At 30.8% G+C, this 135,610-nt stretch overlaps 16 protein-coding genes and 1 long non-coding RNA gene across 19 annotated transcripts; 8 read left to right on the top strand and 9 right to left on the bottom strand.

Annotated features, from left to right (window-relative positions):
• Positions 1 to 2,292: 2,292 nt before the first annotated feature.
• LOC130821002 (ribonuclease 1-like) lies at positions 2,293 to 4,596 on the top strand. Its single transcript, XM_057686593.1, has 3 exons — positions 2,293 to 2,441; positions 3,173 to 3,328; positions 4,126 to 4,596. The coding sequence occupies exons 1-3, from the start codon at positions 2,322 to 2,324 to the stop codon at positions 4,555 to 4,557; spliced, it is 708 nt and encodes a 235-aa protein (XP_057542576.1). The 5' UTR covers positions 2,293 to 2,321; the 3' UTR covers positions 4,558 to 4,596.
• A 1,557-nt stretch (positions 4,597 to 6,153) lies between these two features.
• Positions 6,154 to 8,506, top strand: LOC130820989 (ribonuclease 1-like). The gene is made up of 3 exons (XM_057686574.1): positions 6,154 to 6,383; positions 6,795 to 6,950; positions 7,980 to 8,506. The coding sequence occupies exons 1-3, from the start codon at positions 6,273 to 6,275 to the stop codon at positions 8,406 to 8,408; spliced, it is 696 nt and encodes a 231-aa protein (XP_057542557.1). The 5' UTR covers positions 6,154 to 6,272; the 3' UTR covers positions 8,409 to 8,506.
• Positions 8,507 to 19,279: 10,773 nt separating this feature from the next.
• Positions 19,280 to 25,674, top strand: LOC130820982 (beta-1,3-galactosyltransferase GALT1). 2 transcript variants are annotated; one of them, XM_057686566.1, is made up of 8 exons: positions 19,280 to 19,611; positions 20,600 to 21,752; positions 22,848 to 23,083; positions 23,177 to 23,458; positions 23,604 to 23,732; positions 24,192 to 24,371; positions 24,506 to 24,613; positions 24,852 to 25,674. In XM_057686566.1, exons 2-8 carry the CDS (start codon positions 20,960 to 20,962, stop codon positions 25,068 to 25,070), a joined length of 1,947 nt encoding a protein of 648 aa, XP_057542549.1. In that variant the 5' UTR covers positions 19,280 to 19,611; positions 20,600 to 20,959; the 3' UTR covers positions 25,071 to 25,674. The 2 variants fall into 2 exon arrangements, with proteins under 2 accessions (XP_057542549.1, XP_057542550.1); XM_057686567.1 differs by having other exon boundaries at positions 20,467 to 21,752.
• A 4,561-nt stretch (positions 25,675 to 30,235) lies between these two features.
• LOC130820798 (E3 ubiquitin-protein ligase MPSR1-like) lies at positions 30,236 to 31,374 on the top strand. The gene has a single exon (XM_057686312.1). It carries the CDS (start codon positions 30,408 to 30,410, stop codon positions 31,128 to 31,130), a length of 723 nt encoding a protein of 240 aa, XP_057542295.1. The 5' UTR covers positions 30,236 to 30,407; the 3' UTR covers positions 31,131 to 31,374.
• Positions 31,375 to 32,123: 749 nt separating this feature from the next.
• Positions 32,124 to 35,099, bottom strand: LOC130820991 (protein HOTHEAD-like). The gene is made up of 3 exons (XM_057686577.1): positions 34,826 to 35,099; positions 33,812 to 34,465; positions 32,124 to 33,228 (listed from the first exon to the last, which is right to left on the bottom strand). The coding sequence occupies exons 1-3, from the start codon at positions 34,932 to 34,934 to the stop codon at positions 32,375 to 32,377; spliced, it is 1,617 nt and encodes a 538-aa protein (XP_057542560.1). The 5' UTR covers positions 34,935 to 35,099; the 3' UTR covers positions 32,124 to 32,374.
• Positions 35,100 to 35,848: 749 nt separating this feature from the next.
• LOC130820992 (myb family transcription factor PHL8-like) lies at positions 35,849 to 38,551 on the bottom strand. The gene is made up of 5 exons (XM_057686578.1): positions 37,533 to 38,551; positions 37,375 to 37,451; positions 37,038 to 37,192; positions 36,728 to 36,797; positions 35,849 to 36,634 (listed from the first exon to the last, which is right to left on the bottom strand). Exons 1-5 carry the CDS (start codon positions 37,666 to 37,668, stop codon positions 36,116 to 36,118), a joined length of 957 nt encoding a protein of 318 aa, XP_057542561.1. The 5' UTR covers positions 37,669 to 38,551; the 3' UTR covers positions 35,849 to 36,115.
• Positions 38,552 to 42,869: 4,318 nt separating this feature from the next.
• Positions 42,870 to 43,379, bottom strand: LOC130821760 (uncharacterized mitochondrial protein AtMg00810-like). The gene is made up of 3 exons (XM_057687542.1): positions 43,164 to 43,379; positions 43,042 to 43,085; positions 42,870 to 42,993 (listed from the first exon to the last, which is right to left on the bottom strand). The coding sequence occupies exons 1-3, from the start codon at positions 43,377 to 43,379 to the stop codon at positions 42,870 to 42,872; spliced, it is 384 nt and encodes a 127-aa protein (XP_057543525.1).
• Positions 43,380 to 48,990: 5,611 nt separating this feature from the next.
• LOC130820877 (uncharacterized) lies at positions 48,991 to 51,089 on the bottom strand. The gene is made up of 3 exons (XR_009045275.1): positions 50,738 to 51,089; positions 50,581 to 50,649; positions 48,991 to 50,245 (listed from the first exon to the last, which is right to left on the bottom strand). It is a non-coding gene; the product is annotated as an uncharacterized LOC130820877 (long non-coding RNA).
• A 15,757-nt stretch (positions 51,090 to 66,846) lies between these two features.
• Positions 66,847 to 70,145, top strand: LOC130821349 (cyclic dof factor 1-like). The gene is made up of 2 exons (XM_057687065.1): positions 66,847 to 67,119; positions 68,541 to 70,145. Exons 1-2 carry the CDS (start codon positions 66,958 to 66,960, stop codon positions 69,660 to 69,662), a joined length of 1,284 nt encoding a protein of 427 aa, XP_057543048.1. The 5' UTR covers positions 66,847 to 66,957; the 3' UTR covers positions 69,663 to 70,145.
• Positions 70,146 to 74,889: 4,744 nt separating this feature from the next.
• Positions 74,890 to 75,585, bottom strand: LOC130821758 (uncharacterized). The gene has a single exon (XM_057687541.1). The coding sequence runs from the start codon at positions 75,583 to 75,585 to the stop codon at positions 74,890 to 74,892; it is 696 nt and encodes a 231-aa protein (XP_057543524.1).
• A 6,113-nt stretch (positions 75,586 to 81,698) lies between these two features.
• LOC130820955 (probable calcium-binding protein CML46) lies at positions 81,699 to 82,430 on the top strand. The gene has a single exon (XM_057686523.1). It carries the CDS (start codon positions 81,736 to 81,738, stop codon positions 82,222 to 82,224), a length of 489 nt encoding a protein of 162 aa, XP_057542506.1. The 5' UTR covers positions 81,699 to 81,735; the 3' UTR covers positions 82,225 to 82,430.
• A 4,197-nt stretch (positions 82,431 to 86,627) lies between these two features.
• Positions 86,628 to 90,464, bottom strand: LOC130820504 (expansin-A10-like). Its single transcript, XM_057685903.1, has 4 exons — positions 90,364 to 90,464; positions 90,098 to 90,252; positions 88,737 to 89,025; positions 86,628 to 87,432 (listed from the first exon to the last, which is right to left on the bottom strand). Coding segments are annotated over exons 1-4 (753 nt in total). The 5' UTR covers positions 90,366 to 90,464; the 3' UTR covers positions 86,628 to 87,125.
• An 8,535-nt stretch (positions 90,465 to 98,999) lies between these two features.
• Positions 99,000 to 102,287, bottom strand: LOC130820502 (expansin-A10-like). Its single transcript, XM_057685902.1, has 4 exons — positions 102,162 to 102,287; positions 101,921 to 102,060; positions 101,183 to 101,480; positions 99,000 to 99,828 (listed from the first exon to the last, which is right to left on the bottom strand). Coding segments are annotated over exons 1-4 (747 nt in total). The 5' UTR covers positions 102,164 to 102,287; the 3' UTR covers positions 99,000 to 99,521.
• A 17,031-nt stretch (positions 102,288 to 119,318) lies between these two features.
• LOC130821304 (uncharacterized) lies at positions 119,319 to 122,700 on the bottom strand. Of its 2 annotated transcripts, XM_057687002.1 has the most exons (6): positions 122,323 to 122,698; positions 121,121 to 121,216; positions 120,821 to 121,039; positions 120,622 to 120,718; positions 120,010 to 120,072; positions 119,330 to 119,929 (listed from the first exon to the last, which is right to left on the bottom strand). In XM_057687002.1, the coding sequence occupies exons 1-6, from the start codon at positions 122,590 to 122,592 to the stop codon at positions 119,736 to 119,738; spliced, it is 939 nt and encodes a 312-aa protein (XP_057542985.1). In that variant the 5' UTR covers positions 122,593 to 122,698; the 3' UTR covers positions 119,330 to 119,735. The 2 variants fall into 2 exon arrangements, with proteins under 2 accessions (XP_057542986.1, XP_057542985.1); XM_057687003.1 differs by lacking the exon at positions 120,010 to 120,072 and having other exon boundaries at positions 119,319 to 119,929; positions 122,323 to 122,700.
• A 948-nt stretch (positions 122,701 to 123,648) lies between these two features.
• LOC130821757 (casparian strip membrane protein 3-like) lies at positions 123,649 to 125,327 on the top strand. The gene is made up of 3 exons (XM_057687540.1): positions 123,649 to 124,088; positions 124,181 to 124,304; positions 125,241 to 125,327. The coding sequence occupies exons 1-3, from the start codon at positions 123,877 to 123,879 to the stop codon at positions 125,325 to 125,327; spliced, it is 423 nt and encodes a 140-aa protein (XP_057543523.1). The 5' UTR covers positions 123,649 to 123,876.
• An 866-nt stretch (positions 125,328 to 126,193) lies between these two features.
• LOC130821268 (photosynthetic NDH subunit of lumenal location 2, chloroplastic) lies at positions 126,194 to 128,216 on the bottom strand. The gene is made up of 2 exons (XM_057686958.1): positions 127,666 to 128,216; positions 126,194 to 126,440 (listed from the first exon to the last, which is right to left on the bottom strand). The coding sequence occupies exons 1-2, from the start codon at positions 128,155 to 128,157 to the stop codon at positions 126,342 to 126,344; spliced, it is 591 nt and encodes a 196-aa protein (XP_057542941.1). The 5' UTR covers positions 128,158 to 128,216; the 3' UTR covers positions 126,194 to 126,341.
• Positions 128,217 to 132,171: 3,955 nt separating this feature from the next.
• On the top strand, positions 132,172 to 133,759 carry LOC130821756 (jasmonate-induced protein homolog). The gene is made up of 3 exons (XM_057687539.1): positions 132,172 to 132,217; positions 132,987 to 133,401; positions 133,565 to 133,759. The coding sequence occupies exons 2-3, from the start codon at positions 132,991 to 132,993 to the stop codon at positions 133,757 to 133,759; spliced, it is 606 nt and encodes a 201-aa protein (XP_057543522.1). The 5' UTR covers positions 132,172 to 132,217; positions 132,987 to 132,990.
• Positions 133,760 to 135,610: the final 1,851 nt, after the last annotated feature.

The raw sequence follows: 135,610 nt of genomic DNA, 5'->3' as shown, positions 1-135,610 counted from the left end.
TAACCACTTCCTATACATGTTGAAATTCATTTTTTTATGGTTTTTGTGTTTTTTTATTAATGGACTGTTTATATGTCCGTTTTACGGTAAGACAGTTTCATACAGGACTTGTTAATTATTTAAAGAGGGCTCAGTTGAAAGGCCCTTGGGCCTTGAAATTAGCCACACCCTATAGGCTTTGTTAAGGCCTTTAACAAGGGAGGTTTTTGGATGTGTGGAGTGTGCAAGCCTTTAAAATTAAAGAGCATCATATATTAATTGTGAGTTTTATTTAACATATCAATTATCTTAAGATTAAATCCCATTGCCTACATTCCTCTCATTTTTTCTCTTTTCAAAGCAATCCTCAATCATCACCATCTCTTTCTCTATTCCTTGAAAATTCCTTTCCCTCTTGCATTTCCATACTTTCACGCTTTATAATAGCGTATGCCACTAAAAACATTTGATTACATTGGTGTAGCAATGTCTTTTATTCAATTTAGGTTACCACTTGATACTTGTATTCAATTCAAGTTGTGGTTACTGTTTACATGTAACTAACTCTATTCTGATAGGATATTAACTAGTATGTTGAATCAAGATATACATGACATGTATCCGTATTTAACTAGGGCAATACATCATTGAACTTAACATGTATTTAACATATGATTAGACCAATCATGATTAGGCGAAAAAACAATTTAAATATGCGAGTTGACTCAAATTTTTTGTCGATTTGTCAAGCAATTGACATGATCGACTATTATTTGCTTTATCTAATTCGATATTAACCAACTTTATTCCTATGGGATATTAACTAGTAATGTTGAGTTAAGATATGATCCGTCTAGATCAAATCTGAAAACGATATGTATTCGTGTGCCAGATTTGAAAACGATATGTGTTCGTGTTTAGCTAGGTAAACACAAATTCTTGTGAGAGACGGTCTCCCCGTGAGACGCATTAAATATATGGGCTAAATAACTCAATTAATACAAATTAAAGAGAAAATAAAAATGTGAGCCTCTTATTTTGAGGTCCTCCCTTTGAAAAACAGCCTCTCACAATAGCAGGTGCTAGGTAAATATGAGGGATTCATACTTGTTGAACCTCATACTAATTTGTAGGTTACATTTCTATTTTCTATAGTAGAAATTATTATCAAGTTTTTTAATTGTATGTCAAATTATAAGAGTTCAAGTTTGAAAATTTAATGCCAGCCATAAATGCAGCTACATGTGAAATTAATGGCCGTAGCTTATGCTGATTTCCTCATTAGGCTAATTACTCCTATATAAGATGTACTGATGCAGTACTTATCAAAATGATATTAATATTACGTGTATTTACTTCATACGTCGAACCATAGGCAGGTTGCGTGTTAGATGATGACCAATTGTCCCTAAATTAAGCCCTCTTCCATGTTTTTCGTTTTTTTCGTTTAGTTGAACTCTAGACATGTTATCAAAGCTAACATAATGAAAATGACAACCTTCGTCAACTTAAACATTATTGGGATGAAGTTGGTTTATCGACAAGGTTATTCTAAACAAAGTAAATTCTCGAAATTAGGTCATACCAAATTTTCAACAAATAATACAACACTAATGAATGATTAAATTCCAAAGAATATGGTAGAAAAATCCTAAAATAAAAAGTCATATTGAGTTGTACATTCAATTTCAATGCCTTCCAAAAATCTCAATAGATGGATTAAACAACTATTTTTTATGACAATGGCGTAATGCTCCAAGTATACATAATTAAAACATATAAATGAAGCCAGACCGCTAGGTTAGATACCTAAGCTATGTATCCATTAAGTAATGGAGGAATCATACATGCATAATTAATACTCCTATGTGACTACAAGAAATCACCCTATCTCTAAAAGTGTAAGAAATAATGTATTATTTCTGTCAATGAAGGAACTCAATTAAAAGCTTAGCTTATGGTTGAGGTTTCAAGATATGTTATATACTCTAAGACGTCCCCTCACACGAGAATCCTTTGGACTAGAAGTATGGATATAATACAGACCGTCCTCATAACTAGCAGTGAATATTTCACTTTAAATGAAGAGTGCTTGAGATTCAAACACATGACCTCTTGTTATACTGACTTTTGATACCATATCAAGGAACCAACTCAATCAAAAACTTAAGCTTATGGTTGAAATCCCATAATATGTTATATAGGAAACTATAACAATTTCTAGGAAGGTGATATCTTGATTCCTGCTGTCTGATTATCATTATAAATAACAGTCCTTTTTAACGAATTCCCTCCCATCTAAATTCAAACATTTCAGCATCAAAGTTTGAGCAAAAATAAGAATGGCAAAAGGGAAGATTCTTAGTTTAATAAGGCTGAAGCTGGTCGTGTTGCTTAGTTTGTCAACACTTGCTCTTGGCTACCGCACTGGTGGTTTTCGTGCTTTCTACTTTGTGCAACAGGTTCCTCTTCTTTTGTTTCATTCTTATCACTAATATCATCTTCATCATTGGTGAAACCAAACGTACATTTTTAGGCATTTGTTTCTCATCTAACCGTATTAAAATGACTACAAATACAATAGTTTGAACTGATAATGTAAAAAATGCATATCTATAAATTTTAAGAATCACAAATTCTAAAATAAGACTGTTTCTATTGTGCTAATTATAAGCACACTTATGGCCTATTTGGTTAATGGTACTTTTTGGTGGTAATGAAAAAGACTTGTAATTTAAATTTTCATGTAAATTTTCAAAATATGTATCATGTCATCACCATGATAATGAAAGTGATCATAAAAAAATTTTTTTCTTTCACAATTTTCTATTACCATTTTATACCACGTATTCAAGTGGTAATGCATTGGAATGAACTTTATGAAGAAAAAAATAAGATAGTTGAAGGAGAATAAGTATGGTTATTGAATTTGTCAAGAGATATTCTTACCAAAATTATACTAATATCTAATTACGATTTTTACCATTTAGTACTCATTACCAAACGGGTCGTTACAGTCTTAAAATAATTACTTATAATCTTCAGATGATCAATTAAAAAAATAAACTGATTGAATAAATCTGTTGTATGGTAAAACAATAAAGATTTTTGTAATTTTGTTTAAGAATATATAGTTATGCATTAAATTATGGATATTAAGATTGAAATTTGTTAATATACTTGTATGATGCAGTGGCTGGGATCATATTGTAACCAAAGAGGGACAAGATGTTGTTACCCACCAACGGGTAAGCCCAAACCAGATTTTACAATTTATGGGCTTTGGCCTTATTACAATGACGGTAGCTTTCCCTACAATTGTGGCGATGACAATTATGATGTCGGTCGGGTAAATATTCTAATTATGACATTTTTTTTTTCCTTCGATACTCAAGAATTTTATTTCCGAATTACTCCTGTATATAATATAATGAGTCCTACGGTCAACCCCTAATAGACGATTAATCAAAATCTAACAAATGGTAAAACTCAAAATATTATAGGATTATAATAGGTTAAAACAAGGAAATTAACCATATAAAACGTATAATATCATATCATATACAGTAATAAGTTGTGTCATATCTGTAGGCCAACTTCATAAAAGGGCCTGTGATTTGGCATGAACACGCATGTCATGCATCCTATGTTAGTACAGGGAGCCAAAATAAAAATTTATTATTTTTATATATTTTCTTCATAATTGAATATAAAATGAAGGGATTGTGATCAGGCTGTGTCATCGGTGGTCTAAATATCGTGTTGGGTAAATCTCACAATTATAAGACAATTGTAGCACATTACAACAGTTTTTGTCGGGCTATATCATGTCTAGTGATGGTTGTGTTACTTCTGATGTTTAATTATTGTTTTTTTATTAATAATTATTAGATAAAAAATTTTGAAATATTCTTTTACAAAATCATAAAATGTAACAAATTGGCCAATATTAAATTTATGCTCCTAATTAATTTGTAATCAACAAACAAAAGCCAAAATTTTAAATATTTTTTGCTATTGATGAAACTACCTACAATGTCAAGAATAACAACCCCTTAGCCTAAACTAAATGAGCAAAATCTATGTCATAGTATGTTAGTAAATAGTAATCAACTAATTAACCCGGTGGATAATGTGAAAATGCAGATAAAGTACATGGAAGGTAGACTACAAAAGTCATGGCCGACTTTCACATGCCCACAAATAGGAAGAAAATTTTGGGTACATGAATGGAATAAGCATGGTACTTGCACCAAATCAATCTTAGGTGAACTCAACTACTTTGAAGGTGCCTTATATCTCAAGAGCAAAGTTAACATCTACCAAGCACTTGCAAAAGCCGGAATTAGACCGGATAATAATCGCCTTTACCCTCTAAAGTCCATAAAAAAGGCGATAGCTCGAGCTACAGGGTTTCACCCTTGGATTGTATGCAACACAAATGCTCGAGGTCATAAGCAAATTTGGCAAGTCACTTTGTGTTCCGATAAAACTGGCAAGAAACTCATCAAATGCCCTTATCTTCCTAAAGGACGTGGTAATTGTGACAATAAAATTCAATTGCCTTCTTATTATTAAGGATAATAATAAGAATTAATTAATTTGTTTACTATGTGACCAAGCTCTATGTATTATTATTTTATTATTAATTAAAAACAAAACATCGATGATGTGATATTAAATTAAGGTGTATTTACACTTAATAATCATACTATTGTATATTATATAAATTTTATTTTAATAATTGTAGGGTGTTAACTCTTGACTTCATATATAAGTTATTAAGTTCGACAACCGTACCACTTATCATATTGATCAAAATATAGGATCGTACCCTACTGGAAATATGATACACAATACGTATTCATTTTTTTAATACACCTTCCTAATCTAATTATATATATATATATATATATATATATATATATATATATATATATATATATATTATAATTTTTAATTTTGCACAATAAAAAATATTAAGAGTTAAAATATTATCTCGAAAAGTGTAAAAAAGAAAATGAGACTACTAGAAAAAATATGATACAGTATTATAACTATTATTTTTATACCAAAATAAAGTTATGTGTATTATTTTGGCATATTTTAATATAATATAAATGTTTTACAATTATCTAACATATGCCACAACCCACAAGGTCACAAGGGCATAGATTGTTAAGAGACATTAATTACCTTGCTTAATCAATTTATTTAAGATGATTTTCAAAAATATTAGTTTTCATTAAAAAAATTAGAGTCAACAAACTTTACTCTTTAACCTTGTTGGACTCTTTCATACTTTTGGTGATCAGTTCTTTGATGAAGTAATTCTTTTTTTATCAACTCTTTTAGGCCTGAATTTTTCCAAACTCAATACAATAAATAATTTAAGGTATTTCATAGTAATTTAATGAGAGAATTATAAATTGAATATTGAATTTTCTTTGTCAAAACATTTCAAAGTTCGTTATCAATTTGAATAATGACGAGTAAATGTTAGATGTAATTAGAAAGCTTAAAAAAGGAAAGTTTAATGATAGTAATTATACTAAATTATAGTTTGTCTGTTATTTTGTTTTCTTAAACTTCTACAAATTGGATTTTTTTTTTTTTCATGAACATCAATATTTTATATATTATTGCTACCTATGTTTTCCAATCCTGGATCCACCATTATGGGTCTCTATTTATTTCCTCATATTATGAAAAAATTACGTAGTATATCTTTTTTGACCCTTATCTAATTTATTATCATGGATCTTGAAATTTTATTGCTTTTATAACAAATGTACTGAATTTTTATTTTCATTTTCAAGTTTTAAAAAAAAAGTCTAATAAGAAATGTAAAAAGAATTTTCAAAAAAGAAAGAATTATTAATATTAAGCCGGTCAATATAATAATCACCGAAGAATTAAGAGCACAATATCACATGGTTTCCTGTTCCACGCAATAACTTCTCAAGCAAACAAGCATAACCTTAATAATTTTTAAAACTTTTTTATTCCAAAAGGTCAAACAGGCCCTAATTTTTAAGAATTTATTTGAATTATTAATTTGGAAATAAAAAAATAAGTAATTTTCTTTATCTTTTTCTTTCTCGTTAATGGCAGGAAGAAAACTATATATTGGGGCTATATCTGGTGATTTTCTTCCAAGCATTACAACCATATTCATAGTAAGCAGTGGCGAATCTAAGATCGGATAAGCGATTCATTTCACTTAAAATTTTAGAAAAAAACTACTTCTTAAGAATAAATATTAAAAATTAAAGAGAAAGAGTGAAGAGAGAATGGGGAAAAGTGGAAGCTCATTGTTGATGAAATTAATGGTGCTACTAAGTTTTGCAATGGTAGCTCTAGGAAATAATAATAGTTTACGTGCTTTTTATTTGGTGCAGCAGGTATTATTATTATTATTATTATTATTACTTTTTTTTCTTTCCACTTACTATTTTCACAATTTTCAAAGTAACTTTTAAATTTCAATATCTCTAATTATACATTATAAAAAAATTTAAAAAATGTATGATAACAAAATGTATATCAATATGAAATTAGCGAGATCTCAATTTAATATGTTTTTTCTTTTATATATCTCTCAAAAACTGCAATTAAATTTCTCTGTTTAAAATAAAATATTTTAAATGAGAAGAACATTAGTGATTGAGGTATTACTATTAGTATTATTATTATTTGCTTCTTTTCATCTATATATTTTTTGTTCTTATAAATCTAACTGGCTTAATTACATAGCAAATATATAATGTTTGTACAGAAAAAGAGTTAATAATTTTGAAGTAAAATTGTGACAGTGGTTGGGATCATATTGTAACCAAAGAGGTACAAGATGTTGTTATCCACCAACAGGGAAGCCAAATCCAGATTTTACAATATATGGACTTTGGCCTTATTACAATGGTGGTAGCTTTCCCTACAACTGTGGCGATGACAATTACGATGTCGCTAGGGTATGTACATCAATTTCTTACTACAACCTTTATTTTTCTATTAACTTGCATGTTATTGCTTTAAAATATTTTTTGGATCATGATATTAATAGGACATATGATGTAAAATGAAATAAGAATCATCAATTTAAGCTTTTAATTGGTATTAAAAGTTCTAATTACTAGTTTGAGTTTTATCTATCCCTTATTTCAAGTGCAATTAATACCATGAATAGGGAGGACATGTGTTGCATTGACTGCACCATTACACAATGAGTTTCAATACTAAACCAATTGGTTATAAGAGGAGTAGCTTATCTATATGTTAGTTAGCCTTCCTCTAATTCTTCCATGTGGGATCACATGTGAGTAATTTTCCAATTGGGTGGGAACATCATTCTTTTCGAATTTGCACATTGTTTTTTGTGAAAGAACGTTATTTTTGGTTTCCAGTTGATCATTAACCGTTGACTTTGATATCACGATAAATTTGAGGTTATACATAACACCCACATAAAAAAGAGAATTGAAGACTATTATGTCTTATATGAAGGGTGTAATAAAGAATATAACATAAATTGAGGTCTAAAGAAAAAATTATGATTTTGATTGAATTTGTTATTTCAAAAATATATACAAAAATTTTCATTTAATGTTTGACAGAATGATAGTAATGGCATTTATGTAATAGTGTAAATCCATCACTTTTTATTTTTTATTTGAGATCGTTTGTTAATGGTGGACGATACTAATTTCATTATTTTTTAAACTTCCACTATCAACATCTTGTATCCCTTAATAATCATATACAAATTCTAAATTACCACACGGTTTGTCTCTATAATATTACACATTTTATTTTTATTGTCCACCTTTAAATCCTACATTTTTATTTATATAAATGTTCTTAAACTGTATATTTAAATTTCATTCTTTACCTAAATATTAGTATTAGATACTTAATAAAATTGTAAATCATATACGTGATACAAGGTTAACATAATCAAAAGTAAAATACTAGTACTATATTAATTAAATTTATGTATGCAGCTTAAACCATTGGAGAAGAGCTTAAGAAAGGCATGGCCATCATTGACATGCCCACAAATAGGAAGAAAGTTTTGGGTACATGAATGGAACAAACATGGAACATGCTCCAAAAAATTCCTAGGTGAAATCCCTTACTTTCAAGCAGCACTTAACCTCAAGAACAAGGCTAACATCTTCCAAGCCCTAGCAAGATCCGGAATCAAACCCAACAATCAATTTTACTCTCTTAAATCAATCAAAAAAGCCATTGTTCGATCCATCGGGTTTCACCCATGGATTGTATGCAACCATAATGCACAAGGACACAATCAGATTTGGCAAGTCACATTGTGTGCTGATAGAACTGGAAAAAAGCTTATCAATTGTCCTTATCTTCCTAAGGGACGTGGAAGTTGTGCTTCTAAAATACAATTTCCTTCTTTTTACTAATCAAACAGTTCATGGGTTTGGATTAGTGTAGTTGTTGAGAGCTTTTCTATTTAAACCTATAAAAAAAAATTAATTTTCTTTCGCCTATGGCCTATAAAGATATAATATGGCCTTCCCTTAAATCAAAATAAAAAGAGATTAATTTATTTAATATAATGTTGCTCAAACTTTTAACCAAGCAACAACTTTATTTACATGATAGTTGTCGTGTGTACTAATATTATTAGATTTTGTATTGTGAATTGTTCGATCCGATCTAAATTATGTGATTTGTATTTTTATTTAATTATATATAAAAGTGTTTTTTTTTGGTTGAATATGTAATCAATATTTAATTAAGAAGATATTATTTATTTTTGTTTTTTTTATCAAAAATATGAATAATGAGCATCATTATTCAAAGCCTAAAGGGTCAACATGCATATCAACAATTTCTGGATTATTTCAAAACTTTGATTTTAGGGGATTGTCTTGCATGATTAGTCTTGAAGTGAATGATTTTTGTCAATAGTATCCAAGAAAAGATAATGCCTGGCACTTAGCTATTGGCGGTTGGTGGTTGGCTATTCGTTTTTTTAGTTGACTTGTTTGACCAGCTAAAAATGTTGACTGTTTTTTTTGGCTTTTAAGTTGGCTAAAAAAGCTAGCTATTTGTAGAGATGTTTGGTAAATTTAAGTATTAATTGTTAGCTGTTTATTAGAGAAAAAGTGGGTCAAAAAGCCAAAAGTCAACCAAAAAACAAGTTGGAGCAACTTTTTCATTTTAAATTAAAAGTCAGCTTTGTAACTGCTTTAAAAGTCATTTACTAAACAACTTTTTTTTTGCTGTTTGACAAATCTCTCAACATGCAATAAGTAGCGCAATGAGAGCGTTGTTTACGCGCTAACCCGTACCAGTTGTACTACTTATGTTCCGTAGCGTACATCCTGTTTATGCGAGGAGTGTACGACATGTCCATGTGATGATGTGAAGTGGCACTAGACTAATCACTTCTACTGCTTTGTCCTCTCATTTACGCCCCCTTTATTTAATGATATTAAATGGTGACTATGAAAATGATTTGTTGTGTAAATTTTTATGATATGTATTATGTCATTATCAGGGTAATGAAAGTTGACCATAGAAAAGTTTGACCACCTAATACCACATGTTTAAGTGGTAATACATTGGAATGAATTTTGTAAAGAAAATGAGATTATGAAAAGAGAAAAAGTATGGTCATTAAATTTGTCGAAAGATATTCGTACGAAAATAGCAATAACATTGTATTACCATTCTCACCATTAAAATCGATTACCAAATGGATAGTTAGTCTATTGAGTTTTACCACGATGATTAAAAAATTTGATATAATAAATTAAAATTGTGATGCATTTAAAATCAGAGAGATTATTTATTATAGAGAGTAAATGTAATAAGGTCATATCTAAAAATCAAAATATGGAAAATACATTGGTACTAACTGCGTGTCAATAATATGCATGTCTTATCTATTAAATGAGCTTATAAAATTTGTCAATACTGTTATAATGAGGTTATAAGTAATCACCCTAAAACTATAAAAAGTAATCATTATCAGCATATCCATAAAGTAGAGCGTGACCAAAGAATCTCCCGATTCGAGAAAGAATTAAACTATAATTAGTGATCATTTTAAAATTGTAAGTGATCACTTTAAGTTAAAAGTGATTACGTCAAAACGATAAGCATACATTAAGTCAGCCAATAGTGGTCTCATCATAAGATCATCTCATTTGGAAATTTTTGTCTAATCATAAGACAGGCTAATCAATCTATTTCTCTGATTGATCTTTTTAAAATTGAAAGTGATCACTTTAAGGTTGTAAGTGATCCATTAATACTATAAAATGTGATTACTTTAAGAAATTAAATGTACATTAAACTAACCCAATAAAAATAACCTCACAATAAGACTGTAAATTGTGAATAATATATTAGGTTGTTTTTCGTAACCCATTATTGGCCCACTTATCAGGAATTTTTGAAATTCGTAGGCTAAAAAAAAAATTAATTAAATAAATTCAAAATCAAACTATTTCCAAAAGTAAGCGTCAAAATTCCAAACCTATGGTTTGGAGTAACTGCGAAAAGTCATAAAAGACAAAATAGTTGTTCGCAATTAGTAACTGCGAACAGCTAGTTAATTTTTTTTTTTTCCTTTATTTTTGAGTTGTTGTTTGTTGTATTTACACTAGAGATATTAGAATATGTAATTGCAAGTTGATGTATGTTTAAGGCGGCATGATTCATCACCTAAACTCCGATCATTCATAAGTCAAAGATTGGAGGCTATGATAAAGTAATTAAACATATAAATACAATAAAATATATACACATGTTTGAAATATACAACTCAATTAAACAACTGAGTTGGTCTCCTTCGCCTCCTACGATAGTAAGAGGCGTTCGGGTGTCGCTCTGGTAGTGGAGGGGACTGGTACTGTGATGGCCCAGCCTGCGAGGTCCCCGCAGCGTCAACGGGGTATGAATGATCCATCTCCTCCAAATGGTAGTCATAAGCAGGAGATGAGACGTGCGAATGGGCGGTAGTTGGTGAGGACTCTGCAGCGACTTCCGGTATGAAGTGCTGGAACTGCGAGCCGACGAGCATGCCATGCGCAATCTCCCTCACCGGCTCCTCCTGGCTGTACCGCATCATGTCTGCCGCACCTTGTGCCTGTAATTAATATTTAGTTAATGTAACATTATATTATTTAATTGGCAACTTAATCATATAAATGTAAATGAAGACTTACAAATTGGGTCATCGTAGGCGCAGCAGGTGCGTAATGTGCTGCTGCGAAGATGCCACGTGGCGTCATCCATCGGCGCGTGATGGAGAGGAACCACGGTATGTAGTCTGGTGTAGTAGGTGCGCCATAAACATCGATTGGCGCACCTTGTGCCAGCAGCTCAAGTCTTCGATCTCAACGAGCGATGTGACGCCAGTTGATCTCCATCCAGTTTGCCCCAGCCTAATTTTTCCGCGAAATTAGGTGCAATTGGGGTTCAGTGTCACAAGGCGGTGAAATGCCCTGTACCAACCCATATTGGCGCATTACACGCTCTGGTAGATGTACTTCGACAATGTCGAAGCATATGAGTGGCACAGAAGCCCTCCACGCCCCTGAATGAATCCACGAGTGTTCGGGTACAACTGCGTAGGCTTCCGCAGGGTATGGGTCCCAAAAAAACTGAAATACATGTTATGAAAATGTAAGTGATATGTTAATTAAATTGTACTAATGTTAATGAGTACTGAAATGTTTACCTGGTTGGGTCGTAGCAGGTCTAATTAATCTCAGTAGAATCCTAGACCGCTGCAGGTGTGCTTGCGCGTCTGGCGTGCAAAATTCCACCTCGAACCGTATGCAACATCTGGTTCGGGTTGCGGTGGAGGAGCAGTATCACCACGACCAACGGTTCTGTAAGGTTGGCCGATAAGAATATGCCCTCACGCCCACAGCTAAACATTTGAAATGTAATTAGTATATAATTCAACTACACCGGTTTAGAGTTAAATGTTAATTTTATTACCTGTAATATTACTATTGGCCCCGCAATCTCCTTGACGTTCTTTTGGGTAGCACAACATAGTCTCCTATATAGGTATCCAAGGGCTGTTGATCCCCAGCTATACTCGCCGATGCGCTCCCACGTGTCGTCAAGTAAGGTTAAGTACGGAGCTGTATTTGGTTGTTTGTTTTATCGGCAAACTACACAGCTCCTATCAAGTATAGTAGGTACGCCTTGGCGTACCTCGAAATGGTGCCCTCATCAGCATCTCCGGGGAGTTGCGAGAAGGTCTGAACCAACCATGTGCATCGCAAACCGCTCCCTCTGATCACTTCCGGTGGAGGGCGCTCTCCCAATATGCGATGCACCATGTCATGCTAGCCTGATAGCTGGTGTCCGCCTGTACAAACGGCACGTCCCTCTATGGGAAGCCGCGTTAGTAAGGCTACATCAAACAATGTGATGATAGCCTCACCTAGAGGGAGATGAAATGTATGCGTCTCCTGACGCCATCTCTTGACCAGTGCTGTTGTAACACCCCTGAATTTCCGACCCCTTAACGAAACCAAAACCGTAAAGGACGGGAGGAAATTCGGGCGTTACATAAAAGAAAAGGAAAAGAATTTAGATAAACGTTAAATATTACCTTGAGGTCATGGCCTCCCTTTACCCCGAATTTGATCGGGATCATGCCTAAGTTCAAAGCCCGTGTATTGCGGCCATGACCTCTTATCGATCATTGGCATGAAGTAATGTTTGTATGTACTTGCATAACTTTGACTAGTATAGCACGGATCCATGAACCTCTCATATGAAAGGTGTCGTTTGATGCAAACAGCAAGTATGTGTGAACAAGGAAGGTGATATATCTCAAGTTTGTTACATGTGCACTTCACTTGATTCAAGTCAACACGTTGAATCTTCCCCCCTTGGACGATCCTCTAGTACCCCTCCCAGTCTTAACTTATATTTAAAGCTTACGTCTAAAGTGGTTCAAATCCATGTTCGAATTGCAAGCAAACAACTTACGTCTTCCCCCAACATAATGAACTTTGCCACTATTTTCTTGAATACAACCATTCCAAAAACATACTATAGTCACGCGAAATGATGCCATTTTCTACATTAGTACAAAGAAAATCAACATCAACATCAACTCATGCCCATACAAGTACATTATATTCATTTGATTATAATCTTTTTTGGTCTAAAAATTATTCAAATCCATAATGTAGCTAAGTTCATACATATATAATACACATAATATCCAAATAATAAATCAATTCATAAGTTCACAAATAATATTTCTAATACCAACATCAACATCAACATCAACATTTCTAATAATATTCAACTAATTGAACAACATTACATCAAAATCCAACATAAAGCTATAAAAACAATTAAAAATTACCTTCAATGCTTATGGATGATTAAGAATAGTCATGATATAACAACTAGAAACCTACATTTGAAAAAATAAACAAATTTGATTAAAACCCTAAAAACAAAAATATACACAAAAAACACAAAAAAATTTACCTTTGAACAAGCTAGAGAATCCCACACTAATTTTGAAGTGCCAAATTGAAAGAGGAATGCAAGATTTGAAGGAATGAATCAATGATTTTAGAGGGAGAATGTCGAATGAATTTAGGGTTTGCGAAATGGGATATTTGCGAAAAACAGAAACTGATTGCTGTTTTTGTAGACCAGGTCTGTTCGTAGTTAGTAACCGCAAACAGCAAATAAGACAAACTAGCTTTTCGCAGTTACTAATTGCGAACAGCTATTTTGTCTTATTTGTTGTTCGCAGTTATTAACTGCGAACAGCCCCAAACCATAGGTTTGGGATTTTCACGCTTACTTTTGGGATTTTTTTAAAAGTTGGTTTATTTAATTAATTTTTTTTTGGCTTAAGAATTTCAAATTTTCACTTATCAGTACCCACCCACAGAAAAAAAACATGTCCTTAAATGAATTACTGACCTTATATATTTGGGCCTTGTGGCTCGTCCAATTATCTATTGCGCAATCCAGACTAATAACCAGCCCTAGTTGGGAAAATTTGAAAAAAATAAGACAATTAAACAACTTATTTCCCAAAATAAGCTCCGTGAAAACTTAATTCCCAAAATAAGCGTCCGTACATCTAAACCTAGGTTTGGCAAGAGTCGCTGTTAGTAACAGCGAAAGAGAAAAAAAAATTAAAAGCCCAAAATCGCTGTTACTAACAGCGACTTAAAAAAAATTTTTTTTTTTGTAAGTCGCTATTAGTAACAGCAACTTAATGCGTTTTAAGTTTTCAGTTCTCAGTTACTTTCTTATTCCAGCTGACGAGGTGAAGGAGTTACCAGTTAACCTTAAAGTCGCAATTACTAACAGCGACTTAAGGAGTTGACTGGTCAACTTCTTAAGTCGCTGTTAGTAACAACGACTTTGACCTTTTAATTTTTTTTTTTTTTTACTTTCGCTGTTAGTAACAGCGATTTAAACCGAGGCTAGCTTGGATGTACGGACGCTTATTTTGGGAAATAAGTTTTCACGGAGCTTATTTTTGGAATTAAGTTGTTAAATAATCTTATTTTATTTAAATTTTCCCCTAGTTGGCATGAAGTATCATCTCTATTGGGCTGGCCCATTATATATTTTTTATCTTAAAGTGATCACTTATAACGTTAAAGTAATTACTTATAATTTTAAAATAATTTCTTTTTCGTAGTCTTATAGTAATTACTTTATAACCTTAAAACGATCCCTTACGATCTTAAAGTAATTAATTAAAGTAATGTGCTAATTATATGGGCCCGTCTCATGGCGAGACGGTCTCATACAAGACGATTTTAGAATTGTTCTTGTGAGAGATTGTCTATCGGTGAGATAACCTCAAACAAAGATTTTATATTTTCACAATATATATTATATGGGTCATTTAACCCATGTATAAAACTCATCTCTCGATGAGACCGTCTCATTCAATAATTTGTGTTAATTTTATACTTTCTTGGTTTGCAAATACTTTTTTATTTAATAATGCAAATTACTTGCAATATTGCTATTTTTGCAAAAACTATATGCATAGAAGTAATAATTATCTAAATTGTCCCTACTTTTTTTCACTCTATTTCTCATTAATTTTTTCCCACTCAAACCATGTGTTCAATGAGGTTATAATTAGCGTCTCATTACAAAGATTTCCTTTTCTTAAATTAAGTGCAATTCTCTAATATTATAAGTATTTCAAAATAAAAAAAATAAATCTAATAATTTTACTTTTAAGTGATATACGCAAATGCAAATCGTTATTGAATTTTCGTTACGATCAAATAAAAAAATGCAACATTGGTAGTGAATGAATCAAGTTACGTAAATTATAGGTTAATTTTCAAACACATTTATAAAAAAAAAATGTATATTTTCACCAAAAAAAAGCACGGTAGATTGGTAGACTAGTGAATACTGAATAGAGCAACCATAGCAAGTTAAAAAAACTCAATCCTTAAACATCGCCACCCTTTTCATTTTATCGCTAACTCCCTCCAAATGAAATTACAAATTTGCCCCTGATTTTTAAAAAATTACAATTTTGCCACTCTTTACAAATTTCTTATTTATAATAATAATAATAATAATAAATAAAATTGAATCGCCCAGAACCGGGCGATTGGACTCCGGTTCAATCGCCAAAAAAGTGGCGATTGAACCGGGGTCCAATCGCCCGGTTCTGGGCGATTCAATTTTTTTTTTCTTTTTGAATAATAATTATTAATTTTAATTTTATTATTGTTATTATTATTATTATTATTATTACTGTTATTATTATTAATTTTATTTATATTCTTTTTGAAGAATATAAAAAAGTTAATTATTATTATTATTGTTGTTGTTATTGATATTATTATTATTATTATTATTATTATAAATAAGAAATTTGTAAGGAGTGACAATTTTATAATTTTTAAAAATTAAGGGTAAATTTGTAATTTCATTTGAAGGAGGGTGGTGATAAAATAAAAAGGGTGGCGATATTTAGTAACTTCCTAAAAAAAATATGTATGTACAAAGTTGTCGGGGAGGAAACCCTAGGCTTTGATTCAGCCGACATGTTCCTTTACTACTTTCAAAAGTTGGCAACTACCTTTTTTTATATTTTTAGACCAAATTGTTTATTTAAAAACAAAGCACAATAATAATCATCCTATGGTGTTTGTTGGTTAATCTTGATATGAGCATTCAGCACATTCTTAGCTTATAAAATAGTGTGTATATTTTATAAGTTATCAGAGTCCTTTTTCTATTGCCATATAGTTTTAGGATGTTATATATCTTCTTAGCTTATAAAATATTTGCATCTCGTGTCTCTCTATAAATATGTTGGCATTTACAATTAATCCAGTCTAATTTAACCTAACATCTTTGGTAAATTGTTGATATTTGATTATATCACTATTGATTAAGTATATGTAAAACTCAAAAACTAATGAATAATAAATTTATATCTAATGCCATATTTAAAACTACTATGTATATATGAGAAAAATCAATTAAGTACTAAGTTTATTATAATGTGGAAAATAGTACTACGTATTTAGATGGCAATCAAAGGGGCTTAATGAAAATCAAATACAAGTTTCACTCAGGAAATGTAGTAGTTACCGGTACTGAGGTAAAATTCGACTTTCTTTCAACTTAATTTTAATTGGTCGTATTGAGGTGCATAATAGCCAGGTATCTTTAATTGATCCTACTAAATACATAGATTAAAGCACTTAAGGTCGGGTGAAGTACACCCTCGCTCCATGCTTGTTCCTGGATCAAGGTCGCAAGTCAATTTTTAAAAATAACTTATATACTTTCTTTGTTTCATTATAATCGCTACATTTAACTTTTAACATAATTTAATGTATTATTTTAATTATTTATATATTGAATTATACACATTTAAAATTTATAAAAAATTAATTAATATTATTAAAATATGAGATTAAACGATAAATAGTATTAAAAAATGAATATAACAAGTATTTCACAACAGAAAAAATAATACTAGCTTGTTTGAGTAATTAAAATTTTTGTTTTGAAAAATATTTGTGTTATTTTATAGGGAGGGAGGGAGTATCATTGAACCACATTAGGATTAGAGAAAAAAACTTTTGATCATGTACACGTGGTGGTCTGCCAGCAGTTGATGTAGGACCTCCCAACAAAAAGTGAAAGATGTCTTCCGATAAACTAACAAAGCAAGCAACGAAACCTTACTTCTCTATGTGGCAAACATCAATAATATAGTACTCCATTGCTCTACAAAGACATAAACTAACTAATCATTGTGTCTTCCTTTTCAAAATTAGATTATTAATTAACAATTTGTATTAATTGCCAAATGTTTCCATAGACCATAATAACAAATTGCTAATATGATTAATAATAAAATTTTTACATTCAAATGAATTTAATTACATTTAATTACATTTCATTTGATTATATTTTAATTTATTAATTAAAAATAAAACTAAAAGAATTAAATAGTGTTAAATTTTAAGATGAGACAATTAGTATGAATATGAATTCCTATATACTTCCTCATCCCAACACTGTATTTGACTTTTATTTTTAAATATTTATAATATTGAACTATACACAACTAAAATTATAAAAAGAGAATATTATGTAAATATATAATTAAATGATTTAAATAAGATCTCACTTGATTATTTTTCCTTACATATTAATCACAAAATATAAAATAAGTTTGAATAATTTAATATATCACATACCTTTATGTAGTAAGTATTTCAAAATAAAAAAAGTAAATATATGCTCATATATAAATAATACTCACCAAAAGTGAATTATCGATTAAATCAACTATTTGAGTTATTGAATTGAAGTGGACAATTTAGTAAAAATAATCATTCATTTCCAACCAATATTAAGTAATTCATTTTCATATACTAACTAAGGTTATTAGATTTAACTAGAAATGGTGATCTATTTCTACCCTTGCTTTGATGCCAAAAAGAAGTTAGTATGCTTGGTTAATTTGCGAAATTGCAATGTAGTAAGAAAAGAGAAAAGATAGATTATATCAATACAAACAATAAGAGAAAGTAACAAGCAATAAAGTAGAGGGTATAAGCTTAATTATCTCCAATCTACTATTCTTGATCATTTTTTTTGAGAAATTCACTCATTGTTATCTCTTTATAGGTATAATAAACATGTTGATGAATTGACAATCATTTTAATATCTTATTTTTAATCTCATCATAAATGTTAGGATTACGGGTGACTTTTATTCATCAAATTTTTAGAATTTGATTAAGCAAATTAATCAAGTTGTTAGCATTGTTAGAGAAGGCTCCAACTATGTAATTGAGATTAGTTGAGTGAGAATCAACATAGTACACTTCATCTTTGCAATCAGTAAATGAAGGATCCTGGGATACCTAGGTTAGACTTAGAATTCTGAATATGACTAGTGTAGGAGCATAGGAGGAACTAGGAAGCAGTAAGGACCATGTGGGGACAACAAGCTAACCGGTACAGGTGTACAAGTGCCAACTGCTACTCGTTTGAGCCCTGTGCTGGCTCATTCGAGTAGAAGGTTTAGGTATGCTATTGTCTCATTTCCTCAATATATATACTCCTACATATTCTAGGTTAAAGTTAAGCAAAGAGTCTCATTGTAAAGCCCTCCTTATTGCTTAGTCTATTCCCCTTATTAGCTCATCTCTTCCTCTTAAAACCTCCATTGTTAATTCCCTTAAAGATTATAGTTTGTCCTGAGAACACATTATTAATATTTAATACTGTCCTAACTAGATATGGTGTATGTAACCTTAATTTGGTAAACCACCTTAAATCTTGTATCTTTATTTACTTTGTTCTTATTGTCATTCATCACATGCTTGAATATTTGTTTCTTATTTTCATACACACTACTCAAAATTTGAATCTTTGGTATCATGAGTACTTCTCATTTCAATAAATAAATTAATCTCCTTTTTTTCCTTCATATAGTCTTTTTTCACATTTTCTTTCACTATTTTCTATTAAATTGTATTTTATATTTTTGGGCACTAGAGCGAAAAACAAAAAGTCTCTTAAAAACTTAAGGCACAATAAATAATAGAATACTCCTTTTGTTTTTTATTATTGATATGTAAACTATTTTATAAAAAAAAAATCACTAAAAAATAACAACACATATTACTTAGTAAAAAATATTAATTATATCAAAAATTAATTCAAATAATAACAACCTTATACATAAACATAACTTTTAAAACCTTAAAAAAGTTAAAATTCAAAACTGTAAACCTACTCAGCCCTTCTAATCAAACACCACATTTTTCTACCCAACATCAAATAGCCAATTTTTACAAATGTTGAATGACGACTAGAAACTAGAAATTAGAGACATCGAGTTCTAACGCGTTTATTATATTAAACAGTCAGTGCTATCGTAAAAATCAATCTGCCAACACCAGACTAGTCAAATACTCAAATTAATTAAACTTATTTTTCCAAAACTCAAATTTTATTTCACTACAATTTTCAGGATCCTTTCACTCCTTTCTCTGGGAGTTCTACCATTAAACCGTAAACTTCAAGTCCAGTATTCAAATCAATTGTGTCTTTCTCAACTGCTCCATCATAAAGGTAAACTCTTTTATTTCCGTTTTTTTTTTTTCGATTATGCTTCTGATTCCATTTTTATAGTTCAAGTCATCAACTGTTTTTTTTAAAATTTCCTGGGTATTGATAAAGAAATTACCCTTTTTAGTTTTTGATGATTACTGTTTGATATGATATTTTCTGGGTTTTTTTCTTCTCAATTTTGGTTTATTTTTGTTGATTTTAGGATGGAAGTTTACTTGTTTGATGAGATTGCTAATATTTTTGTGTAGTCTTATGTAAAGTTTTTTAATTTGGTAAAATGGGTAGTAATGGGAAATGGGTTGGTGAAAATGTAGCAAGAAGCCAACTTTGGAATCTATGATAAATTTGGTGTAATTTTGCATATTAAATTAATTTCTATAAAGCAATTAATTTTGCAAGTTTATTTTGTGGAATTGGTGTTGTGAACTAATTTCTTGATCTTGATCGTAGTGCAATGAAAGATTCTAATTTTAATTTTTCTTGGCTAAGTAAATGTTTATTGGGTGCAAAATCTTACATAGTTATGTTCATTTAGGCAATGGAGGATGTAGATTTCTTTCCATTGCTGCATTTTGATTCTTACTTTAATGGAGGTTACATAAGTAGTATTATCCGACTTCAAGTGAATCTGGGCCTGAGATCCGGAATATGTTAATGGGTACTTTAAGTTAGAACGGAAAATCTATACATTTATGCACATATGATGTTCTGATATCAGGGTTTAATTGGTACCTGATTATGATTAATTGGGTGGATTGTGGTGTTTTTCACTTTCTAGCATGATATCTGCCATTGTTTCGAAATACGCTTACTCATTCTTTTGTGGATTCAAATTTTGGATACTGTCTTGTGCAGATTGTCCCCACAAAGCGGGGTTTCGAGGAAGGATCCAATTATTTGATATAGATGCATGCTTAACATACTTTGTTAATTTGGTTATGCTTAACATACTTTTAGCATGCCCATGACACTCCTAATCTTGTTGTAGCTTTGTGTAATTGATTGGTGCTGGAGCTATCTGTGGTCGCGTGGTTTTCCCTCCACAGATGATATTGTGTTCGAACGAGGAATTTTTAGGATATGGGTTGAGAATTGAGATGCTTATATTGTCCTTGGAGAAAAAGAGATGATCGGCTTTTTTGTCGTGGAATTTGGTTTTATTGAGTCCCGCACTAAGAAAATGGTAATAAGATGCTAGTTACATGAACCCGTTGAGTGATCTAGCTTGTGTCTCTTTTCATCGCTCTTGGCTTCACGTGCTTTCTAAATTGGGGTTGCATGTACATTGTTCATTGGTGAGTGTTACTTTGCCTAGGAAAGAAGTCGACGCTATTTGTTAGAGTTAGTGATGAAGGCAATGAAGAAATGGTATGCGGGCGTTATGGTTGCGTCAATCTTTATGTTGTTGATGCTACGATATACCATCAAGCAAAATCCAACTGGGAAAATTTCTTTGACAGGCTCTGTTTCAGTCAATACGACTAATCCATTTGAATGGGTTAATACTAATCCTCTCGAATGGATAAGCTCTACTGCTACACGTGAGGTTAAAAGTCATCAGATCGAAACACAAGTAATTCCCGCAGATAATCTAACCTCTAGTCTTTTTGTTCGAAGGAACCTTACAAAGGAAGAGCGAAATTCCTTGCTAACTTGGAACGAGCTGAAGCACTTGATTAATCATTCTCAGGTTTTGCCAAATTCCATTGGAGCCGTCAAAGAAGCTTCACATGCATGGATTGGCCTTATGACTGCAGTTGAAGAGGAAAAGCTTCATGCAAATGACAGTACTTCCGGGAAAGTAAAAGAAAAACAGTGTCCACACTATCTTAAGAGGATGAAAGACTTAGAACTTAATGACAGTGATTTTAGGTTAGGGGTTCCTTGTGGATTGACCCAAGGCTCTTCTGTTACGATAATTGGCATTCCAAATGGCTTACTTGGTAATTTTCGGATTGATTTAACCGGGGAACATATTCCCGGAGAGCCAGATCCACCTATTATATTGCACTATAATGTTAGGCTGCATGGAGATCAGGTTACCGAAGACCCTGTTATTGTTCAAAACACCTGGACTGCGGCACATGATTGGGGTGAAGAGGATCGTTGCCCACCTTCTGAACCTAACAGTAATAAAAAAGGTGACTCTCAATCTCCTTTTAGTTGAATACGTTTCCTAGTTTAGGAATCGATGTAAATGTAGTAAGCTTCATGTATGTTCGTTTCAGCAAAAGTTTATTCTGAACTTTAATTAGGCATTTGGAAATCGGAACATGAATGAAATATGTTCGTAGTTGCCAAAATTTCCCTGTGCCACAACTACAAGTTTACAGCCTTGATTGCTTTTTTTTTTTTTTTTTATAATTTTTTTTAATGTACTTCCATTTTCTCAAGTGCCCAGTTGAACTGGGTGTGCAACGTAAGCAATAAAGAGAGAATGCATGTGTATTATAGTGTCTATGTGATAAATAAGTGAGTTGCCCCCTTGTGAATTGGTGGTGTGAAAATACTGGCGAACATGTCAATTGCATTCAAAAAAGTTTATTTAAAAAGAATGGGTTTATTCGGAATTTTCACATAAATGGAAATGATGCACTTACAAAAAAGAGAGGAAGTATAGTTTATCCTTGTATTTTACAAGTTTCTAGAAGCCTAGAGTTACTTGTGTATCTACTATCTAGGTCTTTAGTAGCCATAAATTCTTCCTAGAAGTATGGATATCATTGAATAGGGATAATATGTGATAAATGCAAAATCAGGATGATGCATATTACATATGCACCAGAGATGGTTCCCATTGGGTTCATGTATAACGCGGTTTTTGTCAAGATACCAACTCAACCAAAAGCTTAAGCTAATGGTTGAGACCTTAGGATATGTTATATACTCTAATACGTCCGCTCACACGAGAGTCCTTTGGCTAGAAGGGTGGATGCAACACAAACCCTCCTCATACCTTACGCTGAATATTCCACTTAACTGAGGAGCGGTTGAGATTTGAACTCGTAAACTCGTGTCACGTTTGCTTTGATACCATATTAAATGACCAACTAAATCAAAAGCTGAGGCCCCAAGATATTATATAATTGATTGAAGAATATGCATCAACTGATTGGGGTAAATGTGGTGGCCTATTCCTATATTTTCCTGATTACTTTTTTGATCTGTGTCTTTATGAAAGCATGACGTGCGTTTGTATGTTTCTGATGCATAATGATCTCTTCTAATTTTTACAGTTGATGAGCTTGATCAGTGCAATGAAATGGTGGGTAAGGAATTCAATCAAACAATGAAGGCAGCCATACATGTGAATGGTTCTAAAAGTTCTTCACAGATTCATGATGGGTTCAAAAGAAGACGATACTTCCCTTTCAGACAGGGCTATCCATTTGTTGCTACACTTAGGGTGGGGTCCGAGGGAATACAGATGACCGTTGATGGGAAACACGTAACTTCATTTGCTTATCGTGAGGTACTGTTGTAAAAGTTCTATGAACTACTCTTTAGAAGCTCTTGTAAAAATTCTAACTTAATCTGTTTACGTGTTTTTTTCCAATAATTTCAGACCTTGGAGCCTTGGCTTGTTAGTGAAGTTAGAATATCCGGAGATCTGCAATTAATTTCAATCATTGCAAGTGGTCTACCCACTTCTGAAGAGTTGGACCATGTTCGTGATTTGGAAACTCTTAAGGCTGTTCCTATTGCACATGGAAAGCCTTTAGATCTATTTGTCGGAGTTTTCTCTACTGCTAACAACTTTAAACGTCGAATGGCTGTCCGAAGAACTTGGATGCAATACCCACAAGTGCGATCAGGGTCTGTTGCTGTGCGGTTTTTTGTTGGTTTGGTGAGTTTCTTGAATCTTGATAGTCGATCCTTCTCTTGAATGATAAAAGTAGAAGAATGTTGATTGTTGAATTTTTTCTTTTCTAATCTTCACTTAATGATATTGGATGAGTGTTTGCTGAATTAGAATGTTATTTTTTTCACAGCATATAAACCAAAGAGTGAATGAAGAACTTTGGAATGAAGCCCGCACTTACGGGGACGTGCAGTTGATGCCATTTGTTGACTATTATAGCTTGATTACATGGAAGACCGTTGCCATTTGTATTTTTGGAGTAAGTTTTCAATTCTTATTTCTTTATTCCTTCCCTTCTCTTTAGGAATGTTTTAGCCGTGATTCATACATTGAGGCGTAGAGAACATTGAGTCTCATTCTTTGGCCTGTAGAAATACTTCTAAGGTGTGAATGTGTGATCATGTTTGAAGTTACGGTAGTGTCAAAACATTTAAAGCTAGAGAAACGGACATTATTGTTATAGATAGCTCTTTCACGAGTAATTTTCTGCTTGCAACGACGGTTTATTCAGTCGCAAAATTTTAAACATTTATCCGTTGAGTTTCTCAATTCAAGGGACATTTTTCCAAGTGTAGAGAAGGGTGCCTTGGATTAAAAAGGACGTATTTTCAAGCAGGCTATAAGCCCTTATGTGGGTATTCTATCCCTCTGTTTTTGGTGACAATAAAAGTTAACATTTATGAAGCTCCTAATTTACTTCGGCACATTGATGCAACAGACACACGTCGTTTCAGCAAAGTATGTCATGAAGACAGATGATGATGCTTTTGTTCGTGTTGATGAAGTGATAGCTTCCATGGATAGGATTAACGTGACTCGTGGATTACTTTATGGGCTCATCAACTCTGACTCAAGACCTCATCGGAGTCCTGACAGTAAATGGTTCATTAGTTATGAGGTAATTATAACAACTATCAATCTCATGTTTCTCACTCGCATATTTCTATGAGCATATAGGATTGTTTAGTTTTTTGCTCATCTAGCTGAGCTTCTGTTCCTCTTGCTGACTATCTTTAATATGTAATCTTTAAGGAATGGTCTGAAGAAACTTACCCGCCTTGGGCACACGGTCCTGGTTATGTTGTGTCACATGACATTGCAAAGGCTATCTCGCAGAGACATCGAAGCGGGAAATTGAAGGTAAATGGGGGTCAATATTCTCTATATTACCATGGCTAATAATTTTGTATAATCGTGAAAATCCTGTTAGTCTACTGGTGGAGGGCTTTCCTTTTCACCCTTGTGGTATGAGTTCAATTTTCTCACTATATTCTCTAGTCTATCCCCTTATAAAAAATAATTTTGTATAATCTTCGTTTTACCGTTATTACATTACTTGTAAAATTATGCTAACTTAATTCTTGAAAATGTACATCAGATGTTTAAGTTGGAGGATGTGGCAATGGGCATCTGGATTGCGGACTTGAAGAAAGAAGGGCTCAACATCAGGTACGAGAACGAGATAAGAGTGTATAATGAGGGATGTAAGGATGGATATGTTGTTGCACACTATCAAGGACCACGAGACATGCTATGTTTATGGCAAAAACTTCAAGAAGCTAAACGCGCTTTCTGTTGCGGAGATGGTATGAGCTGAGATTTTTTTTGTGACATCTGACTGATGATAGAACAACCCATTTGGTTTCGGCATAGATTTAGTTGTAGGACGTAGTGATACGCGTTAGTAGGATTTGCATATAGAGAAGGCATTAGCTTATTCTTTTACCCCTCGACTCTTTGAGGGCGAGTAGTTTGCTTTCGATGGGTTCATTTAGCCATATTCAGGTTTGTATCATATTTGAAGTTACATATGTATCTATTGGTTCTTGTATAGAAGTAGAAGAGGGTGGAAATTATTATGCATCTTTAAAGCTACCAAGTTACCTTGAATGGTTATTATCCTTTTTTTTCTTCTTGAGTTTTGTGAAGATTTTATGGCTATTTTTTTTCAAATTTTGGAAATTATGTTCGTATATAACCTTCTACTTCCAACTAATGTTATTAATTGAATTTATACATTGGATAATGTGCGTAATTACATTAGATCAAATCACATATGTGTAGAAAGGGAACGAACATTAGTATTTTTTAAGTACATGATAGGCCGTCTGAAGAAGAGAGTTAAGGAAGGGATAGTAAAATTGAATTAAAAAATCTTGCCTAAGGAAAGAGATACATGTTTTAGCTGAAATAAGATTTGATTATCAAATGGAGAATTCACAATTAAAAGATTTTTAAATATGTGATTAATAGTTTTCACTTTACAGTCCAAGAAAATTAAAGTAAAAGTAAAAATAAAAGAAATATAAACTGTAAAATATTAAAAATTTGAATTGAGGGATTAATGAAAAATGTTTGAGTATACCATAAGATCATTAAAATCATGTATTTTTTTTAATAAAAGGGAGTCTTTTAAAAGACTAAAACGATGTGTATTATACAAATGTTATTAAGTTTGGTGATTGATGTTGAGATATAAATTACTTAAATTAATAATTTAAACCCTAAAAATTTTAGTAACAGTAATTTGTACGTGAAAAAGTGTGAGAAGTATGTAAATTTTAAATGTATAGATGAAAAAATAACAACAATCACCTAACTAAATTATACACATCGTTATAAACTTTAAAATACTTAAAGTTTAGGTAACTTGGAGGAACAATAAGAACAAAGAGAAAAAAAATTAAATTTTATGAGAAATCTTCAAAAAAATAAACTAAATATATGATTAAAAAAATAAATTAAATATATAGATGAAAATTAAAAAAGCATAAGTATTATCAAAGAATAAAAATATAGCAAATCTCATAGAAGTATTACAAAAATATTATAGTAGTATTAAATTTAGAAGTACAACAAAGTAAACAAAAAATCTGGTCTAATAAGCTTCACATTTTTTTGAATTATAAACTATTTAGAAATAAATCCAATAATCATACTTTTTTTTTGATATATCTAAATCTCATATTTATAATTAAAATTAAAATAAGTTTAACATATTTTTAAATTTAAAACAATTAATGTAATAGAAGCGGCAATCTTGAAACATAATTAACATATAATAATTAATGTTTAACACAAAAATATTGCGGAAGTCTCAAAATGTCGAACTGTTAATAAACTTTAAATCGTAAAAACTAAAACTGTTTAAAAAAAAAGTAAAATATTACATCTGATAAGAAATATTGTTTTCTCAAAATGAAAAAAATACATCATCATCAAGTCATCAATAAAAATACAAAAAGCAGTTAAGTTCTCGATAAATAGTAATTGATACGGCATGGATCAGAACCTGAACTAAATCCTGCAAAATGCTGCCATCCATGATACGGATGACAGCCGATTGAATCGGTCAGCGCTTAACGCCGAACATAACTTCCTATCCAGCTCAAAATACGGAAATTATACGCTACATTTGTGAAATAATAATTTAAGTACGAACTTATAATTAATTGACACCACCGTATACTTTTACCATTTTTTTTCTGTTCTATTCTTTTAAGTCATTAAGATACCATTCTCGATCCTGACAAAAGTACGTTACTGCCGCTTATACTATTGGTAATCTTAATACTTAAGTAAGTTCATTTGATTAATACTCATAATCGTACCATGCATCATTGCATCAACACTAATCAAGTTTATCACTGATCAACAAGCAAGTGCAACAATATGACACCTGATATAAGTAAGGGTCTGGCTAGATTAGGGCCAAAGCCCTATATCTAACTGTGGTGGGGGTCGTCACCCCGCCAATGTTTATGCTCGAGCTTCTACAGGATAGGTAGCTAACCCCCTGTCTAACACCGCATTTATACGTGCCGGCTAACACGGGTGCCGGGATTTTACATTTCATTATTACATGCTAACTTTGACTTTATTCAATTGAGGTGATAACTTCTTTTATTTAATATAGTTACTACTATAGACTTAAATTTTATCTTTAGGCCCTCGTAGTTCATAAATTAATCTTTACTCATTGTATTTTATTTATCACTCTATATTCAATAGTTTCCTCATTTATCACCCAAAGTTTTACTTATTTTATTAATAGTCTCCACTTTAATATTTTCTACTAGTAGCTGATAAATTTTATTTTTCTTGAAATAAACTCTAAAATCAATATTACCTAATTTAGAATCAATACAACTTATTCTTTTCGGATAATTAATTATTTTATTATAACTCCAAATTAAATTGTAATCTCAAGATAAGTTTTTCAAATCCAACAATTTCACAAAAGTCAACGTTTCAAGTTATAGGGAAACAAGTAACTTTATTAAGTTTACAAAAAGATAGATATTTTGGCAAATAATCATAAAATTTGGAACTTCTCAATAATTAATATCTCTAGTTATAAAAATAGAGTGACACTTACAAATTTTTCACAAAAATCAATATTTCAAATAAACTTTGTAATTTTACGAAAATTCAATATTTTTAGTTGTAAAGCAAGTAAAACTTTAAAACTTCACAAAAATCATTATTTTAAGAAAACTTTATAATTTTCACGAAAATCAATGTTTTTGATATAAAACGGGTAAATTTTTTTTTTTTACATTTTCATAAAAATCAATATTTCACTCATAATTTAAGAGACAAATTTCTAAAAATACTTTTACATCTTTGTACATAAATTTTTGCTCAAATAGTAAACTAAAAAATTATTTTGTAAGACTTTTTAATATCATAAAAGTTATCTTTATTATAATTTCTCATATATTCAAGGAAACACTTTAATTGCTTATAAAAAGTTAGTCACAAATATATTTTAATGTTATAATGGATACTTAGTAACTTATATTATTTAATTATTTTTTTATTTTTTATTATATATAAAATAATATGGACAAATGGCCTAGGTTACTTTTGGAGTATTTTCCACTTATAAACAACTTAATTTATTTTATTGTAGTATATCCTAAGTTTAAATAATTAACATAATCACTAAAAAAAATAAAAACTTCAACACAATAACTTGAAAATTCAATAACATAAATATCAATTAAATTCTAATAACAACTTTTTAAATATAATCCTGGTTAATATAACATGTTCATAAAAAACTACTCACAACATATTAAAATTACTTAAAACTAACATAAACATATTAAAAATAAATTCTAGCATAAACATACTTAATTATTATAACATTCCTAATATAATACATAACCCATAAACATACTAACACAAATTTATACATAAGTGAAACTTAATTTTAGTTAGAGCATAATAATCCACCCAACTTTCTAACATGTTCAAAATTTATTAAACATACTAACAATACTTTTAACATAACATACTTAGTATAAACATAATCATAAATTCATCAACCAATTTTTCTAATTAATCATGCCCCATATATTTCATACTTTACATATTATTTTACAATTTAAAATTTTCATATAAAAAGTAGGGTAAGAAATTATACTATACTACCACCAAGGATTAATACTAAATACTAATTAGAAAAATGGATAGTGTGATCCTCCAAGCTCCAATGCTCCAAGCCCAAAATCCTAAAATGATGATTTTCAAGTATTCAAAATTTTACCCAACTATACTTCTTCTTCTTGATTTTCTTCAACTAATTAATTTTAGGAAATTAGTATATGATATAATGAAGTGAAATTAGGAGCAAATGGAAGAAAAATAGATGACTTAATTCCTTAATATTACATAACTAGAATAATATATTTTAGGTTAGTTTTGTTTTAAGTTTGCAAAGTTGAATGTTAGGAAAATAGCTAGTATATAAAAAAGATATTTATGGGACAAGATCTTATAATATTTGGATAAAATAAAAAATCATGGCTCCATATCTTACCCATAACCATCCAATATGATGGTAAGGATGAAGTTTGATTTCTTTTCAAACTTACTTTGCTTATGTAAGTATATAAGTAACAAAAAAAATATAGGTAGGTTTTGACTAATTATTTTAGGTAGTTAGGATTAGTTTAGGTGTAAAAACAAGCTTAAAAGTGTAATTAAATTTAGTGTTATAATTATACTAGTTTTAAAATAGTTTAAGGGAAAGTGTTAAAGTCGTTAAAACAATTATTAACGGAATTAATTAGGAATTAAGCATCTAAAACGTAAAACTTCAGTAAACCGTAAGTTAATTAAATAATTTAAAAATTTTCGAAGTATATAAATTAGTAATTAAAACTTTTGGGCTCAAAAAGAATATTTCAGAAATGTAAAATTTCGAGTTGGAAATAATTTAAAGAACTCGGACACGTATTGAAATTTTAAGGGAATATAAAATTGGATATAAGAATTACATCTCTAGGAATAAAATTATATATGATGACTAAATTAAATTGGAGTTTAGGGATTATAAATTAAGAATTTCTTGAAAAAAAAAAATTAATCGGATGATTAAAGGAAAATTTCGAATCTGTTACAATAAAAATAATCATACTCCTTGTTTTAATTATTTTATAAGAAATCCATTCTAATACGTTTAACATTTTTTAAAATTTAAACTATTTATAATTAAAATTTTAAACTATTTATAATTATAGTAGTATTAAATTCAGAAGTATCTAATCCTTGTTTCAAGAATAATCTAGTTTAGTTAATAAAACCCCAGATATTTACATGTGGCATTAGACACCCAACTGAACCGACTAATCAGACGATCGTGAGTCAGCAGTCAATTGTCCTTTTCAAACTCCACCATGTTTTGATAAACATAAACATTTAAAAAGATGAAAATCAATCGTTGAAATATTGAAACATCCGTTAAAATTCCAGATCCTTCTACTAGCTTCCAGTGAACGTTACCTTTAACCTCCACCATATTCATATAAATTCCCCTTCTTACTATTCTCTTTCGATCTCATAAAATTTCAAATTATCACCTTCAATTCTCTTTCCTCTGCTCTTTTTTCCATTGATCATACCTTTTTTTTCTTCAAATCAAAAAATGGCGTCTTCAGAATCATCAGAACCAACACCAGCAGAGATGCGATCATTTTTAGAAAGACTAATCAGTTCCCAAAACAGAGATTTATCCATGTTCATCCCTCTTCTTTTAGGGTTTACAACCATGAACCCGACTTCAACCCATTCAAATTCGGACTCAAACTCGCCGAACCCAGATCATAATTCAGAAAATCATTCAAACCAAGATGAAGAAGAAACTCTCGGAGATAGGATTGTACTAATAAATCCACTGACACAAGGAATGGTGGTAATTGAAGGAGAAGGGTTAGATTCCATGTTTCGCAGTGTAGGTATCAAAGATGGACCTCCACCTGCTTCAAAATCAGCGATTGAGGCATTGCCAAGTGTCGAAATCAGAGATGGGGAAGAAGGGGAATGTGTGATTTGTTTGGAAGAAAGTGAAATTGGTGGGTTTGTGAAAGAAATGCCATGTAAACACAGATTTCATAGTGGGTGTATTGAAAAATGGTTGGGTTTGCATGGATCGTGTCCAGTTTGCAGGTTTAAGATGCCGATTGAAGAAGAAGATAGTGGGAAGAAAAATGAGGAGGAAAGAGAAGGAAGCAGAAGAAGAATACAAAGGGAAATTTGGGTTAGTTTTGCATTTGGGCGTAGTAGGAGAACAGAGGATAGAGATAATGGCGGTGATTCTGGTAATGATCAAAATCAAAGTAATCAGAATCAGAGGGAAAGTTCAGAGTAGTGCAATTGGGGGGTAATTGAAGAAATTTTTTGACATTTTTTGTGAAAATTGATTTTTTTTTTGTTAATTATAGTAGGGTTTATGTTTAGACATGATTTAGGAACATGTGATTCATTTAGATTTCAATTATGGAATTTTATTTTGTAAATAGAAAATTTAAAATAAAATATTAAATTTGAGCTAATTTTATTTTTATAAATAAAATTATCAATGAATTGGCGGTTTTGAGTGATACATTTGTGCATTTGTAATGGAATTATGAACTTATTATTATTTATTTATTTATAGTTTTTATTTGTATAAATTTAGGTAGATGGTTTTGAGTTGATTTATTTGTTTTAGCATTGTTTTCAAACTTATACTAGTATTTGTTTTATTCCGTTTATTTTGTATTAAGGACATGCTTGAATTAGGTAATGCTTGGATTAGGTGTAAATATTTAAGGGGATAAAAATCTCAAAGTAAGAAAATAAAATTGATAAATGAGAAATTAGTGAAATTTAATTGTCATAGATGTTGAAAAATAGTTGTAAAGTAATGAAAAATAAAAAGAGCTCGGGGTAGATATTTATCCTAAGGGGTGGAGGAATGTATTACCTTTCATAATAGGAAAAATTTTCTTCTTTTTCCTTCATTATTTTTATTTCATACTTATTTTACCTTGTTTACTACTATTTCAACTACTTCAGATGTATTTCTATTTGCTTTCATTTCATTAGTTTAACTTTATTTTCCTCTTAAATATTAACACCTAATCAAAGCATACCCTAAGTGTTATTTTAGTCCGTTTTACTCATTTTGTATTTTCTTTATGTTTGGATGATGTACAATCACTTTCTTTTACTCATGAAGTATGTTTTAACTCTTTTTTAATTTTATCAATACAATTAATTCTCTCTTTTCGTTTGTTTGATCATTTATTTTTTAACCCAAATTATCAACCACTTGCTCAAGCAAAACTAATTATATACACTTATTTTTGCCAATAACAAATCCACAATAGGCATTACTATTAATAAAATTATTGAACAAAATAGATTATGATACACTTCTTTTCTAAAACGATTTTCACAAACATAAAAAAAATCACTCAAATTCACACTTAACCATAGGTCCATAGAATTATAAGAAGATTTTTGACCCATCTGAATAAATAGCAAACTCAAAAAGCCGAATTAGCTGTCGAATTATATTATACGACCAGAAACAATCTTGATTATGTTCAAGACAATCTAGTTCTTTGATTATCTTGAAGACATATTAGTTCTTTCCTCCACAATTTTCAAACCTTGATACCTCCCTAACATCATAAGTGTAGCCATAGGATTAGTCCCAGGAGATTCCACCAAAGTAGACCCATCCATAACCCTTAACCCCTTAACTCCATAAACTCTATACTCCTCATCAACAACTTCCCCAATGATACACCCACCATGATAATGGTAAAATGTACTCACATTCTTCTTACAATACTCTTTACTCTCTTCTTTCCCCATTTTTTCGAACCTATTTCGCTCGTTCCTTAAGAACATACTCACTGAAGCCGACATTGATACATGCTCGACAAACTGATGTACCTTAACACATAACTCCATATCTTGTTCGTTCGAAAGATAATTGAATTTAACCAATGGGTTATCCCTAGGATCTTTGTTCTTTAATTCAAGTTTACCTCTTGATTTAGGAAATGCAAGCTTTCCTGCAATAGAAACCCTTGTTAAATTCTTGCTAATAGGTACAATAATCGACTCCATTATGACCTTAAACTGATCAGTTATGCCCGTTACTTGGGGTGTATCAGGAATTCTTGATTTAGGCTTGGAATCTACTAAAAGGGAAATAGCAGGATTGTCTTGCATTTTTTGTCCTACACTTTCTATGTTTTTAAGTACAGAAATGTTCATGTTTTTGAGGTGTTTTGAAGGTCCAATTCCACTTAGCATTAGGATTTGTGGGCTACTTAGTGCTCCCGCTGAGAGTATTACTTCACTTGATGATGTTGAATTTTTTTCAGCCTTTTTAAGGTATACTTTGTAGGATTTTTTGGTGTTGTCTTCACTTTGGATGAACTTTACTCCTTTAGCTCTTAATTCATCCCCTGCATTTTTTATTAAAGAAAAATAAGTAAGAGTTTATGAGATCAGTTGCATATACTCTCATCGATTAATTTGTTATTGGGCTTGTACACAATAAGACCCACATAAGAGGATAGTTGATTACACGCAATTCACGAAGTAGGATCACAAGTGGGTTATTTTTCAACACTTTCCCTCACATGTGAGCCCATTTTTCTAAGTGGGCGGAAATATCATTCTTTTTAAACCCGCACATTGTTTCTAGTTGATCGGATACCATGATATATTTGTTATTAGGTTCGTACACAAGACCCCCATAAGAGAATAGTTGACTGCACACAAACCTAATAAGGTTCCATCCTAAAACCAATTGGTTATAAGAGGAGTAGTCCAACAAGCTTATATGTATTTCGGTAATGGTATCACATGTGCGTTATTTTTCCAATACTCAAATGCGTTTGAGTTTTCTACCGAAAGTAACACCGATTCATCAAAGTGCTACTTTTGTTGGCACAAGTTTCTCAAAAGGTGTAGAAATAAAAAGTTCTCAATCAAGAAGCAAAAACAATGAACCAAAATTCCAAAAATGCAAATGAAAAAACTCACCCTCATGATGGAAGAACACCTTGCTTACAGTTGCATTCAAAAGAACGACAATATTCTTAGTATTACCCACAGCAAGAAGATCAGCAGCTGTATGTCTTTTCCCAAACACATCAAAAATAGTACCACTTAACTTAGTACCTTCAACATGTTCCAATGTATACCCATTAAAGGGCAATATACCTGATTCTAAAAGCCCATCTAATACAACAGATTGCCATGGACTTAAAAACTCTGGTTGAAAAACAACCCTTGTTTCTATCCATTCATAAGCTTGTTTTACCATCTTTTCATCCCAACCCATTTTCTTAATAAACTCTTTACTTGCTCTACTATAAAACCCACTATTTATAGCTGTTGATCCACCTAAAACTCTTCCTCTATAATTTACAACTCCATCTAAGGAAATGAATTCTTGTGCAACTGAAGTGTGCTTGTTTGTTTCCACTAAGGGAAACCCGAATTTGGTTCGTTCGAAGATCGTTGGGTCACCGTATGGTGAGCTACCTCGTTCGATTATGAGCACCGAGAATTTTTCCGAGAGTGTGGCAGCTAACGGGCAGCCGCATGCTCCGCCTCCGATTATTATGTAATCAAATGATTTGCCTTCTACTTCTTTGATATTTGAAGTCATGTAAGGAAGTTCTGATTTAAGTCCTGCTAGGATAACCAAAATGTGTTGATACAAATGGAAAATTCCATTCACTACATATTATTATTGTAATCAAATGTTTTGTGATCACAAATTAGTTATGTTAAGTTGAGAGTCACAATGAAGTGACAACTAAGGGTGGGTTAGGAAAATTTTTTTTGAAGTTTAGTTTTTTGACACTTTTTCTTCTATAAAACAGTCAATAATTAACAACCAACAATTAACAATCTTCATAATAGATGTCTAATTAATCAATAGACTTATACGGTTAAATATTTTAAGTTGGTCAACAACTTAAGCCAACAACTATTTTCAAAATAAACCCAAATTCAAAACAATACATGTAATTCGATAAATAAATATACCTTTATTACATAACGGAGAGGTAGTTGGAGATGAATGGGACACGTAGATGAATGAAAGTAGAGCACAATGCATAAGAAGCCAAAGTCTAGTTACTTGTTGTAGTCTCATTTTTTCTGGATGATTTTAAGAGGATGCGAAAAATTGAAAATGGGTATAGTTAAAAAGTTAAAATTGATCCAAGTACAATGATAATATGCTAGAAATCCTTGTTATGGGGATACATTGAGGCAAAAAGAAGTGTTCCAATGTGATTTTATGGTGGCTGAGGGAAACTATGCGCATGTTTAGAGCAATTATAACAGGAACTAATTTTTGTTGGGTATGTCATAATGTTGCTTGGAAGAGCCATTATGGTATGCTCTTCCTTAACCGTCATGTGTAATTGATTACATTCTATAAAATGGCTATTTGTTGATAATGTCAAGTAAAAAGTTGCTCTTACCTACCAATTACCATTTAGTTATTATCATAAATTCTAAATAAATGGTTGTTAATTGGCTCTTCAACAATCATACAAAAGTCTAATTTTTGACTAGTGGGTGACACTAGTTGAGCTAATTTTGGATTATGTTATATCTTATATGTATGTATTAAAATGGTGTATTTTGGTTTTCATTTGAGTAATAATCATCAAAGTTATTATTTAAGAGATTATGTTTAGATAAGACGACCTCAAAAACAAAAAGTTCATATATTAGTAATTTGTATTATTAGGCTATTTAAATCATGTATAAGACACATCTCACGATAAGACTGTCTCATAAAAAGTTATGATAATCCTTTAAATATTTTAAATATTTAATAAATTGTTATATTTTATCAAATTATTCTTGAATCCTTTTAATTTATTATAGTAGATTTCAATTGATCTAATAAATTTTAATAAAATAAATAAACAAGGATGAGTTAAAGGAGAGAAAATGAATATATAAATAAGATTTTAGGAGAAAAAAAAGAGATCAACGGCCGATATGGGATATTTTTCGTAGCCAATCAAGTATCTGAAACTACGCACACTCATGCTATTTAGAAGTTTCTCGGATTAAGCATATAATTAATCCTAATACATTATATAAATGCCTCTTTTTCAGTATACACCCTAAAACAAAGTTGCCAGAAAGTCCAAAAATATACAAACAATCATATATTTTTTTTTATGTATAAACAAACATCATCTCCTCAAAACCCACTATTTTTGGCTTAAATTATCACATTATTCAAAATAAGTAGGTCAATCTAATTTAATGGCGCACCCAAAAGCACCTAATAAAGATGTAATTGGAATATTTCTATTCCTTTGAGTTCAAGTCTATTGGTTGTCTTGAGCCTAAATCTAAGTCATTCCCACATTGACTATTCAGATCAATTGTCTCCAAAAATCCAAACTTTGATTTCTTGCAACCTGTTTGTTCTACCCTATTGTTCTCATAAACTGTGTTTCTGCTCCTCTTTCTTGAACCCAATTCTTCTGTTCTTGAATCATCTAGCAATGGTAGAATAAACATACAATTTTCATGGCTACCCTTTTCGAATTCCTCGTCTCCTCTACCCGAGCTCTCAGATGAAGTCAAGGAGCTTTCATTAGAACATCCTGTATATCTCATTGTACAGGATAAATCAGTTGCATCTGTTAGACTAGAGAATGATGAACTATTAACCATTGAGACTAATTGAGACAGTTCAGCTTTGGCATGTTCTAATCCAGTTTCTGAACAGTTGTAATTAGAAATAGTCTCATGTGCTTTCTTCAAAACCTTCTGTAAATACTTTCCTTGTGCTTCGATTCGTAGCTGTAAGTGCCTTTGTACCTAAAAGGTTACATGATTGTGTTGTTTCTGACAATAATATTGAATATTTATCCGAATAAGAAATGAAAGATATACAAATGTTCTTGTTCATACCTCAATTTGTTCATGGAGTTTTTTCTGTACCTCCATTTGTATTTCTATAGCTTGCGATATTCGGATATTTCTATAAAAAGAACACAAAAGGATTCAGTAAAAATGCAATTTAGGTTCTGGGCAACAGAAACGTAGAGGCCTCAAATATTAAATGACAATGAAAATTTAATATATTTAATATATTCAAGTATATAAAGATAGAACAGGTTGTAGAAGGTTTTGATATAAAAAATGCACATATATTAAATACATTTGCCAATTTTTCTCTGCCATTTGAAACAGAAAATGGGTAAACATTACTAACACTTACTCATCAACCTGATTTTGAGTAGGATCATTTATTTCCTTTTCCTCACTGAAAAGTTTAAGCATATTTATGCTGGGGTTTTCTTTGTAATCTGCAGCATCTGATTTAGATTCACTGCAGGTTTCTAAGTGCTGTTGATTTATTCCAAGCCTGTATTTCTGCAATGATGTAAAACAGAATGTATGTCTCAATACTTTGCCCGTTTGTAAAAGTTAATGGATATACTCTGTCTCGTTTAATTTATTAGATTCCATAAATCGAAGTGTGAGCTTTTTTAATGTAGTGTAACAAATTCAAAAGGATGGCGAGAGTATAGTAGAAGAAACAGGCGATCAGATACCTGTAAATGACTCTTGAGGTGATACAGAGTGAGTCCTGGAATTCCCATCACTCTCATTAGACCCTTTGGTGTTGCCCCTGCTTGATAAATATACATATCAGTTACTAACAAATAGAGATACAAATATCGATTATCCAAAACAGAGGAAGGATACTAACTCTCCGGCCCTCCAAGCTGATTGACTGCATCGACGAATTGTTGATGAAGTTCAGGAGTCCATTTAAGCCTGGGTTTGGCATCAGTAGATAAAACTAAGTTCATGTCTTGAGATATCATATTTTGAAGATGATCCATCTTTAAGTTTTCAGGAGTATTAAGAGATAGCAAGAACCCAAGACATATACATATATACTTCGTGATAAATGTAGAATAGCAAACTCTGACTGATTCTTCCAGCTTTAATGCTTCAAAAATATGAAGAAAATGTAGATTCTTTAATATAATATTAATAAGTTGGTTGGCCTTGTCCTATGTTCTCACACCATATCTGGAAACATTTTAAGTGGGGCTATAAGGAATATATGCCCATGAGCTGAAGATGCTCTTTTCCTTTCTCTCACTTCCAAATAAAAATTATATCAAAATTTCTTTTTTTTTTTTTTAAGTTCTTACCCATCTTCTTTGACTTCAAAGAGAAGTTGAGAGAATCTCTTAGAGGCAGCAAAATTAGAGAAAGCAACACATTTTAACATGGAGTCTCTCAAAAGGATAAAAAATTTAAAAGAGAACAAAAGCGTAGCCTTTGTTTTTATCTTCCTCTACCTCTCTTTCTTATCTATTCCTTTCTTATTCCCATGGGAATTATGTAATTGTAACCCCACCCTTAGTTTTAAAAGGTGTGAGGCGTTAAGGGTCCTCAAAACCTAAGATCTAGGCACCAAGCGAGGGCGCTAGCCTTTGTGTTTTAGGCGCCTCAAAACCCATTGAAAAAATAAATTTAAAACTCCACCAAATAAAACCTAAAAGAGACGTAAGAAAAGAAGAGAAAACATATAGGGTGGATACCCGCATCAAATGGACTAATTCTAAGACTAAAACCAATAGGCACTCCAAGGCAATCTGAAGCTTGAATAAGGCGCTACAAGCGCTTTGGGGCGCTCTCCTTCAGGAATAGTCTTAGATTCTTCAATCGTCCAAGGTGATGAAGCCTTAAGTCGTCCAAGGCCAGTCTTAGATTCTTCTAGGTGAGGTTTATAAAACTAAGACCCCACCAAGATAAATAATGGTGCAAAAATAGAATTACAAAATATTATTGATAGGAATTTTGCTTTAATGGATATTTTCTTATTCTTTTCTTCCCACAAGTTGATTGAAAGGGATTTAGAGTTTAGACCTCTAATTTTTTTTACTTCTTTCCCCTTGTTTTCTTTCATGTGGTGGGAATTGTCAGAATCTCATTGTGCCTTGTAAGGTTAGAGGAATCAAAGAATCTAATTATAGATTATGGGAATACACTCAAGCCATCTATGTCATCAAATAGTGCTAGTTCAATTCAACTGAATAATATGAATTCCTAGGACTTTACTCTCCTCCATCCACTTATCTTTACTGGGAATAGAACATAGATCAAACGCATATGTGCAAAATTATCCATTTTCATTCACAAGAGAATCAGAATATCAGAGCTATGAGCATTACATTCTGATATGGTAATGACATCTCCTTTTTTAAAGAATTACATAAGAGTCAGGAGCATATAGCATATTCTAAGGCATCAACCATTACCTTCAACATGAGGATGGATGACGTGGTATAAAGTCAACGTGACCAAATGTCACGATTTGAAACCAGTCCACATGTCAAGTGAAATATTTGGTCACATTAAAAGGAGTGTGTTGCATTCACACTTTTAGCCACTCATTCACGATGATTGAGCTTAACTAAACTGAATAATAATTGTAAAATGTAAGGTACATTTAACTCAGAGGTTCTATGCTTTAACTCCAAGTTTGTTTGGGTCTCAACAATGATTTGTTTGGCCAGAAAAGCTAAATATGCCCTACCTTCTTTTTCAATATTCTTTAATTCCATCTGCAACTGTTCTTTCACAGTAAGAGTTGCAAACTCAATACACAATTACATATTAAATTTCTTGACCTCATTTGCAGTAACAGAGATAGCAAACTCAATATCCATTATATTTTTTTATCTTTACAATTTTTTTTATAAAGCATGAGAATAATTAACCCAAAGTTTGGTTTGGAGTGTAGACCTATTAACTGGGTTGCTTGAAAGCCACTTAATGTGGTTAGAAAGTTCTAAAGTAAATAAGAGTTTTTGACATTGCACTTACTGTGGTTAGAAAATAATTACTCGGCGTAAATTATTTTCTAACAATGAGAAGACTAAACCAAAAACGTTCTCAACGTGAGGGACAGTAGACGGCAATATAGTGTGAATGTGAATACTATATTAAGCATGTAATCCGTATCCTAAACAAGATATAACTGATGATAAGTATTAATCAAAAAGGAAAAGGGGAAAAGTTAAGTCCGCATTGCAATATGGCAAACACATATACAAAAAGCCAACTTGATCAAGGATGAACTACTTTTAAATCCTTGGGTTTCGTTCAAGTGTGTGATAGCTGGGAATTCAATGATTAATTTTTTAAGTGCTGTTATCAGAATGTCATAGAATTACATGTTCTAGAGCATTGTTAAATAATTTCCGGGATGCAAAAAGAAATAAAAATGGGTAACAGGTAGCAATAGATGACAAAAGAGCTTCAACTACTAAAGGGAAAAATTAAGAGCACAAACTTGAGGACATTACTTTTGTTTGCTGAAAGCATAGGACTCTCTTTAGCCTGGGGATCCTAACTGGTTGGGGTTGGTCCACACCACTATGACATACTAGTAGGCTTTAGAGCAATATAGAAGATAAATAATAGAAGTCTACACACCAGAGCATGATCATTTGTCTCATCATAGTGAAACTTTAGTTTCGATTACGGTAATGGTAGTGAAATGGACAGGTTAGCGGTTGTCTTGACCTATATTCTGCTTGCGGTGAAATTAAAAACCTTTACACTAAGGTGATATTGGGCGCTATATTGCACTATGTATTTCAGTGTCCCCTGCGTTCCAAAAGGTCTTCGGATTGAGTCTTCTCCTATGCAATTGCGAATTATAATGAGTTATAGTAAGATGACTCACTAAATAATGTGCAATTTTTTCTTTCTATTTTTTTTATGTTGAAGCAATTATGATGTTTGCTATCAAAGGTCAATAACAAACAAACTCTATGTTTTTACAAAGTGTACAATGGAACCTTTAAACTCTGCCTAGATGAAAGACACTTAATAGTTAATAGTATTGAGGCAATGAAATTAAGTGTTATTGCTCACCCAATAGGGTCTAAATTCTTGTTAAATCCTCCCCAGTCCTCTCAGTTTTTAAGCATCACAATGTATCAGAAATTGTGGCTCAAAATTCTTTGTTACATGGACTCGAGAACTCATACCCAACATGGGTGTGTGTTCAAGTATTTGACTAAATTATGAAAAAATACGCCATTTTCGTCCATAATTAAGTGTCCAAGAGTCACACCCATGTCCTAGTGTTGAGGATTAGTACTTAAGGTAAAATGAAGAGTCTAGACCTTTGAGTGACGTACTCAAATTGTAGAAAACAAAGCTAAAAATAGAAAGATGGTTGATAAAGCTTTAGTTACTTCTTAAACTAGCATCACAATCTAAGTGAAATTGGGGTTCAAATTGTTGAAAGCAAGCTTAGAAAAGAAAGATGGTGATGCTGTACTTAGCACTCTTTAATTGCTTTAATATATTCCATAATAAGTAAAGTAGATTCTGGGAATTGGGATGATGCCAAAAGAACCCTGTTAAATTTAGGTTTGTAGGAGAAGTCCTGTGAATAAAAACTTCCAAAGGCTTCATAAGGTGTAAGCTAAGGGGTAAAAGTGCTTCCTTCCTCACCAATAATTATTCTGTAGGGACATAAAAGCATGGACATCAAATGAAAAAGAAAATGGTATCTCGAATCAAAAAGAGGACACATAAAAAAGAACCCTAAGTCACCATCATTTCTTCAAAGCACATTCATTTTTACTAGCTATTGCAAACTAATGCAAAAATATTACACAAAATGTAAGAAACAAAAAATATCTAAAATAATGCAAGCAGTACGTCACTCTTCAACTTCAACTTCAACTTCAACTTTTAACTTTAAATTACTTCTTGATTACGATAACTACTGGCTGACTAGAGAAGAAGAAAAGAATAAGTAATTAGCTTAAAGTTTACATGACAACTTACAAATTATTTTTATTCAAAAGTGTTCTCAAACAAAGTGCGGTAACTGATTATTACTGAATTAGTAAATTAGCATAGTCAAATGAGATAGATGTTTAACATTCCACGTGCGTCGTTAGTATCTAGAGGTCAACTACTCCTTCTACCCCTTTAAATTTATTACACTACGACTAAAAAGTTTTTACTTTAATTTGTGTAATGTAGTAAATTGAAGGGAATCGAGGGAAATATTTTAACAAATAGTCTATCAAATTTTCATTTCTTGAAAATTTTTTAGTGGAAGGGTGGGTGCACAGAATAGTGAATAGTGTAGAATACTTTCCTAATATCGTTAAAGTCACTTCTACCTAAGCGGAGTTATTTGTTGTATGCAATTTTACCTTTGATATAAATAAGAAGTTATTTTCAATTGACCTATGATGATAAAAAATAAACAACCGGAAAATAACAAATATTAGGAAAAAATCCCTCTAACAACCTTTGCTTATGTAATTTTTTAGTTTTTCTTTTTGACGTACAACTAGAAATTAATCGACACTATCTCTCAAAGTGGCCTAGCATGCGATCTTTTGCCCCTATCTAATAAAGACATTACAGATATAGAAAAATCAATGACTGGGCTGATATACCATTTCGTCTTGTTTTTCAATATGATATAAGGTTATGACCTCAAAATTCAAATACAATTGAGTTGCTGTATTTGTTCTATATCTGAAGTTATAATCAGATTGGTGGAGAATATGCAACGTTCCAAAAAGTATAGCCAACTAATAGTGATTAAATCATCACAATTTCAACAAGAGAATAATTATCCTGATAGGTCGTTTATGTACTATCAAACAAATCCTAATATGCAACTAATAGTGAGTAAACCTTGAGGTCATACCAAGTTGTTTACGAAACTTCTCAAACTTTGGTCCTCCAAGACCTTTTGTGAAAATGTCAGCAACTTGGTCATCTGTCTTCACTTGCTCAAGTTGGATTTCACCTCGTAGAACCTTTTCTCGAACAAAGTGATAATGTACCTCCACATGCTTAGTCCTAGCATGAAACACTGGATTTTCAGCTAGTCGTATAGTTGACTGATTATCGCAACTTAACTTGACACCATAATCAATAGGCTGATGCAAATCTTTAGTAGCTGGGTGAGCCATACACATTCTTGTGTTGCCATCGCTGATGCTCGGTACTCTACTTCCATACTTGACAATGACACTGTTGGTTATCTCTTACTACACCATAAAACTGCTCCAGAACCCAAGTTGTACACATAACCAGTAGTTGATCGACGTGTATTAAGATCTCCAGCATAATCAGCATCATAATATCCAACAACTTTAAATTTTCTATTATTACGTTAAAGGATACCATAATCAATACATTCTTTGACATACCTCAATATTCGCTTAATAGCTTCCAGGTGAGGTTTCTTCGGTTTCTACATGAACCGACTAATTACACTAACTACATAGGTAATATCTGGTCGGGTTAGCGTGAGATAGATTAGACTTTCTACCAATTGTCTATACATTGTCACGTCTTCTAACTCCTTGCCTATTGCCGAACGTAGTTTTGCATTAACCTCCATTGGAGTTGAGATAGGCATGCAGTCAAGCATTCCATATTTATCCAAAAGATCTTGGGCATATTTCTGTTGGCAGAGAAATATCCCATCATTGGTTCGCTCCAATTCTAGACCAAGAAAATGCTTCAATTCTCTAAGCTCTTTCATCTGAAATCGAACTGAGAGTTTTGCTTTTGTCTGTTGGATCTCCTATTCATTATCTCTAGTAATGATGAGATCATCAATATAAACAAGAACTATCGCCAACTTTTCATCTCGAGCTTTTACAAACAAACTTGAATCAGCTGGTGCAACTGAGTAACCACTTTGTAGCAAGAATTCTGCTATTTTTCCATACCTTAAGATCATAGTATAAAAATGTAGTAACGGTCGCGATCGCGGTAGCAAAACGCTGATGATGTGATGAGAGTGATGCGATTATCATATCGCCTAAATATCGGTTGAAACGATAATATATCCCTTAATGCGACACAAAACGCATTTTTTACCCCTTTACAATTCTGAAATTATGTAATATTTTCGTTTTTTTTTATTTTACTACACTTTTTATTTGGAATTCTTCTATTAATTTTGTTATATTTTTATTATAGGTTAGAATATATACTCAATCACTCATCACCCAAGTACCTAATTTCTCATTATACTGAACCTCACTAGTTAGTTTTTGTACCCTAAAACAATGTCTACTTTAACAAAATAATGTCTACTTTTGGTAAGTTTTTGACACTCTACCATCTAGCTTCTTTTCTTGCTATGCTAATTTTCGCTTGTCTTTCTTTATAACCTAAACAATGCAAGTTTAATTTAATATTTTACTTTTAGACTTCGTATTTTGTGCCCTAAAACAATATTCACTCACAACATTGACACATTAAGTTGATGTTACATAGACATTTCTTCTCATGTCACACATAAAAATATAAAATAATCACATATGAATACAGGATTTAACAGAGTCATATCTCTGCAATTACAATCCACCCCATATGGAAGAGCATTGAGTAGTATTGATTCTGTACTAAGCTAATTCCTTGACACTTTAGGATTACAGTCTACAAGGCACAAGTTTAATAAAAAAAAATTTTAATAAACAGAAGGAGCACTAGGACATAAAAATTTAGCTTAGAAGATTAGTTTCATCAAATTTGACATAGTTTTTCTATAGCATAGAAACATAGAACGAGGAAAAAATTAAGGTGAAACCTAAAAACTTGAGAAATTAAAGAAAATTGAAGGAAAAATATGCCCCCAATCATTACGAAACACGAATCTCGTCCCATTAAAGAAGACCTTTTAAAAAGGTATTTTGACCTTTGTTTACAAATTAAAGAAAAATAAAGGAAAAAATCGATATGAAACCTAGAAAGCTTAAAATATTCCACTTAAAAACAATTTTAAAAGCAAAAAAAATCAATTTAATTTAATTTTGTTTGAAATATTTTTTTTATACGTAATGTAACTCGTACTCAATCGTACATATTTTTTATACATAATGTATCTCGTATCCAATCATACACAAATCAATCTAGGTTGTATATCTTTTTTCCTTCCATTCCAAAACGAAAATCATTTAAGGTAATAATGTTCTAAAGCACATCAATCCTGTGAAGAGGGGAGGGGGGCAAAAAAAACTGAATTGCTGTGCTTTAAGACTTGTGTATAGTGCAAAATCTTAGATGCAATTGTCTTGATGGCAACACTCAGGAAATCATGTCCATATAGTTTTGGGGTTATCACGACCTATAATTTGTTTGTAGTACAAAATCATTAAATATAGTTACAGTGCAGTGATGCGGCTGATATTTTATGCTAAGCTTACGCAACCTTCTAAGTATTCCCCAACACAGAAGGTCATAGCTCTAAATATTTGCTATGAATTCTTATGAAAAACTTACCATGGAAATCAATAATTTACAAGGAAAGGTAAAGCATAAATCCTGACAACATGCTGCAATTGGAAGTCAACAAAGAATAATTATGTTCAAAATTGTTCAAAATTATCCAACCTTTCACTCATTCATATTTTTTAATAATCTCGTCTTTAATATGTATTTGCTCCCAACATACTTCATGGGTGAGGAGAAAGATGGGGTGCGGTGGTTTAGAGGGTGAGGTTATGATGATTTAGGTCATTGGGTATGATGGGAGAAAAAACATATAAAAGATTGGATTATTAGAAAATAATTTAAAAGTGATATTATTCATGGCGAATAAATAAAAGGTTGAATAATTTTAAACAATTTTTCCAAAGATTAAAAGAAAGGTATGTAAACACTAGACTCTTCCACCTACTAGCTACTACTTACAGTTACACTCCTCAAGCGACAAACGACAACACTAGGATTAGAATGCATACTGCTTGAAAATATCAAATCAAGTTCTAATCTAGTAAACGTTTATCATTTATACTTCAATGCTCCTTTTCTACCTTAAGTTACTACTCACCACAATAACGAGCATGTTGTATTCTTCCATTATTTGCAACAGGGGGATGCATCTTGAACATACTCACAATCATAAGTCATATGACAAAAGGATCATCCGCCATACAAATCAGAAGTAATGCTTAATACAGTAAACAGACATGGTTACATCGTATCGTATCATATCAGACAAGTTGTCATAGGTTTTGAATCTACCAGATTCGCGATTCAGCGTTATCCAAAGGATGAGATTGCCTGATATCCATCACCCTTATTGCCGTGTCATCGTGGATATAACTGCAATCGTGGTCCTAATTATATTTCTGTACTATGTAAAACTCATTAATCATGAAATAAACGAATAATTAACATAACTCCTATCTCACAGCCCCCGCTCTCTCTAGTTAATTACTCAAGGTGAGAAGCCTACCATCTGATTGATTCAAAATACATGAGAAAAGAATAGTCGTGGAATAATCTTCTACACATTATGAAATATCAATCACCCAAGTGAAGCAATTTCAAATTTTCAATTCTAGATAATAAATGATAAAATGTGATGAACACTTGAGATTAAGACATTGACGGAAAAATTAATTTATCAAACTAGCAAGTAGCAATAGTTTATTCACTTTGTTGGGTTTATAATCTTCAAGCTTGCACGAACCACACCCCTTTTCTTTATTATGGTGGCATACCGCTTGGGTCTAGTTTCATTTCTCATATCACGAGTAATTTCAACAGGGCGGCAGATGTTAGATAGGATACATGGACATATTCATAGCTAGTGATGGCCATAGAGCGGGTTACCCGGAACCGAACCGCGGAACCGTGAAACTGCCGGAAAAAAATTGTCGGAACCGTGATACCGCTGGAAAAAAATTGACCAAAGAACTGCGGGCCGGTTTACCCAGACCACCGGTTCCAAGGAACCGTACCGAACCGGTTCCCCCAGCCCAACGGTTCCTTGGAACCGGAACTGGGCGGTTCACCCGGCACAGCGATTCTTTGGAACCGATCAAAAACTAGCCGTTGGGGATTTTTTGTATAAATACTCCACACATTCAATCATTTTCATTCGCAATTCATCTTTCTCCTACTTTTTCTACTTGATTACTTAATTACGTAATTATTCTCTTAATTACATAATTACGCAATTATTCTCTTAATTACATTATTAGTCTTTTAATTATTTCTTAATTACATAATTAGTCTTTTAATTATTTCTTAATTATATAATTAGTTTTTTAATTATTTATTTATTTCTTAATTCCATTATTATTTCAATATTATCATGCCTTCTGTTTTGAAAAAAGCCTCCAAAAAAGTTATTAAAGTGGCAAAATCATTGGGAGGTTCTAGCTCCAAAAGAAAGGTCACTTCAACTCCGTCGATTGTCAACAACACCTTCAGTTAGTAATTATAATTTTGAACCAAATTATCCAGAAGAGTATGACCAAGAATTACACGATTATGCAGAAGAAGTGAAAAGAGAAATACAAATTGAAGAAGAACAACAACAAGTTGAGGAACCAACGACCCCTATTGGGATACATAGATCTCGACAGTCATCAACGAGATCACATGAAGAACAACTACAACAACAACAACAAAGACAAGCTTGTTGTAAACGAGTCAATTTCTAAAGTATGGGTTAGTTTTATAATTTTATTCTTCAAATTGATTAAATTTTAAATTATTATTTATTTATATATTGTGGTATTTGAGTATGTCTTTATATTTAAATTTAGATGAAGATGAACCAGTAAGACAACCTTTTCTGGCAATATCACCTCCTAGTGGTAGAATTGTTTCACATGTGTGGTCGTATTTTACAAAAGAAGCAACCGACAATCCGGATGTTTTCTTATACACTTGTCACATTTGTGAAAGTCAAGGGGTAAAGCCCTTAGTTTCATACAATTTCAGCAAAGGTAAATACTTTTAAGTTTTTATACATACAAGATATTTATTTTTTGTAAATCAAGAATGTATTAAAAATTCATTTATTGTGTTTTGTGAATACGTGTTAGGTGGTGGTATGGGATCTTTTAACAAACATTTGGCAAAGAAGCATGGAATCACAAAAGAAACTCATGCAGCAAGTGACAGCTGGACCACAAGTGAAAGCCGATAGTGGAACATTCCTGGCGGAGGTATGGCTTTTAAATATAATCGTAATGATATGATTGATGAATTTTCAAAATATGTAATTTGTGATGAATTGCCATTTAACCATGGTGAAGGTAAGGCATGTGACTATTACACTAGAAAAACTTTGCAACTACAATATAAAGTAATTCCTAGGAACACTCTTAAATGGCGTACAATAAAATTATATGAATTAAAGCGCTATGAATTAGTAGAAATGTTTAAATCTTTTAATGGTAGGGTTAGCATAACAATTGATATTTGGTCTGCTCTCCCACATTTAGAACCTTATATGTGTGTAACAGCACATTGAATAGATCATAATTGGATTATTCAAAAAAGAATAATTGCTTTTGAGTTAATGCTCGAAAGACATACCGGTGAATACATAAACTATAGATTAATAGAGATATGTAAAGAATGGAACTTGTTAGATAAGATATTTTGTTGTTCTACTGATAATGCAACCGCTAATATTAAATGCATCGAACTTTTGTATAACGAACCTGCATTTAGTTTTATCCTTGGTGGTAGATTATTACACGTACGTTGTTGTGCTCATATTGTTAACTTATCTTGCCAAGCAGGTATTAGACAACTAAGTGATTTATAAGATCTCGCTAGAGACATAGTGAAGTGGCTTAGAGTTGGACAGGTAAAGAGAAGATATAAGCAATTATGTGACCATTATCAACTAAAAAAAGTGTATTGGTTATTAAAAACTCCTACACGTTGGGGCTCAACCCATGATTTATTAAAAAAAGCTATTGCTCAACGTCCGGTTATAACACAACTGTATATTGAGTGTACAGATAACAGAATAAGTGATGAAACATGGGAACTAGCTATAGGCGTACAGAAAATATTAGAAGCGTATGTCCACGCAACTAAGATTTTTTCATATGTTTACGAACCAAACGTCCACTTAGTAATAAGTGAATGTATTACTATTTTTTATCATCTTTTTAAACATTCGCATAATGATACTACTATATTTTTAAAGCCGATTCTTGCAAATATGATGGACAAGTGAAAGACGTATTTTATTGATTTTCCTTTTATTTATGGAATTGCGACAATTTTAAATCCATGTTTTAAGAGGGAAATCCTTACTAAAGTAATTGGATTTTACTGCCAATCACTAGATCGCCCGCCTAGTGATGTACATAATTATGTTGAAAATTGTAAAAAACTTTTAGCAAAACTTTATGATTACTATTCTAGTGTATATAACCCAAGTTGCGATACGTCTAGGCGTGCTAGCGTCTCGGCACATCCCACTTATTATAATCCCATAATAGCTAACATAATAAGCCAAGATGATAGTTTTGTAAGACTATCTTCTCCCTTACCCTCCGCTTCATATTTTGAACTAGATAATTATCTTGAACATCACTTTGAAATTGACCAAGGTAGTTATAATATTTTAGAATGGTGGAAAGAAAAATCAATAAAATTCCCCATATTATCGAGAATTACAAAGGATATCCTTGTAATTCCTGCTTTTACTATTGCGTCGGAGTCTGCTTTTAGTGCAGGTAGAAGAGTTCTAGATGAAAAGAGATCTCGTCTTGCTCCACATACTATTCAAATATATGTTTGCAAGAAAGATTGGGATCAAGCGGAGCTCCGAACACAAAGACTCAAGAACGATGATGATTCATGGATGATGATGGATACATCTGCATCATCGTCAGAAGGAGAGCTAGCGGAAGCATCTAACCAACAAGATGATGATGACGAAGACGAATAGGAACATGAATATCGGACAACGATCAATCAACATTCAACAACTACAAATAACAGGTATGACAAAGAACTACGTGGGCTTTGATTCCTTCGGGATACGTAGGCAGCTTAGTATTCCTTGGGGTACAAAGTTCAAGTCCATTTTTTCCCTCTTTTTTATTAATCATCTTTATCGTTTCTTATTAATTTATTTTTTTCCTTCTTTTTAGTAAATATTTTAATAACGATGACAAGCAATGAATTTCGCTAATAATCAAGTAATCATCAAAGGCACGTTCGTATTATTATAGTAATTTTATATTATATTTAAAGGAAAAATAAGAATGGAACCGATGGTCCGACCCGCCCGACCCAGGAGTTGGAACCACCTCATGAATCGCCAAGGAACTGTTTGGAACCGCCCGGAACCGAAAACGTTCGAATCAGGTTCTATATGTTTTACCAGTACGGAACCGGCCCAAACTGGACCGTGGCCATCACAATTCATAGCTAACAAATTAATATGATAAGTAGGTGGCCTGTTTGGCAGGCTATATTACGCGGTGGTAATGAATATGAATTTATATGCAATTTCATAAAGAAACTTACTTATGAATGTTCATGACAATAAACTTCATTCCAGAACATGTGATTTTCCATGTCGATTTCCATAATCACCAGTACCATAAATGTTGAATATTTGGCATGTTCCTACATTATATCCAAACAGTTCGATGATCATAATCAAGTATCAAATTTTGTAAAAAGTTAACTACAAGTTTAGCATGGTTCTAGTGGGAAAATGTAGGTAAAAGTGATTACAGTGCTAATAAGAAAAAGAGAACAGTCAAAACATATATCAATAGTTAATTAATAGTGTCAATGATTTCTACTTTGAAACTCAAGCATTGACTAATTATACCGAGAGAAGCTCTTTAAGACCACGCCTTTTCAAGGAAAATGACAATAGAAAATGGAGAAATAGATATATTTCCTTTTGTCCAAGAAAATCAATAATAGTTCTAATCAAAAATAGAACTGCTTACTTCATTAGCTGTGAATCTGCCATACAACTTAGTACACCATGCTTCATTGTTAAAGAATAGGAAACACCTCTAGCATTATAGATTGAACCTAAAAGTTAAACAATGCTTTCAAGGGAGATGTGATGAAAAAAAAAAAACAAGATGATAGGCTCAATACCATTGTTCATCTTTCCCATCCCAATTCTTTTCTTCACAAAATCAATTGGAGCAACCATATTTAGAGCGGACACCTTCTTCTTCTTAACCCACATCTTCAATCAAGGACTATTCCTCCACTTCTTACTTGGGAATTATATTCTCCCATTGAGCTTCTCCTCAGCTTTACCATCCTTACTCGAGCTTCTTCAAATTCTTAAAAAGTAACAACTTTTCAAGGTCTTCCTTTATCTTCTTGCAAAAGAATTGGAAAAATTACATCCAATAGGTTGATCTTTGGCAAAAATAGGTTATTAGGTCGAATTTCGACGATTACATCCGTAAATACGAGCTTTGAAGTTAATTTTCATTGAATAAGCTTTGATCTGTTGGCAACCTAAACTAGGTCACTGATGATGTGGATGTACATGTATATATTTCTTGATGTGGTCTGACGTGGATGTACACGTGGTTGTACATGTGACATATATTTATTTATTTATTTATTTTAATTAATTTATTTTATTTTATTTTACATTCAAAAATTTATTTTATTTTAATTAATTATATTTATTAAAAATTGTTGTCGAATTTCAAATTTATTATTTTATTATCTTTTAAATTTACTTTTTTATTTTTAAATTATTTTATTTTAATTTATTTATATTTATTTGAAATTTTTTTTCCAATTTCAAATTTTGTTATTTTATTATCTTTTGAAATTAATTTTTTGATTAATTTAATTATTTATGTTTACTCAATTTAAAAACAAAATTAAACTAAAAATAAATTCAAAAACCTTTTCCCTCCCAACCCCTCCTCGCTTTCCCCGCCAACCCTGATCTTTGGCTCCGGCCACTTGCGCCCACTTTGTACGCACAGAAAATGTTGACCATATCCACCTTGTTCCCCTTCCCCTTCCCATTCCCTGCCCTTTCCCCATCCTCTTTCCCTTTCCCTTCCTTTTTCCTTACTCTTACCTTTCCCTTTTCCCTACTCTCTTCTTCGGTCAGTCTTTCCCAGCTCTCTTCTCCAGATTATAATTCAAAAGAAAGTATGAGGAAAGAATCCATTATTGGAAAGCTATTGGTTTTTTGGTTTGCCCATATTCAATGTGTTGCTCTTCTTCCTTCATCAACAACATCCATTTTTTGTTTATTTTGTCAGCCCAACTCCAAATGGATGGGGAAGGGGACATGTCGGGGAATCTGAAGAGGGAAAAAGGGTGGTTGAAATTTTTGGAGAAGGGGATGGGGACTGTGGAGTTGGGGTTGGGATAGGGGCTAATTGGACAGGGTAAGATAGGGTTGGGAGGGAGGTCGGGAACGAATGGGCCTTCCAACCATATTTACCTCATCCCCATTCTTTAATGTATTTCTTTCTTATCCAATACTAGTACACCTAGTAGCTTCGTAAATTTTCAAACCTCGACTGCATATATGCAATTACACATCCTTGCCCTTTGAGATATCTTCAATAATCTCTTCAATTTTGACAGTCTCACTAGATTCAACTCATCAAGGGGCTCAACAAACTTCTTGCCTTCAATAAGCCCTAGGACATTTTGCTACATGACTATAGCCAAAATTGATCAAGCCCTCAAATTTCCCTCCACAGACCCAATACCCTTAATGATTAACAACTTTTGAGTGTGACTTAATAATTATTTCATGGTTTGTTGATGATGGAAGCTTAGTAGTAGTGTGTTGGAGAATCAGAAGCATTGAATGTAGCATTGGTTGCTTGAAAGATGTGTAGTGTAGGGCAAGGACTACCTTGCGTTGGAAACAAGGGGTTGTTCATTGTTGTATAATTCTTGTGTTGGAGCATCTTTAACGGATGGTGAGCAGCCTTGTTCTTGACACAAGGAACACGTTGGAGATGCTGGTATCTATGCTCACACGGGCAAGCATGCTGCCAAAGCGAACACATGGACTGCTGCTTGCGCGTGCACTCAACTCTGGTGGCTATTTACTTCCTCGACTTGTGTTGCTGAAACGAGCAACTAGCTCTGCTCATGCTGATTGAAGTTAAATGGCATATTTCATTGGGGTATAAATACCAATTAGCTTAATTCAACACTTAAGAGATACATTACTGGAGTCTTGGGAAGCTCATTCAAGGGTTTTAAAGAGAAATAGAATGTGACTTATTGTCTTATTGATAACTACAAAGGGAAGGTTTGAGTGTGATTTTCCACTAGAAATCCTTTAGTATTCTTTGCGAGTGAGTTAGTTAGAAGTCTTGCGTTGTGTTATCTCTTGTAAACACTAGCTTTATCAATACAATGAGTTTCCCCTTGTTTGGACGGGCTGTATGATCTATGAACAAATTATTCATATAATTTTCACCTCCCAAATTGGTGTATTCTTCTGTTGCTTCTCTTATTTGTTCTTCAAATTAAGGTTTTATGTTCATGTTTACTTCTAAATTATTCATGCTATGATATCATATGCAAATATTGTTTGTGAGCAACCTATTACCTAATTATTAACCAATTAGTCCTAACAATAACCATGAGCTTTGATACCCATTGTTATATAATTTTGAGCAAAATTAGGGTTGAGAAAAACAAAAAATCAATCAACCACAAAAAAAAGTAGCAAAATGTCTAAAAGACTACAGCACACGAGAATTAACAGGTAACTCTATTGTTCCGTAGATTTTAATCATAACTTAGCCCTAAATTTAAAATTTGTTATTATTAGATGAAAATTGAAATGTGAGGGTTGCAGTAAATGTAAACATATCACAATCAACTGAGTGAACTCATTGGCACTAAATAATAAGTAGAAAATTGATTTACTAAACAAAGCAATTGTAGTTCATTTTTGAATAAAATTCAAAATGCAGAAGTTATAAATGCCCTAAAATCAAGGCTATAAACCAATAAATATCTAAGATAATAAGAAATTTATTGACGAAGATTGAAGTTTACCTAAGAAAGGGGATCACATAGTAAGTGTGATGAAGAATTGAATTGTCTGCGAAATGTGATCATTGATGAACTGTTGAAGAGGGAAAAGGCGGGATTGCGGGAGGGTTTTAATTTCCACATTTAAGAAGGAAGAAAGACACAAATTCCTGTGAGAGACGAAACTCTAAATGGGCTGACTCATTATATATTTTTTAAAATATTGTAAGTAGACATTAAAAATAATATAAGTAGACAATTAAGATATTGAAAGTAGGCATTAAAGATATGGTAAGTAAGCATTAAGTACAATGTAAGTAGGTATTAAGAATACGGTAAATAGGCATTAATCTTTAATGGGTTGGATTTGAAATACGTCTCTCAAAAAGACGGTTTCTCAAGAGACTAGCTGCCCTAAAGAATCTACAACTACTTTTTGATGGTTGGGCCAACTTCTTTATCTGGTTCAGAAGTTAGGCCCAAACTTCAGCCCAATTTAGTCTATTGAAATTTGAAAATGATTTTGTATTTAATTTTTTGATTTTTTTATTCGGGGTATGTTAGAATTTTTAGGGAGAATAATAATTGATATTTTCTATAAGTGGTGAGAATTAAACATTTTTCCACTACTCTCGAAGATGAAAAGAAAAGCCATCAACCACTAGACTAACCCATAAAAATGTTGGTAGACTGCTAATGAAATAATGTATATAATGAATAAACTAATTACAGAATCACAAATTCTTGTATGAGAAGGTCTCGCTGTGAAATGTGCCTCATACTTAGTTTAAATAGCCCAATAATAGAAACTTTTAGCTTATGGATGCTTTGTTTTGGGGTCGTCTTACTGTGAAACGGTCTCATACAAGACGGACTGTTACAGAATATTTTCTAAATTTACTATATATCATATTGAAATAAAAACCTTTTTAAAATTGATATAATTGATAACTTATGAACATCTTAATAACAACAATACTAAAAGTCTTAATCCAAAAGGTTAGAGTTGACTATATAAGCAAATAGATTAGTCTTAATAGTCGTTACACGATTCTCCTTCTCCATTCGTTTTGATTTTCTATCATCTTAACTTGTAAAATTAAACTCTTGATATTCTTAAACATCTTATACCCTCCAAGTAATCTTTAGTCTTCCTTGATTTTAAATCCCCAAAATACAATTTTGCTATATATCTACACCGGTACACCAATACCCTGTTGTGGCACTTGTCAAACCATCATTAACAATTCTCTTTCAGAATGTCTTCAATATCTACGATGCCTAAAACTTTTCTTATTCGTTTGTTTAATAGTATATCCTTCAGAGTATGTCTACTCATCCATCTAAACTTTTGCCTTTTCACTAATCTCATTTTTCTACATTAATTTTTTTTTATAAAAGCCTAACATTCGTATTAATTTATACAGTAGTGCTTGTCTAGTAGGGAGTCCGATAAAACTTTCCTTATTGAATAGGTATTTGAAACATCCACTTGGAACGACTCCTTTCTCTTCCAGCTTTGCTGGGTCTCAACTTACAACTAGTCTCTTGAGAGACTGTCTCTTTGAAAAACGTATCTTAAGCCTAGCCCATTAAATATTAATGCCTACTTACCATATTCTTAATGCCTACTTACATTATCCTTAATGTTTACTTACCGTATCCTTAATGCCTACTTTCAATATCTTAAATGTAAACTTACATCTTTCTAAATGCCTACTTACAGTATTTAAAAAATATATAATGGACCGGTCCAACTAGAGATCGTTTCTCACAAGAATTTGTGCTTAACTTATCTCATAAATATGTTAAAGTTATACATTCTTTGTATTTCGTTTTATTTCATCTTAATTTAAATTCTCGTGACTCTAAATCTTGTCTCTTGCATTCTAACTTAGTACGTAATTGCCCCTCTTTGATCTTGTCTGTTAAATTAATAACGTCAACGTAAAAATAATATGCATTAAGAAATGTCTCCTTGAAACGACATCCTTATGTCCCTCTGAATCTGCATTATATAGGATGACATGAGAAAAAAGAGTAGGGAATGCCAAGGATAAATGTCAATATTGTAGCATTGGTAAGGCTGTAGCCTTGTAGGAGATGAGGACAACAGCATTATCCATTGTAGTCTTGTGTACTCATGATGAGATGGAGATAATGGAATTAAGTGCTAATTTCCGTGATGTATCAACGAGAGGAGAGGATGCTATTTAGATTCAAATTTAGTGCCTAACACATCATATCCACTTCCTATCTTCCCACTAACTATTTTTTTGATTCCATGCCTTTAATTTCTAAATCAAACTTCTTAGACTACCTCTTAACTAATCTCTTTAATCTCTTTTTCAATCCTTCAATTGATATACACAAAACTCTTCTATCAAATGTTTGTGGGTCCACTTCAAAGAAACGGAGTGAAATTGGTTGACTTATTTATTTTATAATTTAACTCTTTACTTTGTTTTGATGATTTACCCACATCGACAAATTAAAAGATGGTGTGTACACTTTATAAGATATCGGAGACCTTTTTCCCATTATCATATGATTTTGGGATGGTATATATCTTCTTGGCTTATGAAGTGTGTGCACTTGTATGTCCCCGTTAATATACTTGATTGATGGCAATCAATAAATATGAGTGCCAATTAATAATTAAGAATATTAGTATGATATACTATAAAATTGATTTTTAATTAAATTATTCGAATTACAATTTAGACATATCCAAACCTACTTATTGAAAGTATTTATCATTTATCATCAACTCATTTGGGGAAGGCTACTGTGAACAAGTTGCATTAGAAGATTTTCTCCTTTTTGTCATTAGTGCTTTCCATTATTGTTGGTTAGCTTTTGTTAGTTAATAATTAAATAAGCTTGTTTTCTTCTTATGAATTCGTCATATTCTTGAGGTCTTCTCTTCCATTTAGCTTATGGCGGTTATGCAAGGGGTTCAACTTCAACACTTTATCAACTACATAATACAAGGTTTAGTGAGCTATGTACAAAGTACATACAACCTATGAAAAATTGAAATTAATAATCTCAATTTCAGATGTTTCAATTTTAAAATCTCAACTTTGACATAATATTTAAAATTTTAATTTTTGAAAGCATCATCATCATCATCCAACCCAATATATCCTGCTCATAAAAAAAAACTATAGACATGACCAACTTTTGAAGGCATCTTTTCTAAAATTTTCAAAATTGAATATTATTTAAATTCCTATCATTTAAAAAAATTAAAAGAAAAATATTCATGGACCAATAAAATAATGTCACATATTTATTCATATTTTTTGTAGTAATTATTAATAGGTTATGTGCTTTAAAATAAGATTCCCCTAAAGTTTGAATTTTTAAATAAAAACTCAAGCTTGAGATTTTTAAAATTTGAGCACCTGAAAGTTTAAAAATTAAAATTTCCTAGAATTTATTACAGTTTTTTTATTTTCGTAAAAGCTAGAGAATGTTTTTTAATTTTTATGAGTTCGCCCTCAATAATATTAAATTTGGGCCAGCTGTTGGAATATATATCATGCTAAGAAATAAACTAAATTTAAAAGATTAAGTTGATGGTTGAAGTGCTTAATTGAGCGTCAAATTCAACCTGATGAAGCAAGCTAGCTCCGTCAAGCACAATGCCGATTTTTCTCTCATAAACTCGATTTTGTTTGCTCGTTTGAAATTAATAAAGCACTTGCACATATATTTTGCCAATTCCATAATGATATTTGGCATATTATATTTTATCCTTAATAATCCAGATTATCCGACATTTATTTTCACTTATAAGAACATTAGATTATTGAATAGAAGATCTCATCACATTAATCAATAACATCCAAAATGTTATGACATCTCCACTTCACGTTACAATAATAACACTTAACTACCAACTTATACCAACCCTTTAGAATATTACCTAATTAGATAGGGTTGATTATCTTGATTGATCCAACACAAAAAAATAAACCATTGGTGATACATGTTTACATTAAATAACATCTACACCTACCATATCCATGCCCATACCCATACAAATTACTAGGGTTTTATAACATGTTAAAAGACATAATAAGTAGCACACTTGGGATCATGAACGTGGTGGCCTTGGGGTGTGCACAGGATTAGATGTGGTTGGCCCATAATCATTTTTCTCAATATCCATTCTACCTTCAATAAATTCCTCTTCCATCCTTTCTTTTGATATCTTATGATCCTGTTACATCAAATCACCAAATCACTTACCAAAAACCCTCTTATTAATATAGTGATTATTATTTGACATGATGTCAGAATTTAGTGTATGTGACAGAAAATTAAAATTTTGAATTTCGTTTAATTCTTAGTTTCACCGCTAACTATAAGGATTATGTATGATGAATTCACGCAAGAACCCTTGATCCACACTTGGCTCAAATGGCTCAAGTGTGAGTGGCGTTATAGTATATAACGGCGGCTTCAATCGTATTGCCAAGGACTCAATCAAGTAATACGCTTAAGCTGTAGTTGAAGTTCTATGATATGTTATGTACACTATCACGTCTCTTTACACGAGAGTCTTTTGAAAAACAAATGCTGATGTAACACATACCCTTCATACATGGTGTTGGGAGTATATGAGATTCGAACCTCTAACTTTTTGTCATATTGACTTCTAATACTATATCAATTAAACATTAATTTAGTTGAGTTGGATCCTTAAAAGAATAGCATAAGAGACATGGAGAACATATAGCTGGTGTATTAGATGTTTACAAAGATGTAAGATACCTGATCATTCATGATTTCTGTTGCAACAATTTCTATTGATCCTTTACTTGGGAGATCACTTAGCCCTGCAATCGCAACACAAATAAACAATCATTAAACATGATAGAATATATAACATGAATTTGGGTCTTAACCATCGATTTAAGCGTCTAGTTGAGTTGATTCTTTGATATGGTATAGTATCTTAGGGCACAAGTTTAAATCTTGTTCTCCTTATTTCAAGTTGAATTATTAAGCACCATGCATAAGAAGACTCTCGTATGAGGTGGCGTGATACAGTACATATGTTGGTTATTTAACAATTAATCACTCTTAAAATCTTACAAAAATTCAACCATTATTGAGACTCAAGATAAGATTCTAAAGCCCAAGTTTATAACAATGATGAACAAATTTTTGTTCATTGTATTTTGTTCATCAATGTTATGAACTTGGGAGCTTATGGTAGGAGAAAGTTTTTGGGTATTTACTTGTCATGGGGATAGCATTTGAAGAGATAAGGAAAGAACAAGCAAGTATGAACATTAAGAGATGAACTGCTTGGGAGGCCATTTTAGTCTAGTTGCTGTAGTACTATAAAATTTTACACCTTTGACTTATTTATAGTGAAGGCTATGTTTGGAAGCTCAAGATATGATTAGATAGTGGGCTTTGTTGTTTTCCCTCAACGTTGAAAAATGAAAAGTAAGAAAAATGGGGCTCTTTTGGAAGACTACTTAATGTTATGTGAAGGGAATATAGGCTCGTATTAGTTGTCTGTCAAGAAACTAATTTAATTAAAAGTTTATATTGATAGTTGATATTTTTGATTTATCTTATATATTCTATCACGTCCTCATATAAAAGCCTTTTGGGATAGATTTTATGGATGAAGTTTTCCAAATAATTCCACTCGAGCTCATTCAACTCAATCAAAAGTTTAAATTAATAGTTGAAGACCTAATACATGATTTATAGAAGTACTTTATTAGGCCATCAAATTAGTCATTCGATTAAAAAATCTTAATAATATTAAATTGTTTAACTTATAACACAGAAAAATATTAGCCAAATTGGTTCAAAAGAAATATAAAAATGAATGTTCGATCCGTTCCATATTAATATCCTCAATATGCGTGTTGGCCACTTTCTATATATCTTTGCTTTTCATCAATAGATGATATGAATTTGGACATATAATCAGTGGTGCTGAAAGGCATTAGTGATATTTTTCTCTGCAATTTATGTGTATTTGGCATGTGTGATGTGTAGTGGAAGACATCAATATATCAGTTGGAGATTTAAAAATGTCAAATACATTGATAAGGAAAGTAGAACCCACCACTGAAGTGGAGGGAAATGAGTAGTTTTCCAACAATTTCTTGTTTTTATTTTTTTATTTATTATAACCATTGTTTGAGCTCAATCAATGTGATGAAATAAGCATGTATGTGGAATTTGGATGTCATGAAACTGTGCTTTCATAACTAACTAATTCTCAACTATAAACCTTTGCTGCACTCAGGTGATTTGTTTGTAAAGCATGAAGATTGCAAGTATTGATTAGGGCGTGTTCTTTTCGACTTATTTTTTGATTTATTTCGGTTTAGGTTTTACTCTATTTAATTAGGTTTAAATCAATTCATCTTAACTGTGATTCGTTACTCATTAATTGTTTCAAATTTCAATTCAACTTTATTAGGTTTAGTTTGATTCAATTTATTTCTTCTTTCAATTAAGTTATGTCTAAGCCATCATGCACGGACCATTGTATAGGTTATTGTAAGATCTTTATGCATAGGGGCCATTGTCTCGTTTATTTGTGGGTCCCAACCGGTGCGGAACATAAAAAGGGTCATAAAAACTTAAAAACAATAGTTTAACTTGCCCTTGCTAATCAACTGTCATGATACTAGTATGTAGGTGGAATTAAGTTGACCCAATAAGAGGGCAAAAGAGGCTTGTACACCAAGCTCATTCAAAAATATTAGAAAATGGTGCTTTAATAGTTAATAGTTTTTTTAGTGACAAAAGGCTAAATGAGAAGGTCATGACACATGAGTATGTGATTACAAAGCCGTACATGATAATTCTCAACCTAGTTAAGTTAGTAACCCACAGTTTGGTTATTGTTGTCCTGTTTATAAGCACCCAGAAACATGATCACATGTTACAAATGTCTCAACATCACCTTATTGTCTCTTTTATTAATCAAGTATCTTTTTTGTCGTTTTTAGTCATATATCATGTTGCGTTCTTTCATTATGCAACGCATGCATTTGCGTCGTTTTATGTAATATTTGATAGATTTACAATAAGAACTGAAAATTGGTGTTAGTTTGGTCAGCCCATTATTATCTTTTAGTTTATAAGGTTTAATAGGTTGGATCTGAGAGACGTCTCTCAAGAAACCAGCTGCTCTTTAATTTGTATTATTGAGCTATTCAGCTTATATATATAATGCGTCTCTCGGTGAGACCGTCTCTCACAATAATTTGTGTAAATAGTGATACTCCATAATCCCATTGAATGATTTGAACCTGTCTGCTCAGAAGAAAAATTACTGGTGGATAGCTCTTGCCAATGAAAATGGAAATATGAGTCAATTGTGTACGTGCAAAGAGAGAAAAGTGTTTCATCAAAAAGAATTTAGATATTTTATAATAAATAAAGCACCTGAAAATTAAAAAATAATTAAAATATACGTATAATATTAAAAAATAATAAGCTATTGTATAAAAATAAAAATAATATAAAATAAATATACATACCAAAATAGCAAAACTTGGAACATTTGTGTCGTCAAACTTTAACCCAAGCTTGCATCGGAATGTGATGACTTGTCTTTAACACAAAATCATCATAAGTTACCCCAATATTCAACAATAAACAACACCTTTTCTTCTACCAAATTGCATCAACCAACATCGTCCATCTATGGGCTATAATGTTTTGGACAAAGGCGAATTCTCTCGTGCGGTCCATCATCATACAAACCCACTTACCTTTTACTACAAAAAGAGCCCAATTTGCATACTCCTCCCTCACCAAACACAAGTCAACAAGGTGCCAACAATTGGTCTTCTAGGAGACCGTCTTTTTGAGAGAGATCTCTTATGTCCAAACTATTAAAGCTTAATTAAACTGAAAAATGATAATCAACTTACCAGATTAGAAATGGTCTCTTAAAGAGACCGTCTTTCACAAGAATTTGTGTAAAATCACCATTAACCAATCTTGTCCTAGTTGTCTTAACCAAGTTTTTTCTTCATGACTTAAAAATTTACTACTTAATTCTGAAAAGTTATTTATTAAATACTGTTTAGTTATATGACCAACATACCGAAAAGTAAAATTCAACCAGAAACTAAGTTAGTAAAAAGTCGAAGGTGTATATGTAAATAATATTCATATTTAATGTATTATCTTCTTAATCAAGTACTCCCTCCGTCTCATTTAATTTGCAGTATTTTTCATTTTGGTTTGTCTCACTTAATTTACATCATTTCTATTTTTAGACTATGGTCCATTACTTTTTTTTAATCTCATTCATACATTTTAACTTTCTTTTAGTTTTACCCATACGATTTATTCTTTCTTTTTATTTATTATAATTATCCACCTTTTTCTTAAAAAACAATCATTAAATACAAATTATATGGGACGGAAGAAGTATATATGTTGATACTTAGTTACCTACTTACCTTACGTTAGCCTAGGATTGACTTGTATGTACTTGACAAGATGTTTTTATGATTAACTAAAGTCACAATGTTTCCTTTTATAATAAAAGATAAAACATTGAAGTAAGTAACTAATATTTTTTTATTTTAGGTAAAGTAAGGAATCCTACAGGTAAGAAGGAGAAAAAATTTAATTTTTCACTAGATGAGATTGGATAAATTGTTTGAGTGGTGAAAATCAACCCTCCTATCAAATCACAAGATATGAAGATAAAAATCTTCAATCACTATACATGTTCATTAAAATTATGTTTGCAACATTATATTAGTTGAATAGTGAAATACTGTGAAAACATAATGTGCTTAACTAACTAAAAACTGTAATAAAACAAGAAAAAATTGCGCATAAAAATTTATACTTATACATAAAACACATATCCAAATTTGATATTATCAGTCATATTTTTTACTATATTATATACTATTCTATTTTTAGAGCTTGTCTTTTTTGACTTTTTTAATAAATAACTTTTTAATTAATATGCACATATTTTAAACTACGAAGGAAATATATTTTTGAAGAAAAGTATCACTTTTCTAACTATTGTGAAATATTGGTCAAAAGCTAAAGGATTTGAAATGAATAAGTAAACAATAAATTAACATGAGTACTTTACTTGACATAAGCTTGCTGGCATCATAAGATAAGAGTCATCCAATGACGCCCTCCAAGAATTGCGTCATAATTGAATATTTTTATAAAACAAAACAAAACGGTTAGGTATGGACTATAGAGTATGGACATTCCATAAATAGGCTTTGTTCTGTGATGGGCTTCAATCTGTTTCCAGAAATCTATCATGCTTAGTCTCTAATTGTAAACAAAAACATGTGCATTTCATTAGTATATTATCCAACTTTTAAGGTGGAAGGCCCAACTAACGTTCTACTTTTCCTTTCTACTCCCTCCTTTTCAATTTACTCGCAACATTTGTTTTTTCATACAGTTTAATACACTAATTTAATTCTTAATATTTTTATCATATATAATAAAAAATTATAAAAATTTATTATTAATAATCTTTGAATGAGACAAATCAAACAAGATCTCACTTGACTATGTTTTAACTAATCACAAATTAAGAGTGATGAATGAATAGTGCCATTTTTTTAACATGTTGCAACTAATATGGAATGGAGGAAGTATATTATTTGCAACACTTTTTTTCTTCTGTTTTGCAATACTTTATTAACTCTTATACTTTTGTCATTATTTAAAGACAATATTGATTCACAAAAACTTGGATGAGACAGTCTCATTATGAGAACGTTAATTTGGGTCGACCCAAATCGCGCATGTAACAAGATTTTAATTTTCTGGGCATTTATCAATTTTGATCCTAAAGGTATCAATTTCGAAAATTGATTACTTTAAAATCAAAATTGAAAAATGTCCAGATTGTTACACGCGCAAATTGGACCAACCCAAATTGACGATCTCATTATGCGGCCGTCTCTAGCAAGATCGGTTGATATTGGTTTTAGTGTTTTATGGCATCCAATAGTCATTTTCTTAATACTTATACCATACCAAAAGTATAAAAGTATCATGAAACAGAGGTAGTAAATTTTAAAACCCCAATCGTTTTCTCATTTTGGTTATCCTATTCATTTTGACAATTTCGTTATTAAGATCGTCTCACCATGAGACGTCTTGATATGGATTGACTCAATTCTAATATTTTAAAAAAACAGTTTAATTAGTTTTATATTAGATTTTTTTAAATATAAATTATTTAGGCTGCATGTATTGGCCCGTCTAACCACGAGGCGGTCTCATAAAAGACTTGTTGCATATTTTAACTTTCTTTAATATCTTCCACATGATTCGATCAACCTCCTCATTTCTACCAACTTTTCATGCTTCCCTAAAACTTCACCTATTCTCTCATTAATGCAATTCTAGCGGAGACAGAGGAAGTACATGAGCAGAGTCTCTAACAGATGATGATTAGCTAACATAAGATTGATTATGTGAATAACAAAGAATCCAGCCTAATTGAGAGACATTAATTAGTTCGATGACAACACATACTAGATGTCATTCCATGACGTTAATTAAACATCCTGTCATCTCTGAAGGATACTCTAATTAACAAATCTGATGAAGTTAGGCATACATTATAATTAATTTCTGCTTTATTTCCAGAAATGTACCAAAACTCCAATCGTAAATATAGTTTCATTTTGCAATAATCACTAATATATTTCCAGAAATGTGCAAAATGTACAATCATGTGGTGGAACTAAGTTTTGAAAGGCCTAACTATTTTGTTTTGACTTGTTGTAAGATTACATTCATATCTATTTATCTTTAAACTAACACCAAGTTTAATTCTGCCTAAGCTCATCATTCTGCCAAACTTCCTTTTTTGTTACTCCTATCATGCCACATTATATTTCTTAATTATTTCTCTCTCCGTTCCCTAATAAAATTCTCATTATGAATGTTCACGAAAATTAAGAAAAATAAAATCTTTTAGATAGTGAATATATTATTTTGTTGAATAATAAATTTAATAAAGAAAAAGTAGGGACCATACACATTACAAAAAATATTAAAAGAAAGTTAGAGGAAAAAATATGAGAAATACAACTAATAAAAAAATATTTTTATAAAGTTAGTGAGAAACATGTAGAGACTATTAAGAAATATAAAAATGTTAAAATGAAGTTAGTGGAAGAGATAAAGAGACCAAAAACATTATTAAAATATTAAAATGATGATGAATAAAATTATTTTTATCCAAAATTTATGATATAAATAGAAAAATTATTTGTGGTAACAAGAAATGGAAGATGCCTAAATCGTAGTTTGTTGCATTACATAATTAGTTTTGTTAACCTTACCAAATTATGTCAAAATTTGTTTTTGGCCTTCATCGACACGCTCTATGCTTGCTGAAATTTTCTTAATTAATTGACTCGTTTTTGAGCTATAACTTAAGACCAAAGGTTCAAGTGATTAAAACATCAAAGCAAGATACGAAACAAAGAACTCATTTGGGTCATCAGGTCGATTTCAGATCAGATGTTTTAAGTCGATTCAAAATTAAATCTTATGTCCATATTGATTTTACATGATTATAAACCCATTTTTGAGTCAAATTAAATAGATTTAGTTAAGCGGGATGAATATCAAATCTACGGATCTATTTTGAACACTTTTGCTAAAAAAAAAAGTGATGTTTGAACACCTTCTGTCTATAGATAAGTTTGGGTAAAAAAGCTTAATAAAAAATTAGTGAATTCAAGCTGTAAATATGATGAAGTATGATATTGTTGAGGAAATGTGTACATGTGATTTCACATCGGTATTTTATTGGAATGTTGATTAGTATATAAAGTCGTAGCTACTCCTCCTACTATAATATGGTATTAGACAGGAAATCATTAAGTTTGTGCGTAGTTAATTCTACTCTTATCTGGACTTGTACACATGAATCCAATGTAATATCTGAATATAAAATATAAAAACTTCTATTCACTACTTTTCCGGTTCAATTTTACTTGCTACACAACGTTTTTGCACAAGAATTAAGAAAATAAATACCTTTGTGTTAAAAAGACCATTATAACTCCTCAAGGCAGAGCATACTTGACAAATTCTTTGAATGCTATGTGAAATTTCATAAATTATTATGTTTTTCAAAGAATTTTGTATCTTTAAAAATTTAACATATGGAGTACCATCTAATTTCATATTGAGATCCCTACTTTTGGGGTTCTTGTGGGGTCGAACATATTAAACATACACAGAACGTCCTCTAAATTAACCTGGTGTAAAAGGTAATGAGGTATGGGATAGGAAAAGAGGGGGGGGAATAATACTCGCTCCTATTCACCTTAAGTGTCTCATTTTCTTATTGGGTTAAGTCACCTTAAATGTCTTATTTCTATTTTAGGTAGGTTAACTTTATTAATTTTAACCTTATTAAATTTAATTTTTTCACGCCTTTACTCTTATTAACCCCATTTTACTCCTGTTAAATTTAAAAATACTACATACTTTCTCTTTTACATGTGGTCTCATTTAACGCCTAAAAAGTAATAAAAAGTTAAATGAAACGCTTTAATCGAATATGATGGATATTATTTTTTATTAACAATAGTATTTTAACAAATAATTTGAAATAGTTAAATAATGAAAAAATAGCTTAATGTAGTGAAACTATTAAGAAAAATGTAACCAAGGGAGTTACGATCCTCTCTATTACTTAAAATATAATGGAGGGTCTACTATTCAATATAATGATTAAAATTGCTTGATAGAGAAAAATAGGGAGAATTTTATAATTTTATTTTTTAATCTAAAATAGGTATTAAAATCTTAAAATAGGTAATTGAGAAAAATAATAAAGATATCCTAATACAGGCCAAATAGGATAGAAAAAGGTGAATTGTTTGATTGCAAGCCAGCAAGAATGGGCCCCAAATTGAAATGAATAATATAGACAAGAAATGCTAAGATTATGAAGAAAAAGAGTTTGCTGACATGGGCAAAAAAGCAAAACTTATTAGCACTTTCTCTTCCTTTCTTTATCAAAAATGTGGAATCCAAAACTCTTCTCTTAAAGCATTTAAAGATTTACTCCTAACACCCCCACATTAATTTGTGGCTCTAAATTCTCCTTCTTCTTTGATGACTTGGCATTTCAACTTCTATTTCACCCCACAAATTTCTAATTCCTATATATTCTCTAGTCCCACCTTACATTTCCTTAGTCCTCCTTACCTTACCCATTACTACCATCCTTAGAGTTTCAAACAAATAAACAAACTTTTATAAACATTTTTGTTTTCTTGTGAATTGTTCTAAATATGTCACAAAGAAATGATCCTTCAATAAAGCTTTTTGGGAAGATGATTCAATTGGGTTCAAATAGTGTTCAACACCCTTCTGTACTTGTGTCTGATTGTGATAGTACTACCTCTGATCAGAACCTTCTGTGCTCAAAACAGGGCAAAAACAGGGCAAATCAGGTATTTTTCTTTTTGATTTTTAAAATTTCTTTGCTTTTTTGCTTGTATTTTTCAATTCTAGTTGAAACCCATTTTCTAAAGTTCATTTATTTTAAATGGGTTGCTCTTATATTTCTTTAATTTGATCATTTTTGTGGTTTTAAGGTTGTGGAAGTTAAAAGGATTTTGTTGTAGAACAGAGAGTAGATTTTATGATCTCTCCGTAACAATTGTTTGTTTTACTTTTATTTAATCCCCACTTAAAATAAAATATAAAAAGTCACTAATTTGTTTGAGATTTAACAATTGTTTGTTATACTTCTATTTAACCCCCACTTAAAATAAAATATAAAAGTTACTAATTTGTTTGAGATTTTGAATTCCTATGTTGTTTTTTAAAAATTTGTAACAGGTTTCTCTTTACCTATTTTCATTGGTTATATATTTGGTTTTTTGGGAAATTAAAATTTTTTGTTAAACAATCTTCCACCTTTCTTATTTTTAGGAGGAAAAATAGGCATTTCATAACAATTTTGATGTTTTTTCTCAAATTTCAATCCCTTTTCTCCTTTTTGTATGTGCAAGTTTTTTTTTTTTTTTTTTGGGCTACTAGAATCTGATTCCAATCAAAATCTTAGACAGTCAGGGTTTTAACTTTTACTGGTTTATCATGTCTAAATTAACCATAATTGATTTCAGATTTTCTGATCCTGTCTTTATGTCTAACCTTTTGTAACAATTTCTTGGATACATGCTGTATGTCAATTTCTTCATGAACTTTGGTGTTATGAGCCAGAATCAGAAATTTATGATTAAATTCTGTGTATAAATTGATTGATACATCTATGTGCTAGAACAGATTGATGATAGTGTGCTAATTTTTTATGGGCCAAAGATTTTATACTTTTTAATTTGGAATTATAATGGACAATAACAAATGGGTTATGTTTGCTGCTAATGGTCAGTCGGAAACAATCTTTTTGTTCTCACTAACAAGGGTAAGGTTTGCGTACATCTGACAGCCGATGTTTGCTTACTTTAAGTCATCGTAAACAACATCTTTGTTATCACCGATAAGGTTAAGGTTAAGGTTGCGTACGTTCAAATCCGTAAATTTGTCTTGTTGGGAACCACTTAATGACATTAGGGTAATGAAATGTCGTTGTTGTGTATCGTTTGTGATGCATAGAATAGCCTTAATTTCAGGGGCGGAGCAAAATCTAAAAAATTCTAAGAAGGTCCTGTGCAATTTAAAAAATTATGATATTTTTATAACAATTTTGTATCTTTAAATATTTAACATATAGTACATAATTTAATATTGAGGCCTTCAATTTTCTGGTGCGCGGTTAAACATGTTGAATATTGAACATGTTCAGAACCTCCCCTGTTTAATTTGCTAGTTGTATTCAACTAATGGTGTCTCCTTTTGTGTAATTCAGGAAGCTAGTACAGATGATATGAACACCAATCAACAAGGGCAACAATCTTCAGGCTCAGAGTTAGAAGAATCTAAAACCCCAAATAGCCCTTCAACCAATTCTGAAAACCCTGAAATTATTACCAAAAACCTTTCTAATAAAGATGAAGATCATAGTGATCAAGCAAGTAGTAATTCTGAGTCACAAGATCAAACCACACTCAAAAAACCTGATAAAATCATACCTTGTGCTAGGTGTAGTAGCATGGAAACAAAATTCTGTTACTTTAACAACTACAATGTTAATCAACCCCGCTATTTCTGCAAAAACTGTCAAAGGTACTGGACTGCTGGCGGTTCTATGAGGAACGTTCCTGTCGGAGCTGGTAGACGGAAAAGCAAGAATTCCGCGAACTCCCAACACTGTCACTTTGTTATACCAGGAGCTTCTGATGGACTAGTCCACCACATGATTAAGCACAATGGAACATTTGTTGCGTTTGGGATGGATTCATCTCTTGCGAGTCGATCAAAAGTCTCGATGTTAGATGGGTCACAACATACTCTCACAAACGGGTTTTACAAGTCGGAGAATGAAAGGGAATGTGACATTACCTTGTCGAGTTCTAATTTGATTTCCATAGAAAAACGACAACTTTGTAATGATAGCCGAAACCCAATTGCATGGCAATCAGGGTATCCTATATGGGGTGAACACTTAGCAAGACCGAATTGGAACTTGAATTGGGTACCGATTCAATCAATGCACTCTGATCGATCTTCAACAAACTCAAGTCCTAGCTCGAGTTCCCTAGGAAAACATTCTAGGGAGGGTCTAAAGTTGATGCCGTTTTCTAAAGAGAAGGAATCGGAGATTTCAAGGGTCGTAATTCCAAAGACATTGAGGTTTGATGATCCTTCCGAGGTTGCTGAAAGTTCGATATGGACTACACTCGGAAGCAAGAACAATCATATTGGTTCATCTAATGGTAAAGTAGCATTGTTTGGAGGGTCACAACAAGCTAAACAAGTTAACTATGAGAGGAGAACAATCAATCAAAGCATTGAACCATCATCAATGGTTTTTCAAGCCAATCCCGTTTCATTCTCAATGTCCTTGGCATTTAATGAAGTTGCACGGTAAATATAGAGTTAAACTGAGAAATATACCAAGTCATGGTCATGGTCATCAGCCCAACATCCTGCACAAAGACAGCATCCACCACAATATTGTAACAATTAATCAAAAAGAGGAATGTACTAAGGATGAATTGTTATTTGTAACTTAGCAATTTTAGGGAGTTTGTGGATACATGTATATAAGCTATAACTATATATAGGTATGCCAGAAAATGTAGTACAAATAAGCAGAGGCAAGGAACATAGCTTAAACTAAGGCTGTTTTGGCTCCTCATTAGCTAAGAGTAGTCCCCTTCCCCGGCCCTTATGATTTTTTCCTCTCATATTTCTTTTGTACACTAGAGTTTATAATTTATATATATCTATATGACTATATCTGCAAGAATTTATAATTCAGCTTGTTTTGTATAAGATCGTCTCACCATGAAACAAGTCCATATAATTAGCTAATTTCTATAATTAATCACTTTAAGATTGTAAGTGATCATTTGAAGATGATCTCATCGTGATACCGTCTCATTTGAGATTTTGTATTTATAATTTTATACTCTTCATACTAGAGAAATTGTGAGATTTGCTGCAGTTTGGAAAGGTTTTGATCTGTTAGAACAAGTGATTAATACTTGGGGTTTACTACACAAAATTAGATTAGTGCAACGGCCAACGGGCTGGGGCCAAGATCCGACCCTTTATTATGCAAGCTTTAAATCGGCTGAGCCTTTATACTTTTGTATAAAAAAAGTGAAAATATACTAACAGATAAGTTGATGAATATATATAGTATGCAATTAATGTGTTATGTGTAGTAGCAAGTAGCAGTACTTATGTTCATGGCAGCACGCCAGTAGCTTTGTGGAGCAATGCATTGTGGCTAGACTGGCCCGAACTTAAACATTGCTCGTCTAAGCGTCAATAAAACGGGCTATCTATGTAATTTTGTGACTACAGGTAAATTTTGCTAATTTATTCGGCCCATTATCTATTCATGTGTGCCCATAAAAGCTCGAATTTTTGTTAATAAGATTTATACACTATTTTTTGTTCATTAGTCACCTAAGTCCTAACCCACCTAAACCATCCAAATTGAAAAGCTTAACTTGGTTGGCCTTTTTGATTGGATTTCGGCTTGTTTGCCTTAATTTTATCACGCATTTCCTTTAAAGCCAATAACCAATAATTATTTGTCAAACGCGCCCTGAATCAAAATAATTAGCACTCCCTCTAATTCAGTACTAACGTCTCATTTACTTTATGCACTCACTTATTCAATCCTTAATATCTCTAATTGTGCATTATTAAAAATTATGGAAAGTTGATATGAATAATCTTTGCATTGAGTCGAATTAAAAAAAATCTCACATGACTATGTTTTAACTTGTAGATTAATAATAAAATACAAATTAAGAGTAAGAGATGAATATTATCCAAAAAACAAATTGGACATTAGTGCTGAATTGGAGAGAGTATAAATTTAGCAGAATAAAATATATCTTTTCTTATACTACGTCCAATCGTCCATCCTTAGGAATTTGTACCTTTACATATTATATACATTAATCTCACAGGTTCTCTTTCTATCTCTCCCTTAATTTGTCTTGCTCTCATCGAAATTAAGATTAAATTATACTTCCTCTGTTTCATATTAGTTGCAATATTGGCAAAAAGTACTATTCATTCATCACTTTTAATTTATAATTAGTTTTTAATCTATAGGTTAAAAAATAATCAAGTGAGATCTTGTTTGATTCGTCTCATTGCAAAGATTATTAATATAAATTTTTATAATTTTTTATTATACATAAATAGAAATATTAAGGATTGAATTAGTATATTAAACTGCGTAAAAAAGTAAATATTGCAAGTAAATTGTAAAGAAGGAAGTATGTTTTAATCAAGGGAATAAAATAGAAAAACTTCATATTTCTATGTTCCATTGTGAATTGTGATTGCAACATTATATAAAGGGAAAAGTGTTAAAAAGTATCTATTAAAAAATTTTTTTTCAGAAAAGTACCTAATAAATTTTTTTTTTCAAGAACATACCTAATAAAAATTTTCTTTTCAAAAAAGTACCAAGTAACGGCTGGGGTTAAGTTTTCCGTTATCTTTTTTATCCATCTTTAAAAAGAGTACCTAATAAAAATTTTCTTTTCAAAAGAGTACCTAATAAAAATTTTCTTTTCAAAGGACTACCTAACGGTTGGGGATAATGATGTATTTGGTAGAGTTATACTAGGATGGGTTCTTGCTAGTCTCCTTGTAATGGCCAAGCCCTCCACAGTTCTCACACTTATTTTGCTTGAAGTCCCTTTCAACAAAATTCTTGTTCTTCTTCTTTCCATCTCTACCCTCATCAAACTCGGGTTTTCGCTTGTTTTTTGTAGGTCTTCCTGGCATATTTGTAAAAGGTGGAGAAAGAGGCTTATCCAATTGAGAAGTTGGCTAATACCTGTGAGCAGGCATTCAATGGAATGTTGGAGCATAGGTTTTTGTATGTTGGCAATAACAATGTTCTAAGAGTTATATATGATGTTGTGTTTGTATTGGATAATTATGTTGTGTTCTTGGTACTCTTTTGAAAAGAAAAATTTTATTAGGTACTATTTTGAAAAGAAAAATTTTATTAGGAACTCTTTTAAAAAGAAAAATTTTATTAGGTACTTTTTAAAGATGGACACAAAAGATAACGAAAAACTTAACCCCAGCCGTTACTTGGTACTCTTTTGAAAAGAAAATTTTTTATTAGGTATGTTTTGGGAAAAAAAATTTTATTAAATATTTTTTTGAAAAAAAAATTTTATTAGATACATTTTGACATTTTTCCCTCATATAAATTATGGAAATATTGCGAGCAAATTGAGTTTGGGGAGGAATTTTTGTGTTTAAACTTGAAAGAATCAGCAGCCATGAAAATTCTTAACATTAAGGGACAAATCAAAATATAGGTTGCCATTGGATTATAAGTTGCCAACATAACAAATGGCCCACTTGTTATTTTACTCAAATTCTTATCTTTTTATGACAAAATTAATTTTAAAAAGTGGACTGAAAAATCCATGTAGACCCTCACATAACAAGTAGATAAGCTCAAATTGAGTTGTAAAAGGCCTGAAAGCATCTTTCTTTTCGACCACCAAAAAGATTCACTTTAAGTTAATTAATATTAATAGCTAGTATCTTAAGAGAATGTCTTTTTGACAAACGTATTTTAGTCCAATCCATTAAAAATTAATGTCTATTTATCATATTCTTAATGCCTACTTACATTATCTTTAATGTTTACTTATCGTATTTTTAATATCTACTTTCAATATCTTAAATGTCTACTTACATCATTCTTAATGCTTACTTACAATATTGTAAAAATTATATAATGAGTCGGTCCAATTGAAGATGACAAAAATTTGTTTAATACTACCTCCAAACCATTTTAATTGTCACATTTCCTTATTTGGCGAAATCATATCAATTGTCACATTTCTATTTTTGTCAATCTTTTTTTAACCTAAATACCCTTAGTTCACACACGTAATTACGAATATATCCCCATATACCATACTCACCAAAACTAAGTAACTAAATAACCCAACACTAATAATCTTAATCATTCCCTCCCTTTTTTTATACTCCTATTCCTATATACTCTACTAAAATCCTATCTCTCCCTCTCTCATCTTCATCCTTAACGTTTGATTTTTTCTTCATCTTCTTCAATGATCTTCATCTTCATCTCCATTCTTACTTTTTAACTTTTATCTTCTTCATTTTCATTTTTTTTCCACCATCTTTGTCTTCGTTTGAAACCCTAATAATTTTAGGGGTTTTTAAGATCTGGGTTTGTTCTTTACTTTTCTGGATTTTTCAAACATGGCGTCACCAAGGTCTTGTCTTTCTTGGTTGTCTTCGTCCCAAGAAAGTGATCCTACGATTGGACCTCCTAACCCATGGTTCGACTTCTACAATCGCCTACCTCCATCTTCTACGACTTCTGTTGAAACGAATCCTAACTGGGGAAGAAGCATAACTTCTGAAGATGAAGAAATACATGGTATGTTTGATTTACAACTGGATCTTCAAGATCTTTACATTGAGAACTTGCTCTCTTCCTCAGATGAAGAATCATTGGATGATGATGATTTGGTGTTTGATATTGATGTTCGAGGCCCATTTTCTCGTATGGATACATCTTTCCTCTATGACTAATGATGATTTTGTTTATGTGCTTTGTATGGTATGCATGTCTATGTTCGTGTTCTGTTTTTGTTGCCCTATGATTTTTTTTTTAGGGTAAACAGTTGATTATAGCTACAAAATCCCTAAATCCACTTATTTTGCCACCAATCTAGGGTTTTCACTTCATAAGCCACCAAACATTATGTTTAGGAGGCTATGTTCTTACCAGATGTAGGAGGCAATTAGTATGGGATTTGGGTTATTTGTGATGAGTTCAATTTGTTCTCTGAGATGAATTTATTTTCATTTTGTTTTTGAAGCCATCAATAAATTGTTGAATCTGACATTTTCTTCTAAATGTTTACGGTTAAACAACTTCATGATTTAATTTCTACATTGTGTTTAGACCTAAACATTTACCTAACAATGTAACCCAAAAGTGAGTACAAAAGGTAACCCAAAAGTATACTCATGTGTGTCCTATTTACATGTTACTGGTGTTCATGCTGGTGCTGCTTCTGTTGATGTACATGGATTTGGTGTTGGTGCTGTTGTTTCTTTTGTTGGTGTTGTTGCTTCATTTGTTGCTGGAATATTTGGTGCTGCTTTTGTTGATGTACATGGATTTGTTGTTGGCTCTGTGGTTTCAGTTGTTGGTGTTGTTGCTTTATTTGTTGCTGGAATATTTGGTGCTGCTTCTGTTGATGTACATGGATTTGTTGTTGGCTCTGTGGTTTCTGTTGTTGGTGCTGTTGCTTTATTTGTTGCTGGAATATCCGATGCTGCTTTTGTTGATGTACATGGATTTGTTGTTGGCTTTGTGGTTTCTGTTGTGTGTGGTGTTGCTGTTGTTTCTGTGGTTGCTGTTGGTAAATGATGTTGATGGAAAAATGCTTCGTCTTTGATCCCCAAGTAAAATAAAATGACCTCAAATGTAGTTTCATCCACCTTCGCGTCCAGATAACGTATTACCTCATAAATAATTTCCTTTTGTACCCCCGAAACAATGTGGTAGTCTCCCTTCCCTTGCAAGTTTTGATTTGCTCATGCGTGGAATGTCAATCTATACCACCTAGTTTCTTAATAACCTCAACTTTACATGCTTGTAGTATGATCCATACATACTTCAATGCATTTGGATGTAGATTGTTAAATGCTGCACTCACTGTGTTTATTAACTGTGCATAGTTGTATGCTGATTTTTGATGCTGTAACCATTGTATTGACCTAAAGAATCCTAAGTCAAGCACATTCATATCTGGTGAGTTAGGAGGTTGTTGCACTAAGTGGAAGCTAAATCTATCAAGTGTTGCCACCTCTCTAAACACTTCATCATCATCTAAAATGTATGGCTTAGCATTGTCCTGTTGAATGAATACCGTTTTGCTTAAATGTGGTGGCCATTTACTTCTAATTGTTGGTAGTATCTTGTGCACAATCATGTCTCTTGTGTGTACTTTAGTGACTGATTGTATTGGTTTGGTCTGTGGCTCTCCTCTCTTCCTGTGTTTTGAACTTCTTTGTGTTGCCACTTCATGTGTAAAAGGAAATATCCCTATCTTTCCATCAAAAACCATCTCACCTTTACTAGAAAATATTGGTCTTGCAACGGCACACATAAACATGAACTTGGGCACAAATCTTTTAGATTGGATTTCTCTATGTGGCTCTATTTCATCTGGAGTCAAATAAAAAGTTTGTTGTGTCCTTGTAATGTAAAACAACTTTTCATCTATGTGCACTACATTTAACATGTCATTAAATGTGAAGTTGCTTGTTTGCTCATCTAAAAATGTAACTAGTAAGACAAAAAATTAATCTGTCAAGTTTATTTTTGTCTGTAAGTAACGGTTTGATTGCGTTGGTGTGCTTTCGAAAAGCACTTTTTTTTTCTATATGCAAATTGTGGTCTGGCTAACTCCCATGGCCTTTGACAGTGCTGTTAAACTTGTCTTCTTCACTTTTTCAATTGACTTGAACTTTTTTTCATCAAAGGGGATGGTTGGCCTTCCTTTGCTGCCTTTCTTCTTGCTGTTGACAGTTATTGGTACTTGATTATTATTTTTTTTGATCTTGAATCTGTCTCCATATCCTTCCTACTGTCCTCCTATGCACATCGTACTTCTTGGCAATTTCATTGACGACCCCGTGTGCTGGCTTCCCTTCACTGTTTAGTGACAGTAAAAGCTCATTCATTATTTGACTCCTACTAAAATGATTTAGCTCTTTTTTTTTAACCATGAATGTACTTCAATGTGGGTTGGTGGAAATTAATTGGAGGTGCTGATTTCTTTATTCAATGCTTGTATTATATAGATGCAATGATCTTGGTGTTTTGAGGTGTGCTATAGGCGCAAATTTTTTTTTTTAGTTTGGCGCCATTCCACCAAAACTAAGTGTCAACTCTCTAGATTTGTTACATATCTATTGATGATTGTTGGGTTTATTTTTTTTCCAGTTTCATTGATGACTTCTTTTCAAAATCAAAACCTTCAGATTTTTTGTAGCTATTTAATTAATTTTGAACACTAAATGCATACCGTGTTTGTTTTTTTTTTTTAAATCTGAAGTCAACGAAAGATTTAATATCCGCATGTGCATGTGGCGAGAGGGTTGCTCGTTTTCAATTGCCGTTCAAAAAAGGTTGAAGACATCAAAGAAGAATTGAAGACTTAGTTTATTTTATGATTTTGATGGTTTTTGTAATTTATTTGATGTAATTTTTTGTAATTTAAATTTAGTAGTTTAATGGTTTGTTAATTATAACAATCTCGGAAATGTATTAATGTCAATTAATTCTATTGAAAATGTGAAATTTAATTTTCCTTCCAAAATTCAATTCTATCTACTTTATTAAGCAAAAGGAGAAATCATTAACAATTAATCCAATCACTTAAAAATATCCAACAGTCACATTTTCAATAAACCCCACCCCACCCTTAATAACTGTGCCCAAGCAAATGGGACAACTAAAATAGTGTCGAGGGAATATTAATAATGACTTAGGATAAGATTATCTATAATGTCAGTCTCAGTCTTAAGTCAAAACTTCCTAAAGACTATGCTAAGAGATATGCGCCATGACAAAAAAAAAAGGTGAAGTTTGAGTAGAAGTCTCGAGTAGACTTCAAATTTCATCGTAAGGGAAGGGGTGAGCAATTATTGATATGAAATAAGCAGTCGGATCAAATATATTTAAAAATTGTAAATTTTAGTATTTGATATCTGATTCAACTCACGTATTTGGAGTTGATATCCGAAAATATTTGTATTGAACATTTGGTGTCTGTTGCACTTGAGGAAATGGTGATAATTTGAAATCAGATATTTGAAATGTCCAATATCCAAATTTGATCAAAATATTTTATTTAAATAATTTTATGCTTATAAGTACCGTATATCTAAATTCACTTAAAATACGCAGATATCCGAATCTTACAAATATGATATTCGAATCCGTATCTGGTATCCAAATTTTTAGATGATATATTCTAAACGAACTAGAATTTAGAATTGGATATCCTAATATTTAAATTGGAAATTAAATCGAATCATTAAATTTTCAAATCATTTAATAGTTTCACCACCCATAATCTAGGGTGTTAACAATGTTAGGCTTGCAATAAGACTTGCAGTGAACTTTGTTCGGTCTTGCACACATTCTTGATAAATAAAATATATTTCCTCCTATTCATTGATTTAGTGATATTTTCTTATTAGGTGGTTAATTCATTGATTATGTTCCATTTTTATTTTTGTTATTCATTTTTACCCTTTTACCCTTATTACAATAATACAACACATAAATACCAATACTTTTATAAAAAAACTGAGTTTTCCATCAACTTTTAAGTGGTCCCCTACACCTCCTAGTTATTGGTGCAAAAGGATAATGTTCCTAAATCAATGTATAGGAAGGAGTATTATAAGACTCTTAAACTAGGTTTCTAAATTAGTTTAAGTCTTTTATAAATAAAGTTGAGTCTGAGGCCAATATAGAAATAAAGTGTAAAACTAAAAATTACTTATGCAGTTATGTGAATAATAATAATAATAATAATAATAATAATAAATTAAAAAAAAGTATATAAAAGTCAATGAAAAGAAGAGAAAACCATATATTGATATAAGAATTAAAGTTATATATAAAGGAATTATTTTTAGAGTAATGAATAAGACAAACAGGAGAGAGGTAGAAATTGATTGGAAAAGAGGAGGAAAGGAGAAACTCCAAAAAATGACACCATAAAACTTTATATGATTAAAGTAAAAATGGAATTTATACCTTATTTGAGTAAATTGTTTGGTTCAAATCAAATCAAATTATACATTATTGGTTTTGTATTTTAATGTATTTAATTTTGTATTTGGTTTGAATTTAGTATTCAGTAGGAAAATCCAAAACACCCTAACTAATTAGTTGAAATTTATAGTTCTTATTATATATAGCTAAGGCCTAAGAGCATGTCTCAAAAGAAAAGAAAAAAATTAACCTTAAAATTGTATCATTCAATAATCAATTAAAACTCTAAAATTTAGTTAGTTTGAATACATTGAATTTTGAACTTTATGTTAGAATTAGTTACTTAGTTGTTACTACTATAATTTTTTAATAATTAAGCGAATTAGATTTTATGATTTGGATTGAATTTTTTTTTCACAGAATAGTTCGATTTGATTTAGTAAAATTTAACTTGAGTTTGAAGTGAAAAATTTTAAATGAATTTAATTTAATTTAATTCAAATTTGAATCAATCAAAAACCAAAAACCAAACTTACACCCATAATTATAAACATACGTTTATATTTTCAGTTTAGTTGAAATTTTGTTTTTGTCCTAATGAGTAATGACCTTTAAAAGCTAGATAATTATGGGCACATTCACATTGTATTTTTTTCAGAGTGTAGTTCCATTTACACAACATTATTAGATCAAATTAATCTTACTCATCCTTATTTAACAATTTCTATGGACTCTCATATATCTCTCATTAACTTACTTTATAACATTTTTAAAATATTTAGTCCAACAAATTTTTCACCAACTAATTAATTTATTTTAATATTTCTTTATTCAAAATTAATAATAATATCAGAGCCTTAATTTTAAAATATTAAAACTGCCAACATAAATCAAGCTATTTCTCCAAGCAAATGAAAGGTTTTTCGTTTTCTGAAGAAGATTATTATTGCCTCTATTTGCAATCTTATCTATTAGATTTGGCGAGTTAGAAATAACTGTGTTTGGCATGATTTTGTGATTACTCCTTTGCTTGTAAAGAAGGTAAAGCTTGATATTAGATGTAGGATGTTGAGTTTGTATCGCGACTCCCCTCATATGAGCTTCACGTGGTGTAAAAAGCTTTTGGAGTTCTAAGCTCCATAACTTTTGCCTTTTGTGTTGCTCCGTCTCTATATTTGCTTGTTTTGACCTTTTGGTCTGTTTCTGGGGGCCTTGTTCTGTTGCATAGGAAAAGTGGGAAGAGGATACCCTTCCTCGAAGGTGCACCTCATCTTCATACTGATACATGTGTAGGTACTTGGTTGCCCTAGATTGTTTTGTATTGTTTTGTGGATGAATGAAAGCTTTTTTATTTCTCAAAAAAAAACATAAACCAATATATCAATAATGGTGGTCTACATGAATTAAATTTAGGGCCGGTTCTAATGCTATCTGAAGTAGTCGACCGTCTAGGTACCCCAGAAATAAAGGGTCTCAAATATTAAATGGCGCTTTCAAGCCCCGGTTCTAAGCAACAAGTGATTTGTTTGAAAAAAAAATGTATTTGAAGTAATATATATAATGTTATAATAAATTTTGTCTTGAATTATTTGTCTTGAAGCGGAAAAAATTTAATCTTTTAATATAATAAAAAGCCTCATTTTTAAAGACAACAGAAAAGTAAGTAAGATCTCTAAACTCTTTGCTCCGCTCCTGATAAAATTCTTGTAAGGCAGAAAAATATACTAAATAAAAATTCTTTATTAATAAATGATAAATTTCTAAATTACTAGTCAAAAGTAAAAATAAATAAACAAAAATTTGATAACATTTTTACCACGTCAAACACTCCTTATAAGTTTTTTCTAAGACTACAAAACAGTCGACATCGTAAATTCTACTCATATTTGTTCAATGTTTACAAATTTGAACAAAAGAAAAAGAGATGGAAACGGAAACTATTAAAGGTATTCATTTGCGTTATTGGGTTGATTTCGAATTAGCTATTTTAGATCGGTTTGAAATTGAATTTTGCGTCTATATATTTTTTACATAATTATAAATTATATTTGAATCATTAGAAGAAGTTAAGATTTTATTGATGAGTCAAAGAATGTTGCATTTATGATTTTAGTCTAATAACCACTTAATTGATCATTATGGGTATGATTCTGTGAGTTATCATCTTCTCTTCCTCCTCAGATGCTTGTGAGACAAAAATTCTTAAAATTTAGTTAAGAGGGCGAATTGTGGCTGACCTCAACCACACAATACCAAGCTCTGCCTATGTCTCAAACTCAGTTGCTCGCCACTTTTTTCCTTTGTGATTTCACATTATTTCGTCATGCTAAATGAAAATATTGTTTTTCACTTTTAGTGCATATAGAAAAAAACGAAGATATAAATTAGATAGCAGTGATAGCAGTCCAACACTATATACAATCTTAAGTGTAAGTATATAATACTATATCATTTCTATTATTGTATTGTATATAAAATATTAAATCATTGGTATGTCATACTAATTACTTTACTCTATTTATCTTTTTGTTTGTTCATTTTACTTTTTTACGTATTTCAACGTAAATTTTGTGCCTCAATATCTCATAGTACGTATAATAAAAAATTATAAAACTATATATTAAAATTTCTTTGCATTAAGACGAATCTAATATATCTCAAGCCCAGTCAATTAAAGATTAATGCCTACTTACATTATCCTTAATGCTTACTTACCGTATCCGTAATGCCTACTTTTAATATCTTAAAATATCTACTTACATCATTTTTAATACCTAATTATAATATTTTAAGAAATATATAATGAGTCTGCCCAATTATAAAAATGGTCTCTTAAAGAAACCATCTCTCATAAGAATTTATTATAAAATATCTTCAATCTCAAAGAGAGATATGTGAGAAACTAAAAATCAAATTTAAATCTTTTTTAATTTGTAAAATAATACTCCCTCCAATTCACTACTAGTGTCTCATATGCTTTATGCACTTTATCCAATGTACTTATTCAATTCTTAATATCTCTAATTATGTATAATTAAAAATTATAGAAAATTAATATAAATAATCTTTACATTGAGACGAATTAAATTGAAGGGAGTATATATTATCTAATTGAAATAAGACGAAATCCTCACAGTAGTCACTTGAGTAAGGACTATGCCACTAAGCAGTAACAAAAATGATAAAAAATTGACTTGAGACTTAGTTTTCCACGTATAGCTACGTGCCTACGTTTCCTTAAGTACTTTCCAATCAATTCGCCAGTAACTTCATGGAAAGTGTCTAGACGTATTCGGTATTCCTATGTCCCACAAAATTTATCATTTTATTTTATTTATTATATTTAATTTGCTTAGTTTTTATTTTTATTAATATATATATATATATATATATATATATATATATATATTTTCATTTATATACTTAATTATTTATCCATAATAATATTAAAAACATATTGGTTCGTTCTGTAAAAAAAGGAGTCAGCTTCCACGCAATTTACTCGTAAATTACCTACTTGATCCAGTCTGAGACATCAATTCTTCGTTAGTGTACGTCATATGTTCATCTACACTATATAAATATAATGCTAGACTGATCCAAGTAAGCTAAACCGTACCCAGCAAAAGTATTTATTCAATTATCCTTCATTATAAAAAAAATGATTCAAAACATCCTTTCTTTCATCTTTAATGAAAAAATAACTATGTATTTAAGCAAATACTTAAAAACCCTTAAGGCAATTTACTTGAAGAGGTCAAATGGCACTACAAATCATGATGATCAAACGAGCAAAGTCTTAGTAAGTTCAAGTGAGGTTACAATAGTTATGAGACAATTAGGATTAATGTCCGAAAACGATAATAATAAGAATGAGTTTGCGGATGAGATTAGTGATTTAGAGGGATTGTTTGGAGAGGAAGAGCCAAGTTTGGAGGAAATATGGGAAGCTTTTAAGGTATTTGATGAGAATAATGATGGGTTAATTGATCCAATAGAATTAGGTAGGGTTCTTTCTAGGTTGGGATACTTGAAGGAGGAATTAGATATTGAAAGGTGTAAAAAGATGATTAGTTGTTTTGATGGAAATAATGATGGGTTACTTGATTTTAGTGACTTCCTTAAGTTTATGCAAAATTGTTTGTGTTGATGAAATGCAATTTCAATTTCTATAAGTCAAATGGGACTATGTTTAGCAATTATATAGTCTATTCTAGTTTTGTTAGAATTACGGTTATAGTTGTTAGATTGTAATTTGTAGTTCGAAATTAGTCCGCATCTTACTTTATCTATATTATATTTGTAATATACTTTGGTAACCGACATTTGGTTTCTTAAAAATTATGTTTAAGATATATTATAATGATTAAACAATATATGTCATGAGCAATTTGTCAAAAGACAGATAATTATTATTGAACAAAAATTAAATGGAATTTAGTAAAGCCCCATGAATCCAAAACCTAAAAGCATAGACCTAAATTCAACCAGAATCTTTATGGTAAAAAAAAATAAATTCATATCCTTAAATTAAGGTCAGGTCGAGTTTAAACTCTTAAAATCCTAAATTTATGCCATCCCTAGTCAGCACCCTACAACAATGAGCTTTTCCAAAACATTCCATCAAATTTTTATCTCTCCTACCCTTCATCTTTATCACAATCATTCTCTTAATTTTTTGGCAAACATACTTCAATAATTTACTCAATTTGTCAAGTAATAAGAATGAAAGCAATGGACATGCATTAATTTGCTAAAGTCATTTGTATGCCTCCTTTTTTGATGGGTTTGTAGAGTAACATTTCCACAATGTTTTGTAGAACAAAATTTGGCGTCACCTTTTAGAAGTGATAACAAAAGAGTCGCCTACTGCTGGTGCGTCTTCTCAAATTTCGTGTTATAATGATCAAGACTTAATGCCCAAGAGATTGTAGGGGTTTAGTTGTAACCGGTAGCCTTGTAGGTAAGGTTTGGTTATGCTAACTTGTGGAGTTTGCGGGTGATAGGAAATATTTCATACGATAAAAAAATTCTAAAAAGTTAAAATTATAAAAATATGCATTAAGACGAATCAAACAAGATCTCAATTGACTATGTTTTACATTATACATGAAAAAATATATACCAAATAAAATCTGTTACTGTAGCAACTATTAAAATCCAGAGGAAGTATTAAGGTTGACTATAAAAAATGATTTTGTCAGTTTTTTGGTTGGTTCTTGATTTTTGATTAGTTTGTTAGTCAACCACCAAAAAACATGTTTAGCAAATAATTATCACTCGAATCAAAATATTGACTTTTAGGGCACGGTTGGATTGAGTGTAAATATTTAAAGGGTAAATAAAAGTAAAAAAGAAAAATAAAGTTAATTAAATAAAAAATTAAAGGAATTTGATTGTTAAAGAGGTAGATGAATTAGTTAGAAGGTAATGAAAACGGATAAAACAACAATTATTTCACTTATATTGGGGTATAAATTTACCCTAGGGAGGGTGGGGAACTACTTTCCTCAAATGAGGGAAATCATCATCCTTTTTTGTTCCTTTTTTTTGTTTAATCTCATTCTACATCTTTCACAAGCATTTCAATTACTTCATTTGCACATTCACTTACTTTTATTTCACTAGTTTAACTTTTTTTAAACCTTAAATATTTATACTCAATCCAAGCAACTATTAAAAAAAAATATTTATAATACCTTTTCATTAATTTCTAACTTTTTAGCCTATTTTTCTCTTAATAAATTTACCAAACATTTTTCAATGAACGTAGGCTTATATCAAACTTGTAAATTAACATAAAAGTCAGTCTCGCTCGTTCATCAAACCAAATAATAATTAATCGATTGCCATAGTTTCATGTTTGCAACCACAAACCCAAGGACTAAAACAAAACCCTGTTAGTTGGTTATTTATCTTTTTGCTGAAAATTTGAAATGTAAAAGTGAAAAAAAAAATGAACCAAATAAATCAAGTTTTAAAAATATTCCAAAAGTAAGCGTGAAAATTCCAAATTAGAGGTTTGGAGCTGTTCGCAGTTACTAACTGCGAACAACCAAATAGGAAAAAAATAGTTGTTCACAGTTACTAACTGCGAACAACTATTTTGTCCTATTTGGTTGTTCGCAGTTAGTAACTGCGAACAGCTATGCTGCACAAATACGCGGATCAACTTTCTTTTTTCCCATTTTTTCCCTTTCTCAAAACCCTACCTTCACACTCGATATCTCCCTCTAAAACCATAAATTCAATCCATCAATTCTTGCATTCCTCTTTCAATTTGGCACTTCAAAATTAGTGTGGGATACTCTAGCTTGCTCAAAGATAAACTTGTATGTGGTTTTTTTTTTGTGTATATGTAATTTTTCAAGGTTATAATCAAATTTGCTTATTTTTTCAAATGTAGGTTACTAGTTGTTAAATCAAGACTCTTCTTAATTATCCATAAGTATTGAAGGTAATTTTTAATTGTTTTTATTGTTTTATGTTGTTTTTTTGAAGTAATGTTGTTGAATTAGTTGAATTCAATGTTGATAATATTATTAGAAATGTTGATGTTGGTATTAGAAATATTATTTATGAACTTATGAATTGATTTATTATTTGGATTTTATGTGTATTATATATGTATGAAATTAGTTACATTATAGATTTTAATAATTTTTAGACCAAAAAAGATTATAATCAAATGAATATAATGTACTTGTATGGGCATGAAGTTGATGATGATGTTGATTTTCTTTGTATTAATGTAGAAAATGACATCATTTCGCGTGACTATAGTATGTTTTTGGAATTGTTGTATTCGAGAAAGTAGTGGCGAAGTTCATTATGTTGGGGGAAGACGTAAGTTGTTTGCATGCAATTCGAACATGAATTTGAAACACTTTAAACGTTTTATATATTCTAAGATTGGATTGGACCCTACTAGAAGTACCGTAAATATAAGCTTCAAATATGACATGAGTGGAGAATTGCTTGCCTTTCCTGTTGAGGATGATGAGGCTATAGATGCTATGTGGGAGCATTCAAAGTCCACCCAAATTCCTTCTTTGGAGTTATACATAGAAAAAGTACCCATAGGGAATGTAGTTGCTAATAATCCTACTCATACCCCTATGCCTATATTAAATCAGGAAACTCCTAATCCCTTCGTTTCTTCCGCATCTTGTACTTTTTCTCAACCCCCTAGGAATCAAGTTCCAATTGATTCAATGTTTAACTTAGGAGAAATTGCAGAGATAGGACCTTAGGATGATGGAAATGAGAGTAATGAGCTCATTGACGATCCTTTTGAGGACGATGTGGATGTCGATGAGGATCCGCTAGCAAATGACATGACCCTAGGCAACATTCCTATAATCATTCCTCTTACACCTTATGTCCTATGTCCATCTTTAGACGAGTATGAGGTGGACAACTCATGGAGGACTTCGGATTGTGATACCACATACACCGAAGACGGAGAGTTTGAGAAGGGTATGATGTTTGATAGTAAGAAAGTGTTGTTGGAAGCTATTAGAGTGTATCATATTTGCAGAAAGTGGAGTACAGAACGGAGACCTCGAACCAAACTGTCCTTACCTTGAAGTGTAAGCCGAGTTGTTCGTGGAGACTTAGGGCTACGTTTGATTCTTATTTATCTTCATGGCGTATTGTTACGTATAAGGGTAAGCATGGTTCTTGTGTATTGGGTAGTGACACTATTTCGGCTGGACGCATTCATCTGACATCTTCTGTCATTAACAATGTCATTAGAAATTATGTTGCTAAAAACCCATCCATTAAGGTATCTGTCGTACGGCAAATGGTTAAAGATCGTTTTGGTGTGGATGTGAATTATAAGCGAGCGTGGTGTGCAAAGCAACAAGCCTTGTTGTCCATTTACGGGACCAGGGAAGGTTCTTACTCACTCCTTCCACGCTTTTTAGAAGCTTTGCAACATTCCAACCCGAGGTTAGTAGTTGAGTGGTATTTTAAGGAGAACAATGACACGGGTGTATATGTCAGACCTAATATTAGGACCTTCGAACGTGTCTTTTGGGCCTTTAAACCTTGCATTGAAGGCTTCAATTATTGTAAACCTCTTATCGCCATTGACGGCACACACTTGTATGGTAATTATCGTCATACCTTATTGACTGTCATTGCCCAAGATGGTGATAAGGGAATCTTTCCATTAGCCTTTGCCTTGGTAGAGAAGGAGAATATAAGTGCATGGTCGTGGTTCATAGCTCGTATTCGTAAGCATGTCACACAGAGGATGGGTTTATGCGTAATTCCTGATACACGCGGGTATTTTAGCAACCATGGAAGAGCCAGAGCGACACCCGCTCTTACTACCGTAGGAGGTGTAGGAGACCAACTCAGTTGGATAGGGTAGATGAGGGTCGTGAGCGTTAACGTTTAACTTTTGTGTATTTAGATCGACTATATATATATATATATATATATATATATATATATATATATATATATATATATATATATATATATAGACAAATTAACAAGATAAATCAATAGTAACTAAAAAGTAAATGAGACTATTAGGTAGAATAAGGCGGATTATATTGGAATTTCATTAAAGTAACAAACCTCATTTATAACCTTAGATTCAAACTGCAAATTGCAAGATTATTTAACTAGTTCTTTACATCGAAACTATCAAACTGCATAAGGACTCCTAAAAAGGAAAAAAAAAAAAAATTGGGTCACAAAAGTATCCTAAAAACATGGGTAACTTGAATTTAAGAGGCTTCATATATAAAATAAGCCTCATATCCCATCTTAACCCCACTACAAAGAGCTCTAGTTTTGTAACTATGTAAATAAGCCCTATATTTTTGTTTAATTACTTACTCACACCAACACTAAACTTATGTTTTGATAACTAATAAAACCGAAAGAATATTGAAAGTTCTTGTACTTTTAAGTTAAAATGGTGCTATTTTAGATAGACAAATAATATTCATAAAATTAGAGGCTTAATTCCTTTATGATAAGGCGAACGGACTAAAAAGTCATTTTGCAACGAAATTAGTAATTTTTTTATCAACGGAATTGGGCACCAGTGTAGGTTTGTCCAAAAGACCAATTAGGAGGAGCAACATTGTAAGACACAACAGTACGACCATCACTAGTGGTGACCTTAAAAGAGAGGGATTGTCCGTTAAGATAATTGTTGCTTTGCCAATTTTGCCCCCAATTTCTTGACATGGCTTGCCATCCTGTTCTTGACCCTTTGATTGCAACGGCATGAACATCTCCTGCACCTGCCACGTTGGTGATTAAAACCAAGTTGAAGTAGGAATGTCCATTGACTGTGAACCTTATTCCTCCTTTTCTCCTACAAGGAACCCTATAACACAAAAATAAAAAAACATCACATAAATTTTTAAATGAGACAGTTTCAAAGTTAGATCATTTCTGTTGAACTGACCTGACCGATTTATATATAGTGTTTTGAAGTAATTACTTACAATTATAAAGTGATTAATTAAAGAAATTAATTAATTATATGAGTCTATCTCATGATGAGACAGTCTCATGCAAGAGGAGTTATAATCATTAATTCAGTGCACATAAACAGATTTTTAACATTTTTATTGTTGATTGATTATAAAAATCACCACAATCATTTTTTATTACTAATAAAAATTAATGGTTAATTTGGGATCTGTTAATAATATACTCCAACAAATACTTATTTAGATTGCTTGATCATAGAATCGTGATAATTGACTTTAAAAATACACCACTATATAATTAACCGGAAATAGGAAATGTAAATTTGAAAAGTACGATATAGTTTCAACTTTCTTGTGGTTTTAAAAAATAGGACCACCAATAAAGCTTTACTCTTTCGTTCACGTTTATTTGTGTACGTTCATTCAAGCCAATAGTAAATCTAAAAATACAACTTTTCAAAAGCCTTAGTGATTAATGAAACAAACTTTCTTAAACACACTTCCTTTATCATCAAGAAATATACCCAAAAAATGCAATCAAAAAAAGTGAGAACTTTAGTTCATGGATTACTTGTCATGATGATATGACATAGTCCAAATTTGTCTAATAAACTTAATGGATAGCTACAATAAGTTAAAAACTATAACGAGTTTAAAATGTTTGTTAACATAAGGTGGACTAAATATTTATTTCTACATGTTTGTTGAACTGATATGTTTGTAATATTTCTGTATTATAATTCTATATTATACTATTTAATATTAATAAGATTTTATTTAAATGACTTGGATATTGGTATAAACTATACATATGATCAGGCGTAGAATTCCAAACAGTAAAATTATTAAAGTATATAAATATTTATTTCTACATGTTTGTTGAACTGATATGTTTGTAATTTTTCTGTATTATAATTCTATGTTATACTATTTAATATTAATAAGATTTTATTTAAATGACTTGGATATTGGTATAAACTATACATCTGATCAGACGTAGAATTCCAAACAGTAAAATTATTAAAATATATAAATATTCTGAGGCCTAAACTAAGTTCTCTGATACCATATTCAAGAATCAATTCAGTAAAAAGTTTAAGCTGATGGATGAGGGCTTTAAGGCTTCAAGATATGTACATTATATTCTCAAATAATTAGAAAATGATAATGACAAAAAAGGTTATAAAGATTTGACCTTCTGTATAGAACAGGAATGATACCAGCTCTGTACTGAGCAATGTGCTGAAAAATAGGCTGAGAAAGATCAAAATGGTGAAGGGGAGGATCACAGCATCCTCCTGGTGGGCAGAAGTTAGTAGCAGTCACTGTAATTGTGCCTGGAAGACACCATTTTGGGTCATTTGTGCACCTTATTTGGTAGCATGATCCACAGGCCAATCCATTGTTGAACAATGCTGTGCTTAATGCTGCTGTGTTTGTACCATATCCTTGACTGTATAAATTTCCATATCCACATGCTCCTCCTATATATATCCTCACAAATTTTAAATGTGGAAAAGAGAAAATTTTAGGGTTTATACATATTTTCGCCTGAGTGGCTGGTAAATTAATTTAATCGAACCAATTTACTTGTCACTTTACTAGTTTAAGAAGTTACGAAGAATAAATTTTGATAGATTTTAACTTTTTTAAGTGGAAAATGAAGTAACAACTTGTAAATTATAATGCACACTAAATTATATTTGTCCATTTTTTAATGGATCGAAGTCAAAATATATATAGTTTTTATACTGAATAATAATAATAATAATAATAATAATAATAATAATAATAATAATAATAATAATAATAATAAATACTTCTATACTATTCGAATACTAATACAGGTCAAGTTGATAATTAACGTTTAATTGTTTATTACTAAAAATTAATAAAAAAAATTACGTAGAATAATCTAATATTTTCATGATTTTCCTACAATAATCTCACATATTGATTAACCATAAATAATCCCAATTTTAGGGGTATTTGCCTAAAGTGAACTTGGGTAGCCTGATGACCTACTATAGTTCGTAATTCACCAAAAAAAAGTAAACCGAAAATTAATTTAAAATTAAAGAAAAATTTTAAAATTTTACATAAAAAAATCATATATTTTTTTTTTTGACATTATATTTTTATTTTATTTTTTTTAAACATAAAACTTGCTATAGCAAATCATTCAGTCACCAGGTTTACTCTAGAAAAATACCCCTTAAAGTTAAGATTATTCATGGTTAATTAATAAAAAGAATCATTGTATGCAAATCATAAATAATTTGAATTATTCTAAATAATGTTTCAAAAAAATTATATTAGGAATAATAAAAGTAAAATTGTGTATATATGACCGATAATTTTTTGTTTGGCATCCATTTAAAAATTTCGGTACGCCATAGAACTTTGTTCTTAACGTACATTGCTAAATTATTCCTCGATCCTTTGATAATTTGTTATTTAATACAATTCAAGAATAAAGCTTTTTAAAATGTCTATGTTACAAATTTATTGGGACATAGGAAGTATAATATATTGGCACATAAGATGAATGCATACCCATAGTGCCAGAAGCATCACCACCACCATAAAAAGTGGCATGAGCATTAACCCATCCTTCTCCACCACTATAACCACCATGTCTACCATATGCTTCAACAATAGAGAACAATGTGAAGATACCCATCAACAAGACTTTTAAAGCTCCCATGTTCCTGCAATATTCAAGCCAAAATAAAACATTTATTATTTCTATTAAATTTTGAAAATGGGGAAAAGGGTTACATTTTATGGCATTAAAGGATGAGAGTGAGAGGAGTTATTACATGTTGAGAAGGAAGAAATTAGAGGTTTCTTAGAAAGAGAAATTAGAATAAGAGTAGTTGAGATGAAGTGAAATAAAAGGAATGAAAAGAGGGGAGAATAAATAGAGTGTTTGAGGATGTAGGGACTGTATTGCTAGGATTAGTTACAAAGAGACTCACTGACACAAAGATGCTTTGTTGGGTCCAAGAAAGGGAACAGTTGTAGTTAATTAAGTCGTTAGGTAGTTCACTAAGTTAGTTAGGTGCAATACACTTATTTCTATCCTCACTAGCTCTCTCAAACTAGATGGGCATTGCATTGCCAAGGGTTGGCAGGAGCTATTCACTAGAGTTGTTGACTACTTTGACCTACTGAAAGTATTGATCAATAGATTTTCTATTTGATAAGTAAGTTGCTTAAGCAGAGTCTTATGGAGAGGTTGGTAAAAATTAGTGCTTGTTTGTTGGCTATTTAATAACGTTTCAATTAGTCAAAAGTCAATGAGTGTTTGACCAAACAACGTTTTGGTTTTGACTTAAGTGACCTTTTTAACTGACTTAAAAAGTTAAAAGTCATTTACCAAATATTCTTTTGAGTGTATGACCAAACAAAAAGCAAAAACAAAAAATTAACGATAATTCAATGAAAAAATTATTTGTCAAACACACTCAAAATAAAGTAATAATATGTATGGGCTAAATTAAAAAAAAGGTCTAAACCTAAAAATACAAGGCTCGAAGTGGATAATTATGCTAGGCTAAGCATGAGAATTGAGAAGAGGCTTGGACAAGCCAAAAGAGGAATTGAAGAAAAGGACCTAAAATTTCATTTTGGTGGTAGAAGTCCTATGACAAGTCGTTACGGGTTTGGGCTTCATGCATGATGATTCATTGTGACTCTTGTCTAGCTTTCATGTTGCTTTGATTTGGCACTTAAGCTATGTTTGTGGATCTTTGGGTATTATGCCTTATAGGGCTCCACTTATGCCACTTCTGTCTTGTTTATTAATTTTGGTTTTATAATTGTTTTTATATTTTTTTTATCATGTTAATAAGCTAAATGTTTATCTTACATTGTGGTGTACTCTTGTGTTTTTTATCTTCTTTGGTATTGTTTTGCTGTGTTGGTTGTTTTCGGGCCGAGAGACTCTTAGGCCACATCTTTCTTATTAGGTATGATTTGACGTCTTCTATATCCATCCTCAAACCGGACAAACAAAAGGAAACGAAAAAAGTAGACTTTTTTTTATGTCCATTTAATTTTAAAGGAAATTATCAATGGTACCCCTAAATTTTGGCACTTTATAAATGGTACCCCTAAATTTTTTTATTATCAATGGTACCCTCATATTATTGAGCGTCTTATAATCATAACCTTTTTTAACTTTTTCTGTTTAATATCCTCCAAAACCGTTAACTTTTTTTTCAATTTAAAAAATAAAAGAAAAACAAAAAAGTTAACACTTTTGGATAATTTAGGACGGAAAAAGTTAAAAAATGTTACAGATATAAGATGCTCATTAATACAAGATTACTTTTGATAATGAAAAAAACTTAAAACTACCATTAAGACATTGATAAAGTGTCAAAACTCCATAGTATCATTAATAATTTCCGATTAATAAATGCTTCTTCTGAGAATAACATGGAGCAGTACTAGAGTGATGATAGTTGACTATTTATAAAACATTTTGTTGTTGTGTTCCCATATATAAGAAGCAGTTCACATTCACTGCTTACACATTACCATCTATTTTGAAATTTCATATGGTAGCATCGAACTTTCGTAAAATATCAGTAGTAGTATTTTTGTATGATTTTTCCACATGATAATATCCGGTTTATAGCTATCTAACTGTCGTAGCATTTCCCGTTCAATTATTGTCAATTTTCATTTAATTCACCATTTTGACGTTTCTACCCTTATTAAGTGTTGGTTATTGTCTTTATAATTTGCCTTAAACATTTGAGAGCATTGATGAATTAAACGGGGAGTAAAACTTCAAAATGGTAAATTAAACATTTGAGAGCATAAAAATAATTTAGGACAAATTATAAAGACAAGAATCAACACTTAATAAGGGTAGAAACGTCAAAATGGTGAATTAAACGGAAATGGACAAGAATTTAACGGAATATGCTACGGCAGTTAGATAAGGCATAAATTATATGCTACCATATAAAAAAATCTTACAAAAATACTATCACTAACATTTTACAAAAGTTCGATACTACCATTTAAAATTTATCTTAATTTTTTTGCCGTCTATTTGCCTGCGTTAGAATATTTATTTGATGGAGCCGCTTATAAAGACCATGACCAGTATAGTAATAGCTATTAATGCAAATCTTCCCCGGTGATTCGGTGGGGAAAAACTTTATTTATATATCTGAGCAAACTAGTCATCTAAGGTAGCATTAGAATAAAAGTGTTTAAAATAAACTTGACGATTTGATGTTTATCTGACTTTGTAATTGAACCCGGCTTAATACTATTTCAAAATGAATGTAAAAATATGTAAAAATCAATTTAGACACAAGAAGCAATTTTATGTCGACCAGAAACACTTGATTCGAAATTGATTCAAAACAAATAACTCGAAATCGATCTAAAAAACCCGACTCAAAATCGACCCTTAAAATCTAACTTGAATTCAACCTGAAAAACCTGACTCATAATTGACCCAATGACTCGAATGAACATTTATAATTGAGAAAATATAAATGATATGCATTTATTGTTCACCAAATACCTACTTCCTCCGTTTCATATTAGTTGCAACATTATGAAAATTGACACTATTCATTCATCACTTTTAATTTATGATTAATTATTAATCTATAAGTTAAAACACAGTAAAGCGAGATCTTGTTTGATTCGCCTCATTGCAAAGATTATTAATATCAATTTTTTATAATTTTTATTATGCACAATTAGAGATATTAAGAATTGAATTAGTACATTGGATTACGCGAAAAAACAAATATTGCAAGTAAATTGTAACGGAGGAAGTATTAATTTTTTTTTTAAGATTAAAATTATTATTTTTATTTATCAGTTAATCATCAATTATCACCTCATAGAGTAAACTAACTAATGGTTAAATATAGTTAACCTCGATTCGGTGTTACTCAATCTATTTCCTAATGTTCTTCCCGTTTAAAATATTTTATTTTGGAGAGAGAAATTTGATTAAGATTTTCAAGACATATGTAAATGATAAAACATATCCATATGAGATCTCGCTATATTCGTCTTAATGTTTACTTTTTTATTATATATTTTTTATAATTTTTTTATAATGCGTATTTAGAGATATGAGACTCAAAATTTACTTTAAAAACTGTAAAAAAGTAAATGGAAACAATATTTAGAGAAAGAGAAGGAGTATATGATATATGTTAAATGCAAACAGATTTTGACTACTCTAATGTTTCCAACCAATCGTTCAACAGATTTGGTATGCAATTGTAGATGATTACTTCCTCCCTCCCCCAACATCGATACCTCAATTTTTCAATCATCTAATTGAATTTTGATTTATTTTTATTTTCAATTCATTTTGTATGAGACCGTACACAAATTCTTGGATAAGACGATCTTATGGTGAGACTATTTTTATTGAATTAATCCATGTATATTTAGTCTATTAAAATGAACACTTGCAATTAAAGTGAACAATAAGAGAAATATATTAATTATATGGGGTTATCTCATTGTGAGACACTCTCATACAAGACGCTCGTGTAGAAAGACAGTCTTAACGAAGAATTAGTGTTCTATTTTTAGTCATGACGCACATTTTTTCTTTAATTCTTACTCCCTCCGTTTTTTTCTTTGTCCACTTTACTTTTTGCACGTATTTTAAAACAAATTTTAAGCTTCAATAAATCAAATTTAAATATCTCTCTCCTAAAGTGGAAAAACTTAAGTGGACAAACAAAAAAAATGACAAAAGTATTTAATACAAATTTAATTAACTTTTTCATCTTATCCACACATTTTTCATATTTTCAATAGCTTTACTATTTTTATTCAATTTTCTTGATGTTTACCGGATTTATAGTTGGGTCTATTTATTTTGACTAGAGAATATCAAGCAATATTATGTAAGAAATATTTATTACCCCTGCTTATTTAGAGTAGTTTCAATGTGTATAGCAGTATAGGCTTCAAGTTTCTTGAAAAGTTGGACGTATGTTGGCTAATGTTTTTTAAAAGCCCATGTGATATAAAAACTAAACTAAATGCTAAAAATAAGAATTAATTGTGAATTATAGTTTTAATATTTTTTTTTTTTTGCGAATTATAACCTTTAAAGTTGATTCTTGACCACTATTCAGCTAAATAATCGGATCTGTACAAAATGACCGATTGACCAGCGTTTTTACCTTTGACTTTCCTTTTTTTTTGTTTTAATTTTTTTGTGAGTTTATTTTTTTCTTTTCTCAGTTAATTCCTTCTTCTCCAATTACCTTTCTTCCCCTCCCTCTATATCCCTTTTAGTGTGTCCATACCCGATGAAGACACATTTGATCGCTCGTAGTTCTAACTTTGTGCGATTTTATTTTGGGAGATGAACATAGACTACACAGCCGAAAATTTTGGCTGGAAGAGAGTGAAGAGAGAGAGAAGTTGTGTATGAAGATAGAGTACCAAGAGGAATTTTATGGTGAAGACTTTTTGTTGGAAGGTGATTAGTGATATAGTTGGCTGTGGCAATGGCTTCCGGTCAAAAATGGGTTGGAACAGAAGATTCAATCATGATGCATCGGGCTATATTTAAGAGAGTTCTGTTTTTCTTTTCTGCAATTCCATTTTTTTAGGAGTGTTTGGATATGAGGTCTGGTGTATGAGTCCATTTTGGGGGAGATAATTTTGCATTCTATGATTAACATATTCTCCTCCATTGTCAGATTGAAGAATACGAATTTGTTTTTGGAATTGAGTGAGAATCATTTTATGAAATTTGACAAAGGCATCATATACTTCAGATTTATGTTCAATAAAGTAAAACCAACTCATTCGAGTGCAATTATCAATGAACAGGATACAATATGAAAAAACAGATACTCCTCTATCAGGAGCAAGTTCCCAAACATCAGAATGTATAAGCATAAAAGTTTCACTAGCACGACTCAAACTAGTATAATATGAATGTCTATGACTTTTTGCCAAAATAAAAGAGTCGCAATTAAAAACTAGTTTAGAACCATGTAAAGAACAAAAAAGATGTTCTAAGTACCCTAGGGAAGGGTGACCAAGACGACGATGCTATGTCCACAGTTGTTGTTCCACTGATCCGCGAATAAGTGTTGCACAGCCTTTTTGAGACACCTCCTCCACATAATACAAACCACTCTCCTCAATACCACGCCCAATAGTTTTCCCTGTCAGCAGATCTTGTATAACACAATAATTTGAACCCATTAGCACATTACAATTTAACTCTTTAGTGAGCTGATAACGGATAGAAGCTTAATAGATAAATTAGGTACAAGTAGACAATTTTTTAGGCCGTGACAATTCGTCACATAATCTCACCGTCACAATTTCTTGAAAAGAGAATTGAAATTTGGGATTGAATGAAGGGGAGTAAAAATGGAGTTTGAAGAAGATGATGAGCATATTGAAAACATGTGCAAATTGAAAATGGTTGTGCAACATTGGAGATAAATTGGGGACGGTATACTCACTGACTATGAAGATAAACGTGTACGGTACTTTGAAGATTAATGAAAGAAATCTAGGGTTTGGACTTTGGAGATAAATTGGAACGGTATATTCAGTGAGATTGAAGATTAATGGGGACTTTGAAAATCAATGGAGACTTTGAAGATTAATAGGGATGATGAAGAAGGAGAAAAAGAGGTAATTGGGGAAGAAAGAATTAAATGAAAAAAAAAAAAAAAAAAAAAAAAAAAAAAACTCACAATAAAAAAGGAATGTGAAAGGTAAAAACCCTGGCGGTCATATTGTACGGATTCGATCACCTGGCCTAAATAGTGGTCAAAAATCAACTTTGGAGGCAGTAATTCGAAAAAAAAAACATCAAGACTGTAATTCGCAAAACCATCAAACATTAAGACTATAATTTGCAATTAATTCTAAAAATAATAATTATAACCATAAACGTACATATTTTTTGATATTGAGGTAAAGCTCAAGAATCTCCCTAACTTTACAGGTAATTAAGGAGGATAGAAATGACCAATCATTTCTATAAATGGTGAGAATTAAACCCCTATAATAAAAATACAAGTAATAACATATAAGACCAAATATAACAATAAATAGGGTAATATGTAGTTTTGATAAGAAAAAAAATGCTAAAATTGAAGATAAAATATTTCACCTAATTGATTATTAAAATTGATAAAGCAATTGAAAATTTTTTTCTATAGTGACATCATTTTCAAGGGGGCAAAATGCACATGTTATGAAACACAATAACACTTCCATTATTACGCAATTGGTGACAAAATTGCATGCAAGCTGCTGGTAATTTTACTATTTTTGATTTGACAGTAGTTCTTAGATAATCATGATTAAGATCAGCTTAGCAATAAAGAATAGAAATACTCCATTTCAAAAGAAAAAAGAATAGAAATACTCCATTAGCAAATAAGTTTGGAAATGATTAAGGTGGGCTTTATTATTCATAATTTGGGTTATGAATATTAATCATGTTAGCTCGGAATTAATTAGAAATACTCAGTAGCAAGTATGTTGAATCAAGAACCAATTCCCATAATCTTGGTGATTGATTCGATCACTTGGTTGCCCATCTCTATCTTGTATAATTGAGGATGAGGTGTGTGTGCAAAAGAGTATGGAAGTATATGTTTTGGATCCCTTGATGAAGTGATCAAGGTGGATGCTTTGGGGTGTCTTAATGAAGGCAAGGCACGAAGGTTGGAAGGGTTCGAAGGTGGCTTGAGTGGTCGAGCCACAAGGCTCGGGTCAAGCGGCGTGCAACCCTTCTCTAGTACGAGTTTATGTTTTGTTGCGGGATTTTGTTGGCTTTTAAGCCTTTTGTCCTAGGTTATTCTAATATGTTTTACGGCTATATAAGGAGTCTTAGAACCTCATTATGATATTGAGAGAGGCATATACAAGATTGAAAGCTAGGGTTCACACCATTAGAGCTCTTCATCCTTGTTTATGCATGTTTGTGTGAGATTGGATTAAAGGTTCAATTTTTGCTTTGAGAGAGTGTTCTTAAAGCCTTGGATAGGTGAGTCATTAATGTATTGTTGATTATATTAATGATAAGATACTTATTTTGAGGGGGAGGTATCATTAGATACCTCATACATCTTGTGTTTTGTCTTCTCCATTGTTGTGCTCTGTTTTTGTGATTGTTCTTTGCATTAGTTTGTTTATTGTTTCTTCACCATTGCCATAGCTCAATCACAACAAAGTATTATGGAACGAAGGAAGTATGTGTCATAATGGCAGGTTATGAAGTATTGATGACCTCAATTAACAAATCTTATTTAAGAAAATTATCTTAATTAAATACTATTTTGTTTCTTGCCTGTATATTAATTAGTATAGATAAATATTACTATGTCTAAAAAAATATTAAGAAAATCATCTTAAATTAACTTGATTAAATGAGATAATTAACACCACTTATTCTATGTCCTTTATCATATTTCTTGTGGGCTTGTAACATATGTTAGACGAATCAATTTTTAAATTTTAGAATTTTTAAAGGAGAAAATATTCACATAAATGGATGAGATATTAATGTCTAATAACACTTCTATCAATTGCCTTTTTAGTTTTTCGTACCGGTTTCTTAAATTGCATTAATTACAAAATGAATTTTATTAAGCAAATGTGAATTTAGTAATAAATAAATTTAGCAATTGTATATTTGTTTTGTATGGATGATATTTGAAAAAATTAGAATGTTTGGATGAGTTCAAAAATAAGGCAACATAAATTTAAAACTTATATATTACAAAAAAAACTAATACTTTCTCTGTTACCCAATACTTGCTACATTTCTTTTTATACGTAATTCAATGTATATTTTGTTGTTAAGTATTTTTATTTTCACTAAACGAAAAATTATATATTAAAAAACTAGATTTTAAGACGAATAAAACTAAACCTCATAAGATTATATTATTTTTTATCCATGAGTCATAATTACCGAATTAAGATTGAAAATGAATAGTGCTATTATTGAAATATGGCGGGTATTGTGGAATGAAAGAAGTATGAAAAGATCATGCGTTCAATTTCTAGCAACCAGTGCCGTTCTTGACATTTTATGGGCCATAGGCAAATTGAAAAAAATGGCTCTTCCCTATGAACGGTCGTTCCGAACTTAAACGGGTGTTTGAAAAAATAACAGAGACGGATCCTATATATTGTAATTATCATTATAAATGTAGATGTATTATATACTTTATAATTGATAAAATAACTAATCATAAATTGCAAATTTTTAAGTGTGTTCATTAACTATAAGCTATTAGGGCCCTTTCTAATACTGGCAAATATTTACGTTGCCTATGGTTAGAAATGAGCCTGCTAGCGACTAATTAATCAATAATAACAAGTAATCCCTTAAAATAAGCCTCATTTCACAATTGTTGGTTGGGAATAAAAGAACAATGAAGCAAGGAAACATGACAAGTTCATAATAGAAATTCTCATTAATGCTTAAGAATATGGAAAATTTTACATTCGAGAGTTCAATAATTGCATACTGCTAAGAACTCTTAATAGTGACTACTCATACATACACAAGATTTTAAATTTAAAAGTTATAATAAGAATACCAAACCATATAAACTAATAGTGCAAAATATAACAATACTAATGGCGGGTGGTAAAATTCACCTCGGCCTATAATACAATTCAGAGTATTCCATAAGCGAGAAACTTTCAAAGGTTACCCTTAAAAATAGGGGTAGTTTTGGAAAGAGGCCTTATAAAATAATACCCATTTCCCATTTTAACCCCCATCAAAGAGTTCAATAATCTTGGCCAATTAAATAATGACGCAAGTCAACAAGTCCTACTTAAACTATATTGTAACTATATACTCTACTACTAAATACTAATTAATTAATTTTTAATTATTTATTATACTTCCAAAACCCAGTATTTATAATTATAATTATGATTCTCAGGACCTAATAAAGGGTCATTTTTTTTAGCGAAATTGGGCACCAGAATACGTCTGGCCAAAAGACCAGTGAGCGGGAGCAACATTGTAGGACGTAACAGTACGACCATCACTTGTAGTGACCTTAAAAGAGAGGGACTGTCCGTTAAGGTAACTGTTACTTTGCCAATTTTGCCCCCAATTTCTGGACATAGATTGCCATCCTGTTCTTGACCCTTTGATTGCAGCTGCATGGACATCTCCTGCACCTGCAACGTTGGTAATTAAAACCAAGTTGAAGTAGGAATGCCCGTTTATTGTGAACCTTATTCCTCCCCTTCTCCTGCAGGGTACCCTAAAACCACAAATAACCAAATATTAAAAGATAAATTTTCAAATGAGACGGTTGTATGGTAAGACCATATTTATTGGATTGGTCCAATGTTTATTTAGTATTTATTCTATTAAAGTGATTACTTGTAATCTTGAAGTGATCACTTATAATTTACAGTGATTACTTGTTATAATTTTAAAGTGATCATTTACAATTTTAAAGTGATTATTTAAAAAAATTGACTAATTATAAAAATTCATTTTATAGCGAAACAGTCTCATACAAAATTAGCTGAAATTAATATTACTTTAGAGTAGTTGTTATACTAGTTTTTCTTTTCTTATATAGAACATTTTTTACTAGAATATCAAATGAAATCCAAAAAGTATTTTTTACTCAGATAAAAATTGAATAAAAATTAATGTTATAGGAAGTTTTCCTCTTTTTGCTTTTAGAAATTGTAAAAGTACAAAAATTAAATTTGGTTGTAGTTAGTTAATGTTGGACCATTACATTTACATTTACATTTACACCAAAAAGGATATTGGACCATTTACCCTTTTGTCTTCCTTTTTCAATGTTTATATTTTCTTATGTTCATACAAGCCAAAAGAGAAAATCTCATCATAACTTTTCAAAGGCTGTATAACTTCCAATACTATACTTTACTATGTTGACAGTTTTATATATTTTTTAAATGCAAATAAAATATTCCAAAATAAATCAAAGACAAACCATTTTAAAAAGTGATAAAAGGTGTAAAGTAATCCAGTCCACTTTGCAAAAAATTTCTACAAAAATAAAGACCTTTTAGTTAATGGAGTACAAGTCATAACACAAACAAACTAATTAAGCATGACATGCAATTGATTGAAGTAAAGTAAGGATCATTTTGGCAGTTGATACTCATCAGGGTTCTTCCTAATATTTTATAGCTCCTAATAAAATTATAAAAAATAGGCTCTAGTTAAATTGAAAGAAATAAACACTCTGTATGATGGATGGGTTGATTTTTGTTTTTAATAGGTTTTTTATTATAAATATATATGTCATGTAGTTTTTAATTGATAAAAAACTAACCATAAATTATAATTTTTTTAAAGTTTCTAATTCATTAACAAAACTTTTGGTTAGTAGGCTCCTTTTTAGCTCTAAACGCTAGGCAAATGCTTACTTTGCTTGGAATCAGAAGCGGCCCAGCCAATGATGATGAAAATAATATGTAATGAAGTTATTTTTTTCAGAATTCATTCATATATCTATAACTAGTTATCGTACTAAATGGTAACGAAAAATTACAAAGAAAAAACATATTTAAAATTCATTTGAGCGGCTACATTTTAATATTGTAAACTAAACGAGTAAAATTTATTACCTTCTGTAAGAAACAGGAACAATACCAGCTCTGTACTGAGCAATGTGCTGGAAAACAGGCTGAGAAAGATCAAAATGTTGACGAGGAGCATTGCACCACCCTCCATCACTATTTGGTGGGCAAAAATTAGTAGCAGTCACCACAATTGTGCCTGGAAGACACCATTTTGGGTCACTTGCACATCGAATTTCATAGCATGATCCACATGCTAACCCATTGTTGAACAATGCTGTACTTAGTGCTGCTGTATTTGTGCCATACCCTTGACTGTATAAATTCTGATATCCACAAGCTCCTCCTAAACATTATATAACAATTTAAAACATCAACATTACTTTATACTCAATTTAAATACAAATACGTAACATCATGGCCTCGATCAGCGAGTGTAAAGCAGGCTATTACCCAGAGCTTCAAATTTTTTAGGGTTTAATTATTTTTCATATACAAGGTTGACCTCGTCTCTAGTGTGATTCATTGGAATGATAATGTTACAAGGCTGATATTAACTTAAATTAAATTTAAATATAATTTATACTTTTTTGCTATGTAACATGAGTTATTAGATTTTTTATAAAATAGTTAAAATATAAACAATACAACATAAATTTTTAAAGGTTATTTTTATCTTTTACTCTTAGGCCAAAAAATAAACAAGAGGGCCTTGCATAAGTTATAATAAGTAATATGAAAATTGAGAACAAGTAAGAATTTATTGGGCTAAAATGGGAAACTTACCCATTGTGCCAGAAGCATCACCACCACCATAAAATGTGGCATGAGCATTTTTCCAACCTCCACCACCTCTACCATATGCATCAGCAAGTGAGAACAATGTGAGAATACCCACTATCAAGATTTTAGTAGCTTCCATTTTCCTACAAAACCCAAGTCAAAAATAAGTTAATTATCTTTTTTTTTCACATTATTGTAGTTGTAATTATAAAGGGGCTATTACTCAAGTGAGAAGAAGAATTACATTTTGAAGAATTAGAAAAAGAAAGCAGAGCAAAAGAGAGGATGGAATTGGGGAGAAATGAGGGAGAGGTAAGGGAATAAATAGAATGTGTTTGGGGGAAATAGTGAGGATGGTAGGGACTTCTTGCTTTAGTCACAGATACACACTGACACACAAGTGGTGATACTATCCTTTAAATTTGAAATTATTTATAATTAATTAATAAGTAAAATTATTGTAGAAAAATCATGAAAATGTTGGATTAATCTAGATAAATTTTTTTAAAATTTTTTACTTAAAAAATTTAGTGTTTGTCTTTAAGCTATTGACCACAAAATCACCCACAAAAGTAAAATAAATTCTTCGTTCATTTACGATTCTACTCCTCGTTTCTATCAACTGAGATTTTATATACACCGGCTCATTATTCAACACTAGATTAACCTTGTGTGTTAACACAAACTTACCTATGTATTCACCATTCCTGAATCACAATTGACCTCACTCGCCATCTCTACCCAACAATCTTAACAAGATCATGCAAGTATTTGTGACTTAAAGTAAAGCATTCAACATAATTGTGGCTGTGTCTCAATATTCGTGGACGTAGCTATGTAGGCACTTCTATTGGTACCCCTGGTGATAATTAATATGTTTTCATATTTGGGAAATGTCCCTCTGTCTCTGGATATATAACTCATTTTAGTAGGACAACGATCCAATGGTAGTAAATCACGCTCTATATCCCTATTATTATTGCCAATAAATCATCAAATAAGTATAATAATAGACGATTATTGTTGAATATTTAAAGTATATAAACCTAGATTTGTATATACTACATACTTAATACAGTAGTGAGACTAAAATAAATATATTATAAGTCCAATTAAATGCCTCAAAAAATTTGATGAATCATTCATAAGCTTTGCTTGGTGAAACATTACTTTGATTCATAAGCTTTGCTTGGTGAAACATTACTTTAATTCATAAGTTTTGCTTGGTGAAACACTTTTGTTTCAAAAGGAAGTATTGTTTGATGCATAGCTCTATAAAAGAGGTTGCATGCCAAGGGATATTCATTCTCAATTTCATATCATTTATGTTTTCTCTCTTAAGAATACTCTTATTCTTGTTCTACTTTTCATGAGATAATATTGAGAGAATAATTAACTCTTAATATCATCAAAGTTCATAATTCACAACACTTGTATTTACTATTGCAATTTCCTTGTACTAGCTAGGATTTTATTGTGTAGATTCTATCTTAATGTGAATTTCATTTATCATCCCAAGCACCTTTATGGAAGAAATATCACAATAGGAAAGTGCATGAACGCCTTTTTCCGAGCGACTTCTTTGATTGTCGCAACCTTATCTTCATGGTGTCCATTTGGTGATTTACAAAGTAAGGAGTTCCATTGCCATCCACACAAGAGAAATACAAATCGGTTTGTTTTATTTGCATTTGCATTATATTTCCAATAGTTATAATACATGTTTTCAATCACAAATCAATTCATATCTTAGTTGGAGTAAATATACTTTTTCTAATAAAATTTAAAATTTAATTTTCACCGAATATTTCTTTTCTCACAGCCGATTTATAATAAAAATGTTTTTCAATCAGAATCAATATGTTCCCTTATTTCACTAATTACTATTAGAATATAATGGGTTTCGGATTAACATTTTTTTTGAGGGGGGTGTCAAAGATTAGATTTACGTGGTTGGTTATTGATAGACGACTAAACCAAAAAATTCTATAATATATTTATAATCTTCTATAACTATTACTAACAAAATTCTGTTGATGTCACTACTTTTTAAAATTGTTTATCTGTCATTCTCTTAAAATAAAAATTTCTCTTAAAACTCAATAATGATGTCATTATTATTATGACTGATGTTTATATGCCTTTGAGTTGACTATACTACTTGCTAATTATAATTACAACATTTTTCATATTGATTGATTTTTTACTTTTTATGTCACATCATTTAATGTATAATTATATATATATTTTTTTATTTCTTTCAATTATTTATGAAATCTTTATGTTATTTATTTATTGAAAATATATGATACTTTGAGATAGTTAAAACATAAAACTGTAATTTTTTAAAATTTTATTTATACAAATATATCAAAAAATTCAATAAAGTTATACTATCTAATAATTTAAAAAAATTAAAAATGTAGATGAGATGAGTTAGTGAAATAAAGTTTTTGAACAAAATTGGAATAATAAATGTGAATTTATGTCGATACATTGAAATGTAGTGAAGTTAATAAAACAATTAAAAGAAGTTTCTACCAAGGTTTTCATTCAGATGGTACGTGTCAATTAGTAAACAATCACAAATAGATCCTTATCCATTGCAGCAACTTTAAGAAAAAAACACTAATTAATGTGGCAATAAAATTAATATGGAAATATTATAATTATAAATGAGGATCAACTGAACTAAATTTACCATTCAAAAAATAAAATTGAAATTAGAAAATGAGAGGCAATTTATTTCAATATAAAAGGGTTATCCTGATGGGTTTAGACTCAAAAAGGTTTCACCCTAAATCAACTCAATTAACAGACGTACGTGTAGTGTGGTGTACGGATAGGTATGAATTTTTTGGATTCAAATGTGACTCATTGATTCTTTTGCATTTATTTTTTGAAATATTATATAAAAATTATCATATGTATTTATTTATAAAATTTTGTTATACTTTGAAACATTGCTTGATTTAGAACTTTGCTGATGTGGGGTTCGATGGATAAAACATTTTTATGTTGAGCAGAAGATTTGAGTTCGATCCCTACTGGCGTATATATCAGCTGAGAGGTTTCTTTACTGTGCGCATCCTCTTTATTCCCTTCTTGATGAGAATAGGTATGGTTTGTACGTGTTTTTCAGGAAAAAAAAATTATAAAAGGTGTTTATTTACAAAAAAAGGGATTTTAAAAGGTATTTCTTTGCAAATTTCCCTAAAAAATAATATGGATTTTGCTAGGCCTGCCTCATATCCAATCAATGATATCCCTATGGTCTTGTCAAATTATTGATATAAATAAATCACTAATTCTTGAATGGGACGGTTTCACGATGAGATCAATTTTATTGGGTTGGTCCAATATATATACTTTTTGTCTTAAAGAAATGGACTAATATATAGATCCGTCTCATGATGAGACAAGCCATAAATAAATATGTTTAAATGTCATAATAAATGCGTAAAATAAGTGTTCAAGTAAAAGAACTTCTTGTAGTAGTTATTTATAAATAAATAATTAATTAATATATTTCATTCAAAATATTGTTTTCATATTTCATAAATTTTATATACAAGGTAGATCAGGAGAAAAGAAAGGGAAAAAAAGTTAGAGAAAGAGGCAACAAGAATCAAATTCGAAACTTTTTCCTTATTATGTACACATCATCATCAGTATCAATATATCCGATATATGTCGCTTTTCTATTATTTACTATTATGATTAATTTAAACCTACCTTTATTTATTTCTAACATTGTTCTGACTTTTTCCTTAACCTACATCTAATCATTCAATCAAGTATACTTGTACCACTAATTGATACACTAAATGGATATTTAGTGTAGCACAAATCTTGTGAGAGACGGTTTTTTTAAAAGACCATCTTTAATTGGGTCGATCTATATATTTTTTAAAACATTGTAAGTAGATATTTAAAATATTGAAAATAGACATTAAGGATACGATAAGTAAATATTAAGTATAATGTAAATAGGCAAAGAGACGATGTCTTACGGGAGTAGGTGTTAGAGTAGATGTAATTTTAATTAGTAGCAATGTCCATTCTCACAGCTGTATGCATGAGTCTCTTATTTATGCTGATCAGCTATTTTATTTATTTATTTTTGTTAGATAGTGCTATCTGCCTACATCTTAAACAATGATTTGATCCCCAAATATTATTTTCAAGATTTAAATGAGATATTGTTAGGATTTGGTTCAACTACATTGGCGTGATCACAGGAGCTAATTTCCGATGTTTAAGGTTGTTGAATGGACTTAGCGTAGGACCTGAGCCGTTTCTCTAAATAAATGATGTACTCTTAAAATAGTTTTGTTTAGATACACTTCCTCCCTTCCTCTTTCATTAATAAAGTTCATATAAATAATATTCACGAGAATTAAGAAAAATAATGATATGAGTTGAATAAACGATTTAATAGAGAAAAAATTAGGATCAAAAACAATAAAAATTATTAAAAAAAAATTAATTAGTGGAAAAAAATATGGTAAGCACAACTAATAAAAAAAAGCTTTTTATAAAGTTAAGAGGAAACTTGTGAGACAATAAGGACTATAAAATTGTTAAAATGAAGTTAGTGGAAGATATGTAAAACCAAAAACATTACTCCCTTCGTCCCATTGAATTTGCAGCATTTGCCATTTTGATATATCCCACTTAATTTGCACCAATTCTATTTTTGGATACTGACCCACTTAATATTAAAATGAGGACGAACAAAGTTATTTTTGTCCAAAATTTGTGATATAAATATTAACATTCTTTATAGGAACAATAAATAAAACACCTTAAAATGAAAACTGAGAACTTTAAAAAAAACAGAAAGAATATTAAATAGGAAAATTTGTAAAAAAAACACTCTCAACTATTGCCCATTGACTCAAAATATTTTTTTTTATTATTAACTTTGTTTACTTCCAAGTATCAGGATACTTAACATTAAACACTATCACACATTATTTTCAACAAATTGTTTTTGGAGTATTTTGAGTCAATAAGCAATACTTGGGGATATATTAAGTTAAGTATCCCAATACTTATAATTGAATCTCTATTTAAAATTTATATTTTTTTTATTAAAAGCGCAATATATTTGTAAAATTCTCTATCTATTTTTTGAGAAATATTATATTCATATTATACTTCTATATTAATAATTTTGGGTATTGCACAAATTCCTATACTAATACTTCCTTTATTCCACTATACTTGCTACATTTGATTAACTAGAGACCCTAGAAATCAATATTTATCTGAGTAATCATAATTGTTAATGTAACTAATTTCTTTTTTTGATTAATAATTTGGTATATTCCTAGCTGATTCTATCAAATTATTAATAATGTGTTTAAGTTTTTTTTTTTTTTGGTTGATTTTAGGGCAATTATACATTTTAATAAAGCTGAAGCAAAATGACAAATCATCTTACATCATATCATACAGTCTAATAAAGCTAAAGCAAAATAACAAATGTCGCGATAAGAGTGATTCTAAAATTTGGATTGATTTAATTGGAACATGTTGCTGACTAAACAATTTAAATACAACATGTAATCTTACATTAGATTAGAAAATTCTATAATTGATTTGCAATAATTTTGTAATGCATACATTAAAATCCAAGAATAATTGATACATTTTTGCTTGATTTGCAATGATTTTTTAATTGATGCATTAAAGTCTAGCAATAATTTTGTAATGTAATATTAGTTTGCAAAAATCATACATTCTAATAAAGCTGAATCAAACTGACAAAATGTCGCAATAAGAGTGATAAGAAAATTTTATGATTGGAATTAATTTGATTGGAGTAGGTACATGACATTAAATAAGAAAATTCTATGATTGATAAGCATTAATTTTGTAATTGATACATTAAAATCCATGAATAATTGATACATTAAGTAAGAAATGCTTGATTTGCAATAATTTTGTAATTGATGCATGAAAATCCAGTAATAATTTTGTAATGTAATATAATTTTCAATAAATGGTAAAAAGAAATTTAGCACTTTGGATTTTTTTGCAGTTATAGTATTCAAAATTTAGATTTTTTAACAATTAATACATACATAGTTATTTGTTAATTAATTATAAAAAACTCATTTAAATAAGATAACGACTATTCAAAATCTCATCATTTATTAAAATTTAGATTCTTTATATTAATTTATAGTACAGTATTGTTGATTCCTAATGTTTTATTTCCTATACCATTTTTTATTGTTTGATTAAATTCGATATTGTAATTACTCATATATATTTGTCACATTTATACACACTAAAACTTATTACTACTGTTTTGAAATATTTGTCACTGGTAAACTAATAGTAATATTTTTGTAAAAGTAATAGAAGGGAGGAAGCATTTTACGGCAGATTATAATTATCTTTGTTATCTGTGTCGGCAGACTAATTTATGGTGCAAAAGATAATTGTCCATCATCAGGCAATTATGCAAATTAAGTTTCACGGTTATTAGAAAATATTAAGATTAGTTACCTTTTTCTACACTAAATTCATATTCCCTAAGACACCATATATTCTATGTCTACCATAATAAAAAAGAATCCCTTTAGCTATTAGAGACCAATCATTATCGTTTAGTTAAAGTAAAATCTTAATTTTTAAAATACTATGGAACATTTAGTTAGAAGACAAAGAATGTGAAATGAATAAAAGATTTTACTTTTTTATGTTTGGGCAAATTCATTGAAATAAAGGGATAAAATTTAGTTGGTAAATAATTTACTATTAATAGACAAATTAAATATAGTAGTATTTGTTATTGGTGAGTTGAATTTCACTATTTTTTGATATTTATTAGTAATTAGTAGATTATTCAGTAGGTAGATGTAACTAAGCTTGAAATAAAGGTGTGATTTTTTCAAGACCACTAAACTATTCTTTAAGGCAACTATAGTGGTGAAAGAAGAATTTTTGTTATGCTGCCTTGAAAAAAAAAATAAAAACCTTTAATTAATCATCTCTCGATATAAAGGAGTATATTTTGAGGTCTTCTATTTAAGAAGAGGAACTTTTAGGTTGACCTATACATCCTTCGACCTCATTTGACTCTTTATTGACTAAATTATCTTTACCTTAATGAATAACATAATTCCTACCCCTTAAAATTCAAGTATTTGAAACCATATATAACTTTACTTATGTCTAGCATGCAACGATGACTTTACTTTAACTCTAACTCAACTAAATTTAAAGAAACACTAAAGCAAATTTTATAAAGTAAAAATGACAATAATTTGTTAACACGGTAACAAATAGGATGGAGCAAAATGTTGATTATGTGAGAGGGAATAGACATACTTATAGCTTCAACTCAAGTACTAAAAAGTGTTGGAGTCTCGTGCAAACTGAAGTTGCGACGCTTTCCTCCACAATTGATATAAAGGGTCCCCAAAACAAATAATTCCATATTTCCAATCATGTGGATACCTTGATGGTGTTTCAAGATTATGGCTAGCTCCGCTTATACGTATAGTTTTTGAAGGTAGTTTGAGTTCAAATCGTCTGTTCTGAAATACTCGCTACATTCGATTATGTGCACTATTCATTGTTTAAACTTATTTTCATATTGCGACTAATGTGTAAGTAAAAATATAATCAAATGGGATCTTGTTTGAATCGTGTAATCGCATACTTTCATAATATTAACTTTTTATAATTTTTAGTTTGTATAATTCAACAAATAAATAAAAAAATAACGCATTGAAATGCGTAAAAATGAAATGTAGTAAGTCAAATGAAATGGAGGATATTCGTATTTATTTGAATATTAGCTTCTATCCTTCTAATTTAGGCTAAAAATCGGCTACTAAGCCTGTGTTTCTTATGAACTTATAATTCAATTTGTTAATGTGTAGCTTTTTGCGTAGAAGTGGTTATACGATAGCCATATAATTGCTAAAAAGTGTGTATGGCTCCTTTTTTTGACTGCCTTTTGACTTTGGCTGAGCTTAATTTGGGCTAATTCTATCTTCAGGTTTAACAAAAAAAAAAAAAGAAAAAGTTACCACTATTATAAAATTATCACTACACACTATTTCAATAAAATTGTGGTTGAAAATTATATGTCAAAAAGACATAAAATTGTCTTCTAATATTATGTCTAGTCTATTATTCTTTAAAATTAGAAAATGACCTTTTAACTATATTTTTATAAAAATATACACTGCGTAATCTTTACTTTATAAACAAAAGAAATTTATGAGAATAAACCAGAAAAATACAGTTGGAGCTTCAGCTTGTATGAAATACTATGTCTGTCGTTATATTTTCTATTTTAATTCGTCTTTTTAACTTTATAATAGTTTTTATTTAGATAGTATTCTTATTACTTTTTTTTTAATTTTTATTTACATATTTTCTCTTACTTTTAATTCCACTTATATAATTTAATGGTTTCTATTATTTCTTAATACTTGTATCAATTATTAGTGTTTCTAACTTTCTATTATTGAAGAAAAAAGTAATCCATAAAATCTTACTACCTCCTATTCAGTCTAAATGTCCCATTTGATTTTTGGCACTATTCACTTATCACTCTTAATTTGTATTTTACTCTTAATCTATAAGTTAAAACATAGTCATGTGGGATCTTGTTTGATTCGTCTCAATACAAGGATTATTAATATCAACTTTTTATAATTTTTAATTAAAAATAATTTAAAATATTAAAAGTTAAAATGTTATCTCGACAAATGTGAAAAGTCAAATGGTATATATAGGAGGGAGTATTAAAAAAGACTGAAGTTACAATCTACTCTCTCCCACATGTGGAAGGTGTCCCTATCCAAAGTCGTAATGGCTACCTTGTCATATCCATCTATCTTGAATTTCTTTCTTTTCTTGTGGTGTTTAAGCATTCATGGCAAAGCCAAATAGATTGCATAAAAAAGTGCTTAAATTGTATAGTAATCTTATATATCACGAAATTTGTCATATTATTCTTTTTAATTCAAATTATTAAATTTTATTATTTTTATTTTAGATAGTATTTCTACCACCTTTCTTAAATATAAAATTACCTTAATTTCTATTTATATTTGTCCTTTTAAATTTCTAACATTTTTTTTAAAATAATATTTCTATATTTTCATTAATTTTTATCCACGTATTTTCAAGTTATGATGTTTGTCATTCAATTTTTTGTTGCACTTTTCACTAAGCGTGACCATATGTTTTAAAGTTGGAAATTTACAACTACTTTCATTGTCCCACGCACTAAATTTATCCCATAAGTTTAGGCTGTTTAGCCCACTTATTTATTTATTTTATTTTATTTTATTTAGTTTGTTTTATAAAAAAAATAGTCCCATGTATTATTTTGGCTATAATTTATATTTTTTTAATTTTTATTGACATAATTAACTTATATTTTCATCACATCTATATATTTATTTTATTTTTTTATAAAATATTAATTTTTTTCCACTCAAGTAGTGAGCATATTGAGATTGTTCTTTCTTGTTTTAGTCTTATCCCTGTATCTAATTCTATGTGCTTTGTCATTGTTGGTCATGCTTAGCGCATAAGAGTAACATTTACACTTACTAAGTGATTATCATACATATGCATTTTTCAGAAATGAGTTACTTTTAGATTATCATTAATGTTGCTAACGTTTCAATTTTTTGTGTGTAGAGAAAGTACAGTCATTTTTCTAAAATTATGTCTTTTTATTATATTGAGTGTATACAATCTTTGTGTCCAATGTTCATTAATCAATCATTTTAATTATTGATCGGAAACAATACTTTTGTTTAAAAATACTTGCTACACACATATTTTTTGTATTGTTCATTATTTGACCTTATTATTTATATACTGAGACTAATGTCTAAGAAAAACAAAGTTAAGAGAATCCTCTTTTAATTGTCTGATTGCGTATTTTACAATATTAAATTTTATGATTTTTAGTTATGTATAACTCAAAATATAAATTATTAAAATGACGCATTGGATTATGTAATAAAGTGAAAATAACAAGAATAAATATATGCTCTCCGTTCCATTCATTAACATCATTTGCTATTTTGGCCCGTATCACTCATTTCATATTAATTCTGTTTTTAGATAATGATCCACTATAATTTCTTTTAATATTATCCATACATTTTAGCTTTATTTTAATTTTATCAATATAATATATTCTTTTTATTTATTATTAAATATCTATCTGTATCTTAGATTAATAATATTATTTTCATTTGTCACCTATATAGTCAAATAGACTTTAAAATAATGATACTCTCTCTAATTTTTTTCAGTTGTCCCATTTATTTTTTTGACACTATTTATTGATCACTCTTAATTTGTATTTTATTCTTAATCTAGATGTCAAAATATAGTCATGTGGGATCTTTTTTGATTCGTCTCAATTTAAATTTTATTAATATCAAATTTTTATAATTTTTAGTTATGCATAATTAAAAATATTTAAAATTGAATTAGTATATTAGATAATGTGTCAAAACTAAATAGGATAATTGAAAAGAATTAGAGGGACTATAATTAAACCACCGCAATCAAAGGAACATTACTTAGTGACTTTTTTTTTTTTTTAAAAAAAAAAGAAGCAAATTTAGGTGATAGTGTGATAGATACTTCCATCCATTTAACCGTGCTATAACAAAGAGAGAATGTGATCAAACAGTTACCTGCAGCAAGTTGTTTTCTCTTTTGGAATATTCTCGTATTTTGCATGTGCCATTGACACTATGTAATCTTTTTCTTAGATATTCATATCTATTGATTTGATGCGCTTTTTTTTCAAGCAATTGCCGTTTCAATTTGATGAAATTGTAATATACTCCTTCTCATCCAATTCAATTTACAATTATATTAATTAGTTATAAAAGTTATAAAAAATCGCATGATAAAAATATAAATGATATAATTCAATAAAACAGAGGAGTAAATTTAGTTTTTTAATGAGTGGGGCAAATAATATGAAATATTTTGTAGGTAGTTGGGAAAATGCATATATAATTGAAAAAATATGTAGATGAGTATTTAAGAAATAACGAATTATAGCAAAAATAATTATAACAATTTTTATGAGACGAACATATAAGGAAATTATCATTTTTTATTGAATTTTTCAAATTAATTATGATGAAAATAAGACTTAAATAAAATTGTAGTAATTTTTAGGAAAAATTGTCCTGAATAATTCTATGTATTGTCCATAAATAATCTCTATTATTGATTAATCTAAATAATCCAACCTTTATATTATTTTTGTTGATTGCACCCTTCGCACATTTCAACCAGCTACTATAGGTATTTACCACCAAAAAAGAGTAGGTATAGTCCAACGAAGAAGCACAAGGAGTAAGAAGTGAGTGAAACGACTAATGGGTATTAATAGTAGCTAGTTAAAATGCTGTAAGGGTTGCTATCAATAAAAAAATACACGAAAATTAAATTATTTAGAAAGAATTAATAGTAGGAATTATTCACATTTGATGAGAAGTATATGGAATTATTGATAATAATTTTTCCTAATTTTTATTGGATGAACTAATAAATTAATTATGGAAAATAGACTTGATGTTAACATTGGATGCCATTGAAGCAAACTTTTCCTTGTTTTCGAGCTAATGATAAGTTGGTTGATGGGTTGCTATTAATGCATGGGGTCCTAAAAAAATAGACGACAATTGCAAATATATTTTTAGATTCTCTCTAGGAAAATTTTGAATTATATTTAAGTCTTTGATTTTTGTGTGTTTTGATAAATGATAATGTAAGGATAAATGCGATTCTATAGCTAGTATTTTGAGTGTTATTAGCGTTAATTTTTGAAATCACTTGTTTATAGTGAGTTTATTGTTAGAGTATATAACATATTTTATATATTTGGGTCTTAATTATATAAGCTTATATTTTTGGTTGAGTTGGTTTCTTGACATGATATTATAGATTTATATCTAGAATGACAAGGGGTCATATATTCGATAAATGTCTTTTTTTTTTTTTTGTTAACTTTTGGTTTTTGACTTTTAGCTTGTTGGTTGATAAAAAAAAATTGGTAAAAGACTTTTAAGCCAAGATGAAAAAACTAGTTTTATTAGATTTTTCATTGAGTTATAACATGTTTGCCTATCATATACATTATAATACAGGAAAAATTTGTCCACATATCACACTATCAAAGAGTGTTTTTGGCGCTCATTTCATGTTTTGCTCATTTCATTGTCATTGTCATTAAGCTGAATTTTGCGCTCATTTCGTGTTTTGCTCATTTTATTGTAAAATTGTCATTAATGCTGAATTTTCAAATTTAATTAATTATTTTATGTCTCATCTATAAATGAAAGTCTTTTCATCTTCATATAATAGAAATTCATTATTTTGATGACTGTTGTGACTCTTGATCAACTTCCTAGACTTGATAAGATATGGTTTTCATTAAATGTAGTTATTATTTAAAATTTAAAAGTATTATTGTAATTAATTATAGGCAAAATTATAAATAACTACCTAATCTATACCCCATTTTGTAAAAAACTACCTTATGTAAAAATTTTTGCAAAAAACTACCTTATATAATACAATTATTTGCAAAACATTATCTTATAACGATTTGTGACCTTTGACCGTTAAATATAACCGTTGACCCTCACGTGACAGTCACGTGATTTACTTCGTCTTCATTTCAGTTCAGCCTCATTCGAGAATCCTTTCTTTCTGCCATATCCATCGATAAACCGTTTAAGCAAATACAAAGACAAGAGTAAATCGACTCAAATCAAGCAAATACAAAGAAACCATGTAAATAAACTTCAAGAGAACAAAAAAAAAAAGCAAAATCAATAGCAATTTTTATTTTTAATATTACAAAACCGAAAAAAGAAGCAATTAACTAACCTTGAAGATGACGCTATGGCGGCGTTGAATAGTGCTGATGAATTAGTATCAAAAAAAGGCCTAAAATGCAACAGTTATAGAGCTAAATAGCAAGTGTTTACCTTTTGTACAAAAGAAATCTAAGATGCAATTTTTTTCAGTGAAAATGCATCTCAGAAACGGAAACAAATTCCAACTAAAATTGAAGATTACACATTGAAGATTCGAAGTCCATTTGATTAAAACCAAATTAATCGATGCCCAGATCCTGATTAAACGACAGCTGGTGGCCTTGACTTCACGGCAGCAGCAGCCAGAAGTGGCGAACAACAAAGTCCAGGGGTGTGCAGGCGAAGAATGGCGACTGGCCAGAGATGCCGGCGAGGGGTTGATGGTGACGTGGTATGGGTCATCCGGTCGTGGGTGGGCACCAGTAACTGGGTTTTGGTTGTTGAATTCTAAAACTCAAAGTGAGAAGAGGGGAGAACATTGAGCCGCTGCACAGGAATCATGTGACTGTCACGTGAGGGTTAACGGTTATACTTAACGGTCAAAGGTCACAAACCGTTATAAGGTATTGTTTTGCAAATAATTGTATTATATAAGGTAATTTTTTGCAAAAATTTTTACATAAGGTAGTTTTTTACAAAATGGGGTATAGATTAGGTAATTTTTTATAATTTTGCCTTAATTTAATAACATTGGAAGGCTATTCTCACATTTAAATAACAAGTCCTTTGATTACCTCTATTAAATTGAAACTCTACTATATATTTGGAATATCAAGTTTCAAGATAAGAAGAAAGAACATTATCAATTTTAATAATAAGCCTCTTGGCTTACTAAATCTGGTTTCCTTTTTATATGAAAATAAAAAAATCATGGGTTTGGTTATTATATATGTTTGTTTTTAAGTGGTATTTTTTTTTTCATTATTCTTCTTACTCCAATATACCAATTGTTTGATTGGGATTAATCAATTTGCAGATTAGTACAATTTTTTGGAATGCACTTAAATACTTTCTTGATGTAGGAATTGGAATACAATTAAATACATCTAAAATAATATCATGAAAATGCATTTTTTTTAAACATTGGAATTTATTTTATGAAATTAAATAAGATAAAACACATTCTTATTCTTTGGATTAATGTGTAGCTAATTTAGTCAATAATCTTCTTGATGTATGATCTCTCATAAGACAAAGATGAAGTTGTCCTTAAAGTATCCTTATTTATGGTCATATCTATTGTTAGGATGTCTTACAAATAAGTTATTTTTTGGAGAAATATGTTCATACATATACTTTGTACTTATAAGGTAATATTAAACATCAGTCTTTTCATTTTATATTCAAAACTCTCTTGAATGAGATTGTATCATAGTATAGTATGCTGCTATTGACTATATATGTCATTCATAGAGGTCTTGTTTGCCTTTTCGTGTAAAGATTACACTCTATTCAATATACTTATTCAATCTTAAATATTTTTAATTGCACATATTAAAAATTATAAAAATTATTAATAAATTTTATATTGAGACAAATCAAACAATATCCCACGTGATTATATTTTAACATCTAGATTAAGAATAAAATATTAAAAAAATAATTAGTTAATAATTTCAAAAAATCAAATGAGACAAATTATTTTTTTATCATTCGTGCAGGTGAATTTTGTTGTCATTTTTACATTAAGTTAATATACACATACAACCATTGTGTTTATTTACTTTTATTATCTTTGTAAAATTATTAGTATAATAATTAAATGATAAATATATGACTTTTGGTGGAATATTAGAATTTTACAATATGTTATTTAAATTTAAATATGTATTGTTAATTATATAGTAAATTGTAGTATACATACATGTGTCGTTAGTGTTTAATCTCGTTCATAACTTAATTAAACCCCTTTTTTTTTTGTAATTTATCAAGATTGGTTAAAAACATATTATTCATATGTTATAACAAAATTTTTTGAATACCATGCATAGCACGGGTAAATATCTAATATAATGTAACCTCTAACTAATTGATAATTTTGATAGGTTAGAGTGATACAGGAGACACCAAGATGGAAAATAGAATATGAAAATACTACAATATTGTATTGATCTAATGGATTGAAAAAATATATATTTACAACAATGAAAAGTAATATATATATATATATATATATATATATATATATATATATATATATATATATATATATATATATATAAGGAAAGCATAAGAAGCTTATATCAAACTTGCTTATGTGGCAATTAAACCCAAGAAACAAGAAAAGGAAAGACAAGAGACAGAAAGAAAGCAGTATAAGAAGTCCTGATGCACGAGCTAGCTATTTTGATTAACCGTAATAGGAGTCGTATCCTTATCACTAATAAATAGCCTATTTATCCCGCTAGCTTATTAATAATTAACAAAAACAATTAATACTCCAATTAATCTAAAAACCCAATAATGATTCATCAAACATAATCTTATGTCACTTACTTCTAATTAAGATCAATAAACCTATTCTAAGGTATCAAATGATTCATACCATCTCAATTATATGACAATTTTTATTAGTTTTATATAATCAATGTGATGGGTAGTTTCACCAAATAAGCAAACAAAACCTCATTTACGATAAATTCATGTTAATTATCCTAATCAATAACAAGAATGTCACTATATATGATCTTTAATAAATAATGGAAGAGTCAAATAAAAGTTATGATTTTGTTCAATTAATTTTTGTTTGGGTAGTTGTAGGAGTACAAATTTATCTGGTTGAGTTTAGAGGCACATGGTGTAAGAAAATGATAGGGGGCAAAGCTACTTGTAACAATTGGCTAGTGATGAATATTGCATTTCTTGTCAAAAATCTGTTTGGTTGGACCCAAACACAAGAAAAATCAATGCCTTGTATAGCCAGTCTTGAGGACAATCAATTTTAATTACTTTGCTTTCTTGCTTTGTACAATTGTTTCAGCCTGCCATAGCAAGTGATGCCATTGCACATGATTTGTGGGGTATATCATGTTTGTCATAATCCTATTCTTATACAAACTTTCCAATTAAGATAGAAAGGTTTTGTTTTTAAAATTAATGTTTCTTTAGAGTTAGTTACAAGTTAACACTCAACTAGATTAGAAATAGTACTCTTATGTACTATCTATAACATTGATGGCAAAACCAGACTTTTAGGTGAAAAAGTGTTTAAAATCATATTTGTTACATAGGTGTAAGTAGACTCGAAAAGTCAGATTATAGTTGTTGAAAGATTCAAGATTCATTTTCAAGATAATTTTACTTTAATTTTAGTCTCTACAATACTTTAATTTTGCTCAAAAAGATAATTATATGCATACTCAATCACATCTTAATGTGTTTGTATCTCTTGCTTTACATGAATGAAGAATTTATAGTTTGGCGTAAACGAGCTTAGTTGGGATGAGGTCTAGAAAAGCTCCTTTTAGCTTAGTATGGTTTTGTTGGGCTTCAATTATATTTGAAGCTCGATAATGTTCACGTTAGAAATGCTGTATGAATCAAGTATATTTAATTAAATAGCGTATGCTATAAAGAAATTAATATCTGATAACACTTTTAGAAAAGTTATTATGTTTTAATAGAAATTTATGAATTTTAACTTAGGCTAATTTTTTCTAACTCACTACAATAAATTTAACTTTTTGCGACATTGTATTTAATATCATTAAAAAACACCACTGATTTATATTTTTAGTTTAACAATTATTGGTTTTTATTTTAAGTTCCACTATAAAGTGATTTAGCGACATTTTATTTGGTCTTTAGTGGCATATGTAATTGTTACTTTAGTCTTTAGTGACATTTGTGAGAAATGTCACTGGATCTTATGTCGCAAAAAGTTTTATGTGATTTTTTATTATGCTGTTAAAGGGTCTAATAAATGTCACTAAATCCCCTATATATACTATTAGAAATTTAAAATAGCGACATTTAAATTAAATGTTGCTAAATTTATCCCACTAAAAGCAAATTATATTGTAGTGAATACTGTTTATTCAAGTAGAGTAAATAACCCATGGACCTCTAATGAGATAATTGGTGAATTGGTTCAAGTAAAACCCATGGATCTCTAATGAGATAGTTGGCCCAAGGTTCAAGTTGTGAGTACTGTTTATTGAAGTAGAGTAAATAACCTTCCGTCCTTAGCATTTGCTCCCTTGAACAAAAAATTCTCATAGAAAATAATCAAAGAATGCGAACTCAATGGAACAAAATAGTAAATTAGAGATTAAATCCTGTTAAATTAAGAAGCTACGTCGAGCAGCAAGTTTGGGATACACATCATTCATAGATACCTAAATTTCTCTACAACACCTTTTATTATAACCAAAAAGAAGCTATGTCGAGTAAGTTATAGCCGCACATTAATGTAGTAATCTTGGGTTAGCACGTGACAACTAGTTAAACTGTAAACATATATTTAGTGTTTATGAGATATGTAGGTGTATTCAATGGGTTAAATAAGGATCGGGTCGGATAAGAGTCCTTTATGATTAAATGGGTTTAAAAAGCCCGGCCCAACCTAACCCAGCACATATTTACTACTAAATTTATTTAAATACCCATTTATCAATTAAGAACAATTAAATTATCGTTTATAATAATTAAATTAAAAACATATTAATAATTCCTTTGACATTGTTATTTATAATAATTAAATTATACATTAATTATGTTATTTACAAAGGTACGTTTCGGCCCTTAATGAGCCCTTTTATAACCCGCTTCATTTTAATTATAGTATAGCCCATTTTTAGCCCGAATTGTTTTCGACACGACCCTTACAAAGCCCTTCTAAAAACGGGCTGGATAAGGGCTTAAAATGGGGGCTTGGCCCATTGAACACCCATAGACATATATATACTTATAGGTCACTTGTGAGCGATCCCATAAAGATGAGGATTAACGAACAAGAAGCTCGAAATGTAAGTTGTGCTGCTATCTACCGAAGAAAATCCAGCTTGAGAAATGTAGCTTCCTGTTTCCCTTGTCAGATGACAACCATCAGCAAGTAGCTGCTGTAAAGGGTTAAGAACCGTCTGCAATAACCTCAGAGAGGTTCCATCTGTAAAATTGAAATCGGAATAAGGTTGTATTCGATGAAACACGAACATACTGATAGTCTAGGAGAAATGTTCGGAATACCATTTGCCACTACATGCTCCACAAACATGTAAAGACCACCTGGTTTAAGCACCCTCTTTACCTCTATAAAAAAAAAGTAATATTCAACATAGTAACAATAATGTAGAATGATGATACGGTCAACAGATCATCAACTCAACCAAAAATTTATACTGATAGTTTAAGCCGCAAGCTATTTTATATACTTTATACCACCCATAACAATAGAGCCTTTTGGATGAATGTGGGGATTAGGGGCGTTCAATAGGCTAGATAAGGACCGGGTCAGGCCGGGTTTAAATATATATGGGTTGGATTGGATAAGGATCCTTTAAATTTAATATGGGCTTTGAAAGTTCGGCCCAGCCCAATCCGGCCCATTTTATAGCCAAAAATTATTTAATCCCTATTTATCAATTTATAACAATTAAATTATCATTTATAATAATTAAATTGACAGAGCCCATTTTCGACCCTTATTGAGTCCTTTAAAGCCCGCTTCATTTTAATTATAGTAGAGCCCATTTTTATCCCGACTCTTATAAAGCCCTTCAAAAAACCGGCCGGATAAGGGCTCAAAATGGGGGCTCGGTCCATTGAACACCCCTATAATGGGGATGCAATGCAGAGTACCTTGAAGTGTCCGGTTGACATCATTGACAGAGCACAATACTAGTGTTCCAATGACAGCATCAACAGAAGCATCATCCAGCGGCAAGGCCTCTCCGACCTGAACAAATATCGGCTATAGTCTAATCCAACGACTAACTATCATTTACAAACTCGTAGGTAAATCGTAAAACTAGTATATGTCGTCAAATCAAAAACTTACTGCTTGCAGGAACTTGAAATTTTCTGGTGAAAGGCCTGAACTTGCCGCGGCCTTCCTAGCATACTTCTCCATTTTCGCGTTGGGATCAATTCCGTAGACCATAGATGCATGAGTGGCATAGTATTTAAGGTTAGGACCTGTTCCAATGCCGATTTCCAATACTTGTTTTGCTTGTAGTCGCCTCAACTCTTCGAAGAGTTGAGACTTATAACCTGCAATCTTAGCAAAAACAAAGACGGAAAATGAGTAAGCAAACAGCAGCAGTTACGCAACCAAATACATGTAAATATGAATATATACCTCAGCCTCATATTCATTCATGCTGTTGTTCAAAACTGATGCGTAGAACTCCTCGTACCAATCTGATCTTGGAGGATGAATTTTCTTCAACATTTCCTGTGTATAATAAACAGAAACATGCAAAAAAAAATAATTTATACTTAGATAAACAATCACATACCCTAGGCCGGCCCTATAAGGGGGCAAGAGGGGTTTTTTCCTTAGGCTCATCCAAAAATATGTGCAAAACGACTCTTTAATAGTTTATATTAGTTAGGAGTTTATAATTAACGTTTTATCCCGGATCTCTTAAATCTTGGGGCCGGCTTTTTGCACATACCACTACCAGTAAAATATTTGAAGAAAGCCCTTGGATAATTCAACTATTGAAGACTAATATCTAGACTATCTATGGAATTTGCAATACATAGAACTGTCTTCCTACCATTATAAACCTGGCAAGATCAAATATTTTAGCCTAATCACATTGAAACAATCAGGGGTTATGCAATGGATTCATCCAAAATGTTTATAATGGTTATTGTTCCTCTCCTCTTTCCTTAAATATTTGAAGCTGGTAGAGTAAATAACATATTCCGGAGCTTCAACTATAAGGTTAAACTTCATCTTGGGGCATCAACTATACGATTAAACTTATGGTTGAAATCGTGGGATATGTTATATACTCTATCAAAAATAGTGACTTTCTCTTTGATCTAAGTTACTAAATTGTTCTCTTTGATCTTTTTAGAAGATTTATAGCAGGTGAAATAAAAACCATTAAAGCTGAAAGCTGAATTTAGTTTAGAATTTCACATCATTCCTGCTTCTCACTAACCTAAACACTTGAAAAATCTATTTCAGAAGATATGAAAATTCAATTATGACAAACAGTCCTTAATTTCCCATCAACCCAAAAACTTTCATATTCAAACACAATTAGTCCTTACTCAGAAAATCTGAAAAATCAATCATGACAAAAACTAATTAGTCCTATGCTTTAAATTCGTTTTCAAATCGGGTTAGATTAGAAGGTCGGTTAAATATCGAATTGTCGGCTTTATTTTGAACACCTTCATGAACAAGTACAAACATTTGAATTTCATAAAGCTTAAATTAGCATAAATTCCTTACACCAACTACAAAAATTTCTAGTTAGAATGGCACAAGTGTTCTACAATGAAGCCCAATTAGTGAAATAGAGATAGAAGAATGAATTGTACCTTGGCAGATGAAGTAGGTTCCAAGGCAAATGAGGGGAGACAAGTCTGAAGCACAGTGCCTGCAATCGCCTCCACTAAATGTCTTCTTCCACATTTGCACAATCTTAATGATTCTGAAATTATTGGTTTCTGGGTGTTTTTCCCTATTTGGGGATTAATTAAATTGAATACTTTATCTTTGACACTTTTAGTAGATGATTTCAGCTGGTTTGTGGGGAAATTGATATGGTTTCGGATATTTGAGTTGAGTAATACAGTTGACTGGACCATTTTCTGATAATATTGAACAGATTAAGAGGATTAATTTGTGAGGAATTATGGTTGAAGAACCATACAAAAGTATTATACGTTAGGTTTAGCCGTTTAGGATATTGGTTGTCCAAAAAAATGTGACGATGGAAGCTTTCTCTCAAAACTATCAGAGCCAGGTTTCGATCCTGGGACCTGTGGGTTATGGGCCCACCACGCTTCCGCTGCGCCACTCTGATTTGTTGAAACATGAGCTTATTCCTTTTATATTATACCAATATACGATTTAAAGTTTCTTTTAGTGTCGGCGAAAATCAACCAAGAAACCATTAAAGTAGTGGGATAAAAAGGTAATTAATAAGTAAGAAATAGAAAAAATACAAAAGGGGATGATGATCAGCTTATCGACACGACCATCCAAATATATTGATTTATGTAACATTACACATTTCATTGTCATAAAATACTCCATTCGTTTCGTTTCTTAAAAAGTTTTCATTTCTCATTTTAAGATATTTTTATTTTTGTTCTCATAAAATTCTTTTTTATACTTATCACAAATTTTAGACAAAAATAACCTTATTCATCCTTATTTTAATATTTTAATAATGTTATTGGTCCTCACATATCTTCCAATAACTTCAATTTAACATTTTTACATTTTATGGTCCTCATATATTTCCCACTAACTTTTAAAAAATATTTTTTTATTAATTGTGGTCACAAAATTTTTTGACCATCTTTTAATATTTTATATTGTTTATGGCCTTCACCATTAAATTTATTTTTTAATAAAATAATATATCTACTATCTAAAAGATTTTATTTTTCTTAATTCCTATGAGTATTTATAGTGAAAACTTCATTAAAAAATGAAAAGAATAGATTTTTAGTTACAAACTCGACGATCAATTAACTTATAATTTAGCTTTAATAAGCGTAAAATAGTTGGGCAAACCCAAACCAATCAAAATCGAAATTGAAAACCACCCCGAATATACAAAGCAGGCAGCTCAAAGTCTAATGACAGTACTCCTATTAACCTTAAAATCTGTTATAGAATATAGACTTAAAAATAAAACCATCCTACCAAATCTGTTATGGATCAGTTAAGCAATACCAATCCCACTAATTTACTTCCTAGCAAACCCATTAAAACCAATTCTTCTTGTCACCAATTCTTGGACTCATTTCTATTCTCACAAGTATAAATTAAAATCCATTTGCAATTCATTCTCTTCATCAAGCACCAAATTAAATTCTCTTTAAACTCCAACCTAAAGAGCTTCTCGTTGTTGTGTAAAAATGTCCAAAGCAGGACTCGAAGCTGGTGTAGCCTCGAAGGCTACAACAGGTGCTAATCGAGGAATTTCCATCCTCGATTTTATTTTTAGGATCGTTGCTGGCGCTGCTACCTTAGGTAGCGCAATTGCCATGGGAACTACTAATGAAACACTTCCTTTTTTCACTCAATTTATTCGATTTAGAGCTGAATACGATGACCTTCCAACTTTTACGTAAGATTTTTTTCACATTCACTATTATTGTCTATCTGCTTTTTGAATACTATTGATTAATTGTTGCAAAATTATTTTTTACTACTATGAAGGTTCTTTGTGGTGGCAAACGCAATAATAACCGGCTACTTGGTGCTTTCTCTAGCAATCTCTATTTTTCACATTGTTCGAAGTGCAGCAAAGGGCACCAGGATTTTGTTAGTTATTCTTGACACGGTATTATATAACTCATCCTTCAAATTTTTCTAATATCTCTACAAGCTGAAAATCACAAATTGATCTAATAATCAAAAACTTTCACTTTTAATCTTGTGATAAGGGTTAGAATTTCCATCACGTGTGTCTATATATATATGCGCGCTTAAGGTATGCAAAATTTAGAAGGCTGCCAGATAATAGCACTTTTTAATAATAAGTTCAAACGTATAACTTCATATTAAAATAATACAAAATTTATTAAGTATCTTAATCATCATCATCATCCTACCCAGTGTATCCTACTCATAGAAAAACTATGAACAAGGTTTGGGGAGTGAAGGATGGCAGCAACTCATACCCATAAAAGAGAGCGTCGTCAAAAGAGTCTCCCAACTCGAGAACGATAAAAGCCAAAATCTTAATATTAAATATCTTAATATTCGAACTAATTGATGCTTATAAGCAAATCTATATGCAAAATCGGTAACAATAATGTACATATCAATATGCTATTAACTTATTTTTCATGCATAAACTTCATACAATTATATTTATATGTACGCAATACAGGCTAAAAAAACAACCATTTCACTTCTCTTACTTGAGTCTAGTGTCGTCCTTAATGTTTTATGGGTCCTAGGCGAAATGAAAGAAATTGACCCTTTCTATAGAAGATCGATTTCGGTCAATAACGAGTGTTTGACAAAAGCAAAATTATATTTTACAAGCGGACTTCTATGTCCTACATGATAACATTAATGAATTGAGGTGTTGAGTCCCTTTATAGCTTTGAATCCTAAACAAATATCTACCTTGATTAGGATAAGGAACAACCGTTCTCCAAACACGATCCTATATTCATTTGGTAGAACTTTTTTATTGGTATTTTAACATATAAAAGTTTGAATTGCATATAAGTTAATTGAAAATTTGGTTTTGGTGGTACATAAATAGGCTATATTGGGACTATTAACGGCAGCAGCATCACTGAAAGTCAATACATGTTTCAAGTATGAATTCCTTAAAGAATATCATGTATAATTTGTTAATCGTCAATTACTTGTATTTGTGTGTTTCTAGTTTACCTTTTACTGTTTCTTATTTGAGATTGTAATCTAATTGTGAATGTATATTGATAAATATTAAGATGTAAAAGTATATATCGGACTTTAAATATTAGTTTAAACTTAAATTACAACTATCAGTTTAAGTTTGAATTTTTGGTGGAGTCAGTTCTTTGATATATTATAGAAAGCCAATAGAGAATGCCACTAAAACAGTGGTAGATCCTAGCGTTATGGTTTTTATAAAAAAATTAACAAATAAACTCAAAACGATAATTTTAAAAGTATACTTTAACCCACTGAATCACATATTTCCATTCTACATACTTCCTCCGTTCCGTTTTAGTCGTTATATTTGAATGGGCACGAGAATTAAGAAAAGTGATTGACCTACACTGTAGCTGATTGTTTACTTTATAGAGTATAGTATTTTATTATTGTTAATTGAAAAAGAAAAAGGAAAATTAGGTTATTAGGTTACTTTATAGAGTATAGTAAAGTATTTTATTATAGAGCATAGAGTATAGAGTAGGATAAAAATAGGGGTAGGTAGAACTTTAAATGATTGTTTTATTACTAAAAATGGAAATGTAGCAAGTAATATAAAATTGCCAAAAATAGAAAATGTAGCAGGTATTATGAAAGGGAAAAAATATTAGACAATAATTTGATTTTAGAGAATGACACAAAAAATGTCAAGGGACCCATCCCCTTTGCGCCAATATTAAACGTTTATATATGGGAGTCATGTGTCCCATGTGAAAAGCATGATAGTGTATATATATCATATTTTAATACTATAATTATTTTTTTGCCTTTAAACTTTTAATTGAGTCCATTCAGTGATATAAAATAGATAGAACTTGAACCATGAAAAAAGTTTTGGAACATGAATGTTTAACATTACAGCAGTACTTCTATGTACTGAACTAAAAGCAAAAGTAGGAATGGAAGAGTAGAAACAGAGTACCCTGTTTTTTGATTACAGAGCTTATACTAGGAATGACAAGAGACTGTCTATGGATTTTAATGTCTTCTCATAGAACAGATATGACTCGAATACTTTTGGTGTTCGAACATAATAATCAAACTGCATACGAAACAATAACAATATTAGCGTTTACAAAACCAATTACCAATATTAAAGATGTTAGCATTCAGAAACTAGGCATGAGTATTCAACCAAAAGGAGAAGATGTAACCCATCAATAAGCCCATGTGAGATTTAATACTAAAATCAAATTGATAATTATTAGAGTATATGATATATTATGGGGCATTAATTATTAGCTTAAGCTTGTAATTGAGTTGGTTTTTTGACATGGTATCAGAACCCAGTGTAATTGAGTTGGTTTTTTGACATGGTATCAGAACCCAGTGTGACAAGAGGTCACTCGTTCGAATTTCAATTACCCCTTATTTAAAATGGAATATTAAGCGTCAGGAGATTTGTACTAGATTCACTTTTCTAGTCCAAAGAGCTCTTATATGAGGGAATGTTTTAGAATATATAACATATTATGAGGCCTCAACCATCAACTTAAGTTTTTAGTTGAGTTGGTTTTTAAAATTTAATTTGATAGTTTATACCCCAAAATATGGTATATATTCTAATCAACTGGTCTTAGACGAGACGGCCTCATAATGAGACCGTCAATTTGGACCGGCCCAATTCGCGCGTGTAACAACCTGACATTTTTTTTATTTTTTAGGCATCTTTCAATTTTGATCTTAAAGGTATCAATTTTGTTAAGGTCAAAATTGATAAATGCCCAGAAAATTAAAATATTGTTACACGCACGAATTAAACCGACTCAAATTGACGATTTCATAATGAGACCGTCTCGTCAAATTTTTATATATTCTAATAATGATATTATTAGGCTATTGCAACTTTATAAAGTCATAATACTCTAACACTGGACAACTCACACATATGACCTTTAACTAAAGATAAGCAAAAGATGCAAGATAAATCAAAATAGTACTATAAACAAATAACTATTAATAGAGCATGACTTCAATTTCCATGTTTTTTTAAAAATTTTGATTTTAAAAATAAATTTTGCTCTATTCAAATGTTGTCCTATTAATATCAAGATTCAAACAATTAACTATAAATCAATATTTTTTTTTGATTTTTGATTTTAATTTTTAAAAATCATTTTCAATAATATAAACGATTACAAACACTTAAAAATTTTATTTAATAAACAAAATATTTATACAATCCCCACATTTAAACTTAAAAATCAATAAAAATCAGACTTTTATTGGTTGTATAATAATTAAAATTGAGATGGTTTTATGATTACCTCAGCCATGTTATCAACCAATTCATTAGCAACATTAACATAATCATCTTGCCTTCCAATTGGAACCATAGCCAAAGCACTCTTCATATCCTGTTTCAAATAAGCTTGTTTAAGCCTAATATAAAATATAACATACCGCCAAGACATACTCTCCAACATATGTCTTAGACTATGAAGTCCTTCCGCAGTGTTCTTAATCCTAGCCACAGCTTCTTCCGGTGATAAACCCGGCTCGAAAAACCGTTCCCATATAAATGAACGTGTTCCCCATTTAAGCTCTTCCGCTTGTGCTTTCAATGGCGAGTTTGCTACATTTACACCTATTCCTCCAAGCAATGTTGACGCCAAAAATTTTCGTCGATTTGAATTTTTGTCATTAAAAGTCGATGATTGAATCGTCAAGGTTTTATGGGCATGTTTGGGGTTGTAATGCGATGATTTTATGATCTTGGTTTGGAGTAAGGAAATGGTGGGATTGAGAATGGTGGTCATGGTTTGATGTGTGTGTTAGGAGTTCATTTTAGGGTGAAGTATTTGTGTTGTTTGGATAAGGGCATGTTTTAGAACTGACCGTTTTTGTTGCCCGTTGGTGTAATTTGGACCTATGATATTGAGGACGTGGCATATTCTATCCATAGAAATTTTGGGCTTTTGTTTTTTGTCTCATAATCTTTGGGTATTATGTTTAAGAATGGCCCGTTGGCTTTGGCCCAATTTTATTAGACACTTTACATGTGTAGCCAGAATTCTTCTTTCACGAATTATAACTATAAGAGTGAGCACTCATTCTTTATTTTGGTCATCTCATATTGAAACAATTTTAATTAGCTCAGCTCAAATTAATATAAAAACTCTTCTTGTACTTTTTCCGTTTTATTATACTTGCTATATTTGACTATTTAAGTAATTCAACGTGTTAATTTGTTTATTTATATGTTGAATTATACACATTTAAAAATTATAAAAAGTTAATATTATAAAAGTATGCGATTAGATGATATAAACAAGATCTCACTTGACTATTTACTTAAACATTAGTCGGAATATGTAAAATAAACTTAAACGATGAATAGTGCTCATTTTGGAAATATAGCAAGTATTTCAGATTAGAGGAAGTATAAGTGTAAATGAGATTTCATTATTTTTTTATGTTTTTTTTGAATGGCTGCTTATATGAGCCCGTCTTATGATGAGACGGATTCATTCATGACATGTTGAAAAGCAAGGATTTAAACAATAAATATTATAAGTGTGCAGTTTAAAATCTAAAGTGACTATTTTAACTATAAAAGTGCAGGTTTCAATAACCAAAGTTGAGATCGTGTCAATTTTATTGAAAATGTGTGTTTTATATTTAGGCTCCTAATATAAAACATGTTTTACCATAATACGCTCTCTTCTAAAAGCTGTTTATTGTAAATAAATTTAAAAGAATATTTTCAAAATGAAACATGCATATATTATTAATATATTCTAATTTATTTTGATAAATGGAAAATTAGATAATTCAAACTATGTTCCTGGTTTATATATTAGAATAATATTTCCTTCGTTTCTTAATAAATTTCCCATAGAGAACGTTCAAGGGAATTAAGAAAAAAATAGAATCTGTTAGAAAGTAGATATATAACTTTATTGAATAATGAGACTACAAACATTAAAAAATATTAGAAGAAAGTTAGTGGAAAAATATAGGAAGCACAATTAATAAAAAAAAAATTTTATAAAGTTGGTGGAAAATATGTGAGAAATATAAGGAATAGAAATTGTTAAAATGAATTTAGTGAAACATATGTGATGACCATAACATTATTAAAATATTAAAATGAAGATAAACAAGGTTTTTTTGTCCAAAAAATTCGTGATATAAATAGAATAATTGTTTAAATCAACAACAAAAGAAATACCCAAAATAACATATATGACGTTCTTTAAAGAACAAAGGGAGTAACCCATATATAAATATATCAAAAAATAGATATAGCTAAGGCTCCTTAAAATATCAAGAGTCCCAATGCAAGCGCGATTGTTTTAGTTAATATGCTCATGAAGAGTCATGCTGCTGAAAGCCTGAAACCCTCCGAGAAAATAATATAGGACTGACAATAAAAGAATAACTTCAAATTTGCACTTATTTGAAGCTGATAATAGAAGTCATGCTTTCCAAATGTTGAGAAGAACCGATATTAATTGAAATTAACTTATAAAATTACGAAATTAAAAATTGAGCAATATAATATGATTGGTCCAAACTAAAAATGTGAACATCCTTGATGAATATGCTGTTCAAAACCACCGAATATCATTGTCTTTACCGGAAAACTGACATGTTAAATAATTAATGAATTAAAAAACATTTGATGGATTACTAGTCTTTTTCTATTACTTTGTTCTTTGTTGTAGACGGATAAACAATCGTTTACCATGGCTTTAATTTTCTAATTATATTTGATAAATTTGGGTTTGTATACAGACCAATATAAATGAGAGTTAATTAAATACAAATTTGATGAATTTCATCCTAAAATCAATTGGCATTAGTTTGAGTAACTCATCAAGTATATATATGTTACTTGATAACCTCTCTCTAATTCCGACGTGGGATCACTTTTAGATTTTTTCGAACACTCTCTCTCACTGTAAGCCTATTTTTTTAATTCGACAGGAACACCATTCTTTTTGAATCTGTAAGTTATTTTTTTATGGAAGCTAAGACAAATTTTGTTTTGTTTCTAGTGATTTGAAACCGTCAATACTAATATTTTAAAAAACTTAAGCTTGTACACAAGATCCACACAAGCACACAAGCCAAGAGTTGACTGGACATGAATTCGATGAGGTTCCATCGTTTAACATTAATTGGTATTAGGAAGAGTAACTTATCAAGTATATATATTATTCAACCTTTTTTTAATTTTTCAATGTGTGATCATATGTGAGTTATTTTTTAAACAATATTGGAACAAAGATTTGTGCCTAATTATATGGGATCATATTATACAATTTGAAGATGTTTAAATTACTATCATCGTCATAATAATTTTGTATAAATACCTAAAATAAAGAAAAAATCGAGTATTCGTAATATTAGTTATTACATTTTTTTTGAAAGACTCACAACATATAACGAATTAAGATTATATATAATTATATATATATATATATATATATATATATATATATATATATATATATATATATATATATATATATATATATATATATATATATATATATTTGAGAATAAGATTTTATTTTAATTAGAATATGTAGCATTTTTCTAGATAAAGTTATGAATTTAATTCTCTTGCCTTTTCTTCCTTCCACCTAGAGCTGTTCAAATGTGACCCGACTCGAAAATTCGAATCGAAATCGAAAGTTAACCGACTCCAAAATATGTTTCTTTTTTACGTTTATCGAATCGATATTATTCGAACCGAAGTTGCGCCCGAACCGATTTACGATCGAAAATCATAAAATCAAACCCGAACTGCAACTGATTTTTATAACCGACATATAACCGTTAACCGAGATTACCCAAACCTAATAGTGGCCGACCCAAGTCATACCCGACCCTAATCATGCTCAAAACCGAACTTGATCCGGCTAAAACCGACTTAACCCGAACAAATTTTTAATCGAAATGATGTAAACCTGAACCAATTTTTAATATAGAGGATGATCGACTCATATTCAATCATCTTATTAGTTAATCTAATAAAGTAATAGAAATTTTATTTTAACTATTTTTAATCAAATTAGATGAAAAATGATAAAACTTTAATTTTAATTTACAGTCAAACAAGTAAAAGTAACAAAGTAATAATCATTAACTGATTTGCATTTTAACTTTTTTGCTTTAACTAAGGGGATTCTTATCATCAATTAAAAAATGTCTAACAACTTAATTTGATATTGACTCGATCTATTGTAATTAGTAATTAGTAGCCGAATTCTACTGAAAAATAATACCCGAAAACCCGATCTGTACCTGGTAAAACCGAACCAATTATTAACCGATGGCAGTCCGAGACCGATTGACTACTCGACACGAACTTCAAACTACACCAAACCGATGCAAACCCGATAGCTCTAATAACCGATCTGACCCGATTGTTACCCGTCGTAACACGCATCCGAAAAATAACCGATCCGAAATACAATTGAACCGAATAACACCCGTCCAGAACCGACCCGATCAACCGAATGAACACCTCTACTTCCACCTATACGTAAAAAAAATGTTATTCCAGACATAACTAAAAGCTTTTTGAATTATTTTTTTTAACTATTTAATGTTTTTCCACACTTAGTTTGTATATTATATATTTTAAGAGTTTACTATCTCAAAATATAAGTAAAACAGATATACTTTTAAATTATGGGGTTGCACCGGCCAGGACACGTTTCCTTGATTGAATACTTCCCAGCCCTATAGAGTTTTACTACTTATTGTACCTATAAATAAGAGTGGGAAGTAGGGAGTTCCTCACACCAATACATTGATATACACAAATTCAAATATTAACATCAAGCATCATCAATTTATTAGGTAATTTTCGTTTATCACTTTTTTGTAATGCTATAATTTTGAGCACTAACTTGATGCATGTATATTGAATTTCACAACATTGTTGAATGGAGGGATTTATATGAAATAATAATGTTATAGAATTTAATTACTAGTTTTTGTTGTGTTTATGGTGTGTCTTTCTCACATTGAGGGTCTAATTGGTCGCAATCTTCTTAATTACTTCTCTTGATAAGGGTATAGCCAGTTGTTTTCCATCTCCCCCAGACCTTAATCATAGCTTTCTAAGCGTGATATACCGAGTATGGTGATAATGACGCATCCTAGATTTTAGCTTTGAATGATTATCATTAGAGGTCGCTCTGAGCAGGTGGACCCACAAACCCTAAATTAAAAAGTTAGAAATTTTTTTTAATTTGGAATATGCTAGATAATCCCCCAATCAAGCTAAGGGTCCAAGAGGGGGGAATTAATCAAATATTCTTAGGTGGTGAGAATTAAATCTGACTCATATATATATATATATATATATATATATATATATATATATATATATATATATATATATATATATATTATAAGGGTGAATTAAAGGTAAAGCACTCAACCACAACATTAACCCATGATTCTTAGGCTTAAAACATTTTTGCGCATTAGTTAACATCAATTTGCCTTCACTTAAATAAATTATTTTTACTCAAAAAGAATTTTAAATCAACGACATATACATAGATTTAAAAATTATTGTGCATTTTTATTAATTACAGTTTTATGATTTCTTTTGTGACAGAAAAATGGCCTCTTCATCAGCAATCAGTGATAACCACAGGGCAGCTCTAGACAAGCTAAAGGCAGAATTAGGATCGGGAGCTGAAAGTGGGCTAGGGGATGATGTGAAAATGGCATACAGCAATGTGAATGCACAACCATCCCAAGCAACAACAAGAGCATGTATGCTCAATGATGGAGTGGGAACAATCACCTTACATGACTATAAAGATTGGTCTGGTAAAGTGTTTGGCTCGTATCCACCTAGTATTCCGATGACTCGTTCGGGTAAGTCAACTCATCGAGGCGTTCCTCCAAAAGATTCACAGGGCTCTATGGGGGCGGTTGTTTATGTTGGCTCCAATGTACAAGGACAACCTAATAATTGTGCATGGGTCTTGGCCTGGTGGGTCGCTGGCGATGGCTCTTCCAATAAGGTTTTTTTTTTGTTTACTATCAACGTACATTTTTAGTTATTACGTAATACAGATTTTTAAAATTTATGAAAAATAAAGAGGGTCTCAAAATTATTTGCTCCGCCCCTGATTTTCTGATCACTTCGCCCTAGTTAAATTTGTTTATACTATGGTTCCTTTACAGATATACGTGGAAACCGGACCTTGTAGCAAGTATCCAAAGAATAAAATTGACTGGGACTCTATCAAAGACATGCTGATGAATTCTATTAACGAAAGTAATCATCGTGACGACGATACCGGAGCTGAGGCATCTGCTAAAATTGATGAAACTGGAAATATTCCTGCTTGTGCTGTTGTCTTCGATGTCACCCTTTAAAGAAATAACAAAAACTCATAATATATAATATTTACTCTGTTACTTTGAGTTTGGAAAAAAATATATATAATAAATGGAGTATGGTATGACATTGTACATTATATAGTAGTGTGCTTGAATGTTAACATGCACATCATTAGTATATATGGTACAATAAATAACTAAATATCTACTCCTTATATGTTTTTTATTTCTTGAGTGCTTGTGAAGTTCTTTCTTTTTCTCTTTTGGAGATGAAAAGTGCTTGTAACTTGCAACTCATCCTACATGTATTTTTGTCATACAAAACCCTATTGGGATAAATCTTGTGAATTTATGCTATATCCTTCCTTCTCCAATCCCATTACGATGGTTACCTTTCCTACTTCTCTCCCTATAATCGATTCTTCTTGGTTATTAGATAGTGGAGCTTCTCACCATGTGACTAATGATCTTAGCTCCCTTTCCCTGTATACTCCTTATAATGGTCATGAAGAGCTCATTATCGGAGATGATACTTCTCTTCAAATTACTCATATCGATTCTGTGTCTCTTACTCTTTCTAATTATAATGTTACATTGTCTAACGTATTATACGTTCCTAAAATTTCCAGTAATATTTATCTTTATCTCGTTTATGTCTTGATAATAACCTCCAAATCTCCTTCCATTCTACTTCATTTATTATTAAGGTCTCCACCGATCAAATTATATTGAAAGGTCAAACTTGTAATCGTCCGGTTAAAAGTGGACCGCATATTCATATGAAAATATGAACTCCGGGTTACACCCCGAACATTTAAGTTAGACTCTTTCCAAGATCGATGACGTTCTAGTTATAAAGAAATAATTAATCAAAAGAAACAAAAATAGTAAATCAGCGGAAGTCTTAAAGTTTACAACTTGAGAGCCCATTGGCCTCAAAAAAAAAAACCAAGTGAAGTCCGAAATAAAACGTACTAGCTAAAATAAATAGTAAAGTTCAAACGATCAAATAGTATAAACTCAAGTGCGATAGTCAACTCATGTACAGGTTCCAATATTTGGGTCCTGATAGGTGCAAATTTTAATAACCGCGACCGCACGATTGACGTGTAGCTGCAGGTCGAACACAAGGAGGCGAGTCAATTAAATTTGTTGTTTCATGACTACAAGACACGGATAAAGAAAACAATATGGTTTGGGAAATTAATACTACGATGCAAAAACTGAAACCAAAACAATAACTTGTATGAAGATAACAATGATGCAATAAACTCTAGGGGCGTCAGGCATCACCTAATTCTAACATGGGAATCGATCACTCTCATGATTGTATGAATTGAGTCATTGGCATAATTAAATGTGATCTGTTTAATCTCAAGCTTCCGCTCGATTGATTAATATCGATTTAAGACCAAACTAGTGTTAATCCTCAAACTTTCGTTTTATTGGCTAAATGTAACGGCCCGGTTTAAGTGACCCGGAAATCCATATGAAAATACAAACTCCGGTTCACTCTTTGAACTCTAGAGAAGACTTTTCTCTAGGATCGTCAACGTTTTGTCGATAAAGAAATATAGCTAAAACAGAAAACAGTACCAGCATGAAAGAAAATAAGTCAGCGGAAGCTGTTACGTACAACTCGAGAGCCTAAAGGCCTCTAGACAAACTAATTGAAATACACTTGGGAGAGCTAATCCCAAGGCAACCACCGACCTAAGACGTTGCCCGTCCTGTTCGGTTCGTCAAAGGCTAAAGTATGCATACCCCCATGGTGACCGCAATGATCCAAAACTGCCATGGGAACAATAATTGTAATAATCCAAACCAATATGTCAACCCCTTTGGGTAACATAATCCAACCAAACGTCAACCCCTTTGGGTGACAAA

This window comes from Amaranthus tricolor, chromosome 8 (assembly GCF_026212465.1).
Source record: "Amaranthus tricolor cultivar Red isolate AtriRed21 chromosome 8, ASM2621246v1, whole genome shotgun sequence".
Taxonomy (NCBI): domain Eukaryota; kingdom Viridiplantae; phylum Streptophyta; class Magnoliopsida; order Caryophyllales; family Amaranthaceae; genus Amaranthus; species Amaranthus tricolor.
Note: the sequence above shows the minus strand (reverse complement) of the source record. Positions and strands in the feature narration are given on the sequence as shown.

What these genes read in the sequence shown, in the direction of transcription:
- LOC130820991 (XM_057686577.1), bottom strand. Translation starts at nt 34,934, where the DNA reads ATGAGACTACAACAAGTAACTAGACTTTGGCTTCTTATGCATTGTGCT. An exon ending in CTCTCCGTTATGTAATAAAG is followed by an intron (nt 34,466 to 34,825) that starts GTATATTTATTT and finishes TTATCCTAGCAG; the next exon opens with GACTTAAATCAGAACTTCCT. An exon ending in GGTGTTCTTCCATCATGAGG is followed by an intron (nt 33,229 to 33,811) that starts GTGAGTTTTTTC and finishes TAAAAAATGCAG; the next exon opens with GGGATGAATTAAGAGCTAAA.
- LOC130821760 (XM_057687542.1), bottom strand. Translation starts at nt 43,379, where the DNA reads ATGAAAGAGCTTAGAGAATTGAAGCATTTTCTTGGTCTAGAATTGGAG. An exon ending in TGACAATGTATAGACAATTG is followed by an intron (nt 43,086 to 43,163) that starts GTAGAAAGTCTA and finishes CGGTTCATGTAG; the next exon opens with AAACCGAAGAAACCTCACCT. An exon ending in GCTATTAAGCGAATATTGAG is followed by an intron (nt 42,994 to 43,041) that starts GTATGTCAAAGA and finishes ACGTAATAATAG; the next exon opens with AAAATTTAAAGTTGTTGGAT.
- LOC130820989 (XM_057686574.1), top strand. Translation starts at nt 6,273, where the DNA reads ATGGGGAAAAGTGGAAGCTCATTGTTGATGAAATTAATGGTGCTACTA. An exon ending in CTTTTTATTTGGTGCAGCAG is followed by an intron (nt 6,384 to 6,794) that starts GTATTATTATTA and finishes AAATTGTGACAG; the next exon opens with TGGTTGGGATCATATTGTAA. An exon ending in ACAATTACGATGTCGCTAGG is followed by an intron (nt 6,951 to 7,979) that starts GTATGTACATCA and finishes TTATGTATGCAG; the next exon opens with CTTAAACCATTGGAGAAGAG.
- LOC130821756 (XM_057687539.1), top strand. Translation starts at nt 132,991, where the DNA reads ATGGCCTCTTCATCAGCAATCAGTGATAACCACAGGGCAGCTCTAGAC. An exon ending in GCGATGGCTCTTCCAATAAG is followed by an intron (nt 133,402 to 133,564) that starts GTTTTTTTTTTG and finishes GTTCCTTTACAG; the next exon opens with ATATACGTGGAAACCGGACC.
- LOC130821304 (XM_057687002.1), bottom strand. Translation starts at nt 122,592, where the DNA reads ATGGTCCAGTCAACTGTATTACTCAACTCAAATATCCGAAACCATATC. An exon ending in TGTCAACCGGACACTTCAAG is followed by an intron (nt 120,073 to 120,621) that starts GTACTCTGCATT and finishes TTTTTTTTATAG; the next exon opens with AGGTAAAGAGGGTGCTTAAA. An exon ending in GGAGCATGTAGTGGCAAATG is followed by an intron (nt 119,930 to 120,009) that starts GTATTCCGAACA and finishes TCAATTTTACAG; the next exon opens with ATGGAACCTCTCTGAGGTTA.
- LOC130820955 (XM_057686523.1), top strand. Translation starts at nt 81,736, where the DNA reads ATGATTCAAAACATCCTTTCTTTCATCTTTAATGAAAAAATAACTATG.
- LOC130821758 (XM_057687541.1), bottom strand. Translation starts at nt 75,585, where the DNA reads ATGTTAAATGTAGTGCACATAGATGAAAAGTTGTTTTACATTACAAGG.
- LOC130820502 (XM_057685902.1), bottom strand. An exon ending in TGATGCTTCTGGCACAATGG is followed by an intron (nt 101,481 to 101,920) that starts GTAAGTTTCCCA and finishes TATAATGTTTAG; the next exon opens with GAGGAGCTTGTGGATATCAG. An exon ending in GTTCCTGTTTCTTACAGAAG is followed by an intron (nt 99,829 to 101,182) that starts GTAATAAATTTT and finishes TTGTGGTTTTAG; the next exon opens with GGTACCCTGCAGGAGAAGGG.
- LOC130820982 (XM_057686566.1), top strand. Translation starts at nt 20,960, where the DNA reads ATGAAGGCAATGAAGAAATGGTATGCGGGCGTTATGGTTGCGTCAATC. An exon ending in ACCTAACAGTAATAAAAAAG is followed by an intron (nt 21,753 to 22,847) that starts GTGACTCTCAAT and finishes TAATTTTTACAG; the next exon opens with TTGATGAGCTTGATCAGTGC. An exon ending in TGCGGTTTTTTGTTGGTTTG is followed by an intron (nt 23,459 to 23,603) that starts GTGAGTTTCTTG and finishes TTTTTTTCACAG; the next exon opens with CATATAAACCAAAGAGTGAA.
- LOC130821349 (XM_057687065.1), top strand. Translation starts at nt 66,958, where the DNA reads ATGTCACAAAGAAATGATCCTTCAATAAAGCTTTTTGGGAAGATGATT. An exon ending in GCAAAAACAGGGCAAATCAG is followed by an intron (nt 67,120 to 68,540) that starts GTATTTTTCTTT and finishes TGTGTAATTCAG; the next exon opens with GAAGCTAGTACAGATGATAT.
- LOC130820504 (XM_057685903.1), bottom strand. An exon ending in TGATGCTTCTGGCACTATGG is followed by an intron (nt 89,026 to 90,097) that starts GTATGCATTCAT and finishes GGATATATATAG; the next exon opens with GAGGAGCATGTGGATATGGA. An exon ending in ATTCCTGTTCTATACAGAAG is followed by an intron (nt 87,433 to 88,736) that starts GTCAAATCTTTA and finishes TTTGTGTTATAG; the next exon opens with GGTTCCTTGTAGGAGAAAAG.
- LOC130820992 (XM_057686578.1), bottom strand. Translation starts at nt 37,668, where the DNA reads ATGGATCATCTTCAAAATATGATATCTCAAGACATGAACTTAGTTTTA. An exon ending in TCAGCTTGGAGGGCCGGAGA is followed by an intron (nt 37,452 to 37,532) that starts GTTAGTATCCTT and finishes TTTATCAAGCAG; the next exon opens with GGGCAACACCAAAGGGTCTA. An exon ending in ACTCAAAATCAGGTTGATGA is followed by an intron (nt 36,798 to 37,037) that starts GTAAGTGTTAGT and finishes TTCTTTTTATAG; the next exon opens with AAATATCCGAATATCGCAAG.
- LOC130820798 (XM_057686312.1), top strand. Translation starts at nt 30,408, where the DNA reads ATGGCGTCTTCAGAATCATCAGAACCAACACCAGCAGAGATGCGATCA.
- LOC130821268 (XM_057686958.1), bottom strand. Translation starts at nt 128,157, where the DNA reads ATGACCACCATTCTCAATCCCACCATTTCCTTACTCCAAACCAAGATC. An exon ending in TGGTTGATAACATGGCTGAG is followed by an intron (nt 126,441 to 127,665) that starts GTAATCATAAAA and finishes TTTCGTATGCAG; the next exon opens with TTTGATTATTATGTTCGAAC.
- LOC130821002 (XM_057686593.1), top strand. Translation starts at nt 2,322, where the DNA reads ATGGCAAAAGGGAAGATTCTTAGTTTAATAAGGCTGAAGCTGGTCGTG. An exon ending in CTTTCTACTTTGTGCAACAG is followed by an intron (nt 2,442 to 3,172) that starts GTTCCTCTTCTT and finishes TGTATGATGCAG; the next exon opens with TGGCTGGGATCATATTGTAA. An exon ending in ACAATTATGATGTCGGTCGG is followed by an intron (nt 3,329 to 4,125) that starts GTAAATATTCTA and finishes GTGAAAATGCAG; the next exon opens with ATAAAGTACATGGAAGGTAG.
- LOC130821757 (XM_057687540.1), top strand. Translation starts at nt 123,877, where the DNA reads ATGTCCAAAGCAGGACTCGAAGCTGGTGTAGCCTCGAAGGCTACAACA. An exon ending in GATGACCTTCCAACTTTTAC is followed by an intron (nt 124,089 to 124,180) that starts GTAAGATTTTTT and finishes ACTACTATGAAG; the next exon opens with GTTCTTTGTGGTGGCAAACG. An exon ending in TGTTAGTTATTCTTGACACG is followed by an intron (nt 124,305 to 125,240) that starts GTATTATATAAC and finishes GTACATAAATAG; the next exon opens with GCTATATTGGGACTATTAAC.